Raw genomic sequence first — 118,149 nt, 5'->3', positions numbered from 1 at the left:
TTAAACCCTCAAGATCTTCTTTGACTTCTGTTTCGTAATGAATCAATGATGGTCTAAAATCACAGCTCTTCCCTGTCCATTTGATTCATATAATCTTAGTTTATTGTTGATATGATGATGAATACTTATAGATACAAATAGTTCTACTTTATTGCACTTCACCACAAAAAGCCTCAGTGGGACAATATTTAGACTAAAACCTTCCCTGTTACAATCAGTAATTGGTGGATACAATGCAGATACAGACCCACAGTGTAGAATACATTCAGAATGTATTGCAGGTACAGAGTGCAATGAAGATGGTAAGAGGTTGAGAAGGAGCAGCGGAGGCAGAAGGTAGAAAAACAGGCTGATAAGAGTGAGAGCGTGGGTAGTGTGACAGCTCGGGTTATGGTAGTTGAGACAGGCAGAGAATCAGAGGGAAATGATCCTGGAGATACAAGGAAACAGGTTAAGATCGAGTAAATAAAACAGTGACAAGTCAGAGCGACCATGAGTGACATGCTATATGCTGTGGTCACCATAACAATTTGGCACGAGAAGAGCCGCAGTTTAAACAGTGGAGAGGTGGCGAAATGATTGCTGGCAGGTGCTCAAGGGAACAGGGATCCAGGTGGACAGCAGGTCAGGAACAACACACACAAACACAGAGAGACCAACAGGGGACACGGCAGGAGAGCCAAAGACAGAGAAACACAAGAAAACCATACTGAAGCACTCCCCAAGATCAGAATGACACCAAACAAGTACTCTACCTGATCAAAGGTCTTCTCAGCATCAGGTGATATGATAAGACCATGTGCTTTATGTTTGCATGTTGTATGCAGCACAACCTTATTTGATATGCTTCACAGAGGATGTCTGCACTGTTGGTGTGATATCAATGGTCAAATGCACTTTTACACAACCACACAGTATCTGAACAAAAGCCAAAGAAAGACAAGCTCACCCAGAGATGTCACATAAAATGTCAGCCAGATCCATTGTTCAAACATGATGTGACAGGCCAAGGACATTACGTGCCAAGGCTCCAAAGACCACCAGCTCACCCAGAGATGATACATGAATCCAATAATTTATTCAAAGACTTTCCAAAGTGTAATTTTGTTTTCTCCAATCTTCGCCAAAGCAAGCCAGAATAATGTTTCTTTTTGTTTGTGATAAGTGATGAGAGTCTGTCTTTGAAAAATACTTTTTAATGCAAAGACAAGGACTAAGCTGCTCATAACACTTAAGTTTGGTTTAATTCCTCAAGATCTTCTTTGACTTCTGTCTCGTATCAATGATGGTCTACAATCACAGCTCTTCCCTGTCCATTTGATTTATATAATTTTAGTTTATTGTTGATGATGATGAATACTTGTGGGACAAATCGTTCTACTTTATTGCACTTCACCCCCAAAAAGCCTCAGTGAGACAATATTTAGAGGCTGGAGAGGCAGTGCTCTTGTGTTACAGCTGCTTTTCCAATATTTATCTATTGCATAGAGACTGGAATAGACATGAAAAAACACTTTTAGGATGAAAATGAACAAAATAAACGAGCCAGTGAAAAATCTGAAAATTATATATTGTAATGTCATTACTGTTTACTTGGAATGCTAATTGTGTTTATATCAGATGTTGGCACATTAATTACAGCTACATTAATTACAGCTTTGTGTGATATCAATGGTCAAATGCACTTGTACACAACCACACAGTATCTGAACAAAAGCCAAAGAAAGACAAGCTCACCCAGAGATGTCACATAAAACCAATAATTTATTATTTTTCAGTCAAATGTTGACATAGTAAAACGCTGCTTTAGAAAAGACATGTGGCTTCAGCTGTCAGAGGGTTGAGGGAACACGTATTGCTTTGTGACTGACTATTTTTTTCATTTACAACTGATAAATAATAACAACATACCAAACATGGGCATATATTTACACATCAACAATATTACAATAGTACAAAGCCTTCAATGTGTTCTCTCTTGCATTGTGAACTTTGTGTTTTTTGTTTCAACATGCAAACAGGTTTTAAAGAACGCAACTTTACACAGTCATGACTACGGCTGATAAAACACTAAATACACCTTCCTGTTGGTTTCCTGTCCGCTACAGCATTTGACACCAGAGGAAAGAGAAGAGCGTCATCACACAACTTGCTCTTCTGCTGCTCTGAAGTGACCACAAAACATAACTACAAGTACTTTTACATTCCAGAGATTGCAGCTTCACACCACAAACTTTGTGTCTTCTCAAGAATGAACTGACACATGAACCTCTGAACATGGCACATGAGCGTTTGTCACCTCAAAAATACGTAAATAAACAATATATTACAATAAATAAGTAATATAACAATTATACTGCTCTTTAAACACAATGAGCAGAGGTGTATTTGTGCATGTGTGCGTCATGTACAGGTTAACAGTAAAAAATAACTACCACATGGCCTTTCTATGACACTGAATATGAACAGACTATGGCTCTGATTTATCAGCTTTAGCAGTCAAAGAATCACTGACTTGGTTTCACAGAAATAATCTTCAAAATGAGACAACAAGTCAACGCTCTCAAGAGTTTGGCTGCTACAGGACAGCCTTATTGGTCTGGTACAACCCAAGATGGCACAATTTAGACATCGCAAAGTAACATAGTCTCCCTTTAAAGAGGGAATCCACCCCTTTTTTGAATGTTATTCTTATAATCTTCAATGGTTTATGAAATATTAGTGGATAGGAGTAACTCCTTGAGAGAATCTCAAGATTCACATGTAACACTTAATCCTACATCCACATACATTGAAATACCTAAATGGCTCAAGAAAGCTTTCAAGTAAGCTTTCAGTATATTAATCAATGTGGGTGACCATCAGTTGTTTCTGTTTTTAAAGCACAGTGACTAAGATGCTCATAACACACAAAACACAGTTAAACGTGAGTCTTGAGATCATCTCTGATCTTTTTCTGATAACGAAACAAAATGTGTTTTTGCCGCTAAAGATTTTTGGGAAGTCCCAGTCCTCCCGTGTCCATTTTATCCATTATGATCTGCAGAAGAAAGCAGCGATGTGCCCTGAAAGGCTTAGTGTTGAAATTATGACATTTGTGGCAACAACATTTCTACTGTGTAGCACTTTGACCCTGTGATTTATAACCATCCAAACAATGCAGGACGCATTGCAGTACATTTAGGATTTATTTGCCTTTGGATGTTTCCTCAGCAGAAATGTACCACTGGAGTGACTTACTGTACATGAACACATACAGGGCAAGGACAAAATACTCAAAAGGTCAGCCAGATGTTATGTTGTGGTTTTAGAGGGTGTGTCTTAATTTCTATGTATCATTGTCACTCAAATATGATTTCTAAATGATTCTCCTCATTCCATGCTGCATTTCTTTCCTGGTGACGACAGATGGAGATTAGCAACAAGACAAGACTAGTGCCTCAGTGATTTGAATAACAAATAGATGTTTTTCCACATGTCATGGCCATGTGAACAGGAAGCTTTTTATAAAGATCTGTTTGGTTCAGAAAGGATGTTAGGAGTGAAATTGTTCTGTGAACCAAAGCTGAGACGGAGCGAGTCATTCTTACTATAACGGTCTGTGCCTTTCTGCTTCCATTATTCTGTCCACACCCTGTGTTGGTTTTACCAGACAGTTTACACAAGACAACTTCTGAATGAAGTGATATTTTCAGTCAGTAAGAATGAATTTAAAAATCTCCTCAAGAACATGATTTTTTTTGACTAAAGCTTTGACCTAGCAAAGGTCTGTGGCGCTTAACTTATCTGTTGCTAAATACAAAATAAAGATACATAGTTCTGTGATGGGTGTTACTAGAGCAACGTAAGGAGAGCATGATACCATCACACACCTGAAAATCAGTCATCATAATGACCAAGGAAATACAATTCTGTGGTAAAAAGATCAACAGTTTATCTATGCTGCAGGACTCGGTGTGACATTTGGCACTGAAAAATAAATAGGTCCATATTATAGAGAATGGAAAATGATCCTAATCTGTTCACAAAAAACATTAAAGAGAAGAGCGCATGAGGAGTGTCAACCAGGACTCTCAAACTTAAAGGAGAACAAAAAACATTCACTCATCATCAACAGTTTATGAACTCTGGCACGTTCAGGAGCGCTCAAGTGTTTCCAACATCAGTCAGTCAATAGAAACCTCTCACAAAGCCTCCTTCACATGCCAGACACTGTTGACGTTGCACCTTTTGTCCCTCACTGAGGCTGCATATTTTTAGGTAAAAACCTCAGTGAGAAAAGGTAAAAATATGTCGGTATGTTAACGTGTTGCACTTCTCCAGCCCTGGTTGCTTTAAATAATATGCTACAACACAATAACCAGAAAAAAGCTCCACATCATACACCTAAATAACTATGGCATGTATCCTGGGTTTGCATGCATCACAAGGCAGGTATGTGGTATGCAGATGAAATTATATGAGACCAGTGATGGGGAAGATTGTGACCATCAGCTAATAAACACATTTAACTCGTCTACGGATTGCTTTGTGTTTGTAACTGATGAAGAGGCTGTTAAGTCCTTGTTGGCCTCTAGGGGGCGAGACTTGAAAAACTGAAGAAAAAAAAACGTTCTACCTGCGAAACAGGCTCATAAATAACCAAAAACATATCACAATAACAAAACTATTCAGTCCAATAGATACTGTACAAACTAATTACAGACTCTTCTTCTCTTCGTCTCAGTTTGGCTCCCTTCGTCCTGCTGCTGCATCTCTTCACAAAGCGTGTACGGACTTAAATCTTTTAACCACATATCCTTAATAAAGACATGATCAGGGTTTCAAAGCCTTTAGAGAAGCGGCAACTTTGTCTTCATGGGTCTTCATGGCACCTTATTGTCCACTTGGCACCCCCGGCTGGTGGTGTGACTTTGTTGCAGTGTATGTGTCAGTGTGTGGGATTATGACGTGAAAAGCATTCTCCATGTCACACATACTCGGTGTTGGCATTTCCACTGTGTCCGGTGTGTTTGTTTGTGCATCTGCGAGGGTTTGTGTGCGTCTGTCTTTAAGCACGTGGCTCCAGCTTGTGTGACAGCTCGAAAAGCGTCTGTTGATTGTCGATAATGTGCAGGTAATGAACGCTCGCCCTCACCTCCGCACTGTCGACCCCAATTACCTCGTTGCCTAAGAGACCGACACAAAACAGCACAATTAGTCACAAAAGAGTTTTCACTGCAGGAGAACACACACATTCACACACATTTGGTACAAACACAGACTGTATAAAGAGAGTAAAAGAAAAGTCTGGAAATGGTTGCTTAGAAACTGTAAGAGAGAACTGAATGGAACAGGTGCAGTACACAAACTCAGCATCAGGTGGCGTCAGATTCCTCACAATGAATAGAGCCGAGCATCAATACTTCATTCAAAATGAACAGTTTTTCACAAGAGGAAGGAGCCTGGAGAGCCCCTGGAGGTCAGCCTTTCAACAGAGTTCACTCAGATGGAGAAGACTCACCTGGCTGGTCGCTTTGGCAGTGGCGAATCATTCTCACTGTGTCTGCGATCATATGCTGTTGGTTTAGGAGAGATATGTTGCATCAGTGCAATACCAAACAGTAACAATCAAATGTTTAATGCACCATAGCACTTATATTACTACTAACGACTGCAACTAAGATTATTCTCATTATTGATTGATCTCCTGATTATTTTCTTGATTAATCGCTTGGTTTATAAAATAAAAAATTATAATAAAAAAGTATATCCCATTTTCTAAAATCCAAGGTGATGTCTTTATAATATAAAACATGGAAAAGGCAGGTAATCTCCATTTTTGAGAGGCTGAACACTGCATTTTCTGAGAATTATAAACAAAGAATCACTGACGGACTACTTAAAAATACGCAAACATATGATGAGAGCAGCTGTGGCTCAGTAGGTAGAGATGTCTTCCCCTAATCTCTGGGTTGGCAGTTAGATCCCCAGTCCACAAAGAACCCTTGGGCAAGACACTGAACTGCAAATAAGTCCCTCTGGTTTAGCCATCATCTTTGCATCTTAGCATGCTAACATCTATGTGTAAATGAGTGGATTAAAGGCAAACTGCAACAGAGAGCTATAAATGACTGCATCTACTATTAATGTGATCAATCAGTCATCTGTTGACGCAACTTGTCTTGTTATGAATGTAGTTACTAGATCACAATTTAAACAATCTATTTATTTTAAACGACTCTATTTACCAGTTTCTCAAAGTTGACCAGGTTGTCGTGGAAGGTCTTATTTCCCTCATGGATGAATGTGATATCTAGGAGTAGAGGACAAGTGTTTCATCATTGGTTCATTCAACAAAATAAAGTGTGTGTGTGTGGTGTGTGTGTGTGTGTGTGTGTATGTGTGTGTGTGTGTGTGTGTGTGTGTGTGTGTGTGTGTGTGTGTGTGTAGGTTAGAGATTATACCTTTCAAGAGAAGAGGCATGAAAGGGATCTTGGGAGGCTTCATTTTCTTGAAGGCTTCCCTATAGGCTTTGTGGTTCAGAGATGGATCCTGAAGAAAGAGAGAAAATAGAGTAAAAAGAAAGCAAAAGGAGAAAAGGAGAGATTATCAAGTCAAAAAAAGAGGAACGTATTTCTAGATTTGCATCTATTTTCATCTCTGTTGAGTAAGTCTCACCGTGATGAGCTCCAACTCTGAGAAAAGCTTCTTGAACTTCCCTGGACATTTCTGAAAGGAAGGGGTTTGGTCAGAATCCAGTTTAAAGCACTTCTATAAATACACGAAACGCAGCAATACTAACACTCACCTCCCAGGTTTGGTTGAGTCGGCTGACAGATGCTGTGTTCAAACCCATGATGATGGCAAATGCAGAGTTCAAATTTCTTTGGGCTTTACAACTACAGACACACAAAAATGTAAAACAAATATATCACAGTGCATAGACATCTTAATGTGTTTGATTGTGTATATTTCTTAGAGGGTGTATCTGTGTGATCTTACTGGGCTGCGATCTTGATGAACTTCTTAAGCAGCTGCACTCTCTTGTTGAGTGACACACACATGAGCACCTCGGACATGACCCACTCATTACAGCGCTGGAGCAGCACTGAGAGCGCCGCCGTGTGGCCGGTACCAGGAATACGGCTGAGGGTGTAGTAAGCGAGCTCTTGCTGCATGTGGAGGGAGGGAGAGTGTGAGTGAAAGACATCAAGCTTTTTAGAGAAATGCCCAAAGATAGCTGGTCCCATTTTCAGTAGAGCATTTGCATCTTTAATGTTTATGTTTAGCTCACAAAACGCTTAAGTTCAGTTTAAACCCTCAAGATCTTCTGTGACTTCTGTCTCGTAATGAATCAATGATGGTCTATAATCACAGCTCTTCCCTGTTCATTTGATTCATATAATCATAGTTTATTGTTGATATGATGATGGACATTTGTGGGACAAATTGTTCTACTTTATTGCACTTCACCCCCAAAAAGCCTCAGTGAGAGCTTTTTAGAGGAATGCCCAAAGATAGCTGGTCCCATTTTCAGAGCCTTTCATGTACTCATGATCCAGCAATTCTTGTAGAGCATTTGCATCTTTAATGTTTATGTTCCGGAAATGTCTTCCATGAATATGAATTAACTATAAATGATGTGCACACACCACATGCATATATTTGAGTGTGTTTGTGTGTGTGTGTGTGTGTGTGTGTGTGTGTGTGTTTGTGTTTGTGTGTGTGTGTGTGTGTGTGTTTGTGTGTGTGTTTGTGTGTGTGTGTTTGTGTGTTTGTGTGTGTGTGTTTGTGTGTGTGTGTGTGTGTGTGTGTGTGTGTGTGTGTGTGTGTGTGTGTGTGTGTGTGTGTGTGTGTGTGTGTGTGTGTACCTCGTGGATGGATTTGAAGAGGCTCCAGTCCAGGTGTGTGAGAGCAGCTGCCACATCCCAGGTGTTTATACCAAGGAGACGCACCGGCCTCTTGCTTAGCTCAGCACTGTCTGTTAAAGGAGGCTGCACACACAAAGGAAAGTTAAGCTAGCACATAGAAAGACACAACAAATACAGTATATACTGTACACACAGGAGCTGTCTATTTACAGTAATAGTGCTATATCTAAGTAAGCAATAGCAACAACATGTCCACTTCATAATAACCTCCAGCACAATGAGCCCGTAGGAGAAAGAAACAATATAGCGGCACGAAGCCATTAGAGCAATTGCCTCCTGACTCTATACAAGCAGAACTGAAAGCTGAGAGGGGAGCGCTGATTCCTCCAGCACAGTTCTTCTTTACAGCTCTGGTTACAGGTCACAGTATTAACTAAAAGTCTGCATTTGTAAGCCTGACAATAGAACATTGACTCAGCAGACAATAAAGCTAAACAAAACAATATCTTGCCTACCAGCCTACTGGTGGGACAGTAAATAGGTCAAATGTAGAGCATCTCCTGGTTTGTTAATAATAGACTGCTAAATATACCTATCCCAAAGAAAACTAAATCCCTTGAACTGCATTTCCGAAAATGCCAAAAAAAAAAATGTTGCAAAACTATTTAAGAACACACAGCTGAAGCTCCACTGTAATAAACATGGCATTACAAAATAACACTTTGCCCTGATTCAGCACTTTCCAATCCTGCTGTCACGGTTGGGCAACAACTAAATAATTGTGGCTCACACCTTTTCTCTCCTTTTCAATCAGAGTTAATAACAATCACCTGTCTTAAGTCTTTCTGGCTTGCATGACTCATCGTAACACTGTGAAAATATGTCAGTTGGGGATTTAGAATATTAATTTTCATGCCTGATTTAGCTGGAAGACGGACAATATCAGAGGCAGCAAATGCCCAAATAATCACATATTTCAGAGGTTGTGGTTGTCTTTAAATCTGCAATTTGCATCTTTAGCCTCTCTGAATTTTTATGAAAAATTGAGATTGAGTGTTACAGAAAGACAAAAGCACAAACAACAGAGTCTTCACATACCAGAATCTCAGTGAGATCCCTGCGACAGGCCACAAGCTTTCCCTGTGGGGTCATCGACTCTGAATACACACAGTCACTGGGCTGTAACACCCTCCGCTCTGCAGAGACAAAGGAAAGAGAGAGACCATGATAACAATTTAGAGCCAATAGAGTAGGACAGTGATTCCCAACACGGGGTACTTGTACCCCAGGGTGCTCTTTTGCAGTTTCCACGGAGTATGTGGAAGGATTTTGGAGTAGCTCAACTAATAGAAAACCAAATAGTGGATAAAGGAATAAAAGTGCCAACTAAAAGTTAAAAAGAGTTAGTTAAAAGTAATTAACAAATAATTAACTAGTTACCATTACTTTGAAATAGTTCAAAGTAATGGATAAATGGTTAAAAGAGAAAGCTAATTGCAATGGTTAAAATAACTAAAGGTCAAGTAGAAATTATTGTAATAGACAGAAGTAGTAGATGAACTGTTAAAATAGTTAGCGTGAAGTAATCAATAAGTAGTTCAAACTTACAGTTTCTGCCACCCTAAGGTACAAATGTAAACTCAACCAAAACATGTTCATGCATTTCTTTGCGTGTTTGTATGTTTACCTCCAGTGTGCGACGCCACAGCAAGCACCATGTCTTCTTCTGCTCGGTCCATCTTCAGACCCACAATTCTTAGCATTTCATGGGCCTCCAGTGAGGGGTGTGTGTGGACACTCATGTAGGAGTCAGCGCTCACATGCACGCAACAAATGACTGAAAGATAAATAGAAATGGTCGTAGGTCAGTGGATGTACTGTTCATATACTGTAATTGTGTTTATGCAACACTTTAAATGGCTAAAACAGAAACAATGAAATACTGTAAAGCCATAATGAAGCAGGAGCAGAGAAAAAACTCAAGTATTTACAGAGACTTGAGTTCATTTTTGTCAAGTACTCAAGCAAAACATCAACAACAAAACACACAGTATTTAAGCAATTTGTATTTGTACAGTGAAATTAAAACTCACAGTCTGACATTATGCATAATTATGTACAGTAGAAGGCAGTGTGTTTTGTGTTGCGTACGAGTGTGTTTGTGTTTGCTACTCACCCTCTCGAGTATCAGTCGGTGGACTTCTGAGCTGCATACTGTTTTCCTTCAAACTCAACTGCTGATACATTTGTTTACTCTGATGGAGAGCAGAAAAACATAGAGATGTATAATACTGTATTTATACTTCATTGAGTATAGTGATGTGCTGATAACATCTGTATCAATACCCATTCAGCTCAGATGTGATTATTACAGTTGAGACTCTATGGGCTGAAATAGGGCAGAAATATCCCAGTACCAAGTCGTATCAAAACCTCTCCAGTCAAACAATACCTGCAATTGATCCTTTTTTAATCTAGAAAAGAAATACTATTCATGTGGTTTTACTCAAAGCCGTTGCCTGAATGACTCATTTAAATGCTGGGATTGTTACTTAACATAGGCTGACATCATCAGGAACTTGTTACTTTGACTGGTTTGGAAAAAATGACTCCAACCCCACAATTATATTTATATATCTACAATTAAATAATTTGAAAGTTAAAGATGTGAGGTTATATTATTATTATTATTACATTGCACAATTATCTATATGTTTGACAGAAGAGAAACATACTATCAATCTTCTGCATGTTTGCACATTGCACAAAATTGACAATAAAACTGACTTTGACTTTGACTTTTGATATCAGTCAAATGCAGCATGGATGTAGTAAATATTCCCTTTAATCAACCTCCACCTCTCTCTGGCTTACCTTTTGGCTTGGAGGACAGTCATCAACAGTGCTGCAAGACAGAAATAAGTGAGGAGGGATGCAGGTAGGCATGGAAAAACAAAAACACAGACACACACAGACGCACACACACAAACACACACAGTGACAGGCAGTCATATCCAACACAGAGAACAAAGTCCTTGTGCAGAGACAAACACACTTACTGTCTGCGACGCAGAAGTTTCTGGAACTCCTTCAGGTCTTTCTCCAGTGTGGGGAACTCATACACATCTTCTAAAACACACCTGTACAAGGTCTGACAGAGAGCGGGAGAGGAAAACAATCACGTTGACACTTTCTTTTGGTTTGATGGTTGAATATGTTTGTTTGGTCCATCCAGCTGCAAACTGGAAATAGCATTGAAACTCCTTTGTCTTTGAATGTTCTCCAAAGGTTCAGTCTCTAACCATCACTGTACACTGACTCCATATCAAACCGACTGGCTGCCTGTTACGACACAGCTGTAGGATGGCACATACATTTTATAATATCAGAATTATTATGGCTAAAAAAAGTCAATTATTTTATGGGTTTGTTCACCCATGTCAATGCTTTGAGCATAGTACATTAAATTCCTTTCATCTTAATTAGTAGTGGAGTGGAAGAATACATCTCAAAGAAAGTACTGATAACGGAAATTAGTAAGAGAATGTTTTTGTTTGTAATTTAGGTGGAGCAACCTTCTAACCATACCAGTCTGAATGAAAGGTAAGCCAAAAGGTTTGATTTCATATAGTGTCAACAAATAGGACATCACATAAACAATGCTGTCGCTGAATTAAGGACAAGAAGGACAAAGAGGCAAAGATAAAGTATGAAATACAACAAGATGGCACAGCAGTAACATCACAGTCTGTGCAGCTCATTTCCTGAGTACCATCAAGTGTAAATGATGCTACGTAGGTTGCTTACTTCAGACAAATCCTCCACCTTGTACTTAAATGGGTGACGAAGCACACGCTGTGTCTTTGTGTGCAGCGCGGAGAATGAATAAGTAGCATGAAAAGCTCAGGAGGCAGCGACAGTGAAAACATGCAAGGATGCACACACACACAAATACACACACACACACGTCTCCAAACACCTGCTTATCGCCATCACTGACCCACCGTAGCCTCCCATCCCAATTCCCCTCTCATTCCTGTTACTAGGCAACTATCACCTGGGTTACTCATTCCATATGAGATTATTATACCCATGCCAACCCTTGCACTTTAGTTTCCATGGCAACCCGGCACCGAAGCCGCCTCCAGGTTACGGAGGGACAAGTGATCGGTGAGTGTGTGCGCCTGTTGTGGGTGAGCGTGTGGATGAGTACACGTGTGTTGGTGTTGTGTGTGTGTGTCTCGTTTGTCACGGGGATTTGAATCCAATTCAGTCAAACATGTGAAAATACAGCAGGAAAACAGTTGATACAAGCAGTAATTGTATTTGTATTTTCTCTGCGGTTACATTTCCTTCCTCTACTACTCCACCTATTTGTCATGAGAAAGGTGAAAAATAAATCTGTGTGTTTTCAATGCCTATGACATCCTGTGAAGATAGATACTGTATGTTGTACAATTAATGATAGAATAATTACCTTTTTTATTCATTACTTGTTATTAGATATGTGCATAATGCTGTTGGTGATCTTATATTCTACTTTGCTTTGAGTATAGACCTTGTTCCTCATATGGTGCACTATGAAGGTGCTTGTATTCTGTTTCTGTCTTATTAGTTTGCTTTGTCAGAAGGATCAAATAAAAAACATCAACTTCAGTTTAACAGGAGATGCAGCAAACAAAAGGATCAGACAAAACCACACGCACGCTTTTCAGCTCTGTCTCTCTCCACAAAATGCTTGATGTCCTGTTTGCAGAAAGACAACCCCATATATGAACGAGACGGAGAGACAAATGAAGATGAACCAGGCTTTTTATGTTCCTGAGTGCAAAAGGCAACCAGAGGATCAAACTCATTATATTGTTTGAATACAAGAGACATAGTGAAAAGAAGAAAAAAACGGATGTTGTGATGAAGGCGAGGAGTGCCGTACCTTCATGAAGCTCCTGACGTGCTCCTCTTCCTTCAGGAAGTCCTTGTAGAGCCTGCTCCAGTGGGAGACCAGCTGCAGTACTTTACGCTTCCTGAAGAGGGCGTCTCTGCCCTCCTCCTGGCCCCTGCAGCGAGCACTGCTATAGGTGAGAGCGGTCAAGGGGACAACGAAGAACAGTGTGGAGCCACCGTCTGAAAGGATTAGTGTGTGTGTGTGTGTGTGTGTGTGTGTGTGTGTGTGTGTGTGTGTGTGTGTGTGTGTGTGTGTGTGTGTGATCATGCAAGGGGATTTGCCAGTAAGGATATTGTCCTAGCAGAGCCTGACAGAGGTCATTGGTGGACATGAACACCAGGTAGGTCAACAGGAAGTCATCCAGCAGTGTTTCTGAAACAAAGGAAACACACCATCAGTCACTTCCAAAGCCTTGCAGAATTAAAATGTTAAAACATACACAAAAGTAAGTTTTAGTTTCTCCTTTGGTCCCTCTCTTCACCTCTGATTCCTTCAGTCTACATGAATGAGTGGAGGCCAATCAGTGTGTCCTCTTTGTGTCAGCTCTATTACAAATAGACTTTAAACAGAACTTTAAGAATGATCTTTACCATTTTCAACTAAAGTAGCCTTAAAGTAGCAATAATGAATAATTCATCAACAAGGGAATAAAACAAGTATATGTAATTGGAACGGTGCTGCTGATGGAGAAAGTTAATAGCTGGTGAACATAGTGGAGCATTTAGCAGCTAAAGAGACAGACATTTCCATCTGAGTGAAAAGAAGAGTGGAAATGTGACTTACATTCATCACTCATAACGAATGTTAAAGCTGATCTGTGTGTGTTGGATGTGTAAATATGTAAATCTTTGCAATGATATTCACCTTATAAACCTAAAAAGATGATATGAATTTTATGGCGACACCATTGCAAGACGTCTAAAATGTCGTATGCATAATTTCCTACACATTTTCCATCTACACCCAGTGAAGATGAAGTTTTTTATATTTAAGTTTTTATAAATTACTATTAGGCCTATAAGATGCTTTCACCCAAACAATTATAGCTTTGATTGTTGACTAATTTGTCAAAAATATATAATAGAAAGATATTTTAGGAAAAAGAAAAGCTATCATTTATTTCTCTCGGCTCATATTCACAATAACTTCAGAAACTACAGAAATTCATCAGTGTAGAGAAAGCAAATGTGCAAGATGGCAAGTGTGTGTGTGTGTGTGTGTGTGTGTGTGTGTGTATGTGTGTGTGTGTGTGTGTGTGTGTGTGTGTATGTGTGAGACTCAGCAGGTGTTCAATGGGTAAGAACCGAATATAAACAGCCCTCGTGGCAGATGGGTAATGAGGTAGCTGTGCTGTGTGTGCATGTGTGTGTGTGTGTTTGTGTGTGTGTGGTGTCAAACTCTTTCTCTGGGCAAATGTGTGACCCAAATATGGCTCTGCCGGGCAGAGCAAAAGAAATCAATTATAGAAGACTGAGTGAAGGCTGTGGACATTAATATTTGATCAACTGTCTTCTCTTAAGAAATAAAAATACAACTTTTCTCAAGACATTTCTTTAGGCAGGCCTGACTGAGCTTATCACTTTTGCAAAACCTATCGTCTATCAGTCTTTTTTTCTGACTTCTATTTCCCTCTCTCACTCTCTCCATCAAACACTCCTCGTCACTCTCTCCATCAAACACTCCTCGTCCACCCCCTCTCCCTCCATCCCCATTTTTAATTTTCTCCTTCTCTGCAGTTACATTTTCTCCCTCTACTACTCCCCTCCTACGCTCGCGCTCTCTCAGCTCTCTGTGATGATAAAAATCCATTTTTATCTTCAACATATGCCCTCTGCGTTTGCCCGCTGGCACGCACAAAGTCAAACACATGCACTCATAGACACAGCAGTACACACAGACACACACCACACCCTGATGAATAACTCATTCAGTTCTGACCTTGGGGTCTTTATCTCTTGTGAGAAAGAAAGGAAAAAGGGAGAAAATGTGTGTGTGCTGAACTAATCGCAGTTATCTGCTGCTGTATTTTTTGTTGTGTGTTTTTTCTGTGTGCATGGGAAGGAGTGGTTGGGGTAATCGCACTCTCCCTCTATCTGTGGAAGCATGTTCGAGCCTGTTCAACATGCTGCACAGCTAAGCCCACTAAAACGGCACACTGATGCTCAGCACCACCCCAGAGGGCCTCCACACACACACACACACACACACACACACACACACACACACACACACACACACACACACACACACAGACACACACACACACACACACACACACACACAGACACACACACACACACACACACATTTATTCAGTGCACATATACCAAAAGATAGACAGATACAGAGACAAAGACAGCCAAACATGCACATGCTCTCGATCTACATCCCTGCTTCTGCCTTCTCAGAAGAAGAAAAAATAAAAGTGCGTCTTTTCGGTGAATAAATATCAGGGGGTTCTCCACCACAAAGGCCATCTCAGTTCTCTCTCTCTCTCTCCCTCGCTCTCACTCTCTGCTACATTCATCTCTCTCTCTCTCTCTCTCTCTCTCTCTCTCTCTCACTCTCTGCTATATTCATCTCTATCTCTCTCTCTCTCTCTCTCTCTCTCTCTCTTTCTTCCTTTGCTTCCTGCAATTCAGTGAGATGGCTCCCTGTGGAATGCTGGGAACCGGTGGTTCTGAGAAGTTAGAGCAGGTTTTTATCAAATACAGGTTGGGACCCAGATGTCTCTGTGTAATAAAATTATTACTTTACTGGACATGGGCTCCATGGTGAGAGTGCATTTTATTTATTTTGATCCGGTGGACAAATGTGTCAAGATTCATTGACTAATACAATAGATCTGTTTGTATTTTTTCATCTTGCAGTCTAGGAGGATGTTGGACGAATGAACAAACAATCCAAAAACATACTGCCTTCATCCACGGCACACGTCACAAGCAGATTTTAATTTGGCAAAATGTTAACACGGTTACCAATGTATTTTACACAGCTTTCTAATAATTTACATACTAAACTATTAGTACTACTTTTAATGTGGTCTTTGTGCTAACTCGCTGTTATAAACCAAATGACAAAACATTTCCAGATAACTTCTGCACTGTTAAAGAACCCAGTACCTATAAGGTAGACTGTCACTTGAGAATTTTGAAAATGACAGTTAACAGCCGACTGAAATTGTTTTCAGCAGAAATGCCTCCGGCCCCTCCAGGAAATCGTTTCACAAACTCATTAGAGTATTTAACCTCCTGTTCCTCATATTTATAGGCAATGACTTGGCTGAATGCACACACACACACACACACACACACAGAGAGAGAGAGAGAGGAGAGAGAGAGAGCACGATCAAGTGCATACCTCCAAGGTTTGAACCCACTGTGTGGAAAAGTCCAAGCTGGGCTGTGTTGAAACTTGTTGCCAATAAAACTAACATTCCTTGGAATGAGAGGGCGGGGTTTTTTTTTTTTTAAACAAACCTTTCGACAAACATTATATGACAAACTGTCTAACTGTTGTTTTACTATTATATATCTTTTTATGGAGACACACACACATTGTTCGTACAGATGACCTCTAACACAAGTGTTTACCAAACATGTGTGTTCACACATGCGTCGACAAACTTACCGCTCTCTCTGCTCTCTGGCGCCCCTCTTTGGTCGTCCAACCGCAGGTCACTCAGCAGATGCTCCAAGATTTTGAGCGGTGTCCCCGACACCACCACATACCTGTAAGACGAAGAGTTGCAACAATCTTTCTCACTAGAGCACCAGGAATGACCACTTCCATCCCTCCATCCACCCTCCCTCTCTTCCTCCTTAATCTCCTCCGCATCGTCGTCATCGATGTAGCGAAAATGGGGAACATCAAATGTACAGATTTCTGAACTGCTACCATCTTCATCATCATTGCTATCAACGTCATCATCATCGTCCTCCTCATCTTCATCATGTATGTCCTCCTCTGCCTCTGCAAGCGTAGCTAGCTCAGTAGTCATCTTCATATCTAAACACTTCCAGATGATCCGCACTCATCTAAGCTTTGCATGCCCAGGATGGTGCTCTCCTGTGGGGTGAACTGCCTTGCAGTGTGCCCATGTCAGCTAGGAGCTCCGGAGATTAAAATCCTCCCTCAGCTTGTAGCACTGGGAGGGAACTGATTGCTATTGAAGAAGCTGAACACTGTATACACACAGACATACACACACCCACTTAACCTGCCTGTCACTGACACTCCCTGCATTGTGCCTTAGGTCTTGGCACACACTGACCTAAAAACACACAAACACAGACACCACACGAAGAAATTTACTTTGAGGAAAATCTTTTGTACAGGCACAAACTCACGTACACATACAAACGATCCTAAATGCACACACAGATTTGTGGAAGGAAGTAAACCAGTCTTGGTGTCAACTGTTTCTCTTTCAGCTGAAAACAAAAAAGCCATTCTCTTGTTCCTGCTCTGTGCCAGTAGCTAAAGCATACATTATCTATCTATCTACACACACACACACACACATACACACACACACACACACACACACACACACACACACACACACACACACACACACACACACACACTGTGTTGACAGCACTACTCATTTTGCATGTACGTGCGAGAGTGTGTGGTTACAACTTGAGATCCCAAAGTATGAAAACTAAAAACAAGAGGGATGAGTACTATGATTATGTTTTTGTTGCAACTGTTGGTTTAGACTAGAGGGCACTTATTATGAAGGAGAAAGTACTGACCTCTTGTCGCAATCTTCCTCTCTAGATCCGCCCCCTGACGTGGGTGAGGGCCGGTCTGACGGCGACGTCACTGATGATGTCACTCTCCGCAACACCAACACATCCCGTCCTCTCTCCTTCAGACAAACCCTCCCCACCGCCTCCTGAGGGAGAGAGAGAGAGAGAGAGAGAGAGAGAGAGAGAGAGAGAGAGAGAGAGAGAGAGAGACATGTCACAAAGTGAAACAAGGACAAAACTGTTGGAAGGCGATTTAAGGGAGTGAAGACATTGGATGTTTTTCCCAACGGTAGATACTTTCAGTCTCGACAGGCAATACAATTGATGCGATGCATCATTAGTCCTCCTCAAAGTACCACTATTACAGGCCTATTTATATTTATTGGTTTCTGTGTATGATGTCTGAAATGCGAAATGTATAATTGTGGTAATCTATAAACTTTAATTTGGGCAAAAACTAGTGCACCTAAAAGCACCTTTCATATTCATGCATGAAAACTGTCCTTGGTCACATATTATATATATTGACCAAGTTTAAGAGATCATAAGAGAAAGGAAAAAAATGGTGTAATGCCTTTGTGAAATCATTTTGACATCGTCTGGTCCTGTAATATCCAGTATCAAACAGGCTTTTGTGTCCAGAACCTTTTACTTGACATTAAAAAGTGTCTTCTACACATACACACATACAGCACACACCCAATCAGTCCCCAGTCCACACATGTGGGCACATAATATGTTGCCATCACAGGGAAGTATTGCACTTCCTGCCTGCAAAAGCAAAGCTAAATAAATAACAATAGGTCTATCTAGGGATGTAGACTGACACTTGAAATGATGACCTGCACCAAAAATGAACAGCAACTTGATCTGTGACTCGCACACACACACACACACACACACACACACACACACACACACACACACACACACACACACACACACACACACACACACACACACACACACACACACACACACACACGCACACACACACACCTGCAGTAACAGTAGAACTAAGCTCCAGATGGACAAAGGAGCACAATGAGAAACAGCCCGAGGAGAGGCAATAAAAAGGAGAGGAAAGAGGGAGATCAAAGGCAGAAGACGGGAGCAGGAGGAGAGATAAAAAGGCGACGTCTCTCCTCCAGCTGCTCGCTGCAGTCTCTGTCACAGCCAAAGGGATCGAGCTACAATCACAACTGACACAGAGAGCTTTCTATGCAGGGCTGCCTGTCTGTCGCACTGGGTCTTCCTTTAATAAACACACTACAGATACATCACGTAAGACTTCACACGGTTGTGTTTAGCAGTGCATCAACTTTTACATGCCACAATTACATGACTTGTTAAAAGAAAATCATCTGAAGCTTGAAAAAAGTCTCAGGCTACCTAGAATGTGCCAACAGTCATCAATAACTGTGATTTTAGTGATCATGGAGTGCTACTAATGCAGTCACTGATACCTCTGTAACACATAAAAAAGATTCAATAGACACGAACAAGCAAACACACAAACACACACGCGCTGTATATGTGTGTGTGTGTGTGTGTGTGTGTGTGTGTGTGTGTGTGTGTGTGTGTGTGTGTGTGTGTGTCAGATTTTCTCCCACAATATTCATCCGATTAAAGTTGTGCCAGACCCCTCGGGCTCATACATGTTTATTGAACTAATTCCATATAGTATTTAAAAATAAGTACTTTGGACTTGTTATGTTGGGCGTTAATTAAAGATAAAGGATAATGATGATATAACACTAACAACTGCATCACAGAATATTTTATTTTTATTTTGACATGTTATAATGATTAATTGTCGGGCGTTCAGGTAATTCATAGGTTAAAAAGAACTTGCCCACTACTGCAGAGCCTCTATCTTGGCTGAGCAATAGAGAAAAAAGAAAACTGGAGTTGTTGAACGCAGCACCTCCAGTCTTGTTCAGAGTATCTTAAACTTTGGTAAGATAACAGGAGCTTCTTTTAAATTGCATATTTCAGTATTTTTTTTAAATGTCTGCATAAGTAATTGCTTAGTCCTCCTATCCAGCTATAATGAACTTAAGACAGACCACTTTTCTGATTGTCACTGCATGATATGTCATAATGTACAGAATACAAAAGACTATCCGATAATCAAAGTGAATCGAGTGTACTTTCAAAGAAGCATTGCCATTTCACAATGCAACATGCTGAAATGAAATGTCCTCAAGAATTACAAAAACAGAGATGCATTTGATAAACATGCCAGTGACAGCTGATGGAAAGAGATCTGTCACTGCAAGCAATTAATTTCATATTCAATTTGGGCTGGCACCTAGACCGCACCCAGTAGCCCAGATGTGATGTGAAGATTATAAGAGTTTTGTGGCTAAGTGGTCTAAAGGGGACACATGCCATTGGACCACATCATACAGGGTTCAAATATGAACCCAGATGCTTTATCACGACCCTTTATGTCTTCTGACCTTTCATGTCTCTACAACATCGACTATCTCATAAAGGAAAAGTTTTCCAGAAATACTAAGAGAGAGAGAGACAGAGAGATTATGTGACTAATCAGAACTACTATAAAACAACAAGAAGAAAATGTTGTGGTGTTCCTGATGCAGTAGCGCAGAGGTGGCCAACCAGTCAGAGACTAAGAGCCACATTTTTTACTGTGTTACCGCAAAGATATCATCCCCCCCCCCCCCCGAGCCAAAAATTAAAATGTCTCTTTTACTACGACATAAATCCATTTAATTTAGGGTTAACAAACCCAAATTACTCTATCACAGATCAAACTTAACAGATGAAAATAACAAAGACAAAGATTAAACACACGTTATTATATTAACTTTGTTCAAAGCTTTTTTGTCACAGTTGAGAAGGACATAAGTCTAATAAGAATATGCATGTGGTCTGGGGCAGTGGTTCAACTGGTCTGGCTGCAGGACTCATCACCCCTGAATGACAAGCCCCGAGGAACATTTTCAACTTCTCAATTTGATTTAATGAAAGTATAGCGCCGTTTGAAAGTGAGATAGTGTCACAGTATGCCAAACACAGAAATATTCCCTTTTTACGGAATGAAGCGAACTATCACAAATAGTCCGATGTGTAAACTCACGCAAGTAAAGTGTGCAGCATTGAGGAGTGTGTGAATATTAAATTCAATTCAGTTTATTTTATATAGCTCAAAATCACAAATTAAAATGGGCAATCTGTAACATAACATCCTGTCCCGGGACCTCACATCAGATCAGGAAAAACTCCCCAAATAAAGATAGTAAAAACCCTTTCACAGGGAAAACAGGAAGAAGCTTTCATAGAGCAACAGAGGAGGATCCCCCTCCCTGGATGGACAGAAGAATAGATGTCATGTGACCAGAATGAATAACGTAACATAGTTACAACACATTACATCAATATGACTGAAATTGAATAAATTGCACTCTGCCGCATTAAAAAATCCCTTCAAAATAAAAGCACAGAATTATTATATTTTTTTTTTCATGTAAAATGACCGTACTGACGGACTGAAAACCGGTCCGCAAAAGACTGAAAACGGGTCCGCGATTTCATGGCTTTCAAGCCGTCGCGCCTTGAGTTTGAAACCAGTGGTCTAAAGTATTTGCAAAATCAATAAAAAGATTTTAAAAAAAACAAAAACCAAAAAAAAAAAAACTTGGATATGAATGCAAGAGACCAGGCATGAAACCAGGCTCGGGAGCCGCGGGTTGGCCAGGCCTGCAGTAGCGTATTGTTGATATTTCAGATAACACACTTTAACTTCTTACTCAGATGCCAAGAAAAACAACTTTTATCCAAGAACAGAGGAAGGCAACACATATACACACACTGAAGATCAAAGGCTGTCCAGAAAATGCACCAAAAACAAACGTACACATTCTCACTATGCAAACTGTATTTGCATTAGCACATACACACACACACTAGGATCAACGTTAATTTAGCCTGAGAAAGAATGCAAGCCATGAAAAGTAAAAATATACAAAGAAGGAACTTGCACTCTGTGGAGTGGAGGGGTCAGAAAGTTATGCAACTTGCTTTTCTCAAGAAAAGAATCCAAGATGAAAGGCAAGAGACCAAAGCAGAAAGTGAGAGACACGGAGGAGTGCTGGGAAAAGTGAGAAATACAAGAGCAGTGTGAAAGAGACGTTGTTTGAATCCAATGGGTTTTAGCCAAAAGGGCCAATATCCTTCAGCTGGAAAGTCAATTCATTATCTTAGAAAAAAAGAGAATCTTGCAACAACTGATTGATTAGTGTCTTTTAAAAGACAAAACAAGTACATGAAAATGTCTAGTATGTAGTACGGCCTATAATGGTTTAAAACTAGTGGGCTACATGTTGAGTGGACTTGACATCTACAGACAGAATTTCAGGATGTCTAAACCCACTTCCAAACTGCTGTACGACAAAACGGTCATGCCACTAATGTACAAATCTTCATAACTGTTTCTGTCAGTTCTTGTGGCCATCATTTGTTCAGCTAACAGGTGTGTTTGTCCCTTTCCTTCCTTCTCTTCCCATCCCTTCCTTCAATTCAACCATCTGTGCTTCCACCTCATCTACACCCTTCCCTCCTCACCGTCTCCTTTTTCAGTTTTCTCTCCTCGCCACGCTTAAGCCAAGTCTTTCTCTGTCTCTTTCTCCGTCTTTGTCTCTAAATGGTCCGACTGTATGCTCCAGAGGTTTGAGATTTGGGGAGAGAAAATGGAGACCAGTGAATAGGACATGCACTTGCTGTGCCCCTTACGGGTCATGAACTGCATGTCACACACACACACACACACACACACACACACACACACACACACACACACACACACACACACACACTCACACACACACACACACACACACACACACACACAATATGACGTATTGTACAGAGGAAAGGTGGGCCTCACGGAAAGCCTAAAGGAAGCACTCTCTGTTCCCATTGTGTTCCTGTGTGTGTGTGTGCGTGTGTGTGTGTGTGTGTGTGTGTGTGTGTGTGTCAATGCCATATCTGTGTTGTGATAGCTCGGGGTCTGATTCCTGAAAATAATTGATAAGAATATGAAAACACAATGCTTTTCGTTCAGTAGCAGTAATCTCCACCACGATTAGAAAGCAACACAAGCTACCAGACAAGCCTGTGTGTGTGCGTGTGTGTGTGTGTGTGCGCGCGTGTGCGTGCGTGTGTGTGTATTTGTATGTGTGTGTGTGTGTGTGTGTGTGTGTGTGATGCATACTGTGACCTCGTATAATCCTGTGTGCAGGTTGACCTCTTGTAACCTCTGATGGCTGAATCAAATGAGTACGAATGCAAATCTGAAGTGACTCGAAGGCAGAGATGTATCCGATGCAACGTACTGACACATGAGTTACATCACTATGGAAACAGCCCACACCGGTTTGTCAGAGCATGTCTGTTATGGAAAAAAGGAGACTAAAAAAAAAGAAATCACCATGACAACCCAGTAAAAGGAGATAAGTCTTTGTGGTGAATCGAGCTAGTTGATTGGTTGGTTTTGGTTTCTGCCACATTCTGCTGCCTGAGCTGGACAATGAGTTACAATGATAATCACACCTGTTATACATCCTCTTTCATTTGTGGTGCATTACTGAAAAACATCATTCCTATGCACACCCTTGGACATTATTATAGATCAGATAAGAGCCTCTTATTGAGCCCATCAGCCTGCAAGAGTGATTTGATTAATTCCCTGTCACACTTGTATTGTAACCACTGGCACCCTCTGTGAATATAAGTGCTGCTTAATGCAACATGATTTTCAAATTATACCACAGCCTAACATTAACGATATGGTAAACATGATGAATAGCTACGATCAGGAGAATGAAACAGCATAATAATGAGTTCCTTTTGATAGATAAGATATTTTTTTTGATTTGCTGAAATACATCTGCAAATATTACTCGTCCACATCCTCCTGTTGGTCATAGAAGGATTTCATTGTTTAAAAAGCAGTGACGCACAGTAGAGCAATCGGAGTCATGTGCACCTGGAGATGTTATTCTATACTTTCTAATGTTATCAATATTTGCAAATATACTGTAATACTGTAACGTTTATTTGCCTTCCCCTACCTCTGATAATATAACGCCAAATTAGTATTAGTGTAAGGAGGTGCACATACAATCATCTTATCTTAGAGAATTTCCTGACAAACAGAAATAATAATTTGATAGGAACCTGACAACGCCTGCAAGCGCTGCTGATGCTGTTTGTATTCGAAAAATAGATACGAAGCATCTATTTAATCTGGCCTGAGAAATAGTACTTTCTGATTTTTACTTAAAAAAAGTGTCAGAAGAGACGAGACAAGGATCTTTGGCCGTTACTTCATTAACCTCTAAACATGAATTTATAAATGCTGTTCCCAACATTTACCTCAAATCTCTCTTTAAATAAAGTTAAAGAAAACTCCTCACTCTACAACAATGTCACCTTTTAATTATTTTAATCTGCTTGTTCCAGTATTCTTTGAAGCTTAATCATTTCGATATGTAAACCCCAAAACACTATACAATTTGTCATGTATAATTTCATACACAATTTCCTGCAATTTGGCACAACATATTCAAGTTGGGAAACTTCATGATCTGAACTATGATCAAAGCCACACACCATAATGATTGAGCAGTAAATATCAATGTAAGTTCACTGATCATCAAAAGGCTTAAAAACTTTAAATGAAAAATACTAATATTCTTACTCAGGAAAAGTCTTATCCTGATAACTTGTATCCTTATGTAACTTACATCATTTTAAGAGGCCTTGAAATTGCACTACATGTATTATTAAAGTGGGCAAATTGTTTGACAAATTAAAAGGCTTAGTATGTGGTGTTTGAAGAGAAGTCTAGTTGAACCCATTACAGCTTTAACAACACCATAAATATTTATATATAGTTTCAAACAGAAGCAATGCTGTTATAAAATATTAAATGTTTCTACTTTTTTTATATAAGCAAGTTAAATCATATGCACTCTGGAAAATCCCCAAGGCGAGTTTTAGTCAAACATGCCAAGTTGATGAGATATTGTATATGTGTTATGTTTCTCAAACACATGCATCGTGATGTCGGGTGAAATCAGACTGCTTTCGCCTCATTTCCTTCCCTCAGGTGCACGACAGAGCAGGATTATACAGTACAACGCTTCTCTAGCACCCCACTCATTATGTGCACCCACTGACTCAGCCTGCCACCGCGGCAGCAGTGCATGAACACACACATACGCTCCCACACATGATTATAAGCTCTAACCAGCAAACTCTCTCACACACACACACACACACACACACACACACACGCACACACGCACACACACACACACACACACACACACACACACACACACACACACACACACACACACACACACACATGAACACTTAGAGACTGTAAAAAGGGTATGAGATCACATTGCACTAAGCCATTATTAACACCCACATTAGACGAGCTAGAGAGCCGGTGTTTATTTAATCTAAAGTGATATGAATGAGGCGAAGTTCAGTGTGTGCATGTGCAACGATATCTTCAGTTTGCATATGTGTGGGTGCATGTCAGTGTGCAGATGTGTCCTCAAGTACGCAGATGATGTACAGAAGTGAGCAGACACACTGTGAACGTGTGTACTTGTGAGTCTGTCTTTTTGATTGACAGCAACACAAATCGGGATGGTACAGTTGAAGATTTACTCACATGATCCCTGTCTCTGAACACATGAGTAAGTCAGACCTGAAGTGTGTGTGTGCATAAAAGTGACGACAATAATGACAGCATTTACCACATTGACGTGCAGTACTCTCTACTCATACTAACCATATAGCCACATCGTTACCAATGACTTCGCAGGACAATATCAGTCCTTTGGGGAATATGTGTATGATATTAATGGCTCCCTACTCACCGCCTGGTTCCTGTCCGGCAGCCGGTAGTTGTGGTTCTGCAGCAGCCGACAGCCGTCCTTGGCGAGCCGCTGAACAGCCTCCAGCCCCAGCCGGCTGGTCAGCTCTTCGCGTCCGCACACACTTCCCATTCCTCCCCCGCTGCCGCCGCCGCCACTGCCACCGCCATCCCGCAATGCACACACCCCGCTCAGCTGCAACACAGGTGGCATGAACATATATCTCAACCCGCAGTCCCAAGACATGGTGGAGACAGTCACAAATTGTTTGTGGGACGGAGGTCAAGAAAGTTTAGTGTTTTTGTCCAAGGGAGACTGAAAGCAGTTTGGGCATAATCCAAAAACTTGCAACAAGTTTTTCCTTTGCCCCTTTATGCCCATGCGAGGAGAATGAGATGAAATGGTAATCCTATGTCTGTCTTGTTCTCTCTCTAATTCTTCCTGATCTCTTATTCCTTTTATCTATTACAGTCTGTAATTCCCTTTATCTGTTGCACTTCTCTCTTTGTCTCAGTCTGACTGCTTCGTGTCAGACGATCTGGAGGAGAAAGAGTGAGTGTGTGTGATTAGTAGCATAAGTGGGCGGGAGTGTGTGTGTGTGTGTGGGAAGCGTGTGTGCTGGGTGTGTGTGTGTGTGGTGTCTTTCTGTCTCCTCCCCTCTATAGTTGGGACTTCTTTTAACCATCCGACCGATGTAGATAGAAAGTGTGTAAATGTGAGTATCAGTGTAACAGTGATATCTTTAAAAAGGGAAAGAGAAACACAGAGCAGCAGACACTAAAACCTAAATACACGAAGAGAAAGAAAGACAGAAAAATATAAGAGAAAGAGAATAAAAAGAGCTTCGGGACAACGTATAAACTAATGGCTTTGTCCTCGAAGTGACATAAAACATGTGTGTGTGTTCCCTAAGGTGCTGCTAGTAAGATGGTTATCACCAGTGGCAGCCAGCCTGATCTGTTTATTTTCCTTGGAGAAGGGAGAAGGAGGGGTATTTAATTTGGCTCAGAGTTAACCCTTCCTGTGAGCTCAACTATCCCACGGTGCCATGCTCTAACAGAGGGTAACACACACACACACACACATACACACACACACACACACACACGCTCAACATGATAGCATACTCCCACGCATTTTGTTTACAAGGGAAAACGCTTATCTGCTAGAATAGCCGCTTACTCACACACACACACACACACACACACACACACACACACACACACACACACACACACACACACACACACACTATATCATAGCCACAGCCCTCTGTCCCTCGCTGCTTCCTGTTAACCTGTGTTCAACGTCCTGTCCTTGACACAGAACACACCAAGATAAATCTGTCTGCGTACAAGTGTTTGTATTGTGTGTCTGTCTCTGTCTATCTCCCTTTATCTTCCACTGTATCCTTAATTTGTCTTCGGTCTCTTGTGTTTGACATCTATGACATGCTAAAACCTTCAGTAGGCTGATGGATAACTGACACTGAAGTGGTAGTTGTGTGTGGTTCAGTGTCCTCCTTCTCATTTTGTTAAATAAACTAAAATAATACTCATGTTACCACAATGATCTGCAGTGGTTCACAGACCCCTCAAAAGGTTAATTGCAGGATAAATCTTATAGCCCATGTTCACCTAAACAGATCAGGTTTCATAGGTGGTGGAGCAATTCCTCTTTCCTCCCCTCTGCTGTCTTTACATAACAGGTCTGTATTGGTTGGAGCAGCTTGCTTCTGAAGTGTGAAATTCACATGTAAATGTATATAAATAACTATATCATTGGCAATTTAACACGTAAAGTACATTCCATGTGTAACTGACCGAGAGAGAGAGAGAGAATGAGGGAGGGGACAAAACTATCTTAGACTGTGTTGTATCACAACTGAATTCGCAATACAGTTGTTCTCATAAGTAGTCAAATATGTTACCAGCAGTCATTCCCAAGCTGCTGACAGAATCACTATTGCCTGATTACGACATCGACAGCCAAAATACACAAAAAATAAAGGTTCATGACAGAAGCTTTGCTGTGATATCGGCTGTATTAACATTTAAAAGGAATGATCATTTCTGTCATGTTCATGTACAGCCACAAAGCAAAGCTGTTACCACATCTAAATAAGCTGCAAACACATTCCAATATACTTATAAAATATTAAAGAAACATCAGCAAGATTACTCTATTACTCTACTATATTATAAACTAGAAACTTTTTTTTTACACTTACGGCCTAAAAAAATATATAATTTGATAGGAGAAAATCACTCTTCAGTTACACTCCGAAGTTGTACTGTATATGTAATTGTGTTTTAACAGACTCTCTTTTTCCTATTCTCCTCCTTTCTCCTCATCTCTGGTGTAATCAGAGAATGAATTATTGATGGAGAAAAAGAGGTTTCTGCTGTAAAGAGATGGGACCAGTGAGCAAACAGGCCTTCCTCTGCACTCTTTTCTGACCTCATTTTCTACATTCAACCACCTCATAGAGGCGCACACACACATGCACACACAACTTGCACTCAGTGACCTTTATCAGAGAGCAAGGTAGTCAGAACAATCCAATTATGATCTGGTATTATGGACGTCCAAAGCTAATCTGTGTTGGAGAGGAGATGTGTCGGTCACATTGGGTCTGGTCCTTCTCCAGTCCTTTGTTTATAGCAATCTGGTTACGTTGGCTGTCAAAAGGCCTCACTGTGCCCTATTAAAAAACAACCTCTTCCAAATGCTCAGTACTTGAACAAGCAAGTGAACTGTGGAGCAGCAGAAAAAAAAAATACCATCCCGCTCTGTGAAATCATGCTATTCATGAGAACAGCATGCGTGTGCTGGCGCAGGTTGAAAACAACAACCACTTTGCATGTATTTCAGCAACGTTTTATAGGCGTCTGGAGAAGGGCTTTATGCTCAAAACATCTATTGGTGGCAATTAAATATAAGTTCAAGTCTATGCATATCTTGTGTGCCGTCTTTATGCGTCTTCCACGTTTTATAGACTTGACGGTCGGCCCTTCAGCTTGGAGAAGCAGACAGGAGTTACCGCACATGAGCAAAGCAATGTGCAGCCGTCGACAGGGAACAGAAGAAAAACGTATTTCAGCTTCCTAAAAGAAAGGCCCACCTAAAGCAATCAATATCACTTCAAATGGTCGCTATATTTAGAATATTTTACTTTACTCTGCCAGGAGATGGGGAACTAAAGCCGTTGTGTTCATTAATGGTCCTGCCGAAGCCACCTGAAAATAAATGTAATTTGTAAAATGATGGTTTTTTTTTTCCAGTGGAGTCTTGTGGCTTTGGTGAGAGCATAGACTAAATATTAATTTCCTCGTGGGAAACATGGACTGTATAGCTGTTTCAAGGCAAGGTAAACCGGCAAATATTCTAAATGTAGTGTACACTTAAACCGGGTATAGTTTTTTTGCTGACGTCTCTGCCCACAACAGTTCACTGCTTTGCTGCGGTGGGGGTTGCTTCTCCTAACTGGGGCGTCTACTGTTGTAATACCCTCTATGGATAAGTACCTCATACAATCCCACTTCAAAAGACCCAAACTATCCCTTCAACAATTCTGAACATTACTATCTCCACTGATATTGTACTAAACTATAAGCTTTATTTAATACTTGCTGAGATATCGGGAATATTTCTATGCTAAATTGGATTGGCTTTACTAACTCTATTGTAGGTCTACTTTAAACAGATTATTTACTGTCCAGATTACCCAGGAAAATATAAATATTGGATTGGATTGAAAATGAACTGAAGGATCAGGGTTGTGGAAAAAATAAAATTATGAAGACGTTATTTAGTATATGGTAAGTTGGAGTGTGTGTGTGTGTGTGTGTGTGTGTGTGTGTGTGTGTGTGTGTGTGTGTGTGTGTGTGTGTGTGTGTGTGTGTGTGTTACCGGGCTGCTCTCCTCGCTGGGTGTCTGAGGTTCCTGTTGGCTCGTCTCCGTCGTTTCAGAGTCCTGCTCTGATACTGCAGCCAACCACAAGCAGAATCAAGTTATTTATGACAGATCTCATGATGCTACATTGTCACTCCATGTTCTCTTAATGAGAAAAACTACAACAACAACTTCTCATGAAGGCACACACACTCAAGCTAAATGTATACTTACAAGCTTTGCGAGTCTTTCGGGCAAGAGCAGCAGCCAACTCACTTTGTACCTGTTGGAGAAAAAGGTGTCAAATGATAATATGCAGAAATGTAAAAACTATAAACGATCAATCAAACACACTCTAATGAAGCAGCAATATGATTCTGTATCTACCAATCTTCAGACACACGTGAACACACTGACCGTAGAAGTGAGCCTCTCAAGAGCTTTCATCTGGAGCATCTCACTGCAGATGTCCCTGTTGCCTTCAGAGTCCTCCTCTGACCTTGGATACACACACACACACACACACACACACACACACACACACACACACACACACACACACACACACACACACACACACACACACACACACACACACACACACACACAGCTTTACTGACATGTGCATTATTCTGATCAAACACTCTCCAGAGAAATAAGAACTCTCTACGCTGCCCCCTGGTATTACTAGAAAAGAACTACAGCCTATAAGCACACGCACTTCTCAGCTGGATGTTGTTACCTGAGAACATGTTTTCAGTGAGTCTGTAGTCACATTGACTTAAATGGATAGAAGCCACTTTTCTATTCCCCCCTTTGTCTGAGAAACACATTTTATTAAAACAAAAGAGATCTTACAGTGGCTTCCCAGTGGTTCTTTACTGGTTCCTCAGAGACCAAACCAGTAGTAAATCTGAAAATCTGATTGCAAAATGAATTAATAGAAGATGAGACAGATATATATATATATATATATATATATATATATATATATATATATATATATATACATATATCGATAGATTGTTTTTCAATCTTGTATTAAGCATCTTTAATGTAATGCAACATAATTAGATCTGAACATTTAGTAAATTATTTAAAACTTAAATTACCTGTTTACATAATTAAATAAGTTTACATGGTTCCAATTTACCAAAAGGTTTTTCGTTTTTTCTTCAATTTACATCATACAACTGAATATTTTCGTGTTTTGATCTGTTATTATGACAAAAAAACATAACTTTGGGTTTCGGGAAATGTGATCTAACATTTTATGTGATTAATTGAAAACATAATCAACAGATCTATCGTTGCAGCTTTAAACATGATAAATATACGGCAGATGTGTATATTTGCTGTGTGAATGTATTTCTACTCGGCAGAGTGGTATCTGCCTGCTTTATTTTCCTCATGTCTTTCTAGTTCTTCGCTGCTCGCATGTCTTTGTATGGAGCATCTTTCTCTGCAACCCCCTTCTCTCTTTCATGTGGTTTCATTTAGAATAGCTACCAGACACACCCTTCTATTGATGTTAGTGAGGCTGTGTGTGTGTGTGTGTGTGTGTGTGTGTGTGTGTGTGTGTGTGTGTGTGTGTGTGTGTGTGTGTGTGTGTGTGTGTGTGTGTGTGTGTGTGTGTGTGTGCACGTGTGTTGAGAATGTACTGTATATGTAACTTGTGTTGAGGATTTTCATCTGTGAATACATTTTGTGTATGACTTCATTTGTGTGTGTCTGTGTGTGTGTGTGCGGGTTGTATAAACAGGTGGTTGTTTTGGGGTAAACTGCATTATTCCCATAGCAATAATACAAGGTTCTAGAGTTTGTCTTCAACAGTGGCAGACTACACCCAAGGGCTCCTCATCTAATATGTTCTCTTACAAAACCACTGTTTGGATTGGTCTCCCACACGCCTCACCCCCACACAAGACACACACACACTATTTCTCAAGCATGCACACACACATTCACACACATCAATTTGCATACAATTTGGATTTTATCCACAGATCCCAGTGGCACGAATAAGAGTTGTGAAGGAAAAAAGCTCAAGCACTGCGGACTGTGTGTGTATATGTGTGTGTGTTCACTGTAATCTGATAAGGGAATGATAGATGCAGGAGCGGGGGAGATGGTGATAACATGTAGCCCACAGCCTGACACTTCAGCTATTGGCTCTGACACGGGGAGACGGAGGCAGGTAGACCAATAGATGCCTTAAAGGAGTGTGAAAATACCATATTTTTACTGTCGCAATAAAAGCGGTTTGCTGCTGGTGCTTTCCTTTCAGTATGAAAACGACTCCAATCTCCATACTGATGCTCAAACATCTCACAGAGGGCCAGTTATCAAGTTGTCAATCTGATTTAATGCTGAGGATTTGTATCTTTTGTCCATTGGTGGATTGTGAGATGGACGAAATCTATTCTCATCACGCTACAGGGTCATTAGGTTTCTTTAGCCGTCGTTCGTTTGGCAATTTGGTGACTCACCGTGAGCCTGAATATACCAGAGCTGGAGGAGAGGCACAGTGGGAGGTGTGTCACCAGTCATTAAGCAGCGCAGAACAGTATTGAAAGAGAATTATTGTGCCAAGTGCCTACAAAGGCTTCTAGTTGGAGTCATGTTCTGTGATTTACCAGAACAGATCCCAATTAAACCAACCTATTTGAAGTAGATTCCTGAAGCAATAACAATGCAAATACACACTCTAGTCTACTGCAAATGAACATGTGGTTGTGATCAAAATGTCAAGTTTATGCAACAATGCAGATGGTGCGATTTGTGAAGGAGGAGGATGCAATCTCCTTCAAAACCAGTGATTGTTTGGTTGCCCTCCTCTCGACCCAAAATGTTCATCCGCATTCTGCGGAGTCTGGTTGGCTGTGTGCCTCTTTTTGGACCAGCGCACCATGCAAAGCAAGCAAGTGTTTTTTCTCCTTCCAAGCTAAGGTGTCATATTTTAGCTGCTGGCAATGCTGCACGTCCTGGCCAATGTTATTGGAGAACGCTGTATTTCAAAGGCAGGAAAACTGGCAACCTAATTGCTATTGAACAACACCACCTAAATAATAGTAAAAGTATGAATATAGATAATGTACTGGATAATGCACAGCTGACACTGTGGTTCAAGTTGTTGTTGTAGTGCATTGCATAACATCACAAGGTAGAAACCCCTAATTATTTAGCTTAAATAATTGTTTGCATATAGGATGGTAAATATTAGACATTCTCAATAAACTCAGAACATATTGCTTCACACATGTTTGCTACAAGACAATTGTATTGGATTATATTACACTGTGCAGGTGTTCATAATATGTGTCCCTCCCTTGTGTTTTGTGTGAATACAGAAGTCGTATGCAACTGATATACTGTACAGAAAAAAAATTGTAATCAGTACATTAAGTATAGTGTGCGAGATAGTGATCAGTTCACGCTCAGACAATCTAAACTTGACATGGACTTAACTTTAAATGAACAAATGTGGATACTTTTGCTACAAGGGCAGTGTGCAGGACATCTTTTCACCGTTAAACTTTAATGCCCTCTCCTTACACAGCTCTTCTAAAAAGCACTATATATGCAAGTTTTGCCCTTACAGTAATGTGAGACATAGAGGAAGAGAGAGAACCAGACAGAGAGACTGTCTTGCCAATAAAGCTCAGTAGATTGAAACAGAATTGCATTCAGATGGAGACAGGGAGAGACAGAGAGAGAGGAGAGACAGTTTTTTTGTTGTATAACTATATATGAGACTCTCAGTTGAAATAACTTGTATCATTTACAAGACCATGATATTCTTGCAGTGAAGAATGAACAATAAACTAATCAACTTTAATGACCACATTGTGCCTGCCGGTAGCAAATTCTATCCTTCAGACGCAGCAGTCCGTTAAGACATGCTGGCAGTGTTGACACAAACTGAATAATGACACAGAAACATCTTCTACACATGATGCAGAGGAGATAACCCATTTAATTAGTACTGTGTTGTTGTTCAGCTTCACTAAAGTATAAATCACCGGCAGGAGATCTAACAGTCAGCTATGTTGCCCTATCAAGTCATCAGCATCAATTTAATGCTTGCCTCATTAGATTAAACTACAGAAAGAGACGGGAGATATAATTCAGGAGGAGCATGAGCATCACTTAAACACGGCAGCGCTTAAAATCCTGATGCAGCACCATCAAAAATACTGCATTTATCCAATTTGTTAACAACACAGGTTAACAACGTGCACGCTTTCTTTGAAGATAAGAGGAACTCTGACTAGAAAACATACACCATATCGGACATATTTCTACAAGCATTGGTTAAAATGTTTCATTTAATTATTGGCTCAGCGACCCAAGAAAAATAAGAAGCCGTAAGCTTTGGTGGTTAAACAAACATGTGTTCGCCTGGGCAGGTTTAGACGCTGTACACTGCCAGGATTTTATTTAAATTACTGCATTTTATTAGCCCTCTGGTAATTCGCTCTCCTTTTTACAATTTCAACAACAGGAATCAAGACTCAGCATTAAGCAATGGATTATTGTATTAACCAAATGCATCGTAAAGTCTTTTTGGAAGCAGCCAGTGGAATACATCAGGTGTTTCCCCCCAAAGCTACAACTATTCCCCTTTACATCAGCAAGAGAGCGAGAGACAAAGAGGGAGGGAGGGTGTGAGACGAGAGGATGCCTGCAGAGAGATGGTGCGGCAGTCAAAGACATAGACGGCAGCCGTGTCAAAGTGACAGACGAGTGAGAATGCTGAATGCATAATATCATCTGTGTCTAATCTGTGACAATAAAACAGCAGCACTTTTTCGGATGTCGCTTTGAGTAAAAACCTACAAAATATACATCCCTTCATATGACTGAGAATACATGACAAAAACTACATTCATGCAGACTGTAATTTAAATAACCACCATCTCTTCCACCCATTCCTCTGCACGCTTGGGTGGAGTGCCACTAACTGCACGGCTTGCACTTAATAGAAAGTAACGGACAGAATGTTACATGATATTCATATTAGTAAGTATGACATTCAATTCCCCTCGATTGTTGTGCTCTCTCCCTGGTGTCTACAAACACACTTTTTGTAGTTGACATGCAGATGAATGTGTTGACGTGTGCTCTTGTTCCCTTGCTCTCCATATATACGATATCTTTTTCGCTACCCGTCTCCCTCGCTTTCTCTGAGTGACAGATTGAGTTCAGTGGCAGCCTCAGCAGGAATCCCACACACAGGAGCAGAAAAACTGGGAACCCTGGCTGACACCACTCTGCGTGTGCGTGTGTGTGTGCGTGTGTGTGCGTGTGTGCGTGATCAGTCAGATTTTTGTGCATTAGATTTAGGATTTAAAACACTGAATAGAGATTAAGTTTCGAGCCGGGATTTGGGGATGATCTTTGGAGGAAGTGTGTATGTGTGAGAGTATATTATGTTGCACAACAGAGATGCACTTGCGAGCGTGCACATCCACACTTCCGCCAAATCAAACCCTGTGACTAGTCACTTTTCATGTTAAAAACTCAGACAGACAAATGACCTCAATCATATATCGAAATGGGAACACTGTCACTTCCACTTTTTTTTCCACAATTTTTTTTTAGAGCAACTAGCTTTAACTTCAAGTCGATGGAGATCATCTATGTATGTTACAACAGAGTCAGAGTCACGCTCACCATCAACTATGCTCAACATTCAGCGAATAGTTTAACATGTTGGCTCTAATAACAGGGGCCCAGTAACAACAGTGGAAACCACTAACTTGTCATTACAACAGATGAAAATAACTAATAATATCCATCCGTATGTGCGTCCATTTGAGCTGTCACTATTTATTTAAAATTCAAACAACCAATCAAACTTCAGAAAATGCAATCTCTCTCCAAAGTCAGTGTAAAGAAAAGCACAACAGGCTGTGATTTGCAGACCAAAGATGTTTTTAAACGCCACTGTTGTTCCCTTTGTGAAAACAAATTAATGGAAATATATATATATATATATATATATATATATATATATATATATATATAATATATTTTCAATCTATAATAGTTATATCAATATTCATATTCATATTGATGTGTAGGCTTCTATTTGGAGGCTTTTTAAACATTGATATCAACATCAAGCTGAGGTGGTGTGCTCTCTTTAAAAAAAACAGCTGTACAACAATTGTTTTAACATTAAGTTAGTTGAGGATGGATTATTTAATCAAAACTAAGTGTTGATTCAACGTCCTACCATCCATAACTTGCAATCAGACATCATTACACACTTACGGGCTGTTGGTCCCGCCTCCAGAGCGAAACTGTATGTACGGGGCAAGTTGAAGGAGAAGCCTAACTGCCTCTGGCCACTCCCCCTCATTGGAGCGAAAGTCACAAGAGGCGGCGTCACACTCCTCAAAGCTGAACTGGTAATAAGAATTGGAATCTGAAAACATCACCCGCTGGTCTACTGGAGGAAGAATAGACAAAGGGAAATACAAGTGAGAAGTAGCAGCTTCCACTATCCCTTTTACCATGCAACAATAATATTGTGTGAATACTTTAACAAATGGGGTCTTCATCAGGTCATTACAGGGACATCTACACTTTTCAGAATCAATGCATGAGCACAAATATACACAGATGAAAATTGTTTATCAAGAAGTACGTATTCATCATTCACATTCAGTTCAAACAACTAAAAGTCTTCAAGTTGTTAATCTTTGAAAATAGCCACAAAGAAGATATGATGAATTTGTTAAGCAATGCTGATTAAACCAAATGTAACACCATGTAAAACTTGGTCAGATGTATTTTCAATGTGTGTCAATATTTGAGGCAGGACAAGCAATGCTTCGTTCATTACTTGTATTAATATTGGTGCAGTGAAATGGGAGTCTGAATCACTGCTGCAGTTTGATATAATAAACATTAATTGGTGGTTAAGTGGTTTACATTCAATTAATTGATATTAATTGAATGTAAACCACACATTGGTGGTTTACAGCACACTTGTTTTAGTTCTAAAGAAAGAGTAGAGACATTGTGAACAACAAAACCTAGATAAACTCTTTGCATCAGTTATGGAAGATTAGCCAGACAGAAGAATTGCACCTGAACAAATGTCCAAAAGCAAGCAGCTTCAAGATGATCAGGTTAGCTCATTCTTTAACAAAACACTAACCGGCATCACATATTTAGCCCTCTTTACAATGATGTGTCAGAGTGTAGTTTACTACAAAGGGTAAACATAATATGAATAATATAAACAATACATTTCTACTTTATCAGTACTCAGAAAATAGAAATACAGATCATATCCATAGTGATAGTAGATTCAGTTTATCACAACGTTTTAGTGTGTAAACATTAGCTGTTACCATAGTGTTTGGTGAATAATAAAAGAGGATGTTTAGGGTTATTAGTGGAGTGCTTGGATAAATTGAAAGTACCTTATGGAAAGTTAAGCAGGTGAATGAAGCAGTTAACTCATCTCTTGAAATGAACTGGTGAACTGGTTTATTGTTTGTCTTTTTACAGCGTGTGTAGATTGTAACCAATGTCACTGGAAGATAACTATGAATTTTGAAGCACACTGCAACCTCCAGTGATGTTAGTGGGTTTGTGAATGTGTGTGTGTGTTTGCGTGTATATTTGTGTTTTTACCAGACAGCAGGACTCCCAGTTCCAGCAGCACCTGCCAGACGCGCACAGCAGTGGTCCGGCAGCGCACGTACAAACACTGCTCACACAGCCACTGCACCAGCTCCACACCCACGTAGCTGCGCCTGTAAAAATACACATTTCCAGCACACAAGCACAATGTTATGATAAACATACACACACACACACACACACACATACACACACACACACACACACACACACACACACACACACACACATACTTTTCATCCCTCAGCACAAGGCTTGTCTTTTTTTATTTAATCAATACCCATTGATTATTCATTAGTTCTCTCTAAGCCTTTTCCTCTGAATACATTGAATACTTTCTGTCCGCTTTCCCCAAGGATAAACTCCTTGTGTGTGTGCGTGTATGTGTTTGTGTGGGTGTATGTGCGAGGACTGTTTAGAGTACCTATTTATATTTGTGTCCAGATGTTCACATGGTCTTTGCATGCATGTGTATTCATGTTATGTACAGTATATTGCATGTATTCCCGGAGCATCTTGTGCTCTGCTATAAAATGTCTACGTCACGCTTTGCTTGTCTTACTGCATAAACAGCTTGACTGGCCAATAAGGGACAGGGCTCAACAGTGACTAGTGAGTCAGGGCACATGCTTAGCCAGACACATCGATTCATCTCTGCACACAGACCGACACACAAACACAGAGACAAGCGTACCGTATGATTCTGGCCAGGTGTATCTTGTCTTTAGCCGGGTATGGTCCATGAGAGAGGAAGGCATTCCTCACAGCCCGACCAGCACATGGAAAACTCTGGGAACATGACTGAACACAGAGAAGCGTTTGTGTAAAAATCAGAACACTAAAAATGAACAAATGCAAGGAACATGACAAAAATCGAATTTCAACATTATTTCTGAGACTGCAGAGAGCTAGTGTGGCTACATGCTGTCATTGAAGGGCTCACAAAGACAGCTCCATCTCTTTTCCCATCAGGATTGAAACATTGACTGCATCTACACACTCTGCAAGAATCCCACTATTGACGCAATGGTAAATAAGACCGTATTTTAATTAAGGTGTTTACAAGAGATGCTTGTTTGGTTTCATTCATATTCACGGTTACAGGTGACAGACGAGGCTCCATGCATATTATGTTACAACACGAGAGACTCCCTCATGGAAGCAGATTTAGCAGATGTCTGCACTTGAAGTCATTATAACTTATATATTAGGATGGTAGGGCATGGGATAAATGGTCCCATGTATTGCAATGAGCCTAGTATTCCTTGGGGACCTTGTGGAGGTCGTCAGTGATTGTAGTCACATGCAAATCTGCCATGTTCATAATTTGTCACGTAAAAATTCCCCCTCAAATTATTGTTCTGTATTTCGGAAAATACAGAGATCGTGTGATAATATAAATCCCTTGCCAAAACAGCATCTTATGCTCACTTTCTTTTCTTGCAAAGTTTTTTGTTTACTCCATGTCTTTTTGCCACTTTTCCAGTCTTAGTATTATGGAGACTGCATTGGCAATTATATATAAAAAGTTTGAACAGCATTTTGGGAGCAAACTCAGGGGGCTCATTTTGCTAGACAGCATGGAGACCAACATTTACACGAGGGACAATATCAGTAAATTTGAGTACAATACATACATTGCTTGTCCCGCGCAAATGAGCTGTACAAACCATAGACGTGGGTTTTTTTCTCTATATTGCATGCGGTCCCCTGGTAATATCGTAGTCCTGCTCAAATAGGGCTTAAGGGTAGGTCTCTATTTTTGTTTTGCACATACAAAAGGAAGCACCTGCAACCCCTGAATCACATAGCTTACCCATTTTTGCAGATGGTTTTGCACTTTTCTTGACGGTTTGTAATATAATGTGCCAAGAGACACTGTGTTTTGGGAAGAAACATTGACTGTAAACATAACCACTGGCTTTGTCTTCAAGAACAACACAACAGGGAACATTTAAGCTATGTTTAGGTACTGATTAGTCATCGTCATATTCAGAGTATTGCAGTCTATTTGCACTGCAGTATTGGACAAACAATTCCAATTTCATTCATTTAATTTTGACCTGGGCTCATTCTTGCTGGAAAAGTGCTCATGGGCAAGGCGTTTTACCAGTGTCACACTGCTTTATGTAATATCGCGATATAAACATTTTCAAAAGAATAGTTCTGAGGAACAAACAACCAAGCAGACGACAAGAGTTTTCGGCACACGGGTAACAGCCGTGCACATAAATAAGCAGCATCTAAGCTTCACATGTTGTTTATTTATTTTTTTTATTTTTTTCTTTACTTTTTATTTCTTGAGATAAATATTCTTCAGTGAGATATTTAAGCCCTAAGGCCTTGTCAAAGTTGCAGTACCAGATACTTGCTTAACCGCATTATAATGATGCATGTCAAATTAACACTCTCCCTGAGCATGTGTGTGTGTGTGTGTGTGTGTGTGTGTGTGTGTGTGTGTGTGTAGTTGGTGAAACTAGCTGCTTGGAAAAAATCCAAGGTAATATCACCACTGATGTCACCGGTATTGGGGTTAAACAAACATACTTTTGCTACACAGCAAAACTAAAAAGATGACATCACCTGTGTGTGTGTGTGTAAGTGTGTGTGTGTGTGTGTGTGTGTGTGTGTGTGTGTGTGTGTGTGTGTGTGTGTGTGTGTGTGTGTGTGTTTCCTTACCTTGTGTACTGTAGGTCCAGTGCTCGGTCCGGGAATAGTGTCAGGTGATTGCTGTTGAAACACAGTACACACAAGCTGTCAGAGGCAACACACAATGACACACACACACACACACACACACACACACACACACACACACACACACACACACACACACACATATATAGTAAATACACTGAACAAACAAGACTCTAAAATGAGAAAGACCAGTTTTACCATTAGTCACGTTTTGTTTAAACCAACAGCAGCAACAACCATTCCTCAAACATTCATACTTCACTGCATTAAACCTCTCCTTTGCCAAAGGTAATTCATTATAAAGTGTTTGATGGTTATCTGACCTAAATGGTTTAAACAGTGACACCTTTTCACTCAAGCACTCATCAATACATTACCAGTACAAAAGCCAACTGTAATAGATTAAACTTCCTGTGCAATTGTCAGTTCAACTGTCACAATATATACAGTCAGCAAAATAAAACTCTTCCACTGTCATGTTGCAGTCTTTGCCCAGGAAATAAACTCGTAATCTTTTCTGGATTATCATGGTTCAACTGCAAGAGGAGCTAGATGACAGTGATGACACATACTTCAGATTCAAATTAATTGTCAGTGTTCGATCACATAGATCAGAAACAGCGCTGCATGTGTAATACGATGTGATGCAATTAAGTAACACCACAATTTATCTGCTGTTGATTTAAAAGCTTGCTTTAAATGTTTCATAGCTCCATTTTCAAACTCAGATTCTTGAAGATAAACTCATCGATTAACAGTGTTCAGGCAACTGTTAATGAAGTGTGCTGTTCTGGGACAGAATATTTAGTACTCACACATTCCATTATCATAAAGTAATAATGTTGTACCCGCTTATATTGAACTACAGTACTTAAAGATATCTAAGAAATATATTAGCCACGCAGGGAAAACTTTACAGTGTTTTCACCTCCCTTAAATGCTTTATTGCTTTACAACCCTGATCCACTTCAAGAGGTTTTACGAAACTGATCGACGAACAAAGAGTCTTTGAAGTCAAAGTGAACGATCGACAAATGAATCTAAATTAAATCAACATAAAGCAAAGAATGAATATTTACCACCTTCACACTGACACACCTAAACGACCACTGGTTAAATGCAGAGATCACTTTTGTGTAATCAAGGTGTTTAGGATGAATACACCTGTTTCTGCAGTTTACAATAGCTGGCTAGTCAACTGTTTGCCTTTTTTACAGTAGTAGAAAAGACACAGGTGCTAATACCATTCATGGTGGCTCTGATATATTCAAGTGCCCCAGTGAGCCTTGACAGTCTAACAGTGAGCCATTATGCACGACAGCAGCACCCTGAAACTGAGGCAGCTACATGGAATTCAGCCATCATGAATTGTGTTATTTACACTTGGGTTTTCCCTCTGTGACATGACATATTTCAAACAAATCTGTGAAAGTGCTTTTGAAAAGTGCCAATCAGTGTAAGGCAGCAGAGAAGTGTCAAGGCACTTAACAGGATGAATTGGTGAAAAATGGTATACAGCAATCCTTAATAATATATCCATTGAGCAAGTAACTGTAAAACATAGTGGAAGAAGTGTCCATGGTCTGGTGAGACCAACATGCCTGGTCCTGGCAGTGTTATGCGGCATGCTTTTTTGCAGCAGACCTATGAACGCTTTGAAGATAGAAGCTAAAATGAATGCAGCAAAATATAGAATAATCCTGGAGACAAACCTGCTGCTATGCTAAACTGGGAGAAGGCTTATTTTTCAGCAAGACAATAAAGGAAAGGTAAGGGTTTCAAAAATAACAATAAAGTGAAAATATTTTGTAGATTTTAACTAAGCATATATTTTGTATTTGCATACAGTCTTAGAATAATACAGCATCATAATTGTTCATGGATGTTCTGATCCGATCTCAAGTATTGGTATTGGGGGCAAATAAAGGCAATTATAACTGATCTGGCATCAGCTACATAAAGCAATATTGAGCCTGGTGCTTCTTTTTAAGCCAGCTGTCACACAGGTGTTTTTACTCGGGAGGCTTTCATGCACCGTAACGCTGTCCGTCTCTCTGAGCAGGCAAAACAGCATCAACCATAAACGTAAGGAAAACACAGTATGAAACTGTTTATTTATGTTCTTCGCCAAATTGATGTGCACTTGTTTTATTTCAGCAATGTTTGAGTGTCTTGCATGGTGCATTGCGTTTCCCAACACATAGCATCGGAGGGCCAACAACCACTACACTCACCAAACCACGACAAGTGCAACGAAAGCACCGCGGGACCAATTTAATAAGAGAAATTTATTAATGTAATCCGAGCAAAACTCAACTCAACAGAATGCACAACCAAAGTTGGAGGGAACACTCTTTTAAAAAACATGAAGGAACAGCTTGGATGCCATTGTTTTCTTATTGCAATGCAGAGCCATTTAACTGTCAAGCAAGAACCTTCTGCAATAGCAGTGCAACAGGTCTGTGAGCTCAGCCAGTGAACCTTTACAGGAAACTGAGCCTGTGCTCGAAGTCGCTGTCGTCCTTCGCCCGATGACGAATCGTGAGGTACGGAGAGATCAAATGATGGAACAAATGAAAAGCACCTAAGCAACTGCGGAAGATGGATGTCGATGAGGAAATATAAATAAGTTAACGCGCAAGAGGAGAAAGAAGAGAGGGAGGCTGAACAAATCACAACAGTCTATGAATATATAACAGGGGATATGGGCATGACAGATGGAGCGGGAGAGAGACGAGGCAGTGAAGTCATTTTAATTGTAATTGTTAAAAAAAAAAAGGAGAGAAGGTGAGTGAGACAGAGAGGGAAAGGAACGCGTGTCTTTGAGTTGCAAGAAAATGAAATAGATGATTAGAGAGATACAGAGCAGTGCGTATGATCCTCATTAGAGCGATGATACTGTCTGGGATGTCGCACTCGACTCACGCGGAAAGAAGCAAGCGAGGATACACACAGCAACTTACTATTTCACAGCTCTCCAACAATACTCTCCACAATACAATACACATACACATATTTGCTTTGTTGCAGAAAGTTAGAGCAGAAATCGATATCACTCTCATATGTGTGCATTAAATATATAATGCTACAGCAAGCAGCCAGTTAGCTTAGCTTAGCATAAAGACTGGAAATGGGGAAACAGTAAGCGTTGCTCTGTCCAAAGGTAACAGAATCAATCTACTAGCACTTTTTGGGGATTGTCGGTCTGACAGAACGAGAAGTGTGAAAATGCCATCTTGGGTTTCAGGAAATTATATTGGGAATTTTTTACTACATTTCTATATTTTTTAGACCAAACAATAATCTACGAAATAATCAGTGAATTAATTGACGAAGAAAAAAATAGGGATGCACCGATCCAACTTTTTCAGTCCCAATATCTGGGCTTTTATATCGGCCGATACAGAGTACCGATCCAATACCAGTGTTTAATTAATAAGCTGTATTATTAGGCATTGTATGGAAGTGACTTAGGGCAACGTCAGCTGTGACTCGAACATTGCTTTTTTCAACACTGTAAAACAATTTGTAAACAATAAATACATAGATGCGCATGTACTGAATTGTTATACATTTAACTATTGGTTTCCAATACCCGATGCAGCTATTTAAGTCAGTAACAGAGCAATATCCAACTATAGGCAAATTTCTCAAAAGCAATCATCAGTTGTAGCACTAATATTATCAATCAAAATGCGAAAACACAGAAAAAGCTGGGGGTGAAAGAAAGTCCAACAGCACATTTCTTTCCCATTTGCAATAAAACGCACGGCTGGAGTTTCGGATTAATCCACACTGGAGAACATTTTCAAAAGCAGAGTTTTTGGCTGTGAAAAATGCCAGCTCGGGGAGGACGTCCTCCGAGATATCAGTAAAGATGAGAGCTTTTTTCTGTGTTTGTGTGTGTGACGACATGCAGTGTTTGGACTGGGGGTTAAGTAGAGCACACCAGCCAGCCAAGCACACACACTAAATAAATTGTTTCTGACTCTCGCTATCTCTGTCTCGCTCCTTCTTTCCCTCTTTTGTCTTGGTCGCTCTATCTTATCTCTCTATCTCTTTGTCTCCCGGTCTGGTGAACACAGTTCTCTCGAGAGGTCTTTGTTTCACCACCATCATCTCCCCGCACAAACACGCGTCGAGACATACCATCTCCAAGGGAGTTTCATTCATACTGCATCACACGACGAAAGACATGTCTGCTGGCCATGTTCCTGTGAGTCTTGTTGTCTGGGCCTTAGTCTTCTCCCAAACATGCACTCCTCCATCACCGGGCATACTAGTGCTGTCAGTACACCGGAGGCCAAAAGAGAGCGACAGAGGAGAAGAGAAGATGAATGAGGAGGAACGATAGCTATAAAGAGAGAGCACATGCTGACATGGTTATCTGTGTGATGACTTCAAAGGGTGCTGAGAGAGAGCAGCAGAGTGAGGTCATTATCTGCAAGAAATGGATTACACTCAGATTAGATTGCTGAGCAGTGAAGAGCCGTAGCACGGTATGCTTGCAAGCGTCCTCACCCACACACACACTTCACACTAAGCTCCTGTCGACTCCTCGAATGATTCGTCATACAAGGAAATCAAAATGGAGACATCAAAGCAGCTACCGCTCAATGGACACACACACACACACACACACACACACACACACACAAATAGACACACACTCACACACAATAAAGCTGTTAAGAAACCCACCTGCCAGTCCACGCCCACCTGCCAGCACACATGACCTTTGGCTTACCATCACGTCAGTGATCGATGCATACTTGTTGATAACAGACTCATTTCAGGAGTTATCAATTATCAATAAACAGAAAATAAATCAGTGTAGTGTCAGTATCTCAACTATGAATATTTGCTGGTTAGAAAACTGAGTATTAAGGAGTTGTGGACAGTGATTAGCTATATTAATGATTTGTTTAACTTATTGTAAATCTCTAAAATGTTTGAAGAACTGCAAACCAAAAACAAATTGTTTTTGTTCTTTTGTTTTCTTTCATGTATTATCACCATTTGCTAATTCTGCATACACTTCATTGCTTTATTGTATATTTATAGGGGCTATATTTATATTTATTGTTCTTTTATCTAAGTAAAGTATATTCTTAACTTAATTTAAGTTGTTCATAAAGTGTGGAAGTAGTATTAGCATACTTCTTAATATGCTAATCCTTTCAGTCAGATACAGTGGTTCTATGTGTAGGTTTATACATTAGAGGGTTTGAATGTGTGTTGATCTCTCTCTCTCTCTCTCTCTCTCTATATATATATATATATATATATATATATATATATATATATATATATATATATATATATATCCACCCCTCACTTGCCCTTTCATCTTTCTTATCTCAATGTATAATGCAGTTACGGATGTGAAATATTGCTGGCAGACATAAAAAACACATCACAAGCCACTGTTTTGCTGGATGTATAATGCAGAAATGAGATAATCTTCAGAGGAATATCATCAACCATCCACCAATACCGTGTTCATAAAGTCTTCCAGCTTACATTATGACTGTAATAATCTAATTTTACAGCCCAAATGATATGGTTGAGCAGCAAACTGTACAGTGCTTGGGTGGCAAGGTAACGTTAGTCTATGTTTGTGTTCACATTTTAATCCACAAGAAGCTGTAACTTCACAAATAACGGTCACATTGAGTGTATTTTTACATTACACATCCAAATATCATTTAAAAATGAAAATTCTGATATCATCTGGAGGCAGCAATACAAGGTCCAGTCCAGTGTGTAGTCCGTCATGAATCCCCCCAAACCAAAGCAAGAAAGACAAAGAAGCTGCATTCTCAAACAAAATTACATGATTCTTCTGTTTTATGTGAAAAATATGCCGTTGCATAATTCCACCGTCTTCACTTCCAACATGACTCATTTCTTTGCGTGCATTAAGAATGCAAACAAACGCATTAAGGACACAGCATACGCACACACAGTGTCCGGGTGGAGAAAGTCTTACTGGTCGGCTGTTTTCTGATAACTGTTGGCAACGTTATATGGCAGGAAAGTTTCATGTCCCACCCTGACATGCTCACTGTTTTTTCTTCTGTTATGGTGTCAGCAACCAAGTCCAAGCAGGACTAAGAGTCTGCAGTAAAACTGGGTGCAGACAACTGACTTAGGGCTTGAGGTCGGTCTGTCAGCATCTGTCTCTCTAGCCCAGTTAGCCGTTCTGCTGGCCAGCTAAAGCAATGGCAGCCTGAGCCTGTAAATTGCTCTGCTACATTTCCTCACCAGTGGGCTTCTACTCCTTTGATTTACTCTGACGTGAAGTCCACAGCACATGTGTATCCGTAAGTGACTTTGGCTGACCATTAAGTGGCTCTCAAATCTGACACCCGGCTGAGCTGTGGAGCTGAGGGAAGAAAACTAGCCAAGTTCTCTCTGGTGTAAACTTTCACAGCGTGGCTACTGTACAGAGCTCCCTGGGAAGTATACTGAAAGTCGAAAAGTAATTTCCTTTAAGCAAATTTCTCAATCTTAGCTAATAAAGGATTGAATACCAGAGCGAGTCACAACAGAGAATAGTCTCAAAGGTTAGGCTGCTGCAGGCTGAAACCAAAGGTGACAACACAACAGTTTCAATGCACTTCATAAGCTGTCGGCGAACATCAAATAAGCACACGAGGTGATGTGAAAACCTGCTTTTGTCAGATGTTTTGCACTTTTACAGAGCTCCGAATATAAGAATGAAAACAAACACAAGTCCAATATTCTGCATGGAACAACAACAAAAAAGGGAAAAGGTGTGCATGTGTCCACCTCTGGAGAAGATGCTGTGATTTGAGATTGTGTCACCGTTTTCTTTTTTTCCTGTGTTTCCGATTCTCAGAGCAATTGCAGTGCTGTGCAAAAACAATCCATGACACTTCCTCTCTCACATCTTTTTTGGAGAATTTTATACATAAAAACAAGAGTGTTTCTGTTTGAGTGCGTGTGCCAGGTGAAGCAAAGCCAACTGCCAGTGTCTGGAGAGAACCAGTCTGCACAGAACAGCCATACCTTTACACTACTTACCCACGCCTCATCACACTCACCCACCCACACATGCACACCCACACATTATGTTAGATGAAGACGCAAGAAGGAAAATTCTACATTTTTATACATCTACTCAGTGTTCCCTCCTTTTTGCTATGTCGAGTGTGATCCAGCTCCTTACGTGATTGGTGTGACTTCATATTTGTGACACATCTGCAGTAGTCAATAGTAATCTAATATATTCCTTAAGGTTTCATTATGTTTTTAGACTTTCATATTTACATATTCTGTTCTGCAGTTCATTTTAGGATTACCTATGGTTCATTTGTTAATCGTATTCAGACAGGTAACAGGAACACTGAACAGCCTTAAAATCTAAGCCCTTTAAACATCACTCAAAATAACAAATTGCAACACGACGTAAACTGCTCATCTCCACAGCCCAAAGTGGCTTTTCATCACAAATGTTGCATATATTTAGCACATTTGGCACTAGTGGGACTGTAAGTGTTGGCACTCTGTCCCTGATTCCCACAGAGTCAATCAGGGACACATTTTCTCCTGTCTGCCACCGATGATGATGATGAAGATGAGCAGAGCTGACACTGCGAGCAGATATTTGGCTTGTCAGGTGTGTTCGTTCCACATCAGGGCACACCGAGTCACACACATTTACCGCTTACTAGACCAATTGTCACAAAACAGAATCAGAGAACCCACGCAATGTATTGTTTTGATGATATCTACACATTTGCCACATTTGGACTGGACTATTAGTGTTATTACAGAATAGAGCTGACAAATACATGTACAATGTGAGGATGTTCTGCATTTCTGTTATATCAGTTGAAACTGAGTTGTGGGTTGAACAAAACAATACATTTGAAGGTAGGCATCACCTTGAGATTTCATAACATGCGTTTTTACATATTTATAAACAAAATAGGGCCTAATTGAAATAAAAAACAGATTCAGACAATCAGATTTGTTTAGTGTAGACCTATGTTAATGTGTGGGGGTGAATGTGCGTGCGCGTGTGCGTGTGCGTGTGTGTGTGTGTGTGTGTGTGTGTGGTGGGGGGGGGGGGGGGGGGGGGGGGTAGTAGTGTTGCCTTGACTACCGGAGTGTGAAGGTATGGTGTCCAACAGCAAATCTAGTTATTATGGATGTAGCACGCGAGCACACACGCGCGCGCACAAACACACACAACACAGCCTCTGCGACAGTAATGCTCGTAACGAAATGAAAACACCTGAGTCGTGACGGGGTCACGAAACAGCCTCGCGGCACAGCGCGGTGCCTCGCGGTTGAAAAGGTTCAAACCCGTCCGCCGTTGCTGATGTTCATCAAGCACAACACACGGAAGGACGGACAGTCCGGCAGCGGTCGCTTTGAACTACTCACGCTCTTCTTCCGCAGGTGCAGCCCGTGCTTGAGTAACCCCGGCAGGTCCCGGATCTTGTGTTTGAGCTGAGCCTGGTCGCGTGCGCTTCGGTTCCACCGCAAGCCCGCGAGCAAGCCGTCCTCTGCGGGCTCCGAGTCCTCCATGGCTCCTTTCCGTCTCCTGTCTGTCCTCGAGCTGCCGCCTGCCACCGCTTCGGGTGTCTTTACAGTATCCTCACAAGGCTCACCGCCGCCCGCGCACGTTCGCCATATTCCGTCTCGCTCTCACACGCAGCGACCTGCATCTGCAACCGAATCGCGCGCAGCTCGAGCGACCTACTGAATGTATTCCGCAGCACGCGACGCTGCTGCTCCACCCAATGGCTCCCGCGTCCTAGTCCTCAGTAGGCAACTACCAGGTTGATGCGTGTGTTCGTGTGCGTGTGTGTGTGGCATGTGTGTGTGTGTGTGTGTGTGTGTGTGTGTGTGTGTGTGTGTGCGTGTGCGTGTGGCATGTGTGTGTGCGTGTGTGTGTGCGTGTGTGCGTGTGTGTGTGTGTGTGTGTGTGTGTGGGAGGAGGGGGTCACAGGTGCATAGAAACATTGCATCGCTTCCACCTTTTCATTCTCTGACCAGACCGACAAAAGAAAAGCGCGAGACGCGTTTTCAAACCATCACGTTTAAACTGTTGCAGCCTACTGGTGCAGTTGACATTTATATCATTGTAATGTTTATTTATGGCATACGTTGTAAAACTGGTAACACTTCCAACGATGGTGGGAGGGAGCAAATGAAGGCACTCGCTAGGGAGGGCTACGTCACCACATTACCTGGCTCAAATTTCGAAAGGTAAACAAAGAGAAGCCACAGAGTGCATGTCTGTGTGTGGGAGGATGTATGTGCTGAATGGCAACGCCTGTGTTCCAGGTGTGGACCTGTGTTTTACACTGGCTGATGTGGAGCCTGGAGCCTTTTCATTCCTGAGGCAGAAAAGAGCTGAGCTGAAACATGAGCAGGTCTCAACCCTCCACCCGGTGAGGTGTTGAAGATGAAAAACCATATCTCCCATGTGGTTCCCCACCTGATACATTGTCATATGCATCAGACGGTACTTTGAACTTCTTTCCTCTTCCTTTGTTAAAGGCAGTGTTTGTTCGCATAACATGCTTAAACAGGTTTAAACTACCCCCATTGTGTGCCTCCCATCTGACCGGAGAAGCTAAAGCCGATAATAATGTATCCATATGTTTTTACATGTACCACATCATGACAGAAAACAAAACAGTTCTCATTTTAAATCTGTATCCAACATTAAAAAGTGCGCACTTCTCTTTATAATAAGAAGCTCCTTTTCCTGCAACGGGCAAATCAAAACCAGTCAGGGGATGATAAGAACTGCTCTCTTGTGAAGTTGAAGAAAGAGCATTCAATTTGATTACAGACTAGAAATGAAGAAGTTCTGAGAGAGAAAATGAATCTGATTTCTGTAGATCCAAGAGGATCCAGATGACATAAATCTGAGCAGAGTTCAGCTTGAGTGCAGCGAGTTCGGTTGTATCAAAAGTCTGCTTTCCAGATAGGATTTGTAATCTGGGATGATTGGCCCCTTTCAGGGACTCCGATTATACCAACAACATAGCTGTCAGATTTAATGGGCCGGCATGCACACTGTTTCACATCTGAATAACCCCCACACACACACATGTGAGGAAAAACTCTTCATTTTTGTTGAGAACAAAAGGAAACTGTAACACGTCATCCATCTACACAGCAAATGTCAAGTTTTTTGCTAAATCCAGACGCAAATGAGAGAAAGAAACAGTTATAAATAATAATGGAGACACACAATTATGACTTTTTCTCACTGACTTGATCTCAAAACGTTAGTGTGTGAATGAGGGCCCCAATTTTGAAAATGTTGTCCCCCTGTTCATGAGTCCAAATAACTGGCCTCAGTTATACTATCATTTACCAAAGTGACATAAGAGAGCAAAACACAATTACTGAGCGAACACAAGCCCATCGGTTCGTCTCAGATCATCGTTCAGATAGCTGCTTGAGATTTGGTGGACAGCGCTGAAGAAGTCGTGAAACTAGGGTCAGCTGTGAGTGGAGAGACATTAGTGTTGAGGGAAGTGCTGCTGAAGATGCCACTGAAGATTTGGCCATTGTTAATGTATAGAAATGTCATCGCACAGTTTATGTGTGACTTTTGTCAAGACTCAGAAGAAGTAAAGATAATCAGCATTCTTTCTCCAGAGAAGTCCAGAAGCTAATTTTCGAAGGACTTCAAAATTGAGTTAGTGTCAAGCATATTCAATTCAATTCTATTTATTCTATTTTGTTTAGCCCAAAATCACAAATGAAAAATTAGCCTTAAAGGGCTTTACAATTTGTACACATACAACATCCTCTGTCCCGGGATCCTCACATTGGTTCAGGAAAGATTCCCCCCCAAAAAACTTTTAACGGGGAGAAAAAGAGAAAGAAACCTTCGGAAGAGCAACGGAGGAGGTTCCCTCTATTAGGATGGGCAGAAGTGCAGTCGTAGATGTCATGTGTACAGAATAAGCAACATAACAGAGTTACAACACATTCCATGTATATGACAGAATTTAATTATATAATAATAACTACCAAAAATAATAGCAGCAGTGGATATAGAATAATAAAGATAATACATGCAGTAATGGTAATATGACAAGTAACTTCAATAAAACCCAAGAAAATCTGAAGAAAGCAGAAGTATTTTTATTTAGACTTATAGTACCAGCAAAGTGAAAGAAAAAGAAAAGAAGGAAACACTCTGTATTTGCTAAATTGCTGAAGAAGCAAAGGAAGAGGAGGGGACTTTGGGCTTTCTGGTGCCGAGTCTGGCGGATGATGAAATATGCTGCTTTGCGGTCTCCGGGGACCACGGAGACCCGTTGCCGATTCACACACACACACACACACGCGCACACACGCACACACGCGCACACACACACACACACACACACACACACACACACACACACACACACACACACGTAGTATGCACACACAGCAAAATCAAATAAACCTGAAACTATACAGCCCTACATAGCTGTGCTCCCATACTGTACTATACAGTACATCAGGGTTACATGATGATGCACAGGGAGAATAATGGATTATAGGGGGAGGGGAAGTGGAGTCAAGGAGGAGATAGGGAAAGAAAGTGCGAGAGGGACGAAGCCGGGAGAGAGAGAAAGAGGGAGAGAGAGAGAGAGAGAGAGAGAAAGAGAGAGAGAGAGAGAGAGAGAGATAGTAAACCAATTACCAAAGAGCTGGAGAAAGCCTTTCATCCTAGAAATGTCACCACACACACAAATATACACACTTTCTTTTGCCTCTCTCCTGCATACAAATACAGTATCCACACAGACACGGTCAGACATCTCTCTTTATCACTCACTCACACACATATTCAGAGCTCTCTCTTCAAACAAATGCACTCTTGATTAAATATTGAAGAGTGCCTGTGGCAAACTGAGCAGAGATACAATTCCTCTCTTCTGGAGCTGTCTGTCCATTGGAAGAAGAAGAAGACAAAGCGCCAAAGGAAAGGAAAGAGAGGAAGATACGAGAACACGTGGCCTGAGAAAAAGGGCACAAAGGTGAGAAACCAGCTGGGCAGCAATACGAGAAACTGAGAGCAGAGGAGAAGACAGAGCCGAATCTGGAGGGAAAGAAAAGTGAGGAGAGGACTGCCATACTGAAATGAACAAGGAACTGTAACACAACATGACGGATGAGGTCAGGTATAAAAGAACAGAAGCAAAGCGCCGACCATGAAAGAGCTGTACTGCCATGTGCTCTTTTCAGTGACTGCCCTTTATTGCATAACACACAGTACAAAAACACTTTTTGTATGCCATGCTAGCTCGCTGGTCAGTCCACCACTTTGGTTCAGATTGAAATAGGTCAGCAACTGTTGGATGGATCGATGCAATGTTGTGCACCCATTAATGGACCTCATCTTATGACTCCTGCTGGCTTTGGTGATCCCCTAACTTTTTATCTGGACCATCGTCCGGTCAAAATGTAAATGTTTCTAATATTTGGGTTCATGACAGCCTGCAAAACTAATGGCATTCCCATCAGCCTCAGCTGTACTTTGTGTTGAGGGCTAATTAGCTCATGTTATCATGCTAACACACTAGACTAAGACAGTGAACATTTCCAGCATTAGACCCTCTAAACATTATCAAGTTAGTACATTGTGAGCTTATTCAACGTTTAGCTCAAAGCCCCACCGTGCCTATGCAGCCTCACAGAGCCAATAGCATGGCTGCAGGCTCTATAGGGGACAAACACACTGCAGGCCCACATCTGATTTTATTTTACACGTATCAATCTGTTTTTTTTTAAGTGTGAACAGCACAAATCATATGGACTATTTGGCCACATTCATATGGGGTCCTAAATCAGATACAGGTCTGGGTTTTGTTGCAATATAAAGTCATTCAGAGTTCCTGTTACTTTTACACACGCTGACTTCAGTGGCCTCAGTGGCCTTCAGTTCAGGACCCTTACCAGTTCACACTGGACTCTGATATTGGTCATATTTAGAAAATAATGTCAGATCTGAGCAATAAATCAGAATTGAGCACCAAGGCGGTGAACAAAGTCAGTCTTGTTTGACTCAATCTGGATATGGGTCAGTTATGGTGAGCATTTTACAGCATGAAACCAAACATTATAGGACTCGAGGGTAACATACTGTAAGAATGGGAAAACTTTTTCCTTCCAAAAATATTAGAAACTTTTAATGGACTTCAGTGTGATACTGATCCATTCCTGCTGAGACAATTAAAAAGCCATTAGATGATACATACTTTACATACCCCACAGTAATTCATACTCATGTATTTCATACAGTCAAACTCAAGTCCAAACACACACTTCCGTGTCCATAGAAGCCCTCAAGCAATGTATGTTCAAAGTGAGGGTCATATTATATCATTGCGTGTGCGTGGGGAAAGCACACGCAATCTCGTCACAGATGCTGCAGGATTGCCACCTAGCGGTGTCCATGGTGAACTGCAGACTGAACAGAAGTTATGGTAAATGGCTGACTTCATTTCAACGTCTTCAGCCATCACATTGTTAAGTGCAAACCTTCAATACTCAAGGGATTTCAAAGGAATGTGACCTGGCGGCACTGACATTGAACAAGTCTGGGTTTTTAAGATCAGACACTAAAGTGCACAAGAAGACATCTGGGGGAAGGTGGGAGTACAGAGCTTAAAGAAACTCCAGTGTTCACATAATGCACTCAAGAGTCTTTTATCTGAAAAGGTATCTAGATAGCCCAGGATACAAAAGAGTAATGTTTTGGTCCTGTGGGAAACAATTTGGGATTCAAAATCCATTCATTATTCATAAAAATTAGAAATGTAATTAGTATTTCTATTGATGAAAAGGCCAACTTGCTGCTTTGATCATCAATGTGTAATTATTTAGTCTATAAACTGAACTGCCAGTCCATTATGTCTGATACTTATCATAGCTGTTCCTATGTTATATAATTTCTATATCTAACCATTTGTAATGGCCAATGTTGATACCAACACCAGCCAAGGTGGGCAACGGCCCCGGGGTCCCAGACCAAGAGGTGAACCAAAAGCCTGCATATCAATTGTTTTGATAAGTCTATGTTTGCAAATTTGTTGAGGACACAAACAACAATTAAATATTATTCCAGCGTAGCAGCTCGGGTTGCATTGGACTTAATGGGAACTTTGAGGCAACATTTGTGTTTATAAACTGGAAAACGCCTTCATGGTAATATTGGAATTTCAGGATTTTTGCATTAGTGTGATGAAATACCTTAATTTCTCAGGTTTTGTCAGAGTCTCTTAACCAAAGCAGAACCTCCCATCTTATTATTATTACAAATGGTTTCTTAACTGTATTCACCCAACCCGCTTATCTATATAAATATAGAATGTTTGTACTTATTGTATTATTTCACAGATATTTAATGAAATACTGTGTGCTAGCTCCACACATGTGTTGTTGGTACATAGCATGACACTTTATATACTATAATGCATGAGATATTTATGACACTGCATATCGTAGAACACACAAAGAGGATACCAAACTGGATATGGATGCAAAACATTAATGCAAGATGAAGTGAAGATAAAGGCACACAAAGCCTGTTGGAATAAAACGTGTCTAATAACTAATTTGATCCCTCCCTTTCTTAGTCACATATTTCAGTAGAAGCAAAGGGGGAACTGAAACAAAAACTGCACAGAGGACAGACAATGTTTCGAAGGATGTAATCAGCATAAATCCTTTTCTGAACCTGCATGATGTCTTCATTGACATATGAGTTATGATGTTGTAATGTTTTAACTCGACTACCACCCACCCAACCCGGTTCTGATTAAGTACTTTGAGAAACTGGTTCTCCAGCAAATCAAAGACAACATCCCAGCCAAGTCAGACTTTTTTTAGGATTTTGTTAAGGACTTGTTGAGTTTCAAAAGTTTACACGACATGAAAAGTTCAGGACAGACACTAATTGGACCTTAACCAGTAACATATAGACTGATATTTACACATCTGAACAAAAGCTCACATGTGTTGCCTTTTATTATAACATTATTCAAATAGCCCTTGTGGTTGCAGAGATACAACCTTTTAAGTTTGGATATGCAATTTTCGAGCCCAATAAATATGTTGGTTTAAGGTTAAGCTGAGTTTTGTTTGTGGATTTCTTTGTGAACTTCGAAACTCATCTTCTGTACTTCTGTGTTTGAAAGTACAGAAGTACCTGCCATGGATCGTGGCTGCCTGGAACCGGTCCTGCCTGCTGCCATGACCCTGCTGATGCCCCCCTCCTCTCTACCGCCTTCTGCTTCATGGGTTGTGGTTATCTGGATCATGGACCATGCCTACTACTCATGATATGAATAATTTCTGTCATATTCATGGATTGTGCTGTAACTCCGTTACGTTATTCATTCTGGCCACATGACATCTATTGCTTCTGTCCATCCGGGGAGAGGGATCCTCCTCTGTTGCTCTCCCTCAGGTTTCTTCTCCTTTTTTCCCTGTGAAATGGTTTTACTATCTTTATTGGGGGAGTTTTTCCTGATCCGATGTGAGGTCCTGGGACAGGGATGTTATGTGTACAGATTGTAAAGCCCTCCGAGGCAAACTTGTATTTGTGATGTTGGGCTGTATAAAATAAACTGAATTGAATTGAATTGAATATTTAAATTTAAAAACATGATTTGTGACATTCTTTACCCGAATTGTTATGAAAATAGCAGATATTTTCAGTTTTGGAGAAAGTTTGGAACACATTTCTTGATGTGTTTTGTTAGAGCACCATTCTTTGAGAAAAACATGCAGTAAATCTTAAAGTTTGTTTACTCCAAGCAGCTTAGCGTTAAGCCCCTTTTTAAAATGCAAAGTAACAAAGTAGAGAAGAACGGTGAAAACTTGATACACACACGTGCACCACATCCATGCAATGAGAATTTGCAATAAGGTACCAAGTTGCTTTATCACTGTTTATTACATTTGTCAAAAGACTAAATGTTTTATTTTATGGATGTATTAAGTTAATTTTCAATAGAAGAGACAGGTTTGTCTGTGGTTGATAGAATTTGCATGTGGACTTTTATGATAGGCCAATGAATACATTTCACAAACAAAAAAAGCAAAAATGAGCTGTCGCTTCGAGCTCATCATACACAACAACTGAGCACAATAAATACTCACTAATAAATGTAATTCATGAATGCACCTCAATGCAGTAGAAGTTCAGAAATGGAATGGCTTGTATTAATCAAAACTTTGGATGTTGACAAAGCAAACTGCAAGTGTGTCTTGAGCTCCACAGGCTGGAGATCGGCAGGATCGGCACTTCCCAATAACCTCAGATATTGAAACCACTGAGCTATTCTAAAGTCTCAAATTGTCCATTGAAAGTACCAGAACACTCCTTGATCAAAAGTAGACACAACCCCGCTCTTACATCATCCTTCACAGAGCAGATACAGCATCAACAAGCATGCCGGTTGCTGCTATTTTTGAACCAAATTGGGGAGTTCTCCAGTTTGAGTAATCTTAATAGATAGCGGGGAAGTCACAATCAAAAGTAGCAGCAGGGGGAATTATAACGAAAATACATATTCTGATTTCAAAGTATTGCACAGAGCCTGTGGAGTAATGCACTAAGGATGACATGTATTGCAAAGCGGAATCGGAAAAACATTTTAGGATTTACGTCAATTATGACTGCAGTAGAGCATTACAGAAAAAGGAGGAAGGGAGTCGAGAAAACACAGGAGTCAGTGCATTGTGGAAGATGGTACAGTGTGTCTTATCAAAACCACCTCAAAATTATATCTGGCATGAACTGTGTGTGTGTGTGTGTGTGTGTGTGTGTGTGTGTGTGTGTGTGTGTGTGTGTGTGTGTGTGTGTGTGTGTGTGTGTGTGAGGAGTGCCAGCCAGCTGCTACTGCGTCATAGAGACTTCCCTTTTTGTAGACCATATTAAGGACCATATTGTGAGCTAAATGCTAATGTCAGCCTGCTAAAGTGCTAACATGACAATGTTTTGCATATGTTCACCATGTTCACCATCTTAGTTTAACTTTAGTGTTTGAGCAAGCTAAGTGTTGGCGTGGCTTAAAATAAATAATATTCGGCCTTTGATCATAGAAAGATGGCTGACTGTTATGATCAATTTCTCAGATACAGTGAGAGGAAGAACTGAATAATTAGAAAGCGTTTGCTTTATTATCATATTATTGTGAGTGCCCTACCACCAACTTGAAGGAGAAAAGAAGTAATATACTATAAAGAAAAATATACCCACTGAAGTGTTGAATCCAATTGAAGGCACGTTGAAGTGTTTGGTTAAAAGTAAAAAGTTAGGGAAGGTAAGTGTGATATTACATCATTACAAGTCACAAGAACTCAAGGAACAACTTGAATGAAATGTATTTGTTGTAGATTTTGTGGTTTCTCAACAAGTTTTTTGCAGTAGAGAAAAGAAAAACTGGTAATATGATATTTTTTTAGTGGCAAGTGCAGTCATTGTTTTTAACTGAGCACTATCTTGGATAAATTCTGTATTTTATCATATTTCTGATCATTGAATCATATATATTTAAATCAATATGATCTTACAGGCTGTGTGATCTTTTTAAAGCACTACCTTATCAAACGTACTAATGGAAAGTCTGTCTTGACTAATATTGGAAAAGGACCTCATGAGCAATCACTGTGAGGAAACAACAAGAAAATCACGGATTTCATGAGAAAACATGAATGTGTGTCAATTACACTTGTACAAATATATAATAGTGGGCATATTCCAAAGATACCATAATAATAATAATAATAATAACAACAACAATTATTTGATGGCTAAGTGTGGCAGATATTGATAATTTCAGCTGGTCATCCAACAAGAAGAATATCTTACATTAATTTTGCTATTTTGGGGGTTTTATGTACATTTATGTGACTGGACATGAAACTAATCCCTCAGTTGGTGATTGAAATAAAAAATCTACCAAAAACTTGACTTCCAGTCACCGGGCATTTATTTCATCTATCCTGCTATGCAAATGTGGTTTTAGGTGGATTTTCCCTCATTATTTGGCTAAAAATATTATTGGACTTTTCCCCCATAATTATATTGACTATGTGCGTGTTTGAAACGTGTTTTATTATTGCTCCAATTATTAATATAATAACTTGCCTGAAGCAGTTTATCCTTTAATTATAACTAGAGAGAAAGGAGTCAAAGCAGCTTGTAAACACACTATTTTTGCCCCCTCTCGTCATTTTGATGATGCACTTCTCCATCTACATAAAACCATATCAACCACAGACGGATGCCGGACCGGATGCTTGATTTCGTGCCTGTTTGCAAGGAGGCATATTGGGAAATCCCTCCTGTCTGACGAATATAAAATGACAGCTCATGGCAAAGCCAAAGCAACCTCTGCTGGCCCTCAGCATCATCAGTGAAAGCTCAACAAGTGCCTCCCTCCCTGCAGCTCAACATGCCCTCTCAACTCAGTAAGCCATGTCTCAGTCTGCGGTGCGCACATTTCCCGCGTTTCTTCCTCTTTTCATTCATTCACTCGTTCCCTCTCCTCACAGACCTGCTCTCTGCTGTGACGCTGGCCGCTCTGCTGCTGCACGCTTCCGGAGCTCCAGTCGGAGACGCGCCCACCGACATCCCGGCAGGTGAGCCCTCAGGTGAGGAGGAGGTGGGGCCCTCTGACCTCCTGAGCGTCTCACCGGTCTGGCACGCGGTGCTTGGCATAACCAAACGCCACAGGAAGGAGGTAAGCGGTTTATCTGCAGGAAATGTCACTGAACTGAGGTTTTGTTTTCCGTCCTTATCAAGATTTACTGTGAAGAGAGGAGTGGGCTGACTTTTTTCTCACTTTCTGAGCATCTGTAAAGTGAAGTAAACTGCACAACTGACTTTATTTATGTATTTGTTATCACTCAGTTTGAAGATGAATTCCAAAATGAGTTGAAATATAATTTTCTGGAGAACTACAAAGTGTCCTCACTTCCAGCAGGCTGCCCTCTCTCCAACTTCAGCGAGGTATGTGTCTCCTCCCTCGTCCTCCTGTTACACTGGTATAAGAAACTGGATGAGCACTAATTGTCTTCCTCTCTCCTGCAGGAGGCTTGTCTCCACCGATTGACCCACGGCCTGATGATTTACGCAGTACTTCTCAAGCATGTGGAGAAGGAGTACCCCGGCAACTTGATCTGCTCAGTGGCCAAATACTACAGCGGCCTCCTGATCAACCTGAGCAAAGACAAGGTGGGTCTGGGATGCATACTCGTCTTTCAGGCTTTTCTAGCAGAGTTAATGCCCTGTGGTGGTGTTTGTGTGCGCCCTGACATTGTCTTTATTTACATAATGGATTGTTCATTTGGCTCACTTGTTCATCTTTGGACAGCCATGTGGTGGAAGAATCATTTAGATCCTTTGATCGGGGAAAAGTAGCAACACTCCATTTTAAATCAAAGTTGTGCATTCAAAATTGTACTCAAATAAAAGTGCATCAGCAAAAAGTAAAAAAATATATATCAGAATGCCTCCTGTCAGTGATACATTGTTGCTTATGAGGCATTAATGTGTTTGACTGTTGTAGCGGGCAATGGTGGAGCTACAGTATATTTGACCAACTTCGTATTGTTTTTTTTGTATCGTATAACTCAAGAGCTGTGTGTGTATTCTAAGTCTATAGCTGACAAATAAATGTAATTGAGTGGAAATAACACAAAATGGAATCACAAAAGTAGATTACCGCAAAGCTTAAGCTCAGTAATTGAGTAAATGCACTAAGTTACATTCCACCGCTTATAGCTAATTTAATAAAAGGGTACTTGTTCCGCTTTTGATTTTGTTTGCGTAAATGTCTTATTTGCAGTTTTGATCACGTCTTGTTAATTACCTAGTAATGCATTGGATTACATCCTCGGGTTATTATTATAATACAACACTGCTGGTTCATGTTATCCAACTTTCACTTCTGCCCCACAGATGAGGAACCCGGAACAGGTCACGGCACTGACCAGCAGCCAGGAGGCGCAGCTGCTGGGAGGCCTCGACCAACCCGACACCTTCCAGAGGAAGATGACCGCACACAGCATCTTGCGCCAACTCCACCACTTCCTCGTCGATAGCAAAAGAGCTATTACTAAAAGAGAGGGGAAGAAGGGCCGACAGGCTTTTGGCACCCATCAGCTTCTATAACCAAAACCACTCACATGGAAATTGGGTGGCGTTGGCACTGCTGCTGTTCTCAACCTGAAGTGTTTTTGATTTTAAGAGGGGAATGATGACTGTCCGTTTATTGCCAATCTATGATTGTGTACATCACAAAGGCCTCAGGGCCTGAATTGGCCACTATTGCGCAACTTATTTAACCTATTTATACTTGGTGAAAAGTGTTATTTATGGGAAGTCCATGATGGTGGGATTCTTGACCTCAAAGTGCAATTTATACTTAGTGATTTAATTTTTATGTTGATTAATTCCTAGATTGTTAAGACATTACTTGAGCAGCATTGTTAAGACTGCATTATTTTTTATAATAAAAAAATTTGAGAAGCAAAATTTATTACAACAATAATTTACTGTTTACAGTACTGTTGCATATTTATCTACATTGTTCAACTGAATTTGCTGTTGAATTAATTACAGTGTGATGAGTTGTGTTTTGAACGCACATGACCAACAAGTGACTGGAACGAATATTTTGTGCTCATACAGAAATAAAGATATATCTATTAAATCACATGTTTCTTCATTCCAACGCCTCACACATTGCAGGGTTGCATCACATTTTGACTTATTTTTCCACAAACCATCATATATTTGGTCTGGAAATATGCTGACAAACAGTAAAATACAAACAAAACCAAAACTTGTAATCTGCAGTGATCGACATGACTCATTTCTTTGTGGATTTATTCTCATAATTTTTTAAATTACAAATAAAAAAAAGGAAAACATGGAATGAATGGGATATCCAAACATCGCTCTCACACATTCCCAACATAACACTGACAGATAATCCAGTCAACACCACATAGAATGAAGTCTTGATTCCAGCTTGTTGATCCAAATATCTTCCGTCCATGTAGCAGACTCAACACATCTCTACATCTGCATGTGTGGACATAAACAGCATGGCCACACGCGACATGTATTCATTACTTCTCTGATATTGGACAGTATGATTTATGGAAAGGAAGTAAAGAAATAATGTCCTGGATTTCCAATGACAGGTGGGTCACATGGCCTCGATGAGGGGAGGGCGCCGGCTGTGTGGAGACGTTCTTTAGCCCCAAAGCAAACTACAGAAAAGAAAAGTAAAAGGTTCAATAGACTCCTGAAATTCCACAGTTCACCCAAGTGCTAATGTGTCATCACTGATAAGTTAACCGCCATGAATTTCTTTCCAGTTACTAACTCTTAAGCACATTACATTCACCTTATTCAGCACACTTACTACAGATAAAAATAGCTAACTCCTCGATAAATAAATGCACAGGATTTACAGGAGTCAGAGCTGGTTAAGAGAGGAATTTAACTAATTCCCATCATCAGGAGGAGTGTAAAGGGACACAAAAGTCATGGTTGGTTCATAGTTCAGTACAGTGGGAAGAAAACCCTTAAAAAGACAATAATCGAATCGTCAAAGACAAATAAAATCCTCTAGCTGTGGTCCGAGGTAGCATTTGCCCACTTTGTAAAAGTAAGGAACATTTCAATCTATTCTGTATTACGCTGTTCGAACACTTTCACATGAGGCAACAAGTCACATGAGGCTATAAAATGGAAAAGCATCTCTTATGGCTTTTAAATTGAAAAAAAAAATGAAAATAAATACATGATACAAAATTAAACTAGTGCATTAGGTGGAGTGTTGCAATTAGTTCCATCGTGGCTATATTTAAACATTCAAAACACCCAAACATGTATGATTCAGGTGATTGGTACATCTAGGTGATGCCGTCATTCACATCCGTTGTTGTTGGAGATGACTGGGAGCTGGTGCAGTATGACGGTACCAACACACAAACCGTTACAGCTCTAAATATCAGAAAGGTTTTCCAGTAAAGAGGGAAAGTAGCAGATCTTTGTTTATTACAAACCAACTGTGCTATTCCTTCAATATGGAGAGATATTCAAAGATATAAGCCTCAATCAATTAAAGAGATGCGCTAAAAAACCTGACGTACATAGCAGGAGGAGAAACTTTAAAGATGCAGGCTCCTTTTTCACATCTTATGATGCACTTTGTTTCTATATGAATATTTCTGTTGAAAGAAAACTGCTAAAATCTGAATGAGATCTTAAATGGGAAGCAAATTATGGAGAACCATGAAGTGAAATTGTATTATTAGGATTTGAATTGTTGTGAATTTCACACAGAAATACAGATTTCCCTTTGGTGCCAATTGTTGAATCAACCTGTACACCTATTAGACAGTTAGAATTACTATTCCACCACTAAAGGCAATACATCCCTCTGATGCAAAACTGTGAAAACTTCCTTTAGCATCAAGCATTAATCTCACAACAAGCTGTATTTACCTCAAGACTGTGGGCTCAGGCATTCCTGGATCTGCTCCTCGTTTGAAACCTTTACATTCAAAGCATAAAGAAGAATTTAAGCATACTGGTTTACATTTCAAAAGAAGAGCTATACAAATGTGTGACACCGCAAAAACAGAATCTAGTTCCTCCAAAAGACCTTATTACAACTAGCTGCAATCATCATGTATTGTATAGCAACTGCCATATAATGTATATGGTGCAACTCAGCCCAGTTTGATTACCACAGCATTATTGCATCAACCACAAGGTCTTGAATATTTCAATATAGTGGAAAAGGGTGAAACGTCCTACGCGATTAAATTTCTGTAAAGTAGTAATACACACGTCTGATTCACAGCCAGCCACACACACACACACACACACACACACACACACACACACACACACACACACACACACACACACACACGAATACAGTCATTTCCATAATATTTAACTCTAGGTTCATTCAAGAGTGATGGACTGAGTCGACAATGATGCAACCGATTCTTGAGAAAAAGACGAGAGCTTTATCATTTAATGATTCACTCTAAAAGGTCAGGGAAGAAAAAGGAGGATTCCCATTTCCCAGAAAGGGATTAATTTAAACCTTCAAATCCAGATAAAAAAAAAAGGGTTGCAAGAAAGAAGTGCATGAAAAAAAAGAGGTTCAAGAAAGGGTGGAAAGACGAGAGGGGAGACAGTATGACATCAGCGTTGGTATTCCCAATAAACTAAAGTCAGAAAACATTCACTCACAGAGCGCAACTCCACCGCAAGGGCACACATGCAAAAGTCTGAACTTCCCTGTTTCCATTCCAATAAAACAAACTAGGTGTTGACATACGACAGCAATATACATGTTCTCAAGCATGCTTTGTTTTTAAGCTGTTCCTCTTGAGAGTCCAAAATACTTGATCTAAACTAGATGGGAACTTGCACAGTCCTCATCTATAATAGAGAAGACAATTCAAAACCTCGTTCTCTCTCATGCTAGTCTTCTTTCTGAAAGCCCGATATCTTAATAATCACACAGATAAAGGTGCTACAGCTTGCTTTCATGATGAGATCATGGGCAGTTTCATCATATCCTGTGTGGATTCTCGAAGCAATGCACTGACATAATCACGACTTTCACGTCTGCACATTATACATCATCATGACGTTACATACTTCACATGTAACACGTTATACTACTTCTCCAGTTTAAAGTACAATAGTAAACCCAACTACAAGGACGCCTTAACCAATGAAACACATGAAGACTATACAACCGAATCGTTTGATATAAATAAAACTAAACTGGGGTTGGGAGCCTTGTTGTCTTTTTATCTCCATGTTGTTTCTATAAATGGTGCCATCACAATTTAAAAAGAGCTAACGCTAAGTCCCAGTTAGCTAGTGTGCTAACGCTAAGCTAAGTGGCTAACGTCAGAGAGGCAGGTCCCCTCAGCCGTGCCCTGCTCCTGTCCGGATACTGACCGAGGTACAACACGGTGGGTATAAAACCCCATCGGATGACAAACTGGCCGCATTGGAACAGCTGCTGCAGCCGCTGCTTGGTTTCTTTGCTCAGTTTAGCCATGTGTTTATCCTGAACGGCGACGACGCTGTAAGTAACCACCAAGGGCAAGAAGGAGGAAGTGACGTATGGTTGGTAACTAACGTCGTCTTTCGGTCGTAGATCGCCATCTTGTGGACGGACAGGGAACTGCGTTCAGCTCAAACCGCGTTGTGCTCAACAGTTTTACTTCAGCCAAAATATGTCCCGATAACCGCATCTAATTCATATAAATAAATATAAAAAAATTGCATTATTCTGCAGGCAGATGTACAGTTGCCTATATTTCATTATCTGTGGAGCATGACATCCCCTGTCCTCAGACCAGCGTGTGTTACATATATGAGATTTACAGTCAAAAACATCGTCCGTTTGATTCTCAGGTGCTTTAGGACCTTCATAAAAAAAAAATATGTCGAATTTTATGTTTTCCAGCAAATATAATGGAACACAAGTGAAATATAGAAACACTTTATTTCGAGAAGTTGAATCAATGAGTTATCTTCAGACATAGAAAGGCCAATTTAAAATGAACTTAAGTACAACAGTATGATGTACAACAAGAGCTTACCCATTCACATTCTGTAAAACCACATACAGAAACACGATGATTGTTATGGTCCCACCAAGCTATGGACACTTGACAGCTCTAGTACACCGACAACAGAACACACTTTTTGTTTGAGGGTGGCGCAGCTTGATTTAGTAAACCAAATATAGCAGATGGAGTTTAATTCCTTTTTGGTACAAGAAAATATCACCATGTCTTGTGACGTGATGATAATGATGTGAACAACAAGGGACAAAGGAAACACATCACCAAAGTACTACAAACAGCTGGAGTGGTGGGTGGGTCAGAAAAGAGGAACGATGCCGTGTTGCACGCACACACACAGTTTTGGTCGACATTTTACATCCTTAGTCAGGACTTTCAGATTATTTCACCTCTGTACAAGTAGGTGGACTTCGTGTCTGGGTGGTCAAAATCCATAGGGAGCAACAAATCACATCTCTCACAGGAAAATACCACAGTTGAGAGTCAGACCTCTCTTGTTCGTCATAAGAAAATACCAAAGTTGAAACACAACTTGTTTGCTCTTTCAAGTGCAAAATTCAATACTGAAAAAATCACTCACACCCATCATCCCCAAAGTCAAAATCATCTTCGTCATTTGTCAGAAGTTTGGAGTTTTATTTTTGCCATAGAACAGCAATTCAGGAAGGTGCTAAAGGAGCGAGAGGGAAGGAAGGACACAAATATTGCTTCTTCATCACAATGACAATACCATGTGATTGTAAACACAATTAATTCTTAACATACTGGTTGATTATTAAGTGGTCATTTTTGAAGAATGCAGGTTCTTTTTTTTTTTAAAAAAGGAGCAAAACTGTAACTGTTGACAAACTAAGAATTGTGAATGAAAAAACACTGAATAGGAGAGATTTGTATTGCTATGGGAAGAGGATCCATTATTTTAAGTAGTTGAAACATTTCAACTTGGAGAATCATACCTTGTTCATTGCATCAATCAGCAGCCTTTACTCTAAATACAATTGTACATACACACATCCAGTCAACACACTCAAGCATGCTTACACATACTCAACATCTGCCCCCGGACAAACCTGCACAAGGTCAGGATGGATGTGTGGAAAAGCCATGCAGGGCAACAAACGCCAATTAAAATACTTTCCAAAAACCTTTCCACATTGTTTTTTTAGTAATAAGTTCCAAGTGCACCCAATTTACAGACAGGTTGCTCTGCGATGGAGTGCAGTTTTTTTCTTCTTCTTCTGGCACGACTTCACAGCAGCCGTGCATTACTAAGTCAGTGACGCTGGAAGTGACATTCCTGACATCCGGCCTCCATCAGGCCCAGAGGAGGTGGCTTTGCAGCACAGAGAATCAGACGTTGGGATGGAGAGAGGATAGAACCAGCAGGAGTGTTTATTCAAGTGCTTTTTATTCTTCTGCAGTTGGCATGGCTTGGAGTTCCAGGTCACAGGTACAGGCTCACAGGATCAGAGGCGAGGGTTTAGGTTGTCAGGAGTCACACAGGGTTCAAAGGTCAGCGCCAAGGTGCACGCTGATGCTTGGAGAGCGCTGCTTGTGGTTTGGCGCCGGACTCAAGTACCCCAGTCCATCCTCCTGCAGGCTGCATGAGTAGCGGCCAACTTCAGAGGCGGTGTGGTTGCTGGAGGGAGGGGCGTTGCTGCCGGCCACCTGCTCAAAGGAACGTGAGAAGACCGCGCTGGCGGTGCGCGTCAGGCTAGTGAGAGCTCCCGCCTTGGGCACCGATTGGCTAGAAGTGAGCGTCAGTCGCTTGACAGAGAGCTCTGCATTCTCGCTGGCGGCCCGACCCATTGATAGAAGGCCCGCTTCCTTGTCCTTGCTGGTGCGCCCGCCGAGCCGACACTTTTTCATGGCCTTGGCCCCCAGGTTCAATGTGGTAACACTGTTGCTAATTGTGATGGTGGGTGGGGTCATGTCCTGCCCCATCCCGCCTGGCCACACCCCTTCATCCACCTCCGAAATATCCATCAGCTCATCCGGGGAACCCAGATCCACTGCGTCTGTGAGACAGACAGTCAGAGGGAGAAAAAACAAGTATTGAAATGAGAAACCGGAGCATGCAGATGAAAACATAAACCACTCTTCTGTCATCCAGCCCATCTGATCCAATCAAATCATTAGGATTAACAAGGTTTAAAAGCAATATATTAAATGTTTTGCATGTGGGCCACAATGTGTAGGGCTGCATGACAGACGAGCTCTTTCACTGTCCAGCAGGTGGCGCATTCACACTGTAACCTCAGCTAACAGGGACATCTTGCCACCTGACAGGAGAAAATGCAAGTTCAGTGTTTCAGCCCAGAACACGGGTTAGTTTAACCAGCAGCGCTGTGAGACAACAGCGAGAGGTTTATTGAGGAGTGCATGTTTTGTCCCAAAGGCAGGAGGACAGAGTTTAAGAGCATAGGCCCAGGAAAGTCCACACGGGGAGTGTAGAGGAAGGCAAACAAAAAGCCACAATGTAAACCCTGAATGCCCGTTATCACTAGCTCTAAAGACATACTCATATAAACATCTGTCCTGCTTTCTTCAAGGCAGACCTGTGTGAGTGACCAACCACCCGCATATGCAAAAATACACACTTTTGATCTGACGCTATCACTGTAACAGAACACCTGTAAACAGCTGGTTATCAGACAGATAGGCAGGTCCTGTTTAGCCTGCTGTAAAAGGTTCAGGAGTCAGATTCAAGTGCAAATGTATAGTTTTGATCAGCTTTTGCTTCAAATAACTCAAGACCTGCATATCTTTCCTCAGCTCTTAGCTACCACTCAGAAGGAAGTCATCTGTTCCTGGTGCAACCCAGGAGTAATGTGTCGAGGCGTGTGCTACATGAGACACACAAGCTTACTGCTCTTTACAGTCAAACCCAGGAGTTAGACCCTTAAACAACATTGTAAGCATACAATCTTCTCATACTGGAACACAGCTAAAAGAAAAATATCTGGGCAATATGATTCAAGGTCATCCGGCATTTTTGTTATCAGTGACCTGACCTCAAGCTTTAGTAAGATATGAACAGTGCATACTAAGTTAATGAAGTCATGATTCTTATCGTTTTGTGATTATACACGAAAGAAAATATTACTTATTAATATTATATTCCATATCTGCCAGTATATCCTCCGAAATGCTCCACACTGCTCTAATAGGATTCACTTCATTTTGCTCAACATAAAAACGTCACTTTCTCTTCGATTCGGCCAAGCGGATTTAATTATTATGCATTTTGATTTGGGTTATTGATCTGTTATTCAGTTAGATCTATAATAATAATAATAATAATTAGACTTAAGGAATCTCAGCAGGAGATCTTCGTGAGGAAGCTTTAGCCACAAAGGAGAGTAAATGAATGAGTGACGTCGGATTGACAGATGAGAGGAATAGTGCAATTAGGCAAAGAGAGGATGGTGGAGCCCAGCGCAAAAGGTAAAAAAGGGAAGACATCATGCAGCTTTTCAGACCACGCCCCCACACACACGGTTACCTAGGTTACCCCGGGAGTGGTGCAGTGGGAAGGAGGGGCTGGACCTTAGTACTGGCTCCTCCCTGTGGAGGCCGACCCAGAACCCTCATTCTCCACCATTCGCCTCACAGACTTCTGCCTCCTGACCTCCTGACCCCGCGTGCCGGAATCATGACCACGGAGCTCCATGCTGACCTCGGAGGCGGCGCCCAACGGGTCGCAGTCGGGCTGAGCACGGCCATCAGGGCGAGGCCGCAGGGAATCTCCGTTGGGCATTCGCTCGCCGCTCACACCTGTCACACTGATCTCGGGGATGGCCACGCCCCCCACTGCAGCATCACTGTCTACACTCACCTCCTGGGACTCTGGTGGGGGAGGGGAGCGTAGCAGGACAATACAACACACATAGATGGACAGAAAGACACGTACCATGCACACATACATGAACAACAAAAAGCCGGCCGTGTGCACAGGCACACACAACCACATTAACACAAGACAAACAGAGGTAATCAATGTAATGGCAGAAAAATAAAAAGACAAAAATCATAAGTGATCAGAACATAACACATGGTCAAAGTACATGCAATATGGAGATGAATATGAACACAATAATGAAATGGAGTCAAATTCCATACAGACCTCTACACATTAATTAATAGTTCATAGTTTTTTCCTCCACCATCTGCTCATAACAAAAGCTTTACGCATAAAGAAGCAGCTCGGATACGGCAGGATGAGCAGGATCCAAAACATGAACAAAGGATGTTGGGCTTAAGAGGAAACCTACTTATTAAACTAGCTGAAGGCTGTAATTTACCTGCCTTATCTGTACTGTAGAATTAAGAGAGCTGCTTTCCCCCAAAGTCTCATTTGTTCTACAACCATCTAAATACGACACAAAACAACTGAAAAAACTACACAAAACACAACTTATTCAAAACAACAGTGAACACGCTGCAGCTGATCTGTACTACAGTATAAATACGCTATTTGCTCTCTGGTTTCCCATTTTCTCCTATCTGTCAGATTCAGTTTGGACAGAAAGTCATGGTTTTGAATGAGGAGATGCTCAAAAGGAGGTAGACGTCTGATGACAACAACAATACTAAAGTAGACAGTGACTGAAGGGCGTGAAATGGTAGGGTGAGTGAATCATGAAGAGCTCTTAACATCGTGCTCTCTCCTTTGGTGTGGATTTGTTCTTCAGTCAAACAATTCCATTTGTATCACCCCCGTAAAACTGTGAAAAGTGTGTGTGAGCTCTTCTCTCTCCAACTCAATTAGCTTTTCAGTCTCACCGTGTCTCTTCCAGCGGTGTCCCCTAATAGAGAGAGAGGTGACAGCATTTCGGGAGATCCTGGAGGAGGTGGGCGTGATCTCCACCTGGATACTCCGTGCACCCTCCTTGTTGTTGCTCTTCAGTGCAGCGCCGTGCAGTGACGACTTGGTGGCATTACCAACCTGAGGACGAGGAGACGCAAACACACCCACAAATATTACTCCTTCAGAGGTTGTCAAACTTTCCCAGAAAGAGAAGCAGCTTGTATTACTCAAGGTGGTAATTATCTGACTTAGTCTCCTATTGTGCTACAGTGATGACACCACAACAATTACCGCTGACAGTTGTGTTGATATGATAGCTTTTGTAAACACAAAAATCAAAAGATGTCTTTTTACGTTGCTCATTGTTTCTAAAAACACTGACGATCACTGCAAACAAACTCAATGCACATGCTTAGATTCCCCTTTATAACTGCACTAATGTGTCTCAGGACCAGAATGTATCTAAATTGTATATACAGTTACTCTCTTTATTATGTCCATACTAAGATCCCGGTGTTAGTTATTTTTATGGAAAAGTAAAATATGTGAAAAGAGATCCATCTGCTTTATAAATTTTTTTTTTTTAATTACCAATTAAATTTTTTCAAAGATTTTATTAGTTAGATGTTAAACATGATGCATGAATTACTGCAACATAACTGTTATGTTTGAATTCTTACTATTTACAGAACTACAAATTGAACAAATTCAAGTAAGGAAAAAGATCCAAGTGGAAAGGCACTGGCCCAATACACAATAAGTGTAAGCGCAGCACACGTTTTGCTCTCAAGATCAATAATCCGATTTCTACCAGATGTATGCATAAACCTAAAAGCTTAGTACGGACTGACTGAGTTACACAGACTGGTGATATAAGAAAAACAGAACGGCTTTGTATTTCGCTCTATAAAACCACTAGTTCACAAGTCTTTCTATAATGACTAACTCTACTGTTGCTGGATATTCTCAAGTGGCACTAATGATCATGTAACAGTTGAGTACGTAACATGAGGTAGAGGACGTCATAATCACAATACAACTTGTCTTTTGTCTGTGAGGCTGAAACACATCGGTCTCATGAGGGCACATCAACAAGCTATGCCGAGATAGCAGGTGTGTTCCTCTGCAGCAAGAAAACGCTCCAATAACCACGAGACGGAACGCTGATATCTGAACATTTCTACACAACGGTGCATCTGTTCATGGTATGTGTCTTTATTTTAAAAACATCTTTTAAAACCCCATCAGCCTTCTTATTAATGTGAATCCAAAGGTTGTGTGTTTTGATTGTTGTACACCTTAACTTGTGTAGTAATACTGTGGGCTTAGGTTCAATCCTCAACTCCCTGGGCCTCAAGGATTATAGCTTAACTGAACAGAGTGAAAAGCATGTAAATAATCTAGTGGGATTACATTCTGCTTGCAGTCTGTGACACACACACACACACACACACACACACACACACACACACACACACACACACACACACACACACACACACACACACACACACACACACACACAGAGAGAGAGAGAGAGACCAACACAATGCAGCATAGTGTGCTGTGCATGAATCAAACCACAGGCGAGCGTGTGCATCTAAATCACATGCTCTCAGTCAGTCAGTCAGTCAGTCAGTCAGTCACACACACACACACACACACACACACACAGACACACAGACACACAGACACACAGACACACAGACACACAGACACACAGACACACACTTGTAGAAGAAAAACAACGACAATTACTACACCCACCAATAAAGCTTCAGGGAACAACTCCAGCTGGGCCCGATACAGAACGTCATCCAGGGCTTTGGATCCCAGTTCAACCTCCCCATTACACCTATACACAAAGACAATGATTGAAAATACACACAACGCATGCAGATTTAAGGTTCCCTGTGGAGCAATAGACCTCGAGTAGCGCTATGGATCGTTTTTCTGATTGGGTTTTGTTTATCTGATGCACAAGGACACACATGCATGTAGGTGAGACACAGTCTCACCACAGGTGGGAACAAGATATGCACTTGCAGCAAAGCACCAGAAAGACCGGGAAGAAGAAGATGCAAGCTTGTAAACATGGATACAAACACTGCTGGCTTTAAAATACTTTCTTACAAATGTTTTATGAGAAAGGGAGTTGTTTGAGAGACTTGAAAGATACACACAATATGTTTTGGTGACTAAAGCTGAACACAAAGATAACTTTTGTTTGTTTACAAGAAAACTCCACAGGGCACAGTTAGTAGTTTTTGTTTCATTTTAACTGCTTGTTATATTGTAAAAGATAATTTGAGAAATGTAAATACAGCAGCATAAACTGGTTCATACACAAAAGTGAGCATGCTTGTTGATTGTCACAGTCCAACCTCTTAAAAAAAAAAAAAAAAAAAGTATGTAATAAAATTATTGGCACAAATCAAATAAGGTCAGAGATAAATCACATGGAGCAGATTTTAAGAAAACACTTAAAATGTAAGACATGAAAAGATAAAGCTGATCAGTCTGTGCTGTGCTGGTAGTTTGTGCAGGTACGTGTGTACACTCACAAAGCGTAGTGTATCCCTGTGATGAGCTGAACCAGGAACTCTGACGTGACGGTCAGCCGTGTGCTAATGCCTTTGTAGCGTCGCATCTGTTGCCGCGGGTAACCGCATATACACACCCTAGAGGACAGCAAATGAAAACACAATAGCGGGGCTTGTATCAGTGGAACAGGGAAGATTAAATCAGGGGAACCACTCCACTGAGCCACTTGGCTGCAGCTCTATAAAAGGCAATTTACTTCCTGGCAAAGTCTATAAGAGGATCAGATAAGCAAGTGCTGGTTAAATAGTGTGCATGTGTGTTCAGCCATATTCAAGTAGCCTCCTCAAAAACATTTACAATCAAGAAATGACGCAATGATCCTCATTATATAGATTTAAATTGGTGTGTGTGTACTTATAGAGTCCTCATGACAAAGTGTGTGTGTGTTCTTTACCTGGAGCTGAGCTGGCAGAGGGACTGGAGGGAGGTGGCGGTCATGTAGCTGAGAGCAGCGTTGTAGCACAGCAGCAGGAAGGTCAGCACGTCAAATCTCAACAACAAAAACAAACCCTTAAAATAACACGTCTAGATTACACGACACAACAACATTTGAAACTTATCAGATCAAAAAGAATCACAGACACAGTTTTTAAATTCCATCTATACTGTAGGTAGGCATACTGCAATCAAAGAGATTACAAAAGCAGTACTCCACTTCCAGCAGGATCTCAGAGTTAATATTTTTGTATTCCTTGCATTCCTCATCAAAACCTGGCATCTCCAGTACATTACCCACATTTCAACTCAACTGCTACTCTCAGTTCTGATATGTGGGTGTGTTATGCTACAGGTCTGATAATACCTCATATTTCTAAGTCCATATCTCCAAATTGTCAAACTCCAGACTGGTCTTCAGTCTCAACCGACACCGAATCGAGTGACATCACTTTGAAGCATTACCAGATTTTTCACAGCTGCCTCAAAGAATTCTTTCTTCCCAAAGACATTTTCACAGATTGCCATTTTAAAAATCAGTCAGTGAAAAATTCAACATGCACAAACTACTGCTACTTGAATGGAATAAGATACAAGTATCTCTGCTTGATCTTAAAACACAGCCAAACTTGTTTTGTCAGATAAAAATGACTCTACATAAAAAAAACGTTTTATCCAATCAGTCTTGAATGCAAGAAAGCAAAGACGAGTGCCATGGGCCATCACTGAAGCTAGTGCAGAAAAGAAATGGGCCCTGGCAGCAGCTAAACTCTGTCACTACATAAGTCTGAGGACAAGAGTCACTGGAACCACATTTAATGAGCCCATCAGGCAAAGGCTGCTTTCAAACCTAACCATTATGGTTCGGTTAAAGCAAACTCAGGTCCGTTTGCATGGTTACGGTTAATTTGGGCTGGGGAGAAAGCTGTCAATCAAACCCTGATGTGGACAGAGCAATACGTGCATACGGCTTTATATTGTCACAAAAGAAGAAATTAATTTCTTGGCAAGATGTGCCTGATTTGTGCCTGGTTTGACCACTGAATTTCCGAGTGCTTCTTTGTCAGACTGTCTTTCTTCCTTCATTTGCGTTTCTATTTTGGGTTGTCCGTTTGCTGCCAATTCTAAAATCAGGCAGACTAGCAGCTTACTACAGGGAAAGCCATTTTAAAACGTGCACAACCTCCACCCTGCGGACACGTCACCATCCATCCAGCAGACATTAAAATAAGTTTGCCCATCAAGCCTCTTACCTGTTTTGTGCTGTAAAGGTCTCTCTCTGGAGGTGTGGTCCGCTGTACACCACCCTGCTCAGCCCGTGATTGGCTAGAGCCCCCTCTGTAAGGGCAATGGAGCCGATAGCCGAGGGCTGGAAGAAAATTTAATTTTTAAACTGAACATTTATGCAAAAGAAAATTAAAAGTGCATTTGTGTGTTTCTCACCTCATGGTACACTGATGGTTTGGAGAGGGAAGGGACAGTAAAAGATAATACTTTACTTTGTCCATCTTTATCAACTATTTCCTGTGAAAGTGAAAGACAGGAAGAAATTGAGAAAATATTTCTGTGGGCGACAAAAACAGACTTTTTTTTTCCTGTGTGTGCCCTAAACCTCGAAAGAGTGTGTGCGTATCTCTCCAAGCACACTCATCTGTTATATGCGGGTGTTTGTGTGGACCTCCGGGTCTCCGTTTCCCAAATCAGTCTGCTGGTGTGCTTTTGCTTACATGTGTTAATATCGTGTGAGCACACACACACACACCCACCCCAGGGTTTTCTAGTCCCCTGTGTGCATTTTAATGTCAAATAGATTAATAGGAGCCAGCCAGTGTGTTGAGTGACAGCTGACCTATTCTGCTATTCAGAGAGGAAGTTAGGGGACACTGCACTTAGCTGATGGGCAGAACATTGAGAGCCAAAATGGATGAAAATAGGACTCACCACATTTTAATAATGACTAGTGCTGACATCTCTGTGGGAAGCTTAGAGGCATTTGCAAGGAGCAACCATTCCATAAAGTGTATTACCAAAGTCACTGTGTTTCAATTCCTTTATTTCTTACCCATATTTCCTGTCACATAGCTGTCTAACAAGGCAGAACGTGCATAAAGTAATCGCAGAACCCAGAAAAAGTTGAGTTTCCCCTGCTTCTGGAACTGCATGATTGCACCCATTGCTTAGGATCAAGGACCTTTTCTTGGTGTTTTTCCTTCCCTTGTACTTATCACACTGGGAACATTTTATTGTTATTAACGAGAACAGCTATCCTTTACTGGTAATAAGTAACAGCTGTTACATAAGAATGTGGCATTAAAAATGTACATGCACACACACACGCACGCAAGCGCTTCATCCTCTCCCGTACCAGGTTGTAAATGCCCAGCAGCAGGGCCTCGATGCAGCCGGATGTGTGAGGGTCTCTGGCTGCGCTGACGGACAGGAGGCTCCACAGGAGCTCTGGTAGGAACTGTAGTGTGAAACGCTGCAGCTGCGGCTCGCCACTTCGGTAAAACTCAAATAACTGGTGACACACTGGCTCCAGCAACTGGGGAGGACAGCGAGCCAAAAACATGGTTTCATCCTGACATCGGTCTACAAAAATCAGCAAACAGCAACTGGCACTGTAAACCGTAATACATTAGGTATCTATGTATAATAAGTAATGTCAGAATGATGCACAGCAGGATATACAGTGGGTTGGAATGAAAAGTCAAATAGGACATTAGAACATGAGATAATCAAGGGTGTGTAAAAATGGTTAATGGTGGCCCTTGAAACATGACAAAATACAAAAAGTGTAGTCAGGATTTAACAAGAGATAATACAAATATTAAAGTGTGTGTCCGTACATCGCTGTAGTTCTCTCGGAGGACCTTGTAGAGTGCAGGGACAAGGGCACCTTTGTCTTTTAGTGAGGCAGCATAGGTGGACACGGCACTATCAGGGAGGGTCTGAAACAGACACACAGAAACAGCTGAAGTTTAATACACTAACTGACTTGCCAATAGTCTAAGAATAAACACGCAGCATGACAAGATGAGACGCGAGTACTGATTACCCTAAACTTAAGTTTGACACTTTTGATTCACATCAAGTCCACCGATATCATTTTAAAGCAAAAACCCAATATTTTGGCTACAGATGAAGGAGACAGAATTGATGTCAATCAGAGTGAAGTATAATCAACATTGCAATACATTATGTTTGAACAATATTTTGAAAGGCCACAGAGACAGAGAAGGTTCCCTTCTGCTCCTTTATTGTCACACCTCAATGAGTCTTAGCTTTGGGAGCAGTCACGTATTGATGAGAGCTAATGTTTGAATAGGAGCATATCATTTTCTGAGAACGAAGCACTTCAGAGTGCATTTGTTTATGTGTGTGGAAGAAACGTTGCCAATAATAAAGCGGCAGCAGAGAATGATCTGCACACTAATGAGGGTTATTATTACGTGCTTGCTGTTGCTAAAGCGGTACCTTAAATTCTGACAGCCATTCCTCCACCACTCCTTGGTCCATAGCCAACATGTTCCCTCATCTGCAGTGGAGTCACCTCTACCTGCAAGAGAAAAAAAAATACTATATTAACACACACTCTGCATAATTATTGACACACAGCAAATTTAGAGTGAATTTGCGAGCATGTTTGCACGCGCACACGCAGCTTCTTCCATGTTTGCAGCCTTCCTATATTTGGTATCCGCACGGATAAAAATATTCTATTATAAACAGCAAACAATGCTACGGCAGTGGTGAATAGTAACTATACATGCTGCAGGCATCACTTCAATACTCCAAAGAAGCACATGTCTCTCCTCCCCTCTTGCTCTCCTGTTTCCCTCTCATTCCTCTCCAGACACACACCTATGTACCAAGTACCGAACCTATTCTCAAATCAGGCTCTCGAATAGAAAAAACACCCACACAGAGAAGCCTGTTGGCTTCATTGTGGAAGCACTGATGAGAAGAAAAAAAACCGCCATACAGCAGAATTTAGACGCTTGTTGAACAGGCTGGTCCTAGGTCTTTAAACAGAGACAGACAGAAAAAGCTTCAGCTAAGATTTACTGAATGAATGAATCCTTATTGATATGCTTTGCTATCCATCAAAATTACACTGACTGCATCTTAACTTCTCTCCTTCCTCGTTAAAGCACTCAACTTGTATGCACGTAGCTTATTTTCCATTGCACCTCCAATGTTTCCTTATCTTCTCTTGCGTACTCTGTGGAGTTTAATTTGCTCCCAATCTGCCATTTTAATTATCTGTTTTATTAAAGCATCTGCTGGTTTCTATGTGACACCGGTTGCTGTGCTGCAGACACATCAGAAGAAGGGAGAAAGCTGATGAAAGACGCGGAAAGAGAAAAGGCAAGGTAGACAGAAAAATTATCAGAAAAAAAAAAACAGCTTTCAAAATATCTAAAGTGGAGATGACGACACACTAGCAATACAGTTTTGATGACGTCAGTCATCACAGATCAAAGTGGTGGACTGACCCATGCTGCTTGCGTGGCAAAAAAAGCCAAATATGAACTGATTCAAGCTTCTCAAATGAAACTATTTTCTCCTTTTCTCTTATTTCATATCATTGTTAACTGAATAACGTTATTTGGAATTTGGTTTGTTCATTTTTCACTATGACATTTCAAAAGATCAAAACATGAATCAATTATAAAAAAAAAAAATTTAAAAAGTGATTGATCGTCGAAATAAATCACAAGTCCTGTTTTTTTTCGTGTCCTTAACCAACTCTGAAGGGTGACGGTCACTAAGACACATGGTTTCCTCGTGTGGCCTTCCAACAGCATCTTTGCATCTCTGAAGGATTATCTGTTCTTCACTAGCAGTCTGTTTTCACTGCAGTTACGTCTTGCCTGTGCTCTGGAGTGCAAGTACAAGGCTATATTGGCTGTTGAATGCAGAAACAAAGTCCATGTTTGGTATGTCTGGTAACATAGTCTGAGAAAAACCAAGAGGGAGGAAGAAGTCCTTCTATGTGCACACTTGGCATGCAGGTACATGCTCAGATTTGAGCTGAAGGTGGCATAATTGAACCGTCCACTTTCAACACTTTACTAAGTGAACACACACACAAAAGCAAAAAAAAAAGAGAAAACTTTCTGGTTATGAAAGAAAACATATCAGAACATATTCTGGAGGTGAATTCAAACCAGAGAAAAGAGTATAGTCCTGATGTTTAATCACCATGATTAACAGGTCACATGCATGTGTGTGTAATTAGAAATACAGAAAAATATGTTCACATCCAAATGCTTTATTTTGTATTATTCTGGTCTTTGGTCCTCCATGGCAGCCAGGTATCTATTTATGGACTGTACCAATGACAGCAATGACAAGGGGGGAGGGGAGCCAGTGAATCATAAAATGGGGAAGGATTATATAGCAGAATGGCCTCCATTTAGAGAAATTTGTCCTTTGTGGCGGTCTGTTGTTCCGTTCTCTCATAATGGTGAAGACTCCAAGGATGGCAATGATATCTAAAGCCAGCATGTGCGTTTTAATGTCAGGCTCCCTGAATAACAAAATAAATGCTGTGATTAGAGAGTGGATGAGTCAGTCTTGTAAGTGGAAGAAGGGTTCCTCCTACAAAGTCACTTTTAACCAGTTAACTCTGTCCACGCTGGCATCTGTGGTATGTCATCTACATCATCTGTGTCCAGAAAAAGATACTTGAAGACTAAACTTAGAGGCCGCCTGCCATGCCGCCCACCTATGTGATATATTTACCTCTTACCTCAGCAGCAAGGGAAGAAGAAACAAACTGCAGCTACAAAAGCAGCAGCATAGGTGTGGACACTCGGGTACAAAACTGCTGTCACAGGATGTAAATCAGTGTATTCTGAAATGTTGATTTAATTTTGACAATGTAAACAATTTTTATTTTATTAGCCAGCCAAAGTTAGCAATTATTTTCACTCTGCTAATTATTTTATTTGGTCTAAAAAATGTCAAAGTAGTACAAAAATATCCATCAGAATTTCCCAATTACATTACAAGACCACATCATCAAATTGTTGAATTTGAATCCCAAAAGATACTTTTTTTTTCATAACGCAAGAGATTGACAATAAAAATATTGCAAATAACTTTGCACTAAACAATAAATCAACTAATATGTAAATGTATATATCCCTAGCCGCAACAATGCCAACAATCTGCAATAGCACCCATCTATCAGGCTCACCATACATTTTATTCCTCACCAATGAAAATAGTGATGATTTATTCTGAAACATTTACATCACAAGATGTACAAACAGCAGACAATACTGTAATATCTTTCAGGCCTCTACGGTCTATAGACATAATGCAGACCGGCTTAAGCAACTGTTGGAGGACGATAGCAAACTAATTGCCCTGATAGGACACTAGAGTGTAATTATGTTATTAGGCTGATGTCTTTCTTCCGTCTTGGTCTGGCTGACTCAAAGTCATCGAGGACTAAAATATCATGACAGAAATCAATATACGCCAAGGAGAGCACACGACTAATGATGCAGCGGGTGGTGAGCTTCTTCTATGCAGCTCAACCTCACTGATCAGCACAAACATGCATGAATAAACCAGTGTTTAACAAACTCAAACCAATGAAGTAATGAGCAAGTAGAGAGGCAGTGAAGGGGGATGAATAGAGTAGAGATCAATGGATAAATTAATAGAGGTAGAGATGCATGTATAGAGGAATGCGGGATAAAAGCAATGTATGACGACCCAAGGGATTGATAACTCAAAAGGAGTGGAGCAATAAAAGAGGAGAGTTCATTAGGTTTCAATCGTTGCTGCCTCAGGCAACCTCACAGGCTCTGAGATACACAGGAGCTAAGGGAAGACACCTCTCTGTGATCCAAACAGGCTCTAAAACAGATCTTACCCACGTGTTTAGTCGCCTCGCTGTGACTTACTGAGCTTTTCCACCAATGCAAAGCCCCAATGCAGCCAACTATTTGCCAAGCAGCGAGAATGGGTCATGCATTGCACAAGTGTATATGTGAAAATGTGTTTACTCAATGTCTGGTTCGACAAAACCTGTGAGCTAGCTAAAGTTGACAGCACATTCCATCTGAATTTACACCCACGCATTAAATTATCTAACACACAAACACACAGGGCTGGCGGTCTAAATGAGCTTATTTTTGACTCCTCCTTCCAAAGACTTCTTCCAACACAAACAGGTCTCCTTTGAGTTTACATTCTTAATCTGTGTTCTAAGTGTGCTGGCGTGTCCTGACGAAGTTACAAAACACACCGCACACAAAACCCACAGCCAGAATCAAAAAACACAGCGTTTTCTGGTGCTCAGTAGTAAAGTTAGAACATACCTGTCTGGAAAAACTGGTGGGGAACTGTAGCGAGTCCAAGTGAGAATGAATTAGGGGGACACCCACACCCACACACACACACACACACACACACACACACACACACACACACACACCACTCCCTGCTGATTACCTCATTTCCTATTACACATAGGCCTATGCTTTGGAACCTTCTTTTTTCAGGAAGAGAGAGGACCAACAAGACTGACGGCTTGAATAGAGGGAAGAAAGGAAGCAGAGAGAAAGACAAAGAGGGCGGTTTTGAGAGTGACAGAGCTGCCCCAGCTGCTTTTTCCTGTAGTACAAGGTGCAGGACACAGAAACTACTGGTTAGGCTGATGACAATAAAACCCACATTATCTTCAACTAATTAAAGCTACATGGAGGCGAAGAGTAAAATAGATCTGATAAAATCAAATGAACATAAACTAGCTAATGTATCTTCCGCTGACACAACTCTTCCACAAATAACTTATTTAACTGCACTAACCAATGTCAGAACCAGGAACTAAACCAACATGACTACGCCCAAAATCTAGAAACTAGGTCAGCTGTCAACTGTCTCCAACATGCCCCGAGCTCACAGCTCCACCTGAACGCATGTTCAGACTTGTTAAGAGCCCGTTTAAAAAAGGTTTACTCCTAGGTCTGCAGCATTTTGTTTTGACATCCCTCTTCAGTTCATATCACATATTGTGTATGCCGTCTGTTGCTATATTCTTTATTTGGACTATCTTGGCTGGCTGTTAACCCTGTTGCATCATCGCCTCCCACCTTGCTCTCCCCCCTGGTCTTCTTCAATAGCAGGTTGCTTGTAGCTTAAATGGAATGGGGGGGGGGGGGGGGGGGGTTCTGCTTTTCCCTTCACCCCATTTTCTTTTCTCATCTTTTGCACATAGCGCAAAAGGACTGCCGATAGCCAAGTAGAAATGACAACACAGTCTGTGGTTTTTGGTGCTCAGGAAGACAGATGCAGGGATCTGACTAGGAGGAATCTTCTTATAGCAGCCTACGCTTTTTTCTCTGTTGCTTCTGAGCCAGTGATGCATCTTTGTCCCTTATATCGCCCCATCAACTCCTGGTCTTCTTGTGGCAAGTCAGTGATTAACATCACTGATTTTTCAATTTTAATGCTCTCTTTTAATTACTTTTTCCTCTCCATCTGTCTCAGCTTTTCTTGCAACAATTACATAAATCTGTAGTAATCTATTAATGCTCAACACATTTAAATACCACTTTTGATTCAGACAATTAGCTTGATTTTTCATGGAGCGTAAAGTAGGCTTCATCTACTGGTATATATGTCTACAAATATATACGTTTGCTGTAAAAAATTTCACCGATATTGTACTTGAATGTGGTACAGAATGAAATGAAAAGGATTGCGAAAGTTTTCATTTCTCAAATTACCAGGCTATTTCATGAAACCGCAGGCATTGGTGACTCTAGCTGTGATGCTTGATGACAACAGAACCCGTACGATGTTCTTGCTTCACGACCTGCCGGGCTTCACTGTCAAAAAGCATTAAGAGGCCTAGTTCACCAGCAGCCATGGATGCCACACATCAACAAGCCTGCGCATACTTTTTCACGCATGCACGCACCCACATCCTAATGACACCACTTTAACAATCACCCACTCCACAAACTCGTCTATTGCTAAACAACAAGCCTCTCCCCAATGACAAAGGCAAAGACGAACACACATCTGTGGAAAGCAGGGACAACCTATGAATTAAGGCGCAAACAGCATCTTATTTAAACAATATCTGGCACAAGACCAGAAGCACACCCCTTGTGAAGGACACAGACTGTAAAACAACATTGTTCAACTTTTGACAGCCTGTACACAAGTGAAGGACCCGGAAGGTTTGCCGTGGGGCTCTGCGGCAAAGCTTCACACTGGTGCCCATCATACAGGAAACCCTTTAACTGGGTGGGTGGTACAGAGGAAAGATGCATCACATGGCATCTATTAGTAAAATCCCATTATCTATCATCACCAATCTGCAGTAGTTTCTGTGCCCCTGCACAACCGATGTAAACACAAAGACACACATATTAAAAAAGTATAATCAAAATATCATGAACCAGGGACATAGGTCTCTTTCTCACATTCGCACGCACACACACATTACAGGAAGTATTTTAACAAGGTCCTGACACACACACACACACACACACACACACACACACACACACACACACACCTTTAAAGAATTATCATCAAGTCAGGTACAAAGTCTGCATCTACGACGAATGTTAATTAATCTGCTATGATAGCAAAATGGGTGCAATAAAAAGCTCGTTTGCTAAACACATTGGGAGAACCTGACGGCTTCTTTTTTTCACAATATCTCGCAAATTCCAGTAGTAACTATTGTTCCCGAGCGCTGCTAGTATGCTAGTTTCCACAATGACAACTGGTAACAGCTTGCGTTTAACTAAACAACAACGATACATTCTGTCTCAGAGCAACGTCAGCTCAATGCCAAACGTTATAGCCTTCCCAGGCAGACTAGTCCGTGTGTTTGTTCACCAGCATCAGGCAGAGGATGTAAAGTAATCCTCCGCCGTCACACTCTCGCTGTCTTGACTTGCTGAATGACTTCGAGCTGTCACCACGGTTGCTTTCAGATTAGCTCGTTAGCTAGCTCGGCTAAGGCGCGACACCAAGTAAAATGGGGGAAGTTGCCGTTACTTACGGGCATGCTATCGGTCGACTTCCTGGTATCGCTGTCCTCAATCGTTCCGACAACACGAGTAAACTGCTATCACTTCGCCTACTCCATAAATCTCCTCAATAATTCATCAACATCAGCTCCTTCCATCTTCATTACTTTCTCCACTCAGACAACCTTCGACGAGGCTCCACTGAGTGACACGCGTCTAAGCCAATGAGTGAGCAGTATATGATCTAACTGCCGCGCCCCCCGAACGTAGCATCCAATCAGGTTGGACTCCTCTGTTTGTTAATAAGTTCAACGACACCGGTAGGTTGTCGCTGTCAGTCACTGCTCTTTGACAGCAGTTATTTACCAGAGATGCCTAAGAATCACATACATAAGTAATACATCAGTTGTTTAATGATTGCATTGTAAGAACAATTGATCATAGAGTAGCAAACAAACTGCAATTGAATGGTTATTAGTCAGTAAGTGCCTTTGATTCGTACATAATGTGTAGTATATATATTCACATTTGTATTATGAACATTATCATTTACCAGTTTTTTTCTTCAATTTTGTCGCACACACAAGGAATCAAAGTCATGAAGGACATAATGAATAGAGATTGTCTTTATTAAACATGTTAAACAAATATTTAAATGTGGTCAATTTACTTGTTTTATTTCCCTAACTTCTACATCGAGAGATGCAATCTCAGATTTTACCCTCTGTACCTCGCACACTTTAGGACACATTAATCTGTAAAGTTTAAAGCAAAAGCAGGACATTGAATAAATAGAGATAGGAGGAATCTTCTTATAGCAGCATAAGCTCTTTTCGCTGTTGCTTCTGAGCCAGTGATGCATCTTCGTCCCATCGCCCCATCAACTCCTGGTCTTCTTGTGGGTGATGACCTTCTTGAGGGTCATGACCACTTGACCATGACCCTCTGGAACAATGGATTTTCTAAAATTAATTATCAAGATGGCATATGACCATGTGTTTGTTTGTTTTCACAATAATCGCAGATGGAAAGCTGTGGTTTTTGATCAGCTAATAAATGCATGGGCGTTGTGGTTAACAATCAGCAAATATGCTCCCTCCGAATGTTAGGATTGCAAAACACTACAGGCACAGTCACAACAAACATCCAGTCCAATTATCATTGCTGCTTTAGGAGACTGCATCCTAATTTCTATTGCATTACGGAACAATTTAGAGTAATCTTTTCTTGTGGCAAAGTCACTAATCAGATCTAAAATTCTTCAAAAATAGTAATACATTGAGTATTGTGATACCTGATTCTGAATTTAGGTAATCTGTATTAATGTAGTGGGATTTCTGAGAAATAGAATAAATCTGAGGAATATGAATATAAAGGCAACTGCTAGAATCCTCAAGTAAGTCTGCAATGCCCCCTACTGTTAGCTGGTAAGATTACACCCATTCAGGAAAATACTGTCTTTACAAGTGTTAAAGTGAGTATCTGCTATATGTATTAGAAAATTAACAAAACATTAAAAACAAAGATATAATTGAGGGTATTATGATACAAGAGGCTGCAATGGACGGCAAAGCAGAGAGTATACTTGGCATATTTATATGACATTCTGTGTGTGCATAATTGAGTATAACCTCTGTGAATATCTTTATCCTGTGTATAGTTAGTGGATTGAAATAGAGAATCTAATATGTGCATACACTACAGATAAGCCCCTGCTATCTGTGCAGCCTCAGTGAGGACTTCCCCAGCCCGTTGTCTGTATGCCAGCGACAACTCCTTCGCCCTCCTCACTTCCTGCAGGTTCTCCTCCAGGTTCTCATTCAATCTTCCTTTCTCCTGGTAAGTCACTGCAGCCCCTTTCACCTGATCAGCCATTTGATCCTTGCTACGGAGCAGCCAGCCAATTAACTCTTGAAGTGTAGTGCCCTTTGAGATGGTGGTTTTGGCACTCTCAGAAGTGCCCTTCATTTCATTCTGAGCCAATTGCAGATGTGGAGGCAGTGGTTCCTCTTCACCTTCACCCACAGGAACCACATCAAGGGTGAAGTCATAGCCCTTCATCTTAAGGGACACCCTATACCTGGTCTCTGGAAGTGGAGAGAGATGGAGATTGACAACAGACAAACCAAGGAAACTAAAAACTAAAGTAAGGAAACCTGCCAGCACGTTTCCTGCAAGGAGCTCTCACTTACCATGTTCATCTCTGATCGTCCCCACACATTCGGCTAAAGACAGAGTATTATTGTGGTCACACCCGCAGCTCTGACGCAGGTTGCTGATATGTCGGACCATGGCCTCATAGCCCTCGTGCTGTGCGTTAAAGGTCTCGGCCATGTCAGAAAACCTCTGGTCTAACTCTGGCACACACATTCGCCTCATCACCAGCCTGCCGATCCGCTTCACTGTCTGTGCATCTGGGGAGGGAAGATATCATTCAACAGGCACAAACCCAGACACACATGAAAGAACACATGTACTTCAAATTCATACTTAATTGTATGCATTGGAAGTGTGCAGTTCTGATAGAAAGACATACAAACATTTAGAGATATTATGTACCACTGTGTGCTGGCCGGGTCTGCCTGGCTGATCCAGCTCCATTCAGGTCAAATGGTCTGGGGTGCAGGAGAGGCTGCCTCTGAAAAATAATAACAGAGTTGTTTGTTATTGTTTTAAATGGCACTTTGACACGAAGCACTAACAAGGCTCGTGACACAAGAAATAACAGTGTCATAAACATGTATTTCAAAGTGTGTCACATACTTCATATGGGTAACTTGCATTATAATTCAAGGTTCTAGTCTAGTCTTTTGCGTTTGTGACAGAACACCCCAATTATAGTGATTTAGATGACCTTTTCTTGTCTTGTGAGAGAAAACGAAAAGGACTTTTCTGTGACAACCGTCATGTCATAGACACATAAACTCTTTTTAATGGGTGTAGTCCTCACCATTCTTATAACTAGGTTCGTCAGTATAATCACCGAAGTGTCTCGTCCGAACTTGAAAGGAACGCATTAACATTTACATGAAGGTAACAAACATATACCTCGTTGGCTGAGTTTCCCTCCGAGAAGCAGCAACAGCAGAGAAAACGGAGCATTTTTCTGCATCTCTCGCTCTCTCTCTCTCTCTCTCTCTCTCTCTCTCTCTCTCTCTCTCTCTCTCTCTCTCTCTCTCTCTCTCTCTCTCTCTCTCTCTTTACTTTCAGGTCAATTATTTCTGACAATGCATCTGAGGTCCACACATTCCAAATGACGTCAACGTCACGCGACTTCGAAAAAACTTTTCTTCCTGGATATGTTTTTTAATTACTGTGCAGACATGAATTTAACAGACAGGTTTTACAGGTGCGCTGCAGCGAGGTGAACACAACTCTGCTGTTGCCATTAGCTGTACCAGTGTCTTTGTCTTTCAATGACTATACACTAAAAATCGCTATTGCACAAAACACTATTATTTTTATTTTGAATACCAAAACGATTCACTACAGATCTACTAACAGTTTTAAAAATCAGTTCCGCAATCCCGCAGGATCATTTTTCATTTATCGCATCTGCCGGTAGAGGGCGAACGCGAGTATCTTCAACCAAAGGAAAGACCGTAGAAGAAGAAAATGAAGAAGAGGAAGAAGAAGAAGAAGAAGAAGAAGAAGACAACTGGAGCTAAAATAGTAGCTTACAAAATGCACTACGCTCAACCGTTTTATCACTATAGAAAGTTCATCTTTATGATTTGATTTTGTATTTTCTCCCTGCGAGTTGCCAAGGAGAAGCTGCTGTAAAACAGGCGGCTTTTTAGTTCATTAAATCCCAATAAGCTGCTTGCTGCTAGCAAGAAAACTGTCAGTGGCTGAGTGACAACAAAGAGGCTGCAGCTGCACACATCTGGCAGAGGTGCTGAAAGTGTTTCAATTTAACTGAACAGATTTTATTAATCAGGCTGACATGGCGGGGGTGGCCTCTCCAGAGAAGGCAGCAAGCACCAAGAAGAAGAGCGAGAGGAAGTGTGCCATCAAAGAGGAGTTCAGACAGCTGTCGAGCATCATGGGAGTCATGAACAATCTGAGGAAACAGGTGTGAGAGAGAGAGAGAGAGAGAGAGAGAGAGAGAGAGAGAGAGAGAGAGAGTGTATGTTGGTAACAGGACTTGAAATGAGGCATTTCCTGTAAGTGTGTGTCCTTCCCTGTCCTGATACTTGTGTGTGTGTTTTTCTTCAGGATACTCTCTGTGATGTCACATTGAGGGTTCAGGGGAAAACCTTTCCTGCCCACAGAGTAGTGTTGGCCGCTGCCAGCCACTTCTTCAGCCTCATGTTCACCAGTAAGTGTGGACACAAAAGCACTATTGGCAGGACGAACTTGCTATTTTGTACATTGATTCCAGGTGGACCACAGTAGTGAAATCATTGCCTCTGCTGCTATAGGGGTGGTGGGATTTCTGATATAGAACATTATATTTTGGGATGTCACAGTATAAAAAATATGCAGTGCTCCACAAACTGTTGCCGAGCATAAGAGGAATATAATGTCTTGCTGATGTTTCTTTTTTCTATGAACTCTACCTACCTTTTTCTTCACGTCCAGCCAGAATGATGGAGTCGATGTCCCACGAGGTGGAGCTCAGGAGTGCCGAGCCTGAGATCATTGAGCTGTTGATTGAATTTATCTACACAGCTCGGTAAGAATCTTGGCTGAAAGTAGAGCTTGAAAAAAGGAAACATGGGACTGTGCTGTACTTGCTTAAAAAAGGTGCTAAGCTTAACAGCTGAATAGACACAATCTATTTTAACTTACTTTCACCCGATTTCATCAGAAACATCTCTTTAATGATAAAGCGTGTGTGTGTGTGTTTGTCAGGATTTCGGTGAACAGCAGTAATGTCCAGTCGTTGCTGGATGCAGCCAACCAGTATCAGATTGAGCCTGTGAAGAAGATGTGTGTGGAGTTCCTCAAAGGACAAATTGATGCAACAAACTGCCTTGGTAAGAACCCAAATACAATCAAGGTAAAATCATATCTCATTTGCTTTCCCCCCCAAACTTTGTGAAGCCCTTTGATCCTTAATTCATTTAGTTACCAGTATCAACTATTAAACTACTACTACTGCTGAAGAAAGGCCAAACAACAATTCCAACTAAGTTAAGTTGGTACTTGTATGTACAATTAAGAGCGTTTTTTCTTTAGTCAAAATTAGGTTTTTGGTTTGGGTCACAACATGTAACTCATTAGATTGACTAATCCTTGTCCTGTAATCCTGCAGGTATTTCCTCCCTGGCAGACTGTATGGACTGTCCCGAGCTGAAGGCGGCAGCAGAGGATTTCTTCGAGCTCCACTTCACTGAAGTCTACAAACTGGATGAGTTCCTGCAACTAAATGTTTCACAGCTCACACACCTACTGCACCACGACAAACTCACTGTCCGTGCTGAGGCCCAGGTACACACATTCATTGACCATATGCTTAATTTCTTTTATGCTCTAATTTTTAAGAATATGCTAAAGAAAAACATGTCTGAGGTGTTTATACAAAGTAACTGTTGGTACTGTTGTTGGTGGCGAAGTTCAGGGCAAAAATAAAAAGCCCTTACAAAGTTTTGGTAAAGTATTATGTGATAGGAAATACTTAATTTTACAACTTAGATTCCCAAATAGATGGGTTTTCCTCCGATTAAGACAAAAAAAACTAACTATAATCTGTATGCTCCAACATCCTTTGTTGTTGGGTTTATGTTCAGATTTATGACGCAGCAGTGCGCTGGCTGAAGTACGATGTGTGTAACAGACAGCAGTACATGGTGGAGGTGTTGGGGTGCGTTCGCTTTCCTCTGGTCTCCAAAACCTTCCTCTCCAAGACGGTGCAGGCTGAGCCCCTCATTCAGGACAACCCACAGTGTCTCAAGATGGTCATCGGTGAGTAGGAGGAGACACGCACATGCACACCAACCGACAAATCATACTTTACAAACGGACGCAGTAAACGCACACAGTAGTCAGTGTATTGTAATCATGTGTGACACAAAAACATTGGTGGAAGAAGGAAACGGTTGACATTGTCTTCTATGTGTAAAATGTTCCATTACTCTGGATCCAAACTGTCCCCATCATATGCTATTATAGTAGTGAAAGAGTACATTTTCTTTTTATATTAAGGGTTAAATTCAAGGTTTTGGCAGAGTTCTCCCAGATGTATAACGTATGACTGTGAACTCTTTGTCACACAATTATGTCGGTTCAGATTCATGAGAGCAAGTTTAAACTGATACAAAGGCATAGTGCTAAGGTCTTCTGAGTTGACATGAGCATGCACACACAACAAAAACCAAACAGTCTGTGCTTTTGTACCAGGTGGGATGCGCTACCACCTGCTGTCCCTGGAGGATCGGGAGGATATGGGGGAGAACAGCCGACCGCGACGCAAGAAGCACGACTACCGCATCGCTCTGTTTGGAGGCTCCCAGCCTCAGTCCTGCCGCTACTTCAACCCCAAGGTACTGGGCTTGACTCAGTAAATGTTGTCTAGATATATATATACACTCTCATTTAATATTAAAGACTTTAAACTTCTGAACTCTAATGTTGGGTTTTAGTTGATTACAGCCATGGGTTTGTATGGCAAAGTCTATTAAAATGATAATATTAGCCAGGGTTTAAATCTGGCTTTCTATGCAGGACTCCACTTGGACAGACATCCGCTGCCCCTTCGAGAAGCGCCGAGACGCCACAGCCATCTTCTGGGACAATGTGGTCTACATCCTGGGTGGATCACAGCTCTTCCCCATCAAGCGCATGGACTGCTACAATGTACTGAAGGACAGCTGGTACTCCAAGCTGGGTCCTCCTACGCCTCGCGATAGCCTTGCTGCCTGCCCTGCCCAGGGCAAGATCTACACATCTGGGGGGTCGGAAGTGGGTGAGCACAGAGAGGTGGAAGGGGTGAACTTGAGATCTGGGGTTGGGGATGTTTGCATGTTTTCTGAGTGGGGTAGGGACAGTAGATGTTGATGATTCTTTAAGTGTGAAGAGACATTCCCCTTCTGAAAGCATTTAATTGTGGCGTTGTGTACTGTACTTGTGTGTCTGCAGGAAGCTCTGCCCTCGACCTTTTTGAATGCTATGACACAAGAACAGAGTCTTGGCAGGTGAAAACCAGCATGCTGATGGCTCGCTGCAGCCACGGCTCAGTGGAGGCCAACGGGCTCATCTACGTCTGTGGAGGCACGGTGGGCAACAATGTGTCTGGCAGGATTCTCAACAACTGTGAGGTTTACGACCCCAACACTCAAAAGTGAGTCACACAAACATACAGTTAAGAACTATACAACCCAAAGGATGATGTGTGGATTTATTTTTAGTCACTGGTTTGTGTACAGTGTTTATGAATGGGATAATGAAAAGGAATTTGATGGGAACTCTGTTGCTTTATTACTTGGTGACAACAGCAGCAAAATGGAAGGACAATGTGAAGAAATGTCTTATCTATTTACCATATCAGTCTTGTTTGGGGAAAACCGTGCATCGCCAAAATGTCTTAAGAAAGAGGATAAATAGCCTCATTTTAGTTTAACATGTATTTTTTATTTTAGCAAATAAGATTAAACATTTGAAAGCTTTTCAGTCCAGGAGGTCAAATTTCTCCATAAAAGTCAAAACTGGAGTTTAAAAGTTTTTACCCCAAAATGACTAATAATATGCACATTCACACAGAAGTGGTAAATCCCCTTGCATTGCTACTGTTGTTGTCTTCCCCTCAATACCTTCCTTGTCCCTGTCTCTATGTCCACCTTCCTGTCCTCAGATGGAGGGAGTTGTCTGGTATGAGAGAGGCCAGGAAGAACCATGGGCTGGTGGTGGTCAACAGCAGAATCTACGCTGTTGGAGGGCAGGGAGCTCTGGGTACAAAAACACGTTATTACTAAAATAGTTTTGTAATAATACTATCCAACATAGTAGCTGTAGCATATGTGGCATCAGTATGATATTGTTTTCTGGTGTTTTTTTCTTCTTCTCTAGGTGGACTTGTTTCTGTAGAATACTATGACATTGCCAGTAATGAGTGGTGTGCTGCTTCGGCGATGCCGTGGCGAGGTGTAACGGTGAAGTGTGAAGCGGTCGGTGAGGTCATCTATGTGCTGGCGGGGTTTCAAGGTGTGGGGCGACTCGGACACGTCCTGGAGTACCACATTGAAACTGACAAGTCAGTGAATTAATTAAATATTACTAAAATAAAACAAATTAATAAAGACATTTAATGAATTTATAGGCACACTGGGAATCTATTAAATAAAATAATAGCTTGTTTAAAACCTACATTCTAATTACCTTACAACTAATGAAAGTTCAATTAAAATTTCATGCTGCCTCTCAATCCATTTTCTTCTGTGTTTAGGTGGGTGACTTGCAGCAAAGTGCGAGCATTTCCCGTCACAAGCTGCCTCATCTGTGTGGTCGACACGTGCGGAGTCAACGAAGACGAAGACATGGACCTCATAGACTCTCAGTCGCACGCTGCAGCCACTGCCTCTGCCTCTACACCTGCCACAACCTCAGCACCCTCATAGGACAAGAAAACGATTCAGTGTGTTAAGTGGCGACATTTGATGACAGTTGTGGCAGCTCCTGCAGTGAGCCGATTTACAGAAAGCAAAGCCTGACAGTTCCTCTACTAATGTGAATATTCACGTGTGCATTTAGGCTGACAACTGGTCATGCTCTTTCACTTTGTCCAGTCGCCACATTTCTTTTTAACTTTTAGCTGTGCCGGAATTATAGGTCCCACTGTTGAAAGGGACAAGGAGACTTTGTTTTGTTTGTCCTTAGTTTAAAGTACTTTGTAATGTTGTTTTTATCGCTTGGGAATAAAGTACTGTTACAGAGTGTAGATATAATGCATTTAGGAATAATTCAAGCTAGGTTATGTTGTGTTTATATTTAATGAGAAAACTGACTCCATAGAGAATGAGTGAACATTCTTTGGTTCATTTGGTTACAAGTAAAACAAGCTGAATGTGATGAATGAAAATGTGTCTGAGTGTGATTCATATTTCTTTTATCATAGAAAGATGAGTAAATCAGAGTACCAAATTCACGAGTAAGAAAGGCATTTGCGATTAAAGACTATTTCATAAATTGCTCATTAAGACATAAGCTGCCATACAACTTTCAGGAAATGATAAAATAAGACACCTCTACATTTACTGTCAAAGGTTTGTGTTGACTTAAATTAATCAAAATATCAGGTAAAAAAAACATGCATTTACATACAGTGACAATTAGTTAAAATACAGCTAGTTTAGACTTGTTGCTTGATATGTTGACATCACTTGATTTAAGACAGCAATAGAAGTTATAAACGGGTAAAAGTTATTGATGCAGCTTAATTAGTGCAACACAGGCAGAAGCTCAGTGGTCAACATTAAGAAGTGTTGTTCTTCACGTGTGAAGTTACTATTTGTAGCATTCCCTGAGTGTATTTGATAAAACACTGGAATGTCCTCCCTCATTTGGCTACTCGGAACTGCTTAATATCGAACACTTTATTTTTCTCTGCCTCCTCATCAATAGTCAGACTCTTCCTCGCTCATCAGAAGAGTAAACCTATTGTTTATCTCCTCAGTCCTCCTCCCCCCTCGTCCTCTTCCACCTCTTCCTCTCCTTCCCCGGCCTCCGCCTCTCTTCCCCCGCCCTGCTGCCGAAGAGGAAGGATGGGTCTTAGAGCTGCAATTCCTCACAGTGTCCAGCATGGATGAGTAGAGCGGTCCGGACATGGAAACCCCGAGGAGGGATTCAGCAGCTCGGCCTCCTTTCAGATACTTCAGGAGGCCATGCACCAAAGTACCGCTGTACAACCTGAAACACACACAGAGATGGAGAGGAAAAACAAACAAATTTAAAAAAACATTTTGTTTCCACTTAACCATGGTATCTGCAGATCATTTTAGATTAGAAAAACTAAAACAACAATTATGATGTCACCATGGGCTTGTGATGGGCATTATTTACTAGTTATTAGAATCAGATTCAGAATCTGCTTTATTGACCATGTAAGCTTATACATACATACATTTTCTGTTCTCAACATAAATACACAGAAATAGACAAACAAAAAACAAGGACAACAAAGGAAAGCGTAAACATTTAACTATGTACACATATAAATATATATACAAAAGTATATACATGAACACTATGAAATAAATGACCAAAAGTTAATCAATAACAAAAGAATTCTGTTTCTGTAGCTGTAGTTCTCATAGTTATTTTATCTCAGTGCCTTACCATGACAGGTGGGGTTCAGGCAGCGGCCGCAGTAATAGCTGATTGAGACACAGTGTACTCCAGAGGCAGGCCTGCCATTGGCTGAAACTGTGAACCCCGCCAACATCCAAGCGTCTCTCCCCTGGCCTCACACGTCGATGATCCAGCCCTGCCCACACGTTGCGCTCTGCAGCCCAGTCTAGGACGATACACAGCAGCAACATTGTAATTGTCGAGATACACAGTGTTTGTGACCTTGGGGAGCAATACAAAAGATACAACACAACTAACCGGTATGTTGGTAGTGGGTAGCTCCAGACTGGTTGCCCCAGGACAGCTCTCCGTAAACCAAGCCGAGCACCAAAGCCTGGAGCTGGGCCTGTGAGGGTGGTGGTTTGGCCTCTCGCATCCAGAAGGCTGTCACTGCTACAGCCAGCCTCAGGTGGAGAGGAACAGGAGCCAGGGCGGACTCCTTCAATCCCAAGACTTCTAACAGGACACCGAGACGAACTTCCACAGGAGCCTGGATAAAATGATGTGACAACATTGGGAAAGGTAAATAAATCAAATAATGAATTGCCTTTAAAAACTAAACTAAACATAATTTTGTTGTCATACCTGGTCCAGTGTACCGAGAAGTAGGGGGGTTCTGAGCGGATGTGCCTCGACAATGTTTTTCTTGAAGTTCAGATCCATGCGGTCGTACTCCTCCACACACAGGGAACCAAAACCCTGGGCCGATACTGTAGCTGTACCACCTTGTTCAATGCTAAATCCTGAACTAACACCCTGCTGTGTGGGTAAAACAATAACCTGACCCCGACCTCCACCTCCCCGCCCCCTTCCCCCTCGCCCTCTCTCACCTCTCATACCCTGGCTGATGTTTTCTTGTACCCTCATATCCTGTGCCGGCACATCTTGGCCTCTCTGCAGTAATATCCCATATATAGCCCGGCGTATGGCGCTGGCACTACAATGGCTGCTGGCTAACCTGCTGTTCTCCACCTGCGGGATGAGCAGGACCCTGTGCATCACCAGAGCATCTACCATGAAGGGAGCCAATAGTCCCTGAGCTGCTGCCAGTGACAGGCACTCTGGCAGCCAAGAGGTCTGCCCTCTTGGAGCTGCCTTACCTTCAGAGAACCATTGAGCCAGAGCGCTTTGAGTGGTGATGTGGTACTCCTGCATACCTGCCCACAGATGTGAACTGAGCCCACCCTTCTGTCCTATCTTGCCTCCAACATCTCCACCTTCCTCCCCCATAAGTGTCCTCACTTCCTCCAGTACGTCCGCCGGATGTTTAAAAGAGGACAGCCAAAGGAGGAAGCCCTCGATGCGTGAATTGGGTGCTCTACCTTTGCCACCACTTCTCCCTATTCCACTCACACCCAACAGATCTTGAATTTGGTCAGCATCTTTTGGAGTGCTATAATCATTACCAGCCAGGACAGCACATAAGGGTAGCAACTCCTTGTTCATGCTGCCAAACCGGCGACACAGCTCGTTAGTGGTGTAGCAACGAGCCGAGATGTAGCGGTGAGAGGCTTTACCGTTAAGGCTGGTCCACTGGAAAAAATTGAGAGGCAGGTAACCACCTAAGAAGACAAGGCACATACACAATATGTAAAACAACCGCATAGCATCAAGTTCATTAAAAAGACACAAGATTTGGTTGTGTCGCTATCCATACCTGGCAGGTCAAAGATATAAAAGTCACTGTCATTCGTCAGAACTGGGCAGTTCCACTGGCGAGCCAAACATGCAATTTCCCAGTCAGCCTCAGCTGGACACTGGACCAGTGGCACTCCTCTCTGGATGAGGGTCTGAATGAAAACATCTCTTATGAGGAGCGGGAGAACAGAGCCATTGCGCCCATGGGAGAGACTGTCTGCCTCCTTTATCTTGGACTGCAGACGTTGACGCAGAGTGGAAAACTTCTTGTCACTTGGGTCAGTACCTTACAACCACAAAGACAGAACAGACAATACATGTGTTGATCCATTTGTAACAAATGTAAGCAAACTGCTTTTGTTTAATCCAAACAATTTATCAAAGAACTGCATTGACTAAAACATCTGACACAATTGTATAATTTATGCATGTAATTACACATGCATAGAAACACGAGAGTCATACATTGTGATAAGTTGAGTTTTCTAAAATAAAGAATCTGATAGGGCGTTGCAAGTAAACAGCATTCTCACCTCCATCCAGTACCACATATGGCTGGATGTTGCAGGCCGCCAACGCAGACAAGAACTGAGTAAGCAAGGAAGCGAAAGCATCATAGTCCCCTCCATGCTGCTTGTCCAAGCTGTGGTTAAAGTAGAGGCGGAAATAGAGACTGCAGCCATCAATAACCAGGCGACTGTCCCTGAACTTCACATCTTGGAGTAAATTTCTGTGCCCCTCCACAAAGGTGGTCAGACCGTGGACACCCATAGAATCTCAGGACCTGGGAAAACATGAAGTGAGAGGATGAATGAGTGAAGCTATACTCACTGCTGGCGCTTTAGTGTATGGAGTATGGTTGGCTTTGCTGATATAGTATATGGGACGGGAAATAATCACAATTCGCTATTAATGCTGAGGAGACAGCTTTGTATTTACTGACATATTGTGACTGTCTTGGAAAGTTACGACAAAACGGAAATTATTGCATCAACATCCACAGCGTATTTTAAGTATGTTTTCAAACAATTACTCGATAGGTAGCTTGTAATTGTTCAAAGTGTTTAAATATAAGCAAATGGCTGCTTACCGAGGATTCTTCACTTCTGTTTACATGCCTTGCATGTAGTTATTTCCTTGTAAAGATACTTTTCAAAATAAAAGTCGTGGTTTGTAGCAAATGCATGTATTCCACATACAGACGCGACGTGGCGTTTTAAAAAAATACTACTGAATTAAAACCGCTCACAATTAAATAATAAAACAGTTGCAAATTAAAAATAGTTAGACACTAAAAAAGAGAAAACCCTTATTGCGACAATCGCGCTGCGTCTCGCGAGAGAAAGCGAGAATGCGAAAGCTAGCGAGCGCGCTAGCCAGTTTTGTTCTCCTGTTTGAGATTAATCTCGTTTAATTATGGCCACATCGTCCGGAGGAATAAACCTCGGCATCCCCGGGACAAGCCACGCCAACTCCGGAACATCCGCACATCGGAAAAAAGACAGCAGCCCGTCCGCTAGGTTCTGGGAGAGTCCGGATACTTTAGCCCAGCTGGAGGTGGTGCGACAGTGGATCGGGAAGCACTACAAAAAGGTGGTTCGCTAGTTACGAAGCTAGCTAACAAGCTAGCCGCCCCCTGTTAGCAAGTCCAATGGCTCAGACTGTAAACAAACGTCTCACGCTGGATAACGTTACCTTTACACTGACCAGCCAGATTTCAGTGATCAAGTTAACGACTGCTGTATTTAAATAATAATAATAGACACAACAGATGAAGTGCAAAGTAACCTAGAGGTGAACCAGTAACGTTAGAAACACAACATTTAAACTGGGTAGACTATCGGTGCATGCAGTGGGTTGTAGGTTGTCAAGCAATACCATTCTCTTGATGTGTCTCTCTGTCTGTCCCTTAGTACGTGCTGGTGGACGCGCCGTCGTGTCAGGCTCTGGCTGGAGTGACTCTGCAGCTTCTCCAGTTCCAGGAGGATGCTTTCGGCAGACAAGCGACCAGTCCTGCTCTCACCAAACTGCCCGTGAGTCCGTCTCACTGTCTTTATGATTGTCACACTTCACGCCGAGTATTCTGAACTTACAAGATCCAGTCTCCAGCTTCTATGATTTATGTTGATGTAGGCTTGGATTTCTTTTTTTTTTTTTTTACAGGGGTGGAGATCCCTGCTGTGTATAATTGTCTGCCACTATAAATGTACATACAGTACTGCAATCATGCTGCATCTATGCAATCATGTTTTTTCTACTTCTAGAACATTTCTTCCTGGAGCTAGGGAAAGCATCATTTCATTGCATGTTGTACTGCATGGGATTTGATTGATTTTCAGTCTAGACATAATTAGAATAGGGATAAAAAATACCACAAATCTCAAAGCGTCTTTCAATGGTGGCCCCTGATAGAGAGGGAAAAGATGACAGAAAATCTGACAAGATGGGTAACAAACAATAAACCAAACTGTTAATTTTCCTTTTTTTTCTACAGGCACAGTGCTTCCTGGACCTGCGGCCAGCGGGTGGACTCTGCCACATTCTTGGCAATGCCTACAAATTTAAGGCAGAGCAAGGCTGGTGAGTTGCATGCCCCGGAAGCTTTTAATTTTTCACAGTAGTGTCCTTCATGTTAACTCTTCCCTTCTTTTCTTCTACAGGCGAAGGTTTGACTTGCAGAATCCATCAAGAACTGAAAGAAATGTTGAGATGTTTGGTGCTATTGAAAGAGCCCTTATCCAGGTGACATAGACACACCTGTAAACACACACACACACACACACACACACACAAAGGCATCAGCAAACCAGGGACACACATCTGATGAACTACTTGTGGTTTGTGCATCTACAGAACAACTGCATGTCACTGCCTGTGGTATACGTGGACTCCACACTGGATCAGGAGCTGGCTAGCAGACTTACGGATATTATCACCAAACACCAGGTAAAGTGCTGTAGAAGAGAATTAAAGATGTTGGACAGAGTGATGAAGGAGAACATGTTTATACGTTGACATATTCTGAGCGAGAATATGAAACTCAGTGTAGCTCGAACAATATAGTTCAATATCAGTGCTAAAGGTTTGTCTTTCTACAGGGTACTCTCACTGAGGACCGAACGCTCGCCAGTCACCACATCTACTCCAAACTTGCTTCTACAGAGGAAGGTCTGTTACAGTTTGTGCATCTAAGTGTGTTATCTTCAGTGTTGGAGTAGTTACTCAGAAAAAGTAACTAGTTACAAGTTACTAGTTACTTCTGAAAATTGTAACTAGATTACTTTACTAGTTACTGCATTTGAAAAGTGACTTCACTACTAGTTACTTTACTTTCCATTTTTTTAAGCAAATGTCCAAATTAACCGCAAAGATACCTGGGCAAACATCATGGCCCTTTCATCACTTTATTTTCAATAAAGGGCATCTCTTAGCCTTTCCACATAGTGTATTGTAATTGTAAACATGTAAAACAAAATGGCATATAAAACTCAGCCATTAACTTGAACGAACATTAACCCTGTTCACACTGTCTGACCAAAGAAATATGCCTCACTTTAAAATCCACAAACAGGATACAAGAGGCTGTGTATGGTGGGGACATTCAGGTCGGTCAAACAGCATAACACATTAAAAACAGGCTTTTGGAAACATGAGACCCCACTAAACCAAATGGAGGCCTACTCCTAAGAACAAAACCAGCTTGTTATAGGAATCATTGTAGTGGTTTAAGAAAAATAGGAAAATGAATGGCACTTTTTCCCATAAAATAGAAACAGAAATGCACTTAACCCAAAAAATAGAAACTGAAAATGCAATTAAATAAACAGAAAATCCACTTCATCATTGCCTAAATAAACAGAAAGTGCACTATATCCTATGAAGTTTATCATTTTTCTCTATTCTTCAAAATAGCGATTGTATCGCATGAGTAAAAGTCTCTGGAATCTTTTATCCGACTGCCTGTTCCTCCTTGGGGTCAGAACAATACTGCCCAGGCTGAAAAGCCTTTCCACAGTGTTGTAACTTGTTTTATTACATGATTTACTCTTATTGTGAAGAGCATGTAAACAAGAAGTGCTTTTACTTTGAAGGCAGAAAGTACAATGATACGTGCTTGTTAACGCTAACTAATGTTGATGTTACGTGTGGAAAATATATACATGTCGGGTGCAAGAGCGCGTTCTCAATCGCTTTAACAGTTGTAATACTGCAGTCCACCAGTAAAGTGATTCCGTTCATACCAGACGTGTCTTGTCCTCATTAGAAGCTCCACGTCATTACAGACAGGTGCACTTGATGGTATTGGAGTGTTGTATTGCTTTGCAATATCCTTAATCCTAGGGAACCTGGAGAGAACCTCCCAGTTGGATCCGGGCACTCCGTCTCCGTCTCATCCATTCCCCGCTTCCCTTCTTCTACGCACCAGCAGCTACGTCACTCAAATCACTCAGATCGGAGTTCTGTGATAGATTGTTCATGCAGGAAGTGTCATGTGACTCGCGCGTCGCTAAAAGAGAACTTTTCGGACTGGTAGAAATGTCTTGAGTAACGCAGGAACGCGCGTTACTGAGGTCTAGTAAAGTAGTGTAGTTACCAATATTTTGAGTGTAATGCGTTACTTTACTTCGTTACCTATAAAAGTAATTACGTTACTGTGATCCGTTACTTTGTAACTCGTTACCCCCAACACTGGTTATCTTTTTAAATGGTGGTACGTATTTGACTTAATATGTTTTCTCATGCACATCTGTTTTCAGATGATTGGATGCGTCCTGTGATGCGGAAAGACAAACATGTCTTGGTACACTGGGGCATGCACCCTGACAGGTGATGCATAATCACACACACACACACACACACACACACACACACACACACACACACACACACACACACACACACACACATATTACTTACCCATTGTGTCAATTGTCACTTCTCCACAGTTATGACAGTTGGCTGTCATCAAGTGATGTTGAAAGAGAGGTTGAAGAGCCACCACATTCAGAAAAGCCGTGGCGGGTTAGTACAACAGCACACATACAGAAACTTGATGCTTTACCACTCTACTTAGTTGCACACTGTGGATTCCTGCTGCATTTATTATATCAAGCTATACATCAATATTTTAGCTCCAAATGAGATTACATTGAGGTTAATACAACAATTTGGCGTAAGTATACAGAGCTGTGTTTTTCTTCACTTTGCTCACAGTTTGTGAAAGAATGGTCAGCAGGGACACCGTTTCAGATCTGATCTGGCGTGTGTTCATTTTGGACACTTGATGACAGACACTAGCATGCACCACATTAATACTCGTTTTGTGTGGGTGGGTGTGTGTGTGCCCCAGGTCCATGCTGGCTGGGTTCTGGACACAGATGTTTTCAACGAGTGGATGAACGAAGAAGACTATTGTGTGGATGAGAGGAATGTACCAATCGTTTTCCGTCAGAGAATTCACCTCAAAGACGACCAGGTTTGTACGAAGCTGTAGGTCAAAAGGCATCAGAAAGTAAAAGATGTTGTCAATTATTTTCCTAGTGGAAAATTGAGGCAACAAGGATACTTTCATTTTCAGATAATAAGACTTAAACTTTGACACACTCAGTTTTTTTACCATCTATTTCTACCATCTGTTGCAGGACTCCAAATTCACCCCCTTCAAAAAGAGAAGACGCTCCCCCTCTCCTCCCTCCTCTGAAGGCAGAAAGAAAGGAAAGAAGGGGTAAGAAACAAGTGTTTCAACAAAACTGGAGGGTATACTTTTGGTTTGACGTTTCAGGGCGAGGTCTCAGCATTGGACTTTGTCTGTTTGCACAGGAGAAGGCGAGGACAACAGGGGGAAGATCCAGAAGAGGACTTGACCAAAGACATGGAGGACCCTACCTCTGTTCCTAACATGGAGGAGGTTGTAATACCCAAGAATGGTAAAAGACTGTGACCAGGAAATTAGTCAACTAAAAGTATTCAGGAAAGTTGCCATTTGTCTCTAAACTATTTCTTATGTTCTTGTAGTCAACCTGAAGAAGGACAGTGAGAATACTCCTGTCAAAGGAGGGACTATGACTGACCTGGGTAGGTTCAATGTTATAGCTAATGTTTAAGGAGAAATGTAGCATGAGTAAATGTTTCTTCCAGTCTAAAACATTAAAGATAGCAAAATACGGTTGCACTTTTGTTTGTGGGAATGCACATTGAGTTTTCTCTCTCTGTCACTTTTCCTTTTTACAGATGAACTGGAGGATGATTTCGCAGGAAGGGTAAATATGATGTATTTTATCTCAATCAAATGTTTTTAAATGCAGGAAGGCAGTGATTCAAAGAGAAAAGTGTTATTTAATGTACTCTCTATGTATGTGTGTGTCTAGGATGACGACGAGGGCAGAGGGGAGATTCCTCGCCTGACAGAGGGAGAGGACAACATCACAGAACAAACCCATCATATCATAATACCAAGCTACACTTCTTGGTTCAATTACAACAGGTAAAGTGACACGCTCACAGATTCACACACACATAGTGACATTGAGAATTACTCCAAACTTAGCTTTCTTCAGTAAATCCCAACTTTATTTCTAACCCCTAAAAATCTCTTTATCCATGTATTCCAGAATTCATGCAATAGAGAAACGCGCATTGCCTGAATTCTTCAATGGAAAGAATAAGTCCAAATCGCCAGAAATGTGAGTACTGTAGATATTCAGACTTGACTTTTCAAGTCTTATCAGGGGATTGAGATGGCTTCACAAAACACGTGGTATTTCTTGTGCACTGCAGCTTCCTGGCATACCGTAACTTCATGATCGACACATACCGGCTCAACCCCCAGGAATACCTAAGTTCAACGTCCTGCAGACGCAACCTCACTGGAGACGTCTGTGCTGTCATTAGGTAACACTTAGTGTGTGGGTGTTTGCTACCATGCATTCTGCATTCATGCATCTGCTAAATTAAGTGTGGTATGTGGGTGTACGGAAATACAAATGTGTTACCGAATTAAATGTGTTAATGTTGTTCAGGAAAATGTGTTATGTGGCGTAGTTTAATGCATCTCAAAAGCAGCTTTTATTTTTAATTGCAGCATGGCACATGCTGAGTTGTCGGGGTATTTACATTTTGCCATCTGTGGGGACTGCTGCAACAAAATGTATAGAAAGAAGACAAATATTCTTTGTGTCCAGGGTTCATGCATTTTTGGAGCAGTGGGGTTTGGTTAACTACCAGGTGGATGCAGAAAGCAGGCCCCTCCCCATGGGACCCCCACCCACCCCTCATTTCAACGTACTGGCTGACACACCGTCCGGGCTGGCCCCCCTACAACACAAACCACTGCAGGTAAAACACACACGGAGCACATGACAACAGCTCTAAACGGATGTGTCTGAAACACACATTTGAATCATCTGAAATGCCTCCTGATAAACTCTGCCGCCCACTCTCGCAGGTGTCAGCCTCGCAGCACATGTTATTTTTCCCGGAGAAGAGCAAAGAGAAGCCTTCAGAATGCCAGAACTTTGGTCTGCGCTCTGACATCTACACCAAGAAACACCCTAAGGTCTCACACACAATTACATGTTTTTTTCCAGTGTTTTTATTCCAAACCCCAATCTTGTTTCATACACGTATCTAGTTTTACATTTGGTTGTTGACATATTCATTTCACTTCTAACAAGTTCTGTAATTAAGTGTCTAAAAAGCTGTTATTAGAACTATTTAAAAATAATTTTCTGGACCTCTGCCTCAGACTAAAGGTACAAATGCAGGAAGGGAATGGACAGAGCAAGAGACACTTTTGCTATTAGAGGTAAGACATTATTTTTGGCTTTCTAAAATAGATTACATTACACATGACTCATTTGTCTATTTTGGATTCATGAGAATCATTCACCTGAATGTTTGCGTCTTGTTCTCACACTTGCCTGTTCCTTTGTCTTTCCTCTTTGTCTCTCTCAGGCCTTGGAGGTCTACAGAGATGACTGGAACAAAGTATCCGAGCATGTGGGCTCCAGAACACAGGATGAGTGTATCCTCCACTTCCTCCGTCTGCCAATAGAAGACCCTTATCTAGAAGACTCTTCGGCCTCCCTTGGCCCACTGGCGTACCAGCCTGTGCCTTTCAGTCAATCAGAAAACCCCGTCATGAGCACTGTGGCCTTCCTGGCATCCGTAGTGGACCCACGAGTGGCTTCATCCGCAGCTAAGGCGGCACTGGGTGAGAGGACGGAGGGAGGAGTGTTTATTCAAGTGTAGTCTACATTATGGTACGGCTGTGAGATGGTACACTGTAGTGATTTTACATTTTTTGTCTTCAGAGGAGTTTTCCAAAGTGCAGGAGGAGTCAATAGTTAAGGTCTCTGAAATGTCCAACCAGCCTGAGAAAACAGGTAACATTATAATACATACATATGCACATCAGCCAAATAAATCTATTTCTTCATGCTGTCTACAATGCATCTCCTATGCTGTCTTTCAGAGTCGATGGATGCAGAGATAATTGAAACAAACTCCACCTCCCATCAGGTGAAACAGCAATATGAACTCAGAGTTTCTCTGTATCTGCTGGTGATGTTTGTGGCTTACCTTGAGTGTGTGTGTACATCTGGATCTGTTTCAGGTCCCTTTAATGGCAGATGGGCTCATGGTGGAATCCATTCAGGCCAAAGTAGAGGGAGAACTAGTTAAAAGGGAAAATGTCGAAAATATACTTGCAGAGGAGAGAGATGGTATGCAAAAAAAAAGTACAGTATGTATTTATGTGAATGCGCATGTCTGTCTATATTAAATAAATTCTCTCTCCGATCCAGAAAGGGGAGATGACGACGAGAGTGTAGGGCGGGGAGACGTGGATGAGGCGAGAGTGATGGAGCTGGATCTGGTGGAGGGCAGAGTCGCCACGGCAGCAGCAGCTGCTCTGGCCTCAGCTGCCACAAAGGCCAAGGTAAAGCCCACCCTTCAAAATAGACCAATCACAGGGAGGTAAAGGGAAGAAATGGTTGTCATTGGTTGGTTGTCAATGGTTTCAAATACTTTTCAGTTGTGTTATTTTATTTTATCACTTTAAGACCTGGCTTTGCACATACAACTGAGTATATGTAGGATATACAGTAAATCTGACTCGAGACTGGGATTATCTCAAAGAGGTCATACTTATGCAGGTTTCAAATTTAAATAAATGGCAAACAAATAGAAGTTTGAGTTTGAGTCGAAATTTGTGGTTCAGTGTGTCTTGCCCAGTCTTTCTACACAAAGCCATGTTAGAGTTAATTCAGTAATTGACCCACAGCCTTGTGGCTAATGATTCATTTGGTAGTTTTATTTCATTTAGTCTCTTAATTTATTTTCTCCATCCCTCCTTGCCACGCTCTGTCACACCCAATTTATTCTAAACTCCTCTCACCTCTTTTCTCTTCGCCCTCAGTGTTTTCCCTATTTTATCTTTACCTCCACTACTTTTTTCAGTTCCTACCAATCAATGGTCACGTTCACTTACCACTTAATCCCTTACTCATTTACGGCGTTGGGTTTCTTCTAACTTTCTTCATCTTTGCCTCATGTGTTTGCAGCACTTGGCCGCAGTAGAAGAGAGGAAGGTAAAGTCCCTTGTGGCGCTGCTGGTGGAGACCCAGATGAAGAAGCTGGAGATCAAACTGAGGCACTTTGAGGAGCTGGAGACCATCATGGACCGTGAGAAAGAGGCTGTGAGTGAACATAAATATCTGCTGGCTCCCAGACCAAATTTAAACTCGGAAAACATAAACTGTCTAAAGCTCTAATGGCACATTTTTCACATCTATTTGTTATTTTGTTTGTATCCAGAAGCAACAAAACGCGTCTAGAGACCAGCCCGTATCATATGTGTGTGTGTGTGTGTGTGTGTGTGTGTGTGTGTGTGTGTGTGTGTGTGTGTGTGTGTGTGTGTGTGTGTGTGTGTGTGTGTGTGTGTGTGTGTGTGTGTCTTGCAGCTAGAGCAGCAGCGGCAGCAGCTCCTGACAGAGCGACAGACGTTCCACACTGAGCAGCTGAAACAGGCAGAGATTAAGGTTCGCCAGCAGAGGGAGCAGCAGGGACAGCCGGGGCAGCCGGGATTCACAATGCAGCATTCAGGTCCGACCAAACACATGCACACACTGACCCAAAGTCAAACACTCGCTCTGAAAAAGTCTAACGCTCTTAGGACAATAAAACATATCCAGTGTGTTATTTTCTTATCTGTTAAATTATTGTTTGTTTCAACGCTTAACATCTGGGGTTCTTTCATTACACTTTAGCCTTGCCTACTCCTACAGGCCAGCCCATGCCCAACCGGATGATGCCTGTTGGCGGAAACGCCCAGGTGATGGCCCCTCGACACCCTGGAGCTCCCAATGGCATGTGTGAGTATTCCTTACTGTTGCAATAGCTTCAAATACACTTTTAAGCATGGTTAGACTCTGTAGGTGTGATGACACTATCTTCTTCTGTTACTGTTGCAGACCCGTCCTCGCAGCCTGATGGGATAGCACCAGCGCAGCCGGGTCCTCCGGCGTCCACTCACAGCTGAACAGACCAGAAAACAAGATACACACACACACACACACACACACACACACACACACACACACACACACACACACACGCACACACACACCAGTCCTCCTTCAACTGAAAATACACGTATAACAATGTAACACTGGCCAATGTGATCAGGAACAACTGTCGAGAATTTGAACTTTGTAACTCTTCAGTACTAGTCATATGTTTATAGACACACAAGCACATAGACGCAGTTAATATGTATTTGGTAACGGCTCAGTCTGTCTTATATCTGTGAAATATTTGTGCTCTGACGTCAGAGTTGAGAAATCTGAAGATTGAACTCAGCTCATTAAAGTTGTTTTACATGAAACTGAGTGCGCGTCTGAGTCTGTGTGTGTGTTTTACTCGTCTTGTGGGGACATACATCTGTGACATTGAGGCACTTGCCTTTTTGGGGGGACAAAATGCACATCCCCATAACATGAATCATTTCATTTTAAGGAAAAGACTTGGTTTACATTTAGGTTAAGGTTAAAGTCAGGGTTAGAATTAGGATGGTAGTGGTTATAATCTGGGTTGGGGTAAATCCCCACAAAATTAATTGATGTCAATGTAATGTCCCCAAAGGTCATGAAAATATCACTGTGATTGTCTTTGTAATATCTCGAGGAGAACAGGAGATGTACTTAATTAAAGATGAGTTTAGTCAGGTTTACTCAGTCAGGTTCAGTTATTTCTAAACAAGATATCATTGCTCAAAATATGCCCTTCTACGAGAGAAGAACTTTGGAAGGTTTGTTAGCCTGAACTAAATGAAAGGTCAAGAGGTAGTTGTACTTTCAATTTGCATAACTCTACTGAATTCAGGATTTAAATATATCCTGTCACCAAGACAAACAACCTTTGTTCTTTCTCTCAAATGGTATTTCCCGAGAGGAGATGGAAGATGGGAGTGGTGGAACTCATAGCAGCCATTACATCCTAAAATATCTTCACCTTCAATAAGATGTACTTTACAGCCTGAGGTAACTCTGTCCTTTCATCACTTAACCACTTACACAAACAGATCCTTATGAACTATAGCTGTAAAAGTATCAATATCACAGTGTAGAAATACTCGATACAGGTAAAGGTCTGAAGAATGAGAAACCTGTGTTATCCGGTCTATCCTGTTATCCAATGTTATGAGCATATCGCAAAGTTTACAGGTTTTTAACGCAAATAGTACATATGTGTTCTCTGCAATCAACATAGTTCTTCTGATATATTTAAAGTTGTATGTATTGTACAATGCCCTAAGCTTGTAGTAATGTATGTGCTAAAGGGGCAAATACTGATAAGCAAAGACTCTTTCAGTTTAATTCTTACTCATTCAAGATGAAAAGTAAAAGTAATCCCCTCCCTCGAATGTCATCTTGTAGCCAATGTTGACTAAAGGTGCTGTTGTTCATGATGCTCTATTTGTAACAATATTCTCACATTCACCACAGCTTGAACCGTTTCCTTGCAACAATTTAGTGGTAAATCTATTTTGAACAATAATTAAAATTCAGACAAAATAAAACAGAAAAATATTTCTACTCCCACTTGGTGTTTTATTTAATTATCCTCTGATTATATTCTAGTACCTATCATGCAGTCAGTGTTCTTATAATGCTCCAGTGATGCCTTATATAGTGGAATAACTACCACGTCACTAACATACTCAGCAGACAGTGCTCTGCTTCATATCCTCGGTCTGTAAAATATCTTTGTGTGTATCCGACAATTTACACAACAAATGACAGGGTGTGTCAGTTGTGTAATTACTTTTGCCAGTGCTGAAGGAAAGGTAAGATGCCCAACTCCACATTGCTGTGAAACACGCCATTGTCATCACCTAGTGGCAGCACTGCTTTCTTTCTCAAAGCACCTTGAGTTTATTTTCTATACCTTTTATCATGTCACAATGTGAATCTAATGCAGAGTCACACAGAATAAGCTTCTGGTTCATTTAAAGTCCATCCATCCATCCATCCATCCATTATCAGCCGCTTATCCGGGGTCGGGTCGCGGTGGCAGCAGGTTCAGCAGGCCGACCCAGGCCTCCCTCTCACCCGCAACACTTTCCAGCTCATTCTGGGGGATCCCGAGGCGTTCCAAGGCCAGCCGGGAGATATATTCCCTCCAGCGTGTCCTTGGTCTTCCCCGGGGTCTCCCACCAGTTGGACGTGCCTGGAAAACCTCTAATGGGAGGCGTCCAGGAGGCATCCTGACTAGATGCCCGAACCACCTCAGCTGACTCCTTTCGACACGAAGGAGCAGCGACTCGACTCCAAGCTCCCCCTTGATGTCTGAGCTCCTTACCCTATCTCTAGGGCTGAGCCCGGCCACCCTACGGAGGAAGCTCATTTCGGCTGCTTGTATCCGAGATCTCGTTCTTTCGGTCACAACCCAGAGTTCGTGACCATAGGTAAGGGTTGGAACGTAGACCGACCAGTAAATGGAGAGCTTTGCCTTCCGGCTCAGCTCCCTCTTCACCAAGACGGACTGGTACAGCGCCTGTTTTACTGCTGCAGCCGCACCGATCCGCCTGTCGATCTCCTGCTCCACCTTACCCTCACTCGTGGACAAGACCCCGAGATACTTGAACTCCTTCGCTTGGGGTAGGCAGTTTGTCCCCACCTGGAGGGAGCAATCCACCGGTTTCCGGCAGAGCACCATGGCCTCAGATTTGGAGGTGCTAACTCTCATCCCTGCCGCTTCACACTCGGCTGCAAAACGCCCCAGTGAATGCTGGAGGTCACAGTCCGAGGAGGCAAACAGGGCCACATCATTCGCGACCAGCAGAGAAGCGATCCCGAAAATCCCGAACCGTATCGGAGGCTGAGCAGTGTGATGCCACGGTAGTTTGAGCACACTCTCCGGTCCCCCTTCTTGAAGATGGGAACCACCACCCCGGTCTGCCAGTCCATGGGCACTGTTCCCGACCCCCATGCGACACTGAAAAGGCGTGTCAACCAAGACAGCCCAACAATGTCCAGCGCTTTCAGCATCTCAGGGCGGATCTCATCCACCCCTGAAGCCTTGCCACCAAGGAGCTTTTTGACTACCTTAGCGACCTCTGCCAGGGATATGGGTGAAACCACCCCAAAGTCTTCCGGCGCTGCCCCCTCTACGGGGGACATGTTGGCCGGGTTTAGGAGTTCCTCAAAGTGCTCTTTCCACCGCCCGACAATGTCCCCAGTCCGGGTCAGCAGTCCCCCCACTTCCTTGAAGCCAACCGAAAGTCCTTCTCCATGGCCTCCCCGAACTCCTCCCATGCCCGAGTTTTAGCATCCGCGACCATCGCAGCTGCAGCCCTTCTGGCCTGCCGGTACCCGTCAACTGCTTCAGGAGACCCCTGGGCCAGCCAGGCCCCAAAGGCCTCCTTCTTCAATTTGACGGCTTCCCTCAGCCTCGGGTTGCCGCCACGACAGGCACTGATGACCTTCCGACCACAGCTCCGAGCAGCCGCGTCCACCATAGAGGCTTTGAACATGGTCCACTCGGGTTCCATGTCCCCAGCTTCCCTCGGGATTTGTGAGAGGTTCTTCCGGAGGTGGGAGTTGAAGACTTCCCGGACAGGATCCTCCGCCAGACGTTCCCAGTTCACCCTCACTACACGTTTGAGCTTGCCAGGTCTTTCTAGCTGACTCCCCCGCCATCTGATCCAACTCCCCACCAGGTGGTGATCAGTGACAGCTCTGCTCCTCTCTTCACCCGAGTGTCCAAGACATACGGCCGCAGATCAGATGATGCGATTACAAAGTCGATCATTGATCTCCGACCTAAGGTGTTCTGGTACCAGGTACACTTATGAGCCACTTTATGTTTGAACATGGTGTTTGTTATGGACAAACTGTGGCTAGCACAGAAGTCCAACAACAAAACACCATTTGGGTTCAGATCAGGCAAGCCGTTCCTCCCAATCACGCCCCGCCAGGTTTCTCTGTCATTGCCCACGTGAGCGTGGAAGTCTCCCAGGACAACTATGGAGTCGGCAGGCGGCGCCCTTTCTAGGACCCCTCCCACCGACTCCAAGAAGGCCTCTGAAATGCTGTTCGGTGCATAAGCACAAACAACAGTCAGAGCCTTACTCCCCGCAACCCGTAGGCGCAGGGAGGCGACCCTCTCGTTCTCCGGGGAAAACTCCAACATAGCAGCGCTCAGCCGGGGGCTCGTGAGTATCCCCACTCCCGCCCGGCGCCTCTCACCCTGGGCAACTCCAGAAAAGGACAAAGTCCAACCCTTCTCCAGAAGCTTGGTTCCAGAGCCCATGCTGTGCGTGGAGGTGAGCTCAACTATATCTAGCTGGTACCGCTCCATCTCCTGCACCAGCTCCGGCTCTTTCCCCGCTAGCGAGGTGACGTTCCACGTCCCTAGAGTTAGTCTATGCTGTCGGCGATCGGCTCGCCCTGGTCTCCTGCCTGGCCCGCCTCCTGGTCTACATAGCACCCGACCCAGATAATTCTCCCTGCGGGTGGTGAATCCACAGGGTGACTGCTGCTCCATGATGTTTCTTCGGGCTGAGCCCGACCGGGCCCTATGGGCGAAAGCCCGGCCACCAGACGCTCGCCGACGAGCTCCCCTCCTGGGTCTGGCTCCGGGAGGGTGCCCCGGTTTCCCTTGTCCGGGCGAGGTAACTTCAGACCGTGGGCTGCTATTCATCAGGGTTTTTTGAACCGCTCTTAGTCTGGGCTCTCCCCCGAGACCTGTTTGCCTTGGGAGACCCCGGATGCCCCGGACGACATAGCTCCCAGGATCACTGAGACACTCAAACTCCTCCACCACGTTAAGGTGGCGATGCATTGGAGGAGGATAGAAGATATCCAGTGTGAAACACTGCCTCTGGCGGTCAGTAAGGATGAAATAGAACAGCAGTGACCTCAATGAGTGAAGGTAAACATACTTCTGAACTTTTTCTAGCATGAAATACACATAAACACAACAATGTTTCTGTGTCACTATAAGATTAGAGGTATGTGTTGTTGTCTAAAAGAGAAATATGTTGACAGTTGGAGTGCACTGCATATTGAAGAGATGAGATTCCAGACTTGAATAGATGCGCTATACCTGCTCATTGTTAGCCATGTAGGCTTCATAGGTGTAGATAAAGTTTAATAAGCAGCGTATTCTTCTCCCTACAGAGTAGACACTGCAACAGACACACACACACACACACACACTCACACACACAGGGAATGCACCAGAGGGAATTTGGACATCCTGTCCACCCCTCACTGTGCCACACAGGAACAGGAAGGAAAAAATTGACGTGGCCGGAGCACAACATGCACAAACACATGCACACACAGAGCTTGGCGTTGACTAAGGTGTGCTATTCTTCCATTCTGGTTCTCAATAAGATCCATCTGTTCCCCCTGCATAAGAAAACAATAACTTCTCATCACCATACTGTATACTTATCCTTCCTGTAAAAAGCCAAATACTGGAATTAATTTAGTTGCTATCTGACAATGAGAGTTGAAAGATAGGATCTATGTGCATGTGTATTTATCATAGCAGATATGTGTGTGTGTGTGTGTGTGTGTGTGTGTGTGTGTGTGTGTGTGTGTGTGTGTGTGTGTGTGTGTGTGTGTGTGTGTGTGTGTGTAGGGGGGGCCGGAAGCAATTTTGTTCTGCTCTGTTTGGCAGTGCATCAGTGAACATTTTTCTGTTTCTCCATCTCCACCACTCTTCAGCTCTCTCTCTCTCTCTCTTCAATACATACCCACGTTTGTCCATCCTGTGTCCCCGTCACACACACTCTCTCTTCCCCTCTTGTGACTGTCTCTTTCTCCATCTTTCCCACTGTCACTCTGTCTGGTCCTTCTTGTACAAAACCCCAGTCTTCCATCGCTGAGAGTTGGGATTTGGCTCCGTTTAGATTGGGTCGTTTTTTTGGCTGATAATTGATGGGGGACAGCGGGATGCTGCAGACAGCAGAGGCTAAGATCAATTTACTCCTGATGCAATGAGTAATGAGTGAATCTGCCCCCCCCCCCACAGCATTTGGTCTTAATTATTTCTATAATATATTGGTAGTCAGCCCTCCACAGGCTGTTTTGTTTGCTGTTTGTGACAGTACAAGAGACATAGAAATAGGAAAATGGATTAGTGTCACAGAGCAATGATTACATAAATGTATTTGGAACCAATTATATTATGGCATTTAGAGAGAGAGTGAACTCAAGTGGTGCAATGGCAGTGTTAAAAGTGATGTTTAAGTGTTAGGGTGTCTTGTGGGATAGGGGAAAGGAAGAATATGATGGAAATTGAGAGTCAGCATATAGAGGGCAAGGGAAAAGGGGAGACCTTTTAAGTGTCAGGGTGTGTGCGATGAGGAATGATACAGCAGCAGATGCTATTATATATCACACTATAACAGTAAGAGGATTATCCATGTGCACACACACACACACACACACACACACACACACACACACACACACACACACACACACACACACACACACACACCTCTGACCAAAGACAACATGCACCCAAATAACCCTCTCACTTAAGCTCTAACCACCACCCAGCAAAAGAGAGACATCATGTTCACACACATTAGCTGTGCATGGAAATGGAGCATATTGACTTAGTTGACAACAGACGCTCTTTAAATCCCCCATTCAGCCCCACATCAGCAACAGAAGGCTGAGGCTGGACACTGGCTGGCATTTCCTCGGGTGTGAGTGAGTGTGTGCTGGCACTTTGACACGCAAAAGCACTGTGCGCGCAAGACGTGCCTTGCCGCTCTGCGCCGCGCTTTGCCGCTCATCGCCTCTGCAGCCAGAGGGAAAGGCTTAACGGATCGCACACAGACAGGCGAGCAGCGACAAACCCGACTCATTAAATTCTCGTCTGTAGACCCTCCGCCGGTCGCGCGCACTATTACTACAGCTCCTCGCGCTGCTACTACTGCCGACGGACCCCAAAGCGCAGAGTGACGCGCGCGCGCTAAAGGTGTGGAGGAGAGGGCGGCCGCACGGTGCAATGGAACCAAACCCAAGCCGTTAAACGGTTTAAAGAGAGGGACACACACATACACTCACAAACACAGCTGCTGTGAGGGAGCCCAACCGTTGGGGAGGTTACCGGCGAAATGGCGAAAACGGGCAAGATCTGAACTTTGGAGGATTCGTTGTGAGGATTATCGTATGCCAAGCGATCTGACCGGTGTAACGAGGAACGGGATCACAGTTTGCATCAGTGTGTCAAATAAATAGGCAACAGCATGGCGCGCGGGGACAGTCGTCTGGGCACCTGGCAGGTGCTACTGACCATCTTAATGGTCACCATCCCCCTGTCTGCTCACGGTAAGTCCACTGCACTACCGGAGTCGCACCCTGTCCGTGCGTGTGTGCGAGCAAGCGCGCACGTGCGTGATTAAAATCACACTTGCATTGGCATATGATATGAAAAATGACAACTGTGCATGTATGCGGGATGGGAATGCATATCCATTTAAAATATGTGCATTGATGGTTATGGACTCGCTATTCAATCATCTTTTTTTATTGTCATCCCTGCAGTCTTTGAGCCTATTGGTAGTAACACGCTGGGTACTGATGGGCTGATTTTAAATGATGTGATTTATGTACACTGACAGCTTATTTAAAATGCATTGCTAATCAATTGTGTTATTCATAATGTCACTTGGTTCATTTTGCTGCATTACAATTGCATGCAAAAGACTGTCAACTAATTCCTAGATGTGCTGACACATCCAATTGTATGATTTGATATTTTCTGCCCAATTTCCTGTCATGGAGAGCTGGTGTATTGATAGTTAATGACACTTGAACCACAGGCTGTGGCCATGATCCATTCAATCTGATGCCCATTCAGAGTGTGATGGAGAAAAGAAAACCTCACCCTCCTGTGGACTAACTATTAGATACAACGGTAACTGGCTTGTTGTATGTTAGGCTACAATCTAGAAAGGAACATCTGTATAAAGAAGAACGACAGAACTGTGGATGATCAGAGAGAGAGAGAGAGAGAGAGAGAGAGAGAGAGAGAGAGAGAGAGAGAGAGAGAGAGAGAGAGAGAGAGAGAGAGAGAGAGACAGTTCAGTAGCCCACTGCAGCTGCGACTCGCAGCGGCGGTGCGTGCCCAGACAAAGGCGGGATTAGGTGCACCGCAGCCCGGCTACAGGAGGCCTATTCACGGCGCTGAAAGGATTGAATTCCTCCAGACATTCAGGGGAAGCTCGAGACAACCGCGACCGTTACACCCCTCTACTCGCCTTCTCATTTACTGACCATCCCTTGAGCGACGGAGGCAGGCAGTGTGGAAACGAAAATCTGAAACAATCAGTCTGGCACATATAGTATACGCGCGCGAAATGATAGTGGAAAAGTATAGTGGCAATTCTGGGAAATGAAAAAAGGATAGCTCTACTGCCGCTGCCCAGCAACAGGGTGGCTCGTGCACGCGCAGGGTCGCCGGGGTTCACACACACACACACACACACACACACACACACACACACACACACACACACGCACACACACACACACACACACACACACACACACACACACACACACACAAACACACTCCTCTCGCCGCATCTCGCGTTCTCAATGTGCAACCAGGCGTAAACACTGTGACATATTGACCGATACAAATTCGTCATCGTCCTGTCTGCCATGCTTTAAACCAGATACCATGTGTTTCATATGTCGACAGATGTGTTTCATTAAAATTATTCACTTTTCTGGCCATCTGGTTTGAATATGGAGTGAAGTGTCAGAAGAAGATGGTTTTTTTCTCTCCATGACCCTTAAACAGAATATACCAAGCAAATAGAAAGAAAAAAACACAGACAATGAAACACAGACAATGAAATATATAGCCTTAAATTCCTATAAAGACTTAATTCAAGTTGCCATTTATTTTATAGATTTTTCAATTTATGGTTTTGCTTATAAAATATGAGGAAATGCCTATTATAATTCTAAAAGCCCAAGGGGGATGAAGAAAAGCAGCACATTTGTTAAATGGTTGCAGATTAATCAGCTCTTAATCAGGGAATTAATGAATCAACTAATCATTTTAGCTCTATGTAAAACCAATGAGTCTATCCACAAAAACATACAGAAACAGATTGTCCTCGATAGCCACGTAATATGGATAACATCCAGACAACGGTACTCTGAGTGGGTGCATACTGTGAGGTCCATCTGCCCTGCAGCCCCAGAAAGCTCACGATAAGTCACAATAGATCAAATCATCAGCATCTCCCAGACTCTTTTGTATTTACATGCACTCACACACATGTAGAGAAGGTGAGGAAGAATAATATAGGCTTGGATATAATGGGCGGATGTTGCAGGTTGATGAATTTAAATGACATGTTGTAGTTGTGCCTTCTGTAATAAATGGGGTCTTAATCCAACTGCTGAATGAATGGTGGTTGTACCAACAGTGTGTGGATGTGGCATTGTCACAAAGTAGGATCAATTGTGTCTCCATCCAACAACAGCAAGGAATTATCCATAATTGTGTCTGGTTGGGTGAAAAGGCTGATGGGAATCTGCACTCCAGCCAATCACAGGGACTGCAGGTATATCGTGTCACCTCGGCGACATGCTCAGCGTGATGCCAGAGGTGAAGAGCTGTGCACAAATCACACGATTTCGAAGACGGAAATTGCTTAGAAAGGGGAGTGTGCGTTCAATATGCTCGTCTTGCCCTTGTAATCTCTTCATGTTCCCTTTTGCTCTTGTAATCGCTCAAGGACCACCGGCTGCTAACAGAACAGGGCATCTAAGTCTCAACAGGGAACAAATTGGCCGATTGAACCTTTAAATGAAATTTGAATCAGCTGTAATCAGTTTTAACTGGTGGAGCATGTCTATCTCGCTCACAAACTGTCAAGCATTCAAGTTCATTCCACCTCGGTTTTCCCAGAGATGGAGTTGGCATATAACACTTAGTGCCTGGCTGGCTGATTGATTGAAAAACAAGAGAGAGAGAGAGAGAGCATGAACACTGGATTCTCTGTTTCCACTGCAACTCCCTCTCTCCACTCTTCCTTTCAACATGGCACCTCTTTACATCTCACCATGGCAACTGCAGTCTGTATGTGTATGTGTGTGTGTGTGTGTGTGTGTGTGTGTGTGTGTGTGTGTGTGTGTGTGTGTGTGTGTGTGAGAGAGGTGAATCTCATGGTTCCTCAGCCACCACTAGTCTTCGTGACTCGAGGCACGTTCAGATGGTTTTAGTATTAGCCCTGAAAGGAGTGCCAGACACTGAAAGCAGTGATCTCATTGGTCACAGTGATTTCAGGGTGGCAGTGGGAGAGAAGTCGTCCAGCCAAGTATTTTCTACGGTTTGGCTGTTTGTGCAGAGATGTAGCAGGCTATAGTGGAAAAGTGTGAAGCAGTGGCTGCAGGGAACTTCTTTCTTTCGTTCTTGTCCCCTTTTCTGTTAAAAAAGGCAGGGAATCAGCTTTGTCCAAACGTAACAAAATCCACTACCAGAACCTCAAGTGCAATTCAGAAATGACCTTAAGAGGGGTTGGGTTTTATTACTTTTTGACAGCAGTTTCTTCCAGTTTCCAGGCTTTGTGCTCAGCTGAGCCAACTGGCTGCTGGTGGTTTCTTCACATTTAGCAGTAGAAACACAACAATTACTCCTTCAAAATCCATTTATACCCTATGCCTGACAGTATCTCTTGATTGGAGTCAAATGATGTTCACGCTAAGTTGAAAACACAAACCCAAGATTCCATGCTTTTACGTCTTTCCAATTTTTTTAACACATTTCCTTTGTTTATGTCATTATTGTAATTTCAAAGAGTTCTGTGGGTTTGAACAACGTGGTAGCACAGAATGAGTTTGTAATTATTGGCCCATCGGTGGCCTGCTGTATGGGTTTTAAGACCTCTCTGCCCTCTGTCTTTTTCTTTTTCTGTCTCTTCCTCTTTGTGTGTGCATCTTTCACATAAGAATGCGAAGTACAGAGGAGTGTCTGACCAATCAACCTCTAACCTATTGCTGTAAATCCTAATCTAATCCTTACCCAGTCTCGGTCACCACCAGAGCACATTAGTCAGTCCCTCATTGTGCCTAATCCTACATCACTGCAGTCTGATTACACGCCAGTCTTTAGTTCATGTTCTGATTTCCTTGACAATTAATCACTTAGCTCTTAAACCACAGCAGGTTGTTTTTCAATAAATCAGATCTCTGATGAAAACACATCTTGTGCATTTTGCATATTTGTTATTGTATTGTGTTGTCAAATCCAGCTGAATTTACGGTGAAGGATTTTGTGATTTAATAGTATTCTCTTTTAAAACTAGCCTGATACAGCCACAATGCATCTCTAGTATAACTGTAGGGATCCATTTAAATTATGAATGCCTCATCCTTGGGCCACAATCTTTATCAAACAAAACACAGGCAGTACCTTGGGATTATCTCCAATTAAAAAAAGAACAGTCTATAAATATATTTATAGATACGTGTGTGTGTGTGTGTGTGTGTGTGTGTGTGTGTGTGTGTGTGTGTGTGTGTGTGTGTGTGTGTGCATATATGCCTTTGTCTATAATGTTGTCATCCACATTTCAATTGTATGACAAAGAATAACTGACAATCCCACAGTGCTCTAACATTGATGCAGTATTACAATACGATTATGTTAAATGGGAGTCAATCACTTTTTTACACATCAAAGTCAGTTTATCTGTCATGTGGCGTACTACTGAAAATCCTGTAGACTGGCTCGACATCTTGGGAAATTAACTGTCCTTTTGTGAGTTAAATGAGAAGTGTAATATCACTTTCATTGTTGTATCAATGTTCTCATCTAACTCTTGGCAAAAAAGCGACATAACGTATATTACACATTTCACAGCTTTACTTTAAAGAGATGGGTGTAAACCAGGTAAATCGGGTCTGATAGAAATGACGCAATTGAGATGAATTATGAGAAGCGTGGCATCAAGTCTTTTTGCAGCTTGACCCATGGTTGATATCTCAGCCTCTGGTTACGACAATGTTTTGTTAAATCTGACTCTTGTGAATCCCTCAACTTTATAAAAGTGCAACATTGAATTACTGGATTGCTTCTTTAATGCCTTTTTTGTGTCTGACTGACAGGGAGGCATTCACTGGCCAGGCATCATCATCACCACCACAACCAATCATCTTTCAACAAGGAGGCCCTGAACACCAGGATGGTGCTCAGTGATGACTCGGCTGAGAGGGACCACCTGATTGGAGCAGGGCTCGGGGCGAAACTCCCACTCAGCTCAACCAAACATCATCAGTCTCACAAACGCGCCCACCTAGACGTTGAAGAAGAGGACTCACCTGTGGGGGACGAGTTCACCGCTGGAGGGGCGGGTCCAGATCAGCCCGGAAACCCCATGTCCGATGATGTCATCACCGTGGAGTTTCACAGCCCTGCGCCGGATATCCTGCCCTCTGATGTTGCTCTGGATTGGGCCAAAGCCCCCAAACCCCCCAAAGCCCCCAAAGCCCAGAAGCAAAAAGGGGGAGACCCAACTGCATGGACACTTTCTGACTTTTACGACTACCTGGCCCCTGATGACGACCTCTCGGCGCTTGACACGACTCCAGAACCTGAGCCCACGCCTTCACCCCCACCTGAAATGGAGGACGAGAATCCACTCCTGGCTGGTTCTCCTGCTGTTCCTGACAGCGTGAGGCCTAACATGGATGTGAGGCCATCCTCACCAGCTAATCCAATGCCCGGGACAGACAAAGGTGATGGGTTAGGCTTCGGTGGCGCCATGGGGGCCGACGGCTGCAGACTGGGCTTTGTGCGCTCTGGACCTGGGGTTTGTGTGTCTCAGTGTGATGTTGAACCCAATTTCTGCTTCAATGGAGGAGTGTGCACCGTGGTGGCAGGAATGGGAGCCTTCTGCAGGTGAGAAAAACTAAAAAATGAAGTTTTTCTTCTTCTTAGTAGCAATAAATTAAGGACATTTCAGTTGTTTTTGTAGCATTAATAAGCAGGTAGTGACTTTTTATAGGAAAACTAGTACAAATGTACTGTACAGTATGCGAGTGGCAGCAGGGGCGTTTAGGGGGGATTGTTAGGTGCAAAAACATTCCCCTTCTTTTGTTGGGATGATTTTCAATATGTTCCCTTTACAACACAAAATAAAATATTTAGGACACTTCAGACAAGCGTACAGACACTGAAAACATGCACACAGATAGAAGGTTGGCTTAATGTGTCATGAGGGTTTGTGAAGATCACAGCAGGGTCGCTAAAGGATTAGCTCAGTTTTTGTGGCGTGGGGTAAAGAGTGTGTGTGTGACAGCTGATGTAGACACACACAGTATGCACAGATATAAAGTACGGACAATACAGTAAGGTCAGGGAGGGACACACACACATACACACGCACACGCACACACACACACACACACACACACACACACACA

The 118,149-nt window shown here is 41.9% G+C and overlaps 8 protein-coding genes across 11 annotated transcripts in view; 4 read left to right on the top strand and 4 right to left on the bottom strand.

Moving 5' to 3' along the window:
• Positions 1 to 1,746: 1,746 nt before the first annotated feature.
• Positions 1,747 to 48,295, bottom strand: rapgef5a (Rap guanine nucleotide exchange factor (GEF) 5a; the record flags this gene model as incomplete). Its single annotated transcript, XM_079232463.1, has 26 exons — positions 1,747 to 5,169; positions 5,504 to 5,558; positions 6,231 to 6,295; positions 6,447 to 6,534; positions 6,661 to 6,711; positions 6,791 to 6,881; positions 6,985 to 7,154; positions 7,854 to 7,976; positions 8,952 to 9,049; positions 9,541 to 9,690; positions 10,030 to 10,108; positions 10,728 to 10,758; positions 10,913 to 11,004; positions 12,787 to 12,925; positions 13,080 to 13,170; positions 16,429 to 16,529; positions 17,559 to 17,701; positions 25,484 to 25,675; positions 29,393 to 29,466; positions 29,609 to 29,657; positions 29,792 to 29,873; positions 35,654 to 35,831; positions 37,028 to 37,149; positions 37,731 to 37,837; positions 39,716 to 39,766; positions 48,152 to 48,295. The coding sequence occupies 26 exons, from the start codon at positions 48,293 to 48,295 to the stop codon at positions 5,051 to 5,053; spliced, it is 2,685 nt and encodes an 894-aa protein (XP_079088589.1). The 3' UTR covers positions 1,747 to 5,050.
• Positions 48,296 to 58,197: 9,902 nt separating this feature from the next.
• Positions 58,198 to 59,918, top strand: LOC306748457 (interleukin-6-like; the record flags this gene model as incomplete). Its single annotated transcript, XM_079231627.1, has 5 exons — positions 58,198 to 58,213; positions 58,298 to 58,485; positions 58,656 to 58,754; positions 58,836 to 58,979; positions 59,706 to 59,918. 5 exons carry the CDS (start codon positions 58,198 to 58,200, stop codon positions 59,916 to 59,918), a joined length of 660 nt encoding a protein of 219 aa, XP_079087753.1.
• Positions 59,919 to 60,618: 700 nt separating this feature from the next.
• Positions 60,619 to 63,887, bottom strand: tomm7 (translocase of outer mitochondrial membrane 7 homolog (yeast)). Its single transcript, XM_079231660.1, has 3 exons — positions 63,753 to 63,887; positions 62,268 to 62,316; positions 60,619 to 61,024 (listed from the first exon to the last, which is right to left on the bottom strand). Exons 1-3 carry the CDS (start codon positions 63,853 to 63,855, stop codon positions 61,009 to 61,011), a joined length of 168 nt encoding a protein of 55 aa, XP_079087786.1. The 5' UTR covers positions 63,856 to 63,887; the 3' UTR covers positions 60,619 to 61,008.
• Positions 63,888 to 64,286: 399 nt separating this feature from the next.
• On the bottom strand, positions 64,287 to 82,421 carry hycc1 (hyccin PI4KA lipid kinase complex subunit 1). Of its 3 annotated transcripts, XM_079232317.1 has the most exons (12): positions 82,285 to 82,421; positions 75,714 to 75,795; positions 75,086 to 75,187; positions 74,602 to 74,781; positions 73,680 to 73,760; positions 73,490 to 73,605; positions 72,196 to 72,291; positions 71,762 to 71,878; positions 70,965 to 71,052; positions 69,173 to 69,335; positions 67,893 to 68,236; positions 66,266 to 66,405 (listed from the first exon to the last, which is right to left on the bottom strand). In XM_079232317.1, exons 2-11 carry the CDS (start codon positions 75,762 to 75,764, stop codon positions 67,938 to 67,940), a joined length of 1,293 nt encoding a protein of 430 aa, XP_079088443.1. In that variant the 5' UTR covers positions 75,765 to 75,795; positions 82,285 to 82,421; the 3' UTR covers positions 66,266 to 66,405; positions 67,893 to 67,937. The 3 variants fall into 3 exon arrangements, with proteins under 3 accessions (XP_079088445.1, XP_079088443.1, XP_079088444.1); XM_079232319.1 differs by lacking the exon at positions 67,893 to 68,236 and having other exon boundaries at positions 64,287 to 66,405; XM_079232318.1 differs by lacking the exon at positions 82,285 to 82,421 and having other exon boundaries at positions 75,714 to 75,890.
• A 3,777-nt stretch (positions 82,422 to 86,198) lies between these two features.
• Positions 86,199 to 90,824, top strand: klhl7 (kelch-like family member 7; the record flags this gene model as incomplete). 2 transcript variants are annotated; one of them, XM_079232235.1, is made up of 12 exons in its annotated part: positions 86,199 to 86,327; positions 86,471 to 86,573; positions 86,837 to 86,930; positions 87,110 to 87,234; positions 87,513 to 87,688; positions 87,988 to 88,162; positions 88,598 to 88,740; positions 88,922 to 89,162; positions 89,336 to 89,537; positions 90,048 to 90,145; positions 90,263 to 90,446; positions 90,639 to 90,824. In XM_079232235.1, 12 exons carry the CDS (start codon positions 86,199 to 86,201, stop codon positions 90,808 to 90,810), a joined length of 1,842 nt encoding a protein of 613 aa, XP_079088361.1. In that variant the 3' UTR covers positions 90,811 to 90,824. The 2 variants fall into 2 exon arrangements, with proteins under 2 accessions (XP_079088361.1, XP_079088362.1); XM_079232236.1 differs by having other exon boundaries at positions 86,471 to 86,577; positions 86,841 to 86,930.
• A 978-nt stretch (positions 90,825 to 91,802) lies between these two features.
• On the bottom strand, positions 91,803 to 94,948 carry aste1b (asteroid homolog 1b; the record flags this gene model as incomplete). Its single annotated transcript, XM_079232234.1, has 6 exons — positions 91,803 to 92,098; positions 92,528 to 92,705; positions 92,798 to 93,029; positions 93,125 to 94,101; positions 94,197 to 94,463; positions 94,711 to 94,948. The coding sequence occupies 6 exons, from the start codon at positions 94,946 to 94,948 to the stop codon at positions 91,807 to 91,809; spliced, it is 2,184 nt and encodes a 727-aa protein (XP_079088360.1). The 3' UTR covers positions 91,803 to 91,806.
• Positions 94,949 to 95,593: 645 nt separating this feature from the next.
• smarcc1b (SWI/SNF related BAF chromatin remodeling complex subunit C1b) lies at positions 95,594 to 105,056 on the top strand (the record flags this gene model as incomplete). The annotated part of the gene is made up of 28 exons (XM_079231623.1): positions 95,594 to 95,773; positions 96,091 to 96,210; positions 96,672 to 96,757; positions 96,838 to 96,919; positions 97,031 to 97,123; positions 97,276 to 97,345; positions 98,935 to 99,004; positions 99,124 to 99,199; positions 99,528 to 99,653; positions 99,820 to 99,902; positions 99,998 to 100,104; positions 100,193 to 100,252; positions 100,409 to 100,437; positions 100,546 to 100,661; positions 100,789 to 100,860; positions 100,955 to 101,068; positions 101,359 to 101,512; positions 101,622 to 101,732; positions 101,922 to 101,981; positions 102,131 to 102,389; positions 102,490 to 102,561; positions 102,651 to 102,697; positions 102,792 to 102,900; positions 102,982 to 103,115; positions 103,741 to 103,875; positions 104,140 to 104,281; positions 104,464 to 104,550; positions 104,650 to 105,056. 28 exons carry the CDS (start codon positions 95,594 to 95,596, stop codon positions 104,715 to 104,717), a joined length of 2,862 nt encoding a protein of 953 aa, XP_079087749.1. The 3' UTR covers positions 104,718 to 105,056.
• Positions 105,057 to 111,953: 6,897 nt separating this feature from the next.
• Positions 111,954 to 118,149, top strand: part of cspg5b (chondroitin sulfate proteoglycan 5b) — a gene marked incomplete at both ends in the record, with an annotated part of 10,260 nt that continues 4,064 nt past the window's right edge. The window contains 2 exons of the mRNA XM_079232238.1: positions 111,954 to 112,035; positions 116,833 to 117,625. Of these exons, the coding sequence (XP_079088364.1) occupies positions 111,954 to 112,035; positions 116,833 to 117,625 (875 nt within the window). The remainder of the gene's footprint in view (positions 112,036 to 116,832; positions 117,626 to 118,149) is intronic.

This window comes from Taurulus bubalis (genome assembly GCF_910589615.1).
Source record: "Taurulus bubalis genome assembly, chromosome: 16".
In the NCBI taxonomy this organism is placed as follows: domain Eukaryota; kingdom Metazoa; phylum Chordata; class Actinopteri; order Perciformes; family Cottidae; genus Taurulus; species Taurulus bubalis.
The sequence above is the reverse complement of the archived record's forward strand: the minus strand, read 5'-3'. Positions and strand labels throughout refer to the sequence as shown.

Coding starts and splice junctions, on each gene's coding strand:
- tomm7 (XM_079231660.1), bottom strand. CDS start 63,855: ATGGCTAAACTGAGCAAAGAAACCAAGCAGCGGCTGCAGCAGCTGTTC. Junction 62,317..63,752: donor ACCCACCGTGTTGTACCTCG/GTCAGTATCCGG, acceptor TTGAATGTAAAG/GTTTCAAACGAGGAGCAGAT.
- hycc1 (XM_079232319.1), bottom strand. CDS start 75,764: ATGTTGGCTATGGACCAAGGAGTGGTGGAGGAATGGCTGTCAGAATTT. Junction 74,782..75,085: donor TCCGAGAGAACTACAGCGAT/GTACGGACACAC, acceptor TGTCCTCCCCAG/TTGCTGGAGCCAGTGTGTCA. Junction 71,053..71,761: donor ACAGGGATACACTACGCTTT/GTGAGTGTACAC, acceptor CTTTGTGTATAG/GTGTAATGGGGAGGTTGAAC.